This window comes from Salvelinus namaycush, chromosome 5 (assembly GCF_016432855.1).
Source record: "Salvelinus namaycush isolate Seneca chromosome 5, SaNama_1.0, whole genome shotgun sequence".
NCBI lineage: Eukaryota > Metazoa > Chordata > Actinopteri > Salmoniformes > Salmonidae > Salvelinus > Salvelinus namaycush.
This window is the reverse complement of record NC_052311.1, coordinates 15,251,495-15,395,673: the sequence shown is the minus strand read 5'-3', so window position 1 is coordinate 15,395,673 and position 144,179 is coordinate 15,251,495. Positions and strand designations below refer to the sequence as shown.

General features: G+C 43.1%; 1 protein-coding gene across 1 annotated transcript; it reads left to right on the top strand.

Moving 5' to 3' along the window:
* Positions 1–60,531: 60,531 nt before the first annotated feature.
* glra4a (glycine receptor, alpha 4a) lies at positions 60,532–143,524 on the top strand. Its single transcript, XM_038992499.1, has 9 exons — positions 60,532–60,599; positions 127,659–127,792; positions 129,679–129,746; positions 131,305–131,528; positions 132,441–132,523; positions 137,724–137,861; positions 138,163–138,377; positions 139,233–139,382; positions 143,228–143,524. Exons 1-9 carry the CDS (start codon positions 60,532–60,534, stop codon positions 143,522–143,524), a joined length of 1,377 nt encoding a protein of 458 aa, XP_038848427.1.
* The last annotated feature ends 655 nt before the right edge of the window (positions 143,525–144,179 follow it).

Below are 144,179 nucleotides of genomic sequence, written 5' to 3'. Positions count from 1 at the left end.
TTCATTTTTGGTTTTCTATTTGAAATGTTCAGATTTGATAGGAAGCGGAGAGGTCAAACATACTGTTTAGGTTTTCTAATGCCAAGTTTACACCTTCACTATTACAGTGGCACGTTTTGTCCGGGAAGTTGTCTAAAAGGGATTGAATTTGTTGTTACCCAATTGTTTATTGGTAGGTGTCCACACTACTTTTTTCCCATCTATAGCATTTCTTAATATTATTCAGTTCCGTTGGCTTTGATGCCTCATGATTGAGTATTAATCTGTTCAAGTAGACTGTGCTTTTGCTGTGATCTGATAAGGGTGTCAGTGGGCTGACTGTGAACGCTCTGAGAGACTCTGGGTTGAGGACAGTGATAAGTAGTCTACAGTACTACTGCCAAGAGATAAGCTATAAGTGTACCTACCATAGGAGTCCCCTTGAAGCCTACCATTGACATTGTACATACCCAGTATGCAACAGAGCTGCAGGAGTTGTGACCCGTTTTTGTTGGTTATGTTGTCGTAGTTGTGCCTAGGGGGGCATATGGGGGTGGTAATGCTGTCACCTCCTGGTAGGTGTTTGTCCTCCTGTGTGCTGAGGGTGTCAGGTTCTTGTCCAGTTCTGGCATTTAGGTTGCCACAGACCAGTACATTTCCCTGGGCCTGGAAATGATGGAGAAGGATGGAGAAGTTGTCTTCATTAAAGTATGGGGATTCTGGTGGGGCGATATAGGTAGCACACAGGAGGACATTTTTCTATGTTGGGATCATTTCCTTTTGAATTTCTAGCCAAATGTAAAATGTTCCTGTTTTGATTAATTTAATAGAGTGAGTTAGGTCTGCTCTACACCAAATTAGCATACCCCCTAAGTCTCTTCCCTGCTTCACACCTGGTAGTTTGGTGAATGGGACTACCAGCTCTCTGTAACCTAGAGGGCAACCAGTGGGTCCATCTACTCTATACCATGTTTCTTGTAGAACGACAATGTCTGTATTTCTGATTTCTTTGGTGAAGTCCAGGTTCCTGCTCTTTCGGCCAAAGGCCTTGGATATTCCAGAATGAGATTGTGAAGGCTTTGTGTTCCATAAAGTGTCCAATGTTGTTAGTCGTGTGGTTTGGCCTCAGACCAGTAAGTGTGAGCAGAGCCTGCTGAGCATCTGGTACATGCCATTGGCTTCGGCTAGTGTAAGAGCGGGGGTTGGGCCTGTTTGCCTGCTCACGGCCTGGGCGCCTCTCTCTCTCTCTCTCGTAAAACAGGGGGCAGGAACGGACTATTGGGATTCTGCTAATGGAGTCCTGCATGTTAAATGTTCTCCCAATGAGAGAGTGATAAAGGGATCTGAAGTACTGTAGACTGATGTTCAAAACTACTTGACATCACATTTCAGTGGGGAATAAAGACAGCATATATACCAACATGTTTACTCTGTCTGTATTAGGCCCAGACATAGGCTGTCCAGCATTTATTTGTTTTAATTTACCTTCATTTATTGGCCAAAACTGGGCCAATAGTGCACTGCCCTATGGAACTCACAATCACAGCCAGATGTGACACAGCCTGGATTTGAACCAGGTACTGTAGTGATGCCTCTTCCACTGAGATGCAGTGCCTTAGACCGCTGCACCACTCAGGAGCCCATTACATACTTTTGAATCCACCACTAACTGTTTCAATCTGTTTTCACTAGCATTGCTTGTGGAATATTGCTGAACTGAAAAACTATTTGGATGACAACAAGTTAATACAAAAATGTGAACTATTCCATTGGATGCGTCTCAATCCACCACATCAGCCGATGTCGCTCTTCCGCACAGAGCTAGAGTGGTGTTTGTCAGAGAGATTCCGAGAATTGGTCTTCTCACAAAATCGTCTGTAGCATCAGAACAGTTTCGACTACACACTAATATGACCCCTCTGTGGAAAGATGAGCCTGTCACGAACACATACATGTCGGTTTGCTCTAGGATGCCCACAGTCCTCACAAGACTCATCAGATGGTCCCCCGGTACTAGTTGAAAAAATGAATGGAAGTACTGTTCAGTGCAAAAAATAATGGGTTAAATAGATGTTTTAAAAAAGTATAAAATAAACATAAAATATTTCATGATCTTTCTTATATCTCTCAGATACAGAACAGACCCTTCAGAACAAACTTCCTTTAGATTTTTTTTGGGGGGGACTATCTGTTGTTCCATGTAGTGAATATGTTATTCATTGCGTTTGTATGGGCTAATAGCAGTAAGGCCAAAACATTGTTTTCATCATAGTTAGAACATAAAGCAGATTATAATTTCACTAATTCCATCTAGTTTTAAAATGTTACCACTCAGTGTGTCATTGAGTGCAGAAAATCACCCTTGGTATCTCGGTCATTGAGGAAGGACAGCCTAAAAGAGGAGCGTTCAATAAGAGAAAAGTTCTGTATCAGCTGAGATTGTGAGTAAAAAGGTACCGAACATTAATAAAAGATATCTGGGTAGCCTTAGACACATTCGTCATTGATCTCACACAAAGCCCTGAGCACAAAAAACCTTCAAATCAGACATTAACTTTTGAGCGTAGCAGTACACGCTGCTATGCAACCACAAGCCGTGATTCAAGCTCATTTAACTGCGGAAAAACATCCTATTTCAAATGGATGCAAAAAGACATGGGGGAAAAGCTTTTGATATTAAAAACCGGGAACCCTTCTAAGTTGTGGAAGAATGAGCAAAAATAAAGAAAGAACCGAATAATTAAAACATCCCGAAACATGTCTGACTTTAATGTATTCCCTCTGCTTTGCCGGGAGATTTCAGACCCAAAGTATACTAAAGTAAGATACTAAATAAATGATCAAATATTCAGACAACTGACGTTTGCTTTTCCCTTGTTGGTTAATTGATTCCAAGGAGGGAGAGAAAAGGGACAGTGGTCGAGGTTCTGAGAAAAGGGCATTCTAATGAATCGACTTCCAAGTATCTAATACCAAACCCTCCAAGAATTCAATACTTTTCCCCCAGTGTCTGACGCACTAGCCTCCTGAAGGCTCTTGCTTGACACACGTGTGGTTCTTGACTTGACAGACAGGTCCAAAAAGCTCCCGGAGACAATTATCCACAGCCTTTGTTTATGACTTTATCACAGGGAAACCAGAGGAGACAAGATCTGACAAGAGAGCAAGGCATTCTGGATGAAAATAGACCATCGGTGAAAAGGTGGACTACTTCCTGTACCTATCGAAAGTTGACGGCTAGGCTAGCCTTGACTCTGTCCAATAATACAGTACTAGGATCATCACAGGGTAATCCAACTGGGAAAATCCTTCCAATAACAATCCACTGTATGCATCACTCAGGGAATCGAAATCACAACCTTTGCATTGCTAGTGCAACACTCTTACCAACTGAGTCACACAGAATCACAATTAATGAGGAGCAGGCAACTGGTCTCTCCAAGCTGGGTTTCTAGAGAAACTATAGAGACATTAAAAAGACTGTAAAAACAGCACAATATCCAGATATACCCCAAACACAATCCTAAATGCTCCCCATTCCCCTTCCCATGGGCTGGCAGCCTCAAAAGGTGCCATGGTGCCTCTCTGTTGCTTGATCCAGAGGGCCACGGTCCAAGATCTCCATTGAGCAATGAGCCAAGACACTGGGGGACCGGATGACAGCTGCCCCCCTGGTCAATCCATCACACTGTACGACCTGCATTCCAATAGGGCTGGTCAATGAGCCTCATTCACCATCTGACATGGACATCTATATCTGTATACATGGCCTTCTATATCTGCATACATGGCCTTCTATATCTGTATACATGGCCTTCTATATCTGTATACATGGCCTTCTATATCGGTATACATGGACTTCTATATCTGTATACATGGCCTTCTATATCTGTATTCATAGCCTTCTATATCTGTATACATGGCCTTCTATATCTGCATACATGGCCTTCTATATCTGTATACATGGCCTTCTATATCTGTATACATGGCCTTCTATATCTGTATACATCAAATCAAATCAAATCAAATGTATTTATATAGCCTTTCGTACATCAGCTGATATCTCAATGTGCTGTACAGAAACCCAGCCTAAAACCCCAAACAGCAAGCAATGCAGGTGTAGAAGCACGGTGGCTAGGAAAAACTCCCTAGAAAGGCCAAAACCTAGGAAGAAACCTAGAAAGGAACCAGGCTATGAGGGGTGGCCAGTCCTCTTCTGGCTGTGCCGTGTGGAGATTATAACAGAACATGGCCAAGATGTTCAAATGTTCATAAATGACCAGCATGGTCAAATAATAATAATCATAGTCGTTGTCGAGGGTGCAGCACCTCAGGAGTAAATGTCAGTTGGCTTTTCATAGCCGATCATTAAGAGTATCTCTACCGCTCCTGCGGTCTCTAGAGAGTTGAAAACAGCAGGTTTGGGACAGGTAGCACGTCCGGTGAACAGGTCAGGGTTCCATACCCGCAGGCAGAACAGTGGAAACTGGAGCAGCAGCACGGCCAGGTGGACTGAGGACAGCAAGGAGTCATCATGTCAGGTCGTCCTGAGGCATGGTCCTAGGGCTCAGGTCCTCCGAGAGAGAGAAAGAAAGTGAGAAAGAGAGAATTAGAGAGAGCATAGCCTTCTATATCTGCATACATGGCCTTCTATATCTGTATACATGGCCTTCTATATCTGCATACATGGCCTTCTATATCTGTATACATGGCCTTCTATATCTGCATACATGGCCTTCTATATCTGCATACATGGCCTTCTATATCTATATATATGGCCTTCTATATCTGTATACATAGCCTTCTATATCTGTATACATGGCCTTCTATATCTGTATACATAGCCTTCTATATCTATATACATGGACTTCTATATCTGTTATATCTGTATACGTGGCCTTCTATATCTGCATACGTGGCCTTCTATATCTGTATACATAGCCTTCTATATCTGTATACATGGCCTTCTATATCTGTATACATGGCCTTCTATATCTGTTATATCTGTATACATGGCCTTCTATATCTGTATACATGGCCTTCTATATCTGTATACATGGCCATCTATATCTGTATAAATGGCCTTCTATATCTGTATACATGGCCTTCTATATCTGTATACATGGCCATCTATATCTGTATACATGGACTTCTATATCTGTTATATCTGTATACATAGCCTTCTATATCTGTATAAATGGCCTTCTATATCTGTATACATGGCCTTCTATATATGTATACATGGCCATCTATATCTGTATACATGGACTTCTATATCTGTTATATCTGTATACATAGCCTTCTATATCTGTATACATAGCCTTCTATATCTGTATACATGGACTTCTATATCTGCTATATCTGTATACATAGCCTGCTATATCTGTATACATAGCCTTCTATATCTGTATACATAGCCTTCTATATCTGTATACATGGCCTTCTATATCTGTATACATGGACTTCTATATCTGTATACATGGCCTTCTATATCTGTATACATGGACTTCTATATCTGTATACATGGCCTTCTCTGCACTAAGATAACATATCACAGTGTGGTGCAACATGCTCCCGAATGATGAAAGATGATACATTATGGAGCTGGAGAGAAGTAGATGATGGAGCTGGAGAGAAGTAGATGATGGAGTTGGAGAGAATTAGATGTTGGAGTTGGTGAGAAGTAGATGATGGAGCTGGAGAGAAGTAGATGTTGGAGTTGGAGAGAAGTAGATGATGGAGTTGGAGAGAAGTAGATGACGGAGCTGGAGAGAAGTAGATGATGGAGCTGGAGATAAGTAGATGACGGAGTTGGAGAGAAGTCGATGATGGAGCTGGAGAGAAGTAGATGATGGAGCTGGAGAAAGTAGATGATGGAGCTGGAGAGAAGTAGATGATGGAGCTGGAGAGAAGTAGATGATGGAGCTGGAGATAAGTAGATGATGGAGTTGGAGAGAAGTCGATGATGGAGCTGGAGAGAAGTAGATGATGGAGTTGGAAAGAAGTAGATGATGGAGTTGGAGAGAAGTAGATGATGGAGTTGGAGAGAAGTAGATGATGGAGCTGGAGAGAAGTAGATGATGGAGCTGGAGAGAAGTAGATGATGGAGTTGGAGAGAAGTAGATGATGGAGCTGGAGAGAAGTAGATGATGGAGCTGGAGAGAAGTAGATGATGGAGTTGGAGAGAAGTAGATGATGGAGCTGGAGAGAAGTAGATGATGGAGCTGGAGAGAAGACCATTAAGAATGAAAAGTCTAAAAAGTGAGAGAGAAAGAAAAAAAGAGAGCGAGAGATAGGGAAGGTTTGCTTGAGATGACTGATACGGCAGACATTGACTTTCAGCAGTTTCAAAGGTTGTGTCCATCACTGATTTTGAATAGCAGCTGCTTTATAAATGCCTGCTATTATGTGCTTTAAAGAGGAAGCCTCATAACCCAAAAGAATAGGGCACCCTAACCAGAGTGTCAATCAATTCACTCTGAAGGGAACTAGCTGGCAGACATAAACAGGGCTAATTAAAGTAATGCTGAATTCCAAATAAACCCTATACTAAATGGCCTCTATACACTAGATACACCTGTATATCTGAGAGGATTGGATTGTTATATAAACATTATGTTAATAGGTTCATTCTTGTCTTCTGATTAGCTGGCTGGAGATATCACAATTTTGCTTTCACCTAGGTGTCCATTTGAAGTTTAGCACCAAGTGTACTCGAAACACTGAATTGACTGGAATTTTTATGGAATTGACCCCAACCCTGTCAACTATTTAATCTAATGCGACATAACATCTTGTTCAACTATTTAATTTAACGGGACCCTTTCATAAAGTAACAATTCCACAATGAAGGAGAAATTTGAAATTTTTCTCACAGTTTGATAGCGTGTACTGAACACGAATGTACTGAACACGAATGTACTGAACACGAATGTACTGAACACGAATGTACTGAACACGAATGTACTGAACACGAATGTACTGAACACGAATGCGTTATGAAGATAATCATGGGGTGGACACAAAAACTCATGTACTGGACACAAATGTGTTATGAAGAAAATCGTGTGGTGGACATGCCTGTCACACATTTCAAATAAGTAATTATTTTCTATTTCACAACTTTCTGTGTTAGTGTGTTGGAAAATGATGGAAGAAGTGCATTCTATTCTCAGCCCGATTGAAAGTCTAGAAGAATAGCTACGAACTTCACCCTTCATGAGCCATTGCTAGCTAAACAATGCTTATGTAACGTACCTCAGACTTCGTCTATAAAATGCACTGTAATATGACATAGGAATAACATGAAAGTGACATGTCATTTTAGTATTTTGGCGAAAAAGGAACACAGGGAACACATCTTGTAAAGTAAATAGTCATCGTTCTATGCCAGTGTACCAAATCAATGTGTCCCTTATGGAACATGATTCAATCTTGACAGCACATAGATCTCCTTGACGCCTCCAGGTTTCTGCAGATGTGACCAAAATGGCCAGTCATCTATTTATTTTCTGAACACGTTAAGGACTTTAAATGTTGGCAACAAGAAGGTATTGAACACCAGTTATTGTCAGGTTCCATGGTCACTATCATGCCAATCTCTTAGAATGTCAGTCCTTGCAGCCATAGCAGTCTATGAATTTTAGTTGTTTCTTTCCCCAGCCCATCGCTCATCTACCCAAACAACGTGGCAGAGTGAGGCTGTTGAAATGGCAGGTTGTGGCTTTAAGTCATTGCATGACTGCCAAGGGTGAGAAAACAACAACATGCTAATTGGCTTAATGATCTGGAGAGCCTCCATGTCATCATCACTCATTCTGATTGGACCATTGGCTAAATCTATAAAATGTGTCAAATATATTGATCAAACCACAAATGGCTAAATGCCATGCTGTACAAGCATAGTAACGTGACGTTGTATGGCTACAAGCCTATGACAAACTGAAGCTGCATTTTCACTGCAAAAAAGGTTAGTTGGTCATTATCATGCCACATGTGGCTATACACCACAAACAGATCTGGACCTGGGGTCAAATACATGTGTATTTGATGATGTTTTATTTAAATGTCTTTGAAAGTAATTGAAATATCCTGAACAGTATTTTAAACCCAGGTCTGAACCAGACCATGATAAAACAATTTCTCCCAGAACAGCAAACATTCCCCATTATACAGTAGGAGCTTCATTCAATCTGTATCGCAGAAGCGTTATAGAAATGTAAAGGTGTTTACAGTGAATGCAGTCTTCGCTATCGCGGGAACATTGCCTTTTAATTTCAATCATGCTGTAACGCTGAAGTTCTGCGATACAGATTGAATAGAGCCCTAACTCAAGTCCCAATAAAGATAACAAGGGGTTACGACTTTACATTTTGTTAAATCAAATACACATCACCGATAAAGCATTTGGTGGCATAATTTCCTCTGGTCTCAAGAAGTTATATCATTTGGAAAGTTATGTTTTAAGGAGGGAGTCCAAGACTTTTGTAAATAACACTAGTTTGCCAATATTGTTAGACGAAGAGACGAAGAGAATCCTTAGAAAAATACATAATATTCTTCAGGTTGTTACACGTCTATGGACATAATTCCACAAGAGCATGAAGAGGTTTCTCCGACTACATCCCAAATGGTACCCGATTCCCTTTATAGTGCACTACCTTTGACAACAAAAAAATGCTGCACTAAATAGGAAGCAGGGTGCCATTTGAGCCGCATCCTCTGTTGACTGCAGGCGTGTGAGAGTGAATACAAGAGCCATTAAATGTCTCTACACTGACAGCTGGTCTGGGTCATTCATCAAGTGATGGAGGAAAAGAGAGATGGAAAAATGTGGAGACCAGGGGGAAAATGCAAATGTGTTGAGGAAGTGAAGTAGTGCACAAGTTGATGAAAAAATTATTGGACAATTACCCACAGGTATACAGGCTGTTGTCAACAACCATCTGATGTTTTCTCAACTATTTTCAAACAATTGTTATTATTTTCTGTTTTTTTCCTAGCAGTAAATGAATGATGTGCAAAAAGGGGTGCAAAAATGGGATAGTACGGTATTGATCATTTGAATAGAATAGAAAGCCATGTCTCAGCTTGTCAGGTTTGGTACAGCCATTCTTTATCAGCTTTCAAGAGAAGATATGGTTGATATGAATTGGTCACACTTTGGAATCACCCCTCTCAGAGAAACATAGTAATCCCCTACCCACCTCTCATGGGAGACCTCCATATACTCTACATACACACACATGCAGAGACACACATGCACACGCACACACAAACACACACTAGTGGCAGCCTGTCCATTAGTGGCGGCCCGCCTCTTGTGATAGGTAAAAATATCAAATAAAATACTACTTTTTAGTAATAAAAAAAATATATATATACAGTTGAAGTCGGAAGTTTACATACACCTTAGCCAAATACATTTAAACTCAGTTTTTCACAATTCCTGACATTTCATCCGAGTAATAATTCCCTGGCTTAGGTCAGTTAGGATCACCCCTTATTTTAAGAATGTGAAATGTCAGAATAATAGTAGAGAGAATGATTTATTTAAGATTTTATTTCTTTCATCACATTCCCAGTGGGTCAGAAGTTTACATACACTCAATGAGTATTTGGTAGCATTGCCTTTAAATTGTTTCACTTGGGTCAAACGTTTTGGGTAGCCTTCCACAAGCTTCCCACAATAAGTTGGGTAAATTTTGGCCCAGTCCTCCTGACAGAGCTGGTGTAACTGAGTCAGGCTTGTAAGCCTCCTTGCTCGCACACACTTTTTCAGTTCTTCCCACAAATTTTCTATAGGATTGAGGTCAGGGCTTTGTGATGGCCACTCCAATACCTTGACTTTGTTGTCCTTAAGCCATTTTGCCACAACTTTGTAAGTATGCTTGGGGTCATTGTCCATTTGGAAGACCCATTTGCGACCAAGCTTTAACTTCCTGACTGATGTCTTGAGATGTTGCTTCAATATATCCACATAATATTCCTTCCTCCTGATGCCATCTATTTTATGAAGTGCACCAGTCCCTCCTGCAGAAAAGCACCCCCACAACATGATGCTGCCACCCCTGTGCTTCACGGTTGGGATGGTGTTCTTCGGCTTGCAAGCCTCCCCTTTTTCCCTCCAAACGTAACGATGGTAATTATGGCCAAACAGTTCTATTTTTGTTTCATCAGACCAGAGGACATTTCTCCAAAAAGTATTATCTTTGTCCCCACGTGCAGTTGCAAACCGTAGTCTGGCTTTTTTATGGCTGTTTTGGAGCAGTGGCTTCTTCCTTGCCGAGCGGCCTTTTAGGTTATGTCGATATAGGACTCGTTTTACTGTGGATATAGATACTTTTGTACCTGTTTCCTCCAGCATCTTCACAAGGTCCTTTGTGGTTGTTTTGGGATTTATTTGCACTTTTCGCACCAAAGTACGTTCATCTCTTGGAGACAGAACGTGTCTCCTTCCTGAGTGTTATGACGGCTGCATGGTCCCATGGTGTTTATACTTGCATACTATAGTTTGTACAGATTATTGTGGTACCTTCAGGCATTTGGAAATTGCTCCCAAGGATAAACCAGACTTGTGGAGGTCTACAATTTTTTTCTGAGGTCTTGGCTGATTTCTTTTGATTTTCCCATGATGTCAAGCAAAGAGGCACTGAGATTGAAGGTAGGCCTTGAAATACATCCACAGGTACACCTCCAATTGACTCAAATGATGTCAATTACCCCATCAGAAGCTTCTAAAGCCATGACATAGTTTTCTGGAATTTTCCAAGCTGTTTAAAGACATAGTCAACTTAGTGTATGTAAACTTCTGACCCACTGGAATTATGATACAGTGAATTATAAGTGAAATGTCTGTAAAAAAATTGTTGGAAAAAGGACTTGTGTCATGCACAAAGTAGATGTCCTAACTGACTTGCCAAAACTATAGTTTGTTAACAAGAAATTTGTGGAGTGGTTGAAAAACGAGTTTTAATGACTCCAACCTAAGTGTATGTAAACTTCCAACTTCAACTGTACACTACCGTTCAAAAGTTTGAGGTCACTTAGAAATGTCCTTGTTTTTGAAAGCAAAGCACATTTTTGTCCATTAAAATAACATACAAATTATCAGAAATACAGTGTAGACATTGTTAATATTGTAAATGACTATTACAGCTCGAAATGGCAGATTTGTAATGGAATTTCTACATAGGCGTACAGAGGCCCATTATCAGCAACCATTACTCTTGTGCTCCAATGGCACATTGTGTTAGCTAATCCAAGTTTATCATTTTAAAAGGCTAATTGATCATTAGAAAACCCTTTTGCAATTATGTTAGCACATCTGAAAACACCAGTCTCAACGTCAACAGTGAAGAGGCGACTCTGGAATGCTGTTCTTCAAGGCAGAGTTCCTCTGTCCAGTGTTTGTGTTCTTTTGCCCATCTTAATCTTTTCTTTTTATTGGCCAGTCTGACATATGGCTTTTTCTTTGCAACTCTAGAAGGGATGCATCCCGGAGTCGCCTCTTCACTGTTGACGTTGAGACTGGTGTTTTGCGGGTAATATTTAATGAAGCTGCCAGTTGAGGACTTGTGAGGCGTCTGTTTCTTAAACTAGACACTCTAATGTACTTGTCCTCTTGCTCAGTTGTGCACCAGGGCCTCCCACTCCTCATTTTATTCTGGTTAGAGACAGTTTGCTCTTGTCTGTGAAGGGAGTAGTACACAGTGTTGTACGAGATCTTCAGTTTCTTGGCAATTTCTTGCATGGAATAGCCTTCATCTCTCAGAACAAGAATAGACTGACAAGTTTCAGAAGAAAGTTCTTTGTTTCTGGCCATTTTGAGCCTGTAATCAAACCCACAAATGCTGATGGTCCAAATACTCAACTAGTCTAAAGAAGGCCAGTTTTATTGCTTCTTTAATGAGAACAACAGTTTTCAGCTGTGCTAACATAATGGCAATAGGGTTTTCTAATGATCAGTTAGCCTTTTAAAATGATAAACTTGGATTAGCTAATACAACGTGCCATTGGAGCACAGGAGTTGCCACTCCCTGATCTGTTTCACCTGTCCTTGTGCTTGTCTCCACCCCTTCCAGGTGTCGCCCATCTTCCCCACTTATCCTCTGGTTATTTATACCTGTGTTTTCTGTCTGTCTGTGCCAGTTGGTCTTGTTGGTTCAAGTCTACCAGTGGGTTGTGTCTCAGCGCCTGCCTTTTCCAGTTTCTCTTTTCGCACCCTCCTGGTTATGACCCTTGACTGTCCTGACTCCGAGCCCACCTGCCTGATCTCTCTGCCTGTCCCTGAGCCTGCCTGACCACTCTGCCTGTCCCTGAGCCTGCCTGACCACTCTGCCTGTCCCTGAGCCTGCCTGATCTCTCTGCCTGTCCCTGAGCCTGCCTGCCGTGCTGTAACTTTTCTCCTACTCTGGATTATTGACCCCTGCCTGCCTTGACTTGTTGTTTGACAGCCCCTGTTACAATGAACATTGTTACTTCACACAGTCTGCACTTGGGTCTTACCTTGATCCAGGATAGGAGTGATGGTTGCTGATAATGGGCCCCTGTACCCCAATGTAGATATTCAATTTTTTTTAAATTATTTTAATGGACCAAAAATGTGCTTTTCTTTCCAAACAAGGACATTTCTAAGTGACCCCAAACTTTTGAACGGTAGTGTACAAACATACACACACACACATATATTATATAATGGCAGTGATGGAAAAAGTAACCAATTGCCATACTTGACTAAAAGTAACTATACTTTAATAGAAAATGACTTAAGTGAAAGTCACCCAGTAAAATACTACTTGAGTAAAAGTCTAAAAGTATTTGGTTTTAAATATACGTATGTCTCAAAAGTAAATGTAATTGCTTAGATATAATTAAGTATCAAAAGTGAAAGTATAAATCCTTTCAAATGACATTTTAAGCAAACCAGACTTATTAAGAAAAAAAAAATTGTCAGGTGGCCAGGGGCACAAACAAACAAAGCACTTGTGTATATTGAGTCCGCCAGATCAGAGGCAGTAGGGATGACCAGGGATGTTCTCTTGATAAGTGTGTGAATTGGACACTTATCCTTCCTGCAAAGCATTAAATATGTAATGAGTACTTTTGGGTGTCAGGGAAAATGTATGGAGTAAAAAGTACATTATTTTCTTTAGGAATGTAGTGAAGTAAAATAAAAAGTTGTCAAAAACATAAATAGTAAAGCAAAGTACAGATAACCCAAAAAACTACTTAGGAGTAAAAATATATAATTATTTTTATTTAGGTAATGTTAAAAATGCTCATAAAAGTGTGGAAATGTGAACATTTTTCTGTTAAAAAATATATTGTTGAGTACAAGCTGTTACAAGCAGTTACTTACTACTTTGCCAGCAGCATCTCCGGGTGCCCGGACCATGGGCCCAGTGCTTGGATTGTTTTGTCAGCTATTTGCTATGAGGGGGGACACCACCAATTCATTTTTCAAATTTTAACAGCACAAAGTAAAATGGACCGTCCTGGGGCTCTGAAATGAGTGCTCAGACCTTCTGGATCTACTCTAACAGGTAGTCAACAGCCAAAGAGAAAATTGTACCTGACTTGTATTAAACTAATCATAACAGTGTCACCATGGCGGCCGCGACAGCATGACTGTCATTGGGAGCCTGGGACCTGAACAGGACATCCATCAACAGTTGAAGGACAGCGGGTATATTAGCTAGAACATTTTCGCGAATCTGGTAGCACAAAAAAAACATGGCTCTGTGCCCAATTCGTAACACTGCCATTAGATGCTAGCTAGTAGACACCAGCTACAGGCAAGCTAGCGTACCGGTAGCTACAGTCTTTTTAAAAAGTAGTATTCCACATTTTGTTTTGTTACAGCCTTAATTCAAATGTTTTTAGAAATGTTGGCAAATGAAATACAGAAATATATCCTTTACATACAGTACCAGTCAAAAGTTTGGACACACCTACTCATTCCAGGGTTTTTCTTTATTTTTACTATTTTCTACATTGTAGAATAATAGTGAAGACATCAAAACTATTAAATAACACATATGGAATCATGTAGTAACCAATAAAGTGTTAAACAAATCACTTTGAAGAGATTCTTCAAAGTAGCCACCCTTTGCCTTGATGACAGCTTTTAGGTTATTGTCCAGCTGAAAGGTGAAAGCAGACTCAATCAGGATTTCCTTTAGGATTTTACCTGTGCTTAGCGCCATTCCGTTTCTTTTTTATGCTGAAAAACTCCTCAGTCCTTAAAGATAACAAGCATCCCCATAACATGATGCAGCCGCCACTATGCTTTAAAATATGGAGAGTGGTACTCAAGGATGTGTTAGATTGTCACGACTTCCGCCGAAGTCGGTCCCTCTCCTTGTTCGGGCGGCGTTCGGCGATCGACGTCACCGGCTTTCTAGCTGCCGCCGATCCACTTTTCATTTTCCATTTGTTCTGTCTTTGTCTTATCACACCTGGCTTCACTTATTCAATTACTTGTTTATTATTTAACCCCCTGTTCTACATGTTGTATTTGTGAGTGATTGTTTGTTGTATTGTGGTCCGTATTGTGTGGCCGTGTATATTACGTGTTATGTTTGACATTTTGAGTAAAGTATTTTATTACTCATATCTGCTGTTCTGCGCCTGACTCATCTCACCAGCTACACACAGACACCTTTACATAGATTTGCCCCAAACATAACACTTTGTATTCAGGACAAAAAGTGTATTGCAAACCAGATGCATGCTTTGGAATATTTTTATTCTGTACAGGCTTTCTTCTTTTCACTCTGTCAATTAGGTTGGTATTGTGGAGTAACTACAATGTTGTGGGGTATTGTGTGTACAGTAGGCCAGTGACAAAACATTTCCATTGAATCCATTTTAAATTCAGGCAATAGCACAACAAAATGTGTGAATACTTTCTGAAGGCACTGTAGCTTGCTAGCTCACATGCCAATCAAGTCCAACTAAAGTTACTGGTGAGCTCATCGTGCTTGTGGCATGATGCTAGCTAGCTACTTCCAGGTAGATAATTTGCTTTCACATGTCGCATCTGTGCTTGTTGCGTTTTCCTTGTGTTACCAATGCTCTCGTGAGCTGGCTGAGTGCTGCTCATTCTAAAAATATAACTTTTGGTAATCAAAAAAGTGGCAGCATGTGCAGCAGTGGTGATTCTGTTATTACATGCAAAATAAAAAGTTAGTTATGCTGTTGTTCAAATGCACAGATCACATGATATATTCCCAAACGTTATATATCTTCCCAAACTGGGGTTAATAATTCTGTAATGCTGCTTTGTTGACAAAGTGACAACTCCACCGTCCCACTGTCACGGACACACAGACCCCACCACACACACACACACTTCCACACAGTGCCCCCTCTCAGTGCCCTCTAAGGTAAGATCACCTCCAGTTGTTTATCCTCCCTGCTCTCCTTCTCTCCTCTCCTCTCAAGGACACCCCCAGCCTTTATCAGCGGTGACCAGCCCCTCCGCTCTATCTGCTTGCGTCTCCAATATGCCATTGAGTTAAAGGAGCGGTCGCTCGTTCTGCTCGTCTGCCCGCCTCTTTGTCAGACGCTCCACAAAGAGCGGTGGGACGTCGAGAATGGGGGCTGCGAGACGCCTCGGACTCTTGCCATCAGCCCCGATAGCTCCAGACACGCCCCATTTATCACTGTCTAGCCCCGGCTACAACCTTTCCCAGACCGCCTTTCGCTCGGTGCTGCACCACAGGCCACTTTTACATGTAGCCTATTTATATACACCCCTCCTAGAAAGCATCTGGTGAAAGGGCCAGTTAGACTTCAGTGTGAGGTTTGCAGTTAAGGGTGTGTTTTTTTAAATTGTGAGATAATATCATTAGAATACAATTATCAGATCCCCTCATAATCCTAACAAGACTATGGATTCCACCAGTCAGGGAATAAGCATGTGCCAACAGGGTGTAATGAAAACCAGAACATTGTTAGTGTATGAATTACAGATCTTGGAAATGTGGTGTATTTCCATTATTTCCATTATGGAAGGTAAATGACTCCACCGCCCCATCAAGGTTACAGGCTATTAGATTGGTGGATTTATGGTGAATTATAAATATATGGAATATTATTCAATATGGGGGCATTCCAATCTCTATACTGTATGGGCGTAATAGAACGAGCTTTGGAGATGATTATCCTTTTTAATTGGTAGCCCCACATCTTGTGATTATACAGCGGGTTTTACTCTCCCGGTTCAATCTAATTCTCTCATCAACGAGTGGGAGTCAGCGGGAGTCAGTTAGGACTGATGAGATTCCAAATGAAACAGAATTAAGCAAAATAACTCAATTAGCGGATATTTATTCACAGCTGCATACTGCTCGGAGCTGATTAAGGAAAATATAAGCTTTCTAGCTCAATGCAGGAAAATTATGACGAGGCTGAAGTATTATACAACACAAAGGAAAGTGCCAAACCCTGGTCAAAAGTAGTGCACTAATGGGGAATAGGGTGCCATTTGGGAGGCACATTTAGCCTTTAATTAATTAAAGAGAACCATGAAATAAACCATGAAATGAACTGAATAGCTAGCTCATTGTTGTGGTCATCTTTGCGTGTTTCTGTAATTTTTCCTTTTTTGAAAGGCTCAGATCTTTGGTAGCGCCAACATAGCTGAATACACAATGACAATGCATCTTTAGTACTTTGCTAAGAGTGAAGACCAAGTGAGAAAAAATTGCCACAGCCAGATACTGTTTCATTGTGTTGTTTAACAGGTTCCATCCATATTTGATGTTCTATAGTGTGAATATTTTAAGAGGACAGCCTCTGCAAGGTGAACGATCCTCTGCCAACAATAGGATCATATTGGCTCCAGATATGTGAAAGACTAGCCTGTCATGCAATGTTGTACAGCTCAACTAGAACGAGCTGTTCTAAGCCTCAAACCTGGCCTGCCCATCAGGGATTCTACTTTGTTGTTCCCAGCCTCAGTCTCTGAAGAAGAAAAGACAGCAAAAACAATTGTACAGCAGCACCATATTTTTAAATCTGTTGCAATGCTGTTGCAGTATGACGGTGTTCGCTGTGCCAATGTACTATATGGAGCATAGTTATACAAGACCATTGGATTCTCAAATGGTGTTGTTTCACTCAACCTTAACATTAAACAATGTTTTAACTCCAACTTCGACCAGTTCCTTGCTGCCAGTCTAATTTAACTTCCTCCTGCCAGACTAGTTTAACTTCCTCCTGCCAGACTAGCTTAAATTCATCCTGCCATTCTAATTTAACTTCCTCCTGCCAGACCAGTTTAACTTCCTGCTGCCAGACCAGTTTAAATTCCTGCTGCCAGACCAGTTTAAATTCCTGCTGCCAGACCAGTTTAACTTCCTGCTTCCAGACCAGTTTAACTTCCTGCTTCCAGACCAGTTTAACTTCCTGCTTCCAGACCAATTTAACTTCCTGCTGCCAGACTAGTTGAACTTCCTGCTGCCAGACTCGTTCCTAACGTCCTAGACTCTCAGCATAGTGTGTCTCGTGTATGTATGTGTGTGTGTGTGTGTGTGTATGTGTGTGTGTGTGTGTGTGTGTGTGTGTGTGTGTGTGTGTGTGTGTGTGTGTGTGTGTGTGTGTGTGTGTGTGTGTGTGTGTGTGTGTGTGTGTGTGTGTGTGTGTGTGTGTGTGTGTGTGTGTGTTGGGGAGTCACTCGGAGGTTACTTAACCAGGGGGTGGGAGAGGTGGGGGGGTGGGTTCCTTGCTGACCAGCTGATTCAGAATGAATTAGAAGCAGATAAAGTGAGCGTGTCAGGGAGAAAGAACAGTAATTGTGGAGGCCACACAGGGGAGAAAGTCTACTCTGCAGCACCGCAATGGAAATGGAATAGCATCTCTATCACTAGGGCAGCAAAAATCCATCCCGCCCACTCACTCACTCACTCACCCACCAACAAACACATAGATACAGTGTTCCATTGTGTTGTTTAACAGTTTCCATCCATATTTAATGTTCTACAGTGTGAATATTTTAAGAGGGCAGTCGCTGTAAGGTGAAAGATGTGGACGTCGCACCCCCCGCACCTCTCTGATTCAGAGGTGTTGGGTTAAATGCGGAAGACACATTTCGGTTGCATGCATTCAGTTGTGCAACTGACTAGGTACCCCCCCCCCCAGAAACAATCACACACACACACACACCCACCCAACTCCAGACACAAACACACTGATATACACACACACAAACCCCCCCACACACACAACCTCAAACTCTAAGGGCCTCTTCTCGTCCAATCTCCTTTACAAGGGCTCATAAGCCTATTTTTTGCCACCTTCAAACAGATATAGATGTTTTATAAAAAGCTGTCGGTGACTTATGTGTGGTGCTACTGTATATGGACTAGTGTACATAACCTTATGTGTGGTGATATATGGACTAGTGTACAAAACTATCAGGAACCAAGGTACAGACACACCAAATTGACAATGGTTTAATATTCCAACAGGGGCAAGCAATAGACAGATCAAGGCAGGCAGGGGTCAGTAAACCAGAGGTGGGGCAACGGTACCAGACGGCAGGCAGGCTCAGGGTCAGGGTAGGCAGAGGTCAACTCTCCTGAGGTGGGGCAAAGGTACAGGTCAGCAGGCAGGCTCAGGGGCAGGCAGAGCAGTCAGACAGGCGAGCTCAGAGTTACGACAGGCAAGGGTCAAAACCAGGAGGGCAAGAAAAAGGAGAGACTGGAAAAGCAGGAACTGAGAACAAAAACAATAGTTGACTTGACAAACAAGACGAACTGGCAACGGACAAACAGAGAACACAGGTATAAATACACAGGAGATAAAGGGGAAGATGGGCGACACCTGGAGCGGGGTGGAGACAATCACAAGGATAGGTGAAACAGATCAGGGTGCGACAATAACCTTATGTGTGGTGATATATGGACTAGTGTACATAACCTCTCATCCAGTCTAACAACAAGCAGTCGGGCGACCTCACTTCAATGTAAAGCACCACTCAACTCCTGACAGCTGAATCCTTGTAGTGGCTTTACGGTGCATTGAAGGGATAGTAGCGGCTATCAAATCACTTTAAGGTTGTGTTTATCATTAATGATTCATTAGGGATTCATTAGGGATAGGGTACGAGACAGAGAGGTAATGAGGATAAACACTGCTGCGAATCCATCCAAAATAAACGGGCCCAACCTGAGTGCTGAACTTTTGAAGCTCGTCTTTTACATATTCAGTCAATTGCTCCCTCATTTCTGACATGGAAAATTCTTAAAATGCAGCCTTTCCCCTTGGCAGTTGAGAGAAATGTATTTATAATGGAGCAGATCAAACTAGAATTAGATACCATAAAGCTGTCATTGTGATGACTATTTCATTAGCTACCTGAACATGCATCTCAGAGGGAGCATAACAATCTAGGAGAAAAGCTAATTATTTAGCTAATATCCTCAGTTCTCTTGTTTTCTTCTTTCCGTTTTTCACATTGTATGGAAGTTAATTTGAACAATGTGAAATAATTGTACAATCCATTCCTATTATCGTATTATCTTATAAGATCAGTATATACAATGAGCAATGCTAACTCGATAATGTGAAATAATTTTACACTCCATGCCTTTTCGTCTTATCAATGCTATCTATACAGAACAAAAATATAAAACGCAACATGGAAAGTGTTGATCCCATGTTTCATGAGCGGAAAGAAAAGATCCCAGGTATTTTCCATACACCCAAAAAGCTTATTTCTCTAAAATGTTGTAAACAAATTTGTTTACATCCCTGTTAGTGTGGCATTTCTCTTTTGCCAAGATAATCCATCAACCTGACAGGTGTGGCATATCAAGAAGCTGATTAAATTGTATGATCATTACACAGGTGCACCTTGTGCTGGGGATAATAAAAGGCCACTCTAAAATGTGCAGTTTTGTCACACAACACAATCCACAGATGTCTCGAGTTTTGAGGGAGCGTACAATTGTCATGATGACTGCAGGAATGTCCACCAGAGCTGTTACCAAATAATTGTCTATGTCTTTTTAGATTATTTGGCAGTACATCCAACCGGCCTCACAACCGCAAACTGTACCGGGCAGATGGCAGACAGCGTGTATGGCGTTGTGTTGGCAAGCGGTTTGCTGATGTCAATGCTGTGAACAGAGTGCCCCATGGTGGCGGTGGGGTTATGGTATGGGCAGCCATAAGCTACAGACAACGAACCCGATGGCAATTTGAATGCACAGAGATACCGTGACGAGATCCTGAGTTCCATTGTTGTGCCATTCATCCGTCTCCAGCACCTCATGTTTCCAAATTCAAGCGGCAACGCACCCCGAACCTGAATTAACATCTCTTTGCACTTTTCTAGTGAGAACATAAGGCTGGAACAACACCCAGATTATAATCTAATCAATTTAATTTGAATGTGGAATGTGCCTGATAACCAGTCAACCCAGCATACAATTTCAATCCATTCACTTTAATAATACATCAACCAGAAAACATACAATGCTATAAGATATACAGTTTACAAATGTGCAGCTCTTTATAAGCTCTTGAAACAAACCTAACATGATTTAATTGAATTCACACAGTAACATTAATTTAGTCAATTGAAGTTTTCATTAGTTGTCACACCTCTCCTGGCGTCAGTGACCCCAGGACTTCTGTGGGAACGTATCATCCTGGAGAATGCCACGGCGAAGGTATGACTCTCACCTGTGAGATCCAGACAATGCCAAATTGAATCAACACACATGTACAGCTGCACATAGATCAACCTCAGCCAAATCATTGAGACAAAGCTATAACAGTTCAGTGTATGTTGTCAAATTGATCTTATTTATTACATCTTGGCTCTCGCCGGGTCTCATTTGTTGAGCCTGTCGGGGGGGGGGCTTTATTCCACATCCATCTCAGGATGGCTCCATCATGGCTGCCAGAGTGGAAGCAGAACGAGCGGGGCAGAATTACACAATCTCTTCTTCAACAGCTGGCTCCTACAGAGAGCAAGAGAAACTTCAAAAACACAGATTCCAAACTGCTGCTCGATAAGGCCCAACATTCCCCTTTATATCGATCCTGAGAAGAGAAGCTTGTATGGGGATACATGTTATACACCCCACCACTCCACCACTCAACTAGAGCTTGTAAGAGATACAGCAATAACTGGCAATTGATCATTTGACTGCAATAGATTCTATTGAAAACGCATTGGGGTTAGGCAAATCCAGTCAACCACAGTCACCATCCTATGTAGATCTGCTTCCAAACACGGGGTGCAGAAAAGTAATAGGGTGTATCCCAAATGGGCCTATGGGCCCTGGTCAAAAGTACTACACTACATCGGGAATAAGGGTCTATTTGGGATGCATAGGTTTAAATCTCCTCCGTGTTGGTGATTCAACGTGAGGGCAACCTTGTATTACTCAGAGGTTAACATGAATAATTGATGCAGGCTGGTTCAGTGCGTCAGATGATGATCATTACTACAGAAGACGAGATAAAAAAAAATGTTTTTGAAGAAGAAGAATTGGTCCAACTTTACAAATGTTGCTGCTACTTCTTCACAGACCAAAGCATCGAAAGACCCATTTACTCGGTTACACACAGTTGGACCGGCAGCCATGTAACTGCCAGATACAAATTAAATCCAGGGTTTGGGAGCCTTTAAAAGACGATGGTTGCCATAGAGACGAGAGGGTAGAGAATGGTTGGGTGGTTGGAACGGGCGCCAGGGGAGACATCACCAGTGTTTGCCTGGTTATTGTTCCAATACGTTCCTTTCCTCCCTCCTAACTCCCTGCTGCAAAATAACCAGGCCCCGTACAAACTCAGGTTGTACAACTGATGTACAACACATTTGACACAACAGTTGGGATACAACAGATATTTGGTGATACAACAGAGAGTTTGTCTGCACAAAAGTTATTACACAACTATTGTGCGGTCTGTGTCTCGACAATCATTGTGTAAACATTTTTGTGCAGACAAACTCTGTTGTATCAAAACAGTTGTGTCAAATGTGTTGTACATCAGTTGTGCAAACTGTGTGTGTACGGAGCCAGCTAGCAAGCAACACGGTAACAGACGACCCTCATGAATCTGCTGAATTATTTTAAACTTGTAGTGTTTTTACGTCTTGAACACCACCTTCGTCATACATTCTTTGGTTATCGAGGTCCTGTGCCTCCTTTTCCTACTAACCATATTTAATTATGCTATTTCTGACTCACGAGACAAGAGACCCAATACTATGGCTCCTGGTGGGCTTTGCAGTCATGTCGTCAATCTAAATTTGTTTAGAAGTAATGGGAACAGCCAACACACAAAAATGGTATCTTCTATAATTCACATTTCTAAATTGTGTGTTCCTGAGGTGGGTAGGCACAGCTGTTCCAGAGTTAGATTTAGTTCGATTGTCATCACTGTCCTACAAATTCATTTCTTTCCCGCAAAAATACAGAAATAGAAAAAGTACTAGATGCTCATTGTGGCGGTGATAGAGCAATCAACATATCTCAACCACATCAAGTTAGTTATCATTTCCTTAAAGGGCAATCTGGGATTGGAATTTTTTAAACTTTTAAATAAGTTATAAAGAGGTGATCCCAGATTGCCCGTTTAAGTAGCTCAATTCGCCAAAAAGAGAGCCAAATAAATGAATACTATTTTGTTCAAGACAGAATTAGACAGACGCTAATATCTGCAGGCGATCCTTTTATTTCCTATGTAATTCCAAATGTCGTGCATTTAACAAGAGATTCAGTAATTAAAGCCCCTGACTGTGTCCCAAATGGCACCCTATTCCCTACATAGTACACTACTTTTGACCAGAGCCCTATGGTATTCATAAGGAATAGGGTGCCATTTGGGAAACATTCTCTGAAAACCTGTATCATCCTGCCCCCAGTCCCCACACACAAAGCAGCTTTAAACAACAGACAGACATTCATAAACATTTTGTTAATTTGATCTGATTAGGACACAGAGACATTTGGGTGGCCTACATTTCTCCAGCCAGTTTGCAGAAAAGAAAAGTATGTGGATGTTAAGGGGATTAGATACACTCACCTGGCCTCGTACAAAAGCTCCATTTATTCCCGCTTATTGGATTGGAGTCTACGTTGCTACTGTTTTATTCAATTGTGCGCCGCAGTTTGTATTCATTATGGAGACTATAGGCAAGTCAATGTGCACCAGAAACAATGCCATGCAGAGTAGCAAGTATCCTGGACAAGGCATAGATCTGCTAAAAAAATATCCTAGCATTACCATTTCAATGTGTGACACTCTGTCTCTCAAAGAATGGAGAGAAACAAGGATGAAATACCAAGCGGTAGATTTGTTTGGGATCCACCTGTTCAGGTGGATCGCGTTGGACTAGTTCGAAGGTGAAAAATCGCTGTTCTGATGTCCAGAAGTTATTTCGGTCATACGAGACGGTAGAAGCAACATTAGGTACAAAATAAGTTAAAAAAAGAAGTTACAATCAATGCGGAAAAAAATAATAATAATAGCATAGCTGGTTTGGAGCCCGTAAAATGGCAGCCATCCCATATTGTGCTCTTCTATCTCACGTGCAATGACGTCAGAGGGGAAAAAAACAGTGTTCGTTGTTCGCTGTAACTTCGTGGTCGTAATATTGCAAAGAGACATGACTGCTTGCAAAAAAGAGAAAAAGAGGAGAAATGCACTACAGGGTCTCGGCAGCAGTATGAAGTAGAGCTCAAAGGCTGCCTCAAGCAGAGAGCCCTGCAAGTACCTCTACACACAGACTTCGCTCCAAGGCCTATTGAAGTTCTAGGAGTGGGGAGAAGGGAGGGAGGAGGGGGAAAGAGAGGAAGGTGTAACTATCTCTGAGTCACCCATCTTAAAGCGAGCTAAGATGAAAACTTAAAGTAAAAAAAAAAAATACGGCAAAGAAAGGGATTCACCAACGTATTTTTCAAACGCAAATCTTCCAAGCCTCGGCAACCACATCATTAAATACAAATATAGACACAGGGACGGAAGATGGCTGGTTGTTTTGGGTATTTGGTATTTGAAGGTGTCTGCCTTAAGACAGCAGCACCAGGTGGTGGGTACCACTGATGTAATCAAAACACGGTGGGTCGTTTGAGGTATGAGATCCAGAGATTTGAGAAGAAAAAGAAGGATGGCGGTGGAGATGGTGATGGTGGTGATGAAAATCATCAATAGATCATTGTTCATTACAGAAGATGTGGCTGTGTCAAGGCAAATGTGTTACTATAAGCTGTTTGCATCTGTTTATGTTATGAAAATGTGTGTGTTCGTGTGTCGCACAACAAGGAATCTCCACATTTTGCAGTCCCCTCAGAGTGGGTGTTGTATCCCACAATAGAATAGAGACACTTGTGGCTGCAGGCGACCAAATCTGATTTAACCAAAGACGCGTCTGTGACCTAAATGCTCATGCACCAACTTGAGATGTGTATGATTCATACAGTTCATTTCTATGGGACAAAAAATATGTTTCCCCAATGACTACATGCTGTCTCACATTGCATGGAGGGACACGGGATGTATGCATTGAAAATAGAGGAAAATTAAGTGAGTATTCATAATGTGTAGACTGCATCATTTGTGCTCCCGATGACTAGAAATGCGACATCTCATTTGCAAAATATGCTGTCGGCTAGCTGCACAATTATTACCAGTGCTGCTGTATGACTTGATCATCAGTCAAGAGGGAAACAAACACATTGTATGTTTGTATAGTGCATTCGGAAAGTATTCAAACCCCTTGACTTTTTCCACATTTTGTTTTGTTACAATCTTATTCTAAAATAGATTTATTTATTTTTTATCCTCAATCTACACACAATTCCCCATAATGACAAAGCAAAAACAGTTTTTTAGATTTTTTTGCAAATGTATTAAAAACAAAAAACAGAAATAGCTTATTTACATAACTATTCAGACCCTTTGCTATAAGACTCGAAATTGAGCTCAGGTGCATCCTGTTTCCACTCTACAACTTAGAGTCCACCGATGGTAAATTCAATTCATTGGACATGATTTGGAAAGACACACACCTGTCTATATAAGGTGTGCATTTCAGAGCAAAAACCAAGCCATGAGGTCAAAGTAATTTTCCGTGATTGTGTCGAAGCACAGATCTGGGAAAGGGTACCAACAAATTTCTGCAGCATTGAATGTCCACAATAATACAGTGGCCTCCATCATTCTTAATTGGAAGACTTTTGGAACCACCAAGACTCTTCCTAGAACTGGCTTCCCAGCTAAAACTGACAATCGGGGTAGAAGGACCTTGGTCCGGGAGGTGACCAAGAACCCAATGGTCCTCCAGAGTTCCTCTGTGGAGATGGGAAAAACTTCCAGATGGACAACCATCTCTGCAGCACTCCACCAATCAGGCATTTATGGTAGAGTGGCCAGACGGAAGCCGCTCCTCAGTAAAAGGCACATGACAGCTCGCTTGCAGTTTGCTGAAAACACGTAAAGGACTCAGACCATGAGAAACAAGATTCTCTGGTCTGATGAAACCAAGATTGAACACTTTGGCCTGAATGTCAAGCGTCACATCTGGAGGAAACCTGGCACCATCCCTACAGTGAAGCATGGTGGTGGCAGCATCATGCTGTTGGTATGTTTTCCAGCGTCAGGAACTGGAGGACTAGTCAGGCTTGAGGGAAACACGAATGGAGCAAAGTACAGAGAGATCCTTGATGAAAACCTGCTCCAGAGTGGTCAGGACCTCAGACTGGGGCGAAGGTTCACCTTCCAACAAGACAATGACCGTAAGCACACAGCCAAGACAACCAGGAGTGGCTTCGGGACAAGTCTCTGAATGTCCTTGAGTGGCCCAGCCAGATCCCGGACTTGAACCTGATCGAACATCTCTGGAGAGACGTGAAAATATCTGTGCAGCGATGCTCTCCAATAACCTGACAGAGCTTGAGAGTATCTGCAGAGAAGAATGGGAGAAACTCCCCAAATACTAGTGTGCCAAGCTTGTAGCGTCATACCCAAGATTCAAGACTGTAATCGCTGCCAAAGGTGCTTCAACAAAGTACTGAGTAAAGGGTCTGAATACTTATGTAAATGCAATATATAATTTTTTTTTTAAATCAATTTTCAAAAATGTCTAAAAACCTGTTTTTGCTTTTTCATTATGCGGTATTGTGTGTAAATTGATGAGGGGGAAAACAACAATTTAATATATTTTAGAATAAGGCTGTAACGTAACAAAATGTGGAAAAAGTCAAGGGGTCTGAATACTTTCCGAATGCACTGTATATCCAAAGTACGTCCCAAATGACACCCTATTCCCTATATAGTGCACTATTTTTGACCAGGGCCCATAGGGAATATCGTGTCATCTGGGACACATCTCAAGTCTCCATCTGTAGTGTATGTAATTACTGGACTGGTTCAGTCAATGAGAATCCTCTGCTCATTCCTCGTACCCCCTCTCCTCTCATTCCATCCACCCCCTCCTGTTCTCCATCACATCTAGGGAACCTTTAACCAAACAAATCATCAACTTACAGTACTTGAATGATTTAAATTTGACTCAGATAGCGTTGCAGATAGCGTTGCAATTAGCAGTTTGCTGTTCGACTCCCCGCTCTCGATTCAGCCAGTATACAAACAAATGACCATCCTTGCCCCTTCACCAGCCAAGCTGGCCCAGGTAGAGAGTGTCAGAAGGGGCGGCTTCCTCTTTAGCTAGAGCAGCTCTGACAAAAACACTGGGGGCAAAATGTAGGTGCTCTGGGAAGCAAGGGGAGTTTTGTCTGTTCGGAGCCACAGCAAAGCGTTTAATTAATTTCCCAGCCAGAGCGTGAAGTAATTAACCTACATCAAACTAGAGAGTGTGGGAGCTGCTGTCAAAGGCTGCATCCCAATTCTTCACCCTTCTCCTCAAGTGCGTACCTACTTGAATGGATTTAGTAATTGTGGAAAGTTACTCCTGCCAATGCTTACACCAATCCTACGCTTTCAAATCCATGATGGGGAATGTGCAAGTGCATACTTCTGGAGAAGGGTGGAGAATGGGGACGTAGCCCCACTAGGGTGGAGAATTGGGAGGTAGCCCCTGTAGGGTGGAGAATGGGGAGGTAGCCCTTGTAGGGTGGAGAATGGGGACGTAGTCCCTGTAGGGTGGAGAATGGGGACGTAGTCCCTGTAGGGTGGAGAATGGGGACGTAGTCCCTCTAGGGTGGAGAATGGGGAGGTAGCCCCTGTAGGGTGGAGAATGGGGACGTAGTCCCTGTAGGGTGGAGAATGGGCACGTAGCCCCTCTAGGGTGGAGAATGGGGTGGTAGCCCCTGTAGGGTGGAGAATGGGGACGTAGTCCCTGTACTGTGGAGAATTGGGAGGTAGCCTCTGTAGGGTGGAGAATGGGGAGGTAGTCCCTGTAGGGTGGAGAATGGGGACGTAGCCTCTGTAGGGTGGAGAATGGGGACGTAGTCCCTGTAGGGTGGAGAATGGGGACGTAGTCCCTGTAGGGTGGAGAATGGGGACGTAGTCCCTGTAGGGTGGAGAATGGGGACGTAGTCCCTGTAGGGTGGAGAATGGGGACGTAGCCCATGTAGGGTGGAGAATGGGGACGTAGTCCCTGTAGGGTGGAGAATGGGGACATAGTCCCTGTAGGGTGGAGAATGTGGAGGTAGCCTCTGTAGGGTGGAGAATGGGGACGTAGCCTCTGTGTACTCTACGAAGAGAGCTATAACGGGTGCTCTAATACTGAGTTAGTGCTGTTGCCAGCTTGGACAGAGCATTGAGTGCAACGTTGGTCTCCTTGGGCAGCTTTGTTGTGTGGACAGTAGAAGTGTAGCTGTAAAGAAAATTACAGTGTTCATCAAGAAGTGAACACTGTAACAAGCATGTTACATGTAACAGGAGTATAATATATATTATTTTTTACCCCTATTTCTCCACAATTTCGTGATATCTAAATTGGTAGTTACAGTCTTGTCCCGTCGCTGCTACTCCCGTACAGACTTGGGAGAATCGAAGGTCGAGAGCCATGCGTCCCCCGAAACATGACCCTGCCAAGCGGCACTGCTTCTTGACACACTGCTTGCTTCACCATCTCTGCTTCACCAGCCGCACCAATGTGTTAGAGGAAACACTGTACAACCAGCGACCGTGTCAGCATGCATGCACCCGGCCCGCCACAGGAGTCGCTAGAGCGCGATGGGACAAGAACATCCTGGCCGGCCAAACCTCCCCCTAACCCATACGACACTGGGCCAATTATGTGCCACCTCTTGGGTCTTAGACCGCTGTGCCACTCGGAAGGCCCCAATAGGAGTATAATCTAAAACAGTGTGATCGTGCAACCATATGTTTTATGGGTCACTGACAGGGGGGGGGCATTGAATTCAATATATTTGCTTTTATTCTTTGTATACCTTGTCAATATTTATCTTCAAAATTGATCAAATTGAGGGTGCACGTTGGACATGATGACACCTCAGAAAGTCGTTCATGTTTTTAGATATCCGCTCAGGAATCTCTGCTCCTTCTCTGATTTGACCAGAATGTGATTTTCTAGTCCAAAGTGAGAGGCGAGGCATCAAATGCATTTATAATAGATCCGAGACAGTCCTGCTGAGCCCTGTATGGTGGAGTAGTTTCAGCGCATCAAGCTGTCTCCCACTGGGCAAAACTGTTTGAATCAACGCTGTTCCATGGCATTTCAACTAAATAAAATCTAAGTGATAATGTTCAATCAATGTGGGAAATTGATTGGATTTGCAAAAAGTAATCCGTGTAAGGAAATTTAGTCTTTTTGTCACCCAACTTTTAACATAATCCAATTACAGAGTACCATTTTTTGTTGATTTCACATTGAATTCAGGTTAGTTGACAGCTCAACCAAATGTAAATCAAAAATAGACGCTGAAATGACATCTGTGCCCAGTTGGCTAAAATTTAACCGAGACCGAGTTTGAGAAATCTCTCAGAGGAGCTTAAGCCAAAACCCAAAGTAGTTAAAGAGGACGTTTATCAACGGAATGCTGGGATGTTCATTTAGTATTCTAACCTTCTGCACCAGAGCTCTGAATTCTGAAACTTTTCTACATTTTTCTGTTAGCTGGTGCCGTCAGGGATTGAATAGGGCATGAGACGTCTGGCCTTTAGAGCAGGTGCGTTAAGCGATAATACCCTGCTCATGACCGGAAGAAGCATCTCACAGCTCTTTCTCACAGGCACTTTGGGCTGCTTAATCTGGTTCTGCTACCCAGAATAAAATATGAATGAGCAGGGAGACCAGGGAAAGCCTATGAGGAAGCAGCATTCTCAAAACAAACTTGGCACCTGGCCGAAGTTTGAGAAGAGTGTGTTCCTCCTGCTGCAACGTCTTCCTTCTTGTTTGTTCTGATGGCAAAGGTCAAGCAAGAAGGAAGACCCCATGCTTGGATTGTTTGCCATTTTGTTGCATCTCTGGTGGTTTTTCTAGCTAGGGGCTTATTTTGAAGCCATACTGATGGTTTGAGGTTATTATACAAAATGGTCCATTAGACTGCAAAAGGTACAGAAAGAATACAATGTTTTTATTTCAAACACAAGTACACATTTCTTTCATAATGATTTATATAAGGCTACTTAAGATTATAAAAAGGTTGTTTTGTCACTAGTTCTGGTCTCCAGCCATTCAACAAACTTAATTCCCCAACATCACTTTGTTTTCAGTGTTATATTTTATGTGTGTACATTACACAACCCTTTAAAAAGTGATAATAACCTGGATTAAAATAAAGAAATTACTCATCATTTCTTTATTTGAATCCAGGTAAATATCACTTATTAAAAGGGTTGTGTACCATTGACACATTGACGGAATAACCAGTCGAGACAGCAAACTGAAGCTCAAGCAAACGTGGCTCTGGGTGGTGTTCAGACTTCAGAAAATTGACTTTCTCTCCTCTTTTCTAACATTCCCTCCCTTCCTCCTTTCCTCTCCGACTCTCATTAAATAGTCATTACTGGGACTCCTGGAAGTTTCATTCTGTACTCATCTGAGAAAACCGACCCCAGACCCTCATACATCTGGCCCCCAGACCCTCCTGCATCTAGCCCCCAGACCCTCCTGCATCTAGCCCCCAGGCCCTCCTGCATCTAGAACTCAGACCCTCCTGCATCTAGAACTCAGACCCTCCTGCGCCTAGCTCCCATACCCTCCTGCGTCTAGCTCCCAGACCCTCCTGCATCTAGCTTGACGTTCGCACCATTTAAAAAAAATTACAGTAGCCCCCATAATTTGTTCTCACGACGTGCTGAGGCAGACTACCGCTCAACTAGGACATTGATGGTGTGGTGGGTGGCCTCCTGAGAATAAAAGTGTACAGAGGAGGCTAAAGAGTAAAAAGTGGGCCAACAGTACACAGCTAAACACAAACCTCTCTATGACCTTTATCACAGGACTATATACTTTCATCTAAATGTTCAACATCTTGAATGTTTTTGCATGTCAGGCCCCACAAATTCAGGAAAAACTTGTCTATAATCACTGCAATGTCAACACAGCCTTTGTGGGCAGGCTTTGTGTAGCCTAAAGTAAATCCCTCAAAACACCCTCAAACTTTAGCAAAGGCCTAGCTCACCCTGTGCCAACACCAGCATGCTACCAGAGCACAACAATCAATCATCTAGGAAATGCTGCTTTATCCTCCCACAATGTGCTGTCATGCAGCAAGTACTAATGTTATAAGGATAGTTATGGTCCTTCCTCTTGCCACAGACTCATCTAAAGTTGACTACATCAATTAGCAAGCTGTGCTTTGAAGTGCTTAAACGTCTGTTTCACATGAAAAGTGCTGGTGCGCTTGTCATACAGCAGGGGAAGGATAATTGTAGTTATCATTTTATATTAGTTGACATTAACTGTTTTTGCTATATTTGGAGGACTACAGTTTCTACCTTTTGCAATCAAAAAAATAGAAACTGAGCTTACTTCAGATTTCATCATGGGTCAAAAACAAAAAGCCCTTTCATGTTGGACTCAGTAACCACCTCTCTTCTTCCTGACAAACAGTTTTAACGGTCGAGGAAAGCTTTCTGTCTGGTCAGTGTTGTGTAGAGAAACTCAATTCCCACTTCGACCATTAACTCTGGCTCTGAGAAACATTTCCATTCCACAGCAGCTCTGGACATCAATAACAATCAGAGAAAAACAAATCAACTCATGCCAGCGAATAGGATTCAGACCAACCAGGGGTGTCAATAGACACAATGGTAATTGGAGCCAATTTCTCAACCACTAAGTTCAAACTTGATTCATGCTGTGGCTTAGGGACGCCATTTTGTTTTCTTTTCTTTTTTTATCATTTCATTTTGAACTATGTGTAATCTGAAAATCAAACAATTCCATTATGAATATATATACATTTCTAATAACCTCACAGACGCATGTATTTCAAATGCCCTGTTGATCTGCGGTAATCGTCTCATACCAGTTAATAAGATGGTTCAGTAGGAGCACTCACATCATTGCGCTTCATTTTAAGGTGCTTCCCCCAGAGTAGACAAGGCTAAACTAATTGTAGGTGCATTTTCTCAGTCAGACATCTGATGCTAGCCTTGCACAGGGCTTATCAGAGAGAGGTTTACATGGTGAAGAGGGAGCATCACTCATGTAACATGACGGTTCCTAGTCCCTGGTCAAGACAGCTCTTCCATCAGTCCAGGTCCCAGATTACACAATTGATATATGACAACATAAAGGTGAACACTAAAGGAAATTCAAACAGTAACATGACTTGATGTGGAGATGCTTTTCTTAGACTTTGGAAACTGTGCGCTTTGATACTTAATAACCTTTTAAGGATCGCACCCTTTTTTTCCAATTTTAGCCTAAAATGACATACCCAAATCTAACTGCCTGTAGCTCAAGACCTGGCGGAAGGATATGCATATTCTTGATACCGTTTGAAAGGAAACCCTTTGAAGTTTGTGGAAATGTGAAATTAATGTAGGAGAACATAACACATTAGATCTGGTAAAGATAATACAAAGAAAAAGCATGTGGTATTTTGTATTCATCTTTGAAATGCAAGAGAAAGGCCATAATGTATTATTCCAGGCAAGGCGCAATTTAGATTTTGGCAGCAGTGTATGTGCAAAGTTGTAGACAGATCCAGTGAACCATTGCAATTCTGTTCAAAATGTTGTGACAAGACTGCCCAAATGTGCCTAATTGGTTTATTAATAACTTTTTAAGTTCTTAACTGTGCACTCTCCTCAAACAATAGCATAGCATTCTTTCACTGTAATAGCTACAGTACATTTGACAGTGCAGTTAAATTAACAAGAATGTAAGCTTCCTGCCAATATCAGATATATCTATGTCCTGGGAAATGTTCTTGTTACTTACAACCTCATGCTAATCGCATTAGCCTACGTTAGCTCAACCGTCCCGTAGGGGACCTACCAATCCTGTAGAGGTACCAATCCTGTAGACATATTGAGGGCATAACATGCATGTGCCTTTTCCTTCTATTGAGGTTAAAGTTGAAAACATTTTCAAGTAATGTATCTCTGCTTTCCACAGGGGAATGTATCATATTCTGGATTCCAATAAAAAATAAATCACAAATTCCAGGTGTGCTAAGCAAGACACATGCAAACGTAAAAACAGCAGTGGATTGGAGTTCATACAATTCTCCAATGACCAAGTGATTCAGCAGCCACACTGCTGTTTGCTAATTTAACTTTAATGCCTGTGTTGCATTCATTTTTCTCCATTATGTATTCAGCACTGCAGCTACATAGGAGCCACAGGGCACTGTATTGTTGCATTTTCCACATCGTCCCATCTCCATCCCCATGAGCGCTCCAGGCATAGCTGAAGAAAATGGGGCAGCCCACGTTAAACACTCCTTCACATCCCATTGTTACGAATCTGACTCATATTGATGCTGCTCAAAAGGGCCACCTCTACAATTTATGGCGAGATAGTTCTTTCCCTGGCGAAAAAAGATTGCAGTCAGAGTGCAGTTTAACTGCAGTACAATGCAGTATAACCGCAGTATGCTGCAAATACTGTGTCCAAAATAACACAGTTTTTTTACTTCTGTAATTTTGCAGGGTAACTGCCGTTACAGTGCATTATAACTGCAGTTCAACTGCAGTATACTGCAGTTATTCTGCAAGTGCTGCGTCCAAAATACCACAGTCAACAACAGTTACTGCAATTCTACTTGTAAGGGTTGGTTTGTGAGCTATTTTAAGGGGCAACAAAAACTGTTTAACCCCCTAGAGTCAATTGACACACCGGTGCGTCAATCTAAGTTACATAATACAAAAATCCACATCAAAATCCGTCAATTTAAGGTAAAGATATCAACAACTACAAAAATCATTGAATGTGTCTCAATCCACCACATCAGCCTGTGTCGCACTTCCGCATCTACGGTGAAAGGTGGCAGAGCTAGAGCGGTGTTTGTCAGATCATTGTGGTGTTATTTGCATATTGCATCCTGATTAGCCATATGCTAATGAGGGCCTGTGGGAATGTAGGGGTTCATGAGGAAAAAATCTTTCATGTGGCTTCTAATGTGAAGCAACGTTAAGTTGGAAATAAATGTCCATTCATAAAGATACACCGTTAGTAGTTATTTTACTCAAGTATTGACAAGTTTGATTACACGACAACCATGAGACATCCCGAAAATCGCTCTTCTCACATTAACGTCTGTAGCATCCAAACGGTTTGACCACTCTACAATGACCACTCTATGGAAAGGGGAGACTCTCACAAACACAATGGTGTTCTCAGTTTTGCTCTACCCCCACATGTGTCAGGAGACTCGTCTGAAGTCGGTACTGTCCGTGTGCCAACTTCTATTCGGTAGCGTCCGAACAGTTTGGGCTACAAGCTAATGAGACCCCATTGTGAAAAGGGGAGATTCTCACAGACACGATGGTGTTCTCCGTGTTGCTCTATGACCGCCACGCCCAAGTGTCACGGGACTCGTCTGGAAGTAACCAGTACCGGTTTAAAAAGCAAATGGAAGTATTAAGGTAATTTTGTGCATACCCAAAAAACTGAATAACACATTCATAAATAGCAAAAAGGACAGTCAAAAAATAAATCATAATAAAAATGGTTTTGAAGTGTGTCCTAGATCTAAGAAATATGTGTAAAGACTAAAATTATAAATATATTTTTTTTTGTTTGTTGAGTTTTTATATATTTCTTAGATTTAGGACACACTTCAAAACCTTGTTAAATATGAGTTATTTTTTGACTGTCCTTTTTGCCATTTATGAATGTGTTATTCAATGTGTTTCTCTGGGCATTAGTAGTATTGGCCAAAATCAATATTTTACCAAAAGATATATATACAGTACCTACTCATTCAAGGGTGAAAGTTAATTTGTGGAATTTCTTTCCTTCTTAATGCGTTTGAGCCAATCAGTTGTGTTGTGACAAGGTAGGGGTGGTATACAAAAGATAGCCCAATTTGATAAAAGACCAAGTCCAAGAACTTTGAACGTTTCTTCAAGTGCAGTCACAAAAACCATCAAGCGCTATGATGAAACTGGCTCTCATGAGGACCGCCACAGGAAAGGAAGATCCAGAGTTACCTCTGCTGCAGAGGATAAGATAATTAGAGTCACCAGCCTCAGAAATTGCAGCCCAAATAAATGCTTCGCGGATTTCAAGTAACAGACAGATCTCGACATCAACTGTTCAACGGAGACTGCATGAATCAGGCCTTGAATTGCTGCAAAGAAACCACTACTAAAGAACATCAATAAGAAGAAGAGACCTGTTTGTGTCAGTGATTTATTTAGAATTCAAGGCACACTTAACCAGCATGGCTACCACAGCATTCTGCAGCGATACTCCATCTCATCTGGGAATATCATTTGTTTTTCAAAAGGACATGGACACAACAGACCTCCAGGCTGTGTAAGGGCTATTTGACCAAGAAGGAGAGTGATGGAATGCTGCATCAGATGACCCGGCTTCCACAATCACCCGACCTCAACCCAATTGAGATGGTTTGGGATGATTTGGACTGCAGAGTGAAGGAAAAGCAGCCAACAAGTGCTCAGCGTATGTGGGAACTCCTTCAAGACTTTTGGAAAAGCATTCCAGGTGAAGCTGCTTGAGAGAATGCCAAGAGTGTGCAAAGCTGTCATCAAGGCAAAGGGTGGCTACTTTGAAGAATCTAAAATATAGAAAAGAAACGTCCTCTCACTGTCAACTGCATTTATTTTCAGCAAACTTAACATGTAAATATTTGTATGAATATAACAAGATTCAACAACTGAGACATAAACTGAACAAGTTCCACAGACATGTGACTAACAGAAATGGAATAATGTGTCCCTGAACAAAGTTGGGTTCAAAATCAAAAGTAACAGTCAGTATCTGGTGTGGCCACCAGCTGAATTAAGTACTGCAGTGCATCTCCTCCTCATGGACTGCACCAGATTTGCCAGTTCTTGCTGTGAGGTGTTACCCCACTCGTCCACCAAGGCACCTGCAAGTTCCCGGACATTTCTGGGGGGGAATGGCCCTAGCCCTCACCCTCGGTCATGTCAGGAGGAGCCTGCAAGAAGGGTACCACAAGAGGGAGGAGGATGTCTTCCTCACAGCGTTGAGATTGCCTGCAATGACAACAAGCTCAGTCCGATGATGCTGTGACACAGCGTCCCAGACCATGACGGACCATCCACCTCCAATACAGGCTTCGGTGTAACGCTCATTCCTTCGACGATAAACGCAAATCCGACCATCATCCCTGCTGAGACAAAACCGCGACTCGTCAGTGAAGAGCACTTTTTGCAGGAACTGTCTGGTCCAGCGACGGTGGGTTTGTGCCCATAGGTGATGTTGGTGCCGGTGATGTCTGGTGAGGACCTGCCTTACAACAGGCCTACAAGCCCTCAGTCCAGCCTCTCTCAGCCTATTGTGGTCCCGTGTGGCTCAGTTGGTAGAGCATGGCGCTTGCAACGCCAGGGTTGTGGGTTCATTCCCCACGGGGGGACCAAGATGAATATGTATGAACTTTCCAATTTGTAAGTCGCTCTGGATAAGAGCGTCTGCTAAATGACTTAAATGTAATGTAAATGTATTGCGGACAGTCTGAGCACTGATGGAGGGATTTTGGTAACTCGGGCAGTTGTTGTTGCCATCCTGTACCTGTCCCGCAGTTGTGATTTTCGGATGTACCGATCCTGTGCAGGTGTTGTTACACGTGGTCTGCCACTGCAAGGACGATCAGCTGTCTCCCTGTAGCGCTGTCTTAGTCGTCTCACAGTAAGGACATTGCAATGTATTGCCCTGGCCACATCTGCAGTCCTCATGCCTCCTTGCAGCATGCCTAAGGCACCATCATGCAGATGAGCCGGGACCCTGTGCATCTTTCTTTTGGTGTTTTTCAGAGTCAGTAGAAAGGCCTCTTTAGTATCCGGTGCTTTCATAACTGTGACCTTAATTGCCTACCGTCTGTAAGCTGTTCGTGTCGTAACGACCGTTCCACAGGTGCATGTTCATTAATTGTTTATGGTTCATTGAACAAGCATGGGAAACAGTGTTAAACCCTTTACAATGAAGATCTGTGCAGATATTTGGATTTTTACAAAATATCTTTGAAAGACAGGGTCCTGAAAAAGGGACGTTTCTTTTTTTGCTGAGTTTATTTTGATTTGTTTAACACTTTTTTGCTTACTACATGATTCATATGTGTTATTTTATAGTTGATGTCTTCACTACTTTTCTACAATGTAGAAAATAGTACAAATAAATAAAAACCCTTGAATGAGTAGGTGTGTCCAAACTTTTGACTGGTACTGTATATATTTTTATACCTAAAGGGGTCCTACAATTCAAAATCAAATAGCTAAATGAGCCATAGTATAACCATGTTAAAACAATTCCATATGTCAGCTTAGCACCCCTCTCTCCTCCAACGTCTTAGACTGTAAAGAATTAATAGGAAGTGCTTTGAGGTCTGAAATGAGGACGAGGAGCAGAGCAGAATGTTCAGTAGCAACAAGCAAGTGTTAGTCAGCACTTCAGATGATTTACGTCCACAATATGTTTCAGTCTCATACAATTGTACACACTCAAGCCAACACAATTAGATCTGTATTTCATTGTTACAATTGCTCTGTACAACCACTTGCCATGTCATAAAAAGGCTTCACAATTAAAATCCACTGTAACATATCTAACATACCCAACATGTCTTGTTAATGGACCAATGTGCTCGACGCACAAATCATGGCATTTGATATATGGAGAATGGAAGGTGTGTGTGTGTGTGAGAGAGAGAGAGAGAGAGAGAGAGAGAGAGAGAGAGAGAGAGAGAGAGAGAGAGAGAGAGAGAGATGCATACACTCTCGTGTGTGCTTGTGCATGTACTGTTTTGCATATGTGTCTATAATTGAAAACACAGCATAAGGCAGCTGGACCAGGTTGAACAGTGGCTTCTCTGAAGTCAGCCACTGGACTGAGGCGTTGAGAGGCACAAACCCTGAACCACTGAAGGCGTGACACAAGGACACCTGTAGAAGAGTCCCAGGTTATCTCTCCGCACCACACAATCCTTCCTCTACTTCTTTAACTTCCAAATGAATGACATGGCCGAGACGGTAGGAATGCAAATGAAGTAGGAAGGGGCAGACAAGGTCTAGAATCGTCATTTGGGCCTTCCCCACATGGTTGAAAAGGAGCTTTATCGGAGAGTCGGAGACAGAGACACTCTAGCTAAGCAGCAGGACATAAGCCGGAGAGAGAGTGTGAAAAGGTGGTGAATGGACGTTACCGATTGAAAGACCAGCAACGGTTCCACTTTGGGTTTCTGGTGCTTATCTGGAAGTAGGGAGAGTAGTTGGTCTATCTGTCAAGGTCTCTGTGAGGGGGGTAAAGTGTCTGGCAGTCAAGGTCTCTGTGAGGGGGAAAAGTGTCTGGCTGTCAAGGTCTCTGTGAGTGGTTAAAGTGTCTGGCTGTCATGGTCTCTGTGAGGGGGAAAAGTGTCTCGCTGTCATGGACTTTGTGAGGGGGGAAAGTGTCTGGCTGTCATGGTCTCTGTGAGGGGATACAAGTGTCTGGCTGTCATGGACTCTGTGAGGGGGTAAAAGTGTCTGGCTGTCGTGGTCTCTGTGAGGGGGGAAAGTGTCTGGCTGTCAAGGTCTCTGTGAGGGGGAAAGTATCTGGCTGTCATGGTGTCTGTGAGGGGGTAAAGTGTCTGGCTGTCAAGGTCTCTGTGAGGGGGGTAAAGTGTCTGGCTGTCAAGGTCTCTGTGAGGGGGGAAAGTATCTGGCTGTCATGGTCTCTGTGAGGGGGGAAAGTGTCTGGCTGTCAAGGTCTCTGTGAGGGGGTAAAGTGTCTGGCTGTCAAGGTCTCTGTGAAGGGGCAAAGTTTCTGGCTGTCAAGGTCTCTGTAAGGGGGAAAGTGTCTGGCTGTCAAGGTCTCTGTGAAGGGGGAAAATGTCTGGCTGTCAAGGTCTCTGTGAGGGGGGAAAGTGTCTGGCTGTCAAGGTCTCTGTGAGGGGGGAAAGTGTCTGGCTGTCAAGGTCTCTGTGAGGGGGTAAAGTGTCTGGCTGTCATGGTCTCTGTGAGGGGGTAAAGTGTCTGGCTGTCATGGTCTCTGTGAGAGGGGAAGTGTCTGGCTGTCAAGGTCTCTGTGAGGGGGGAAAGTGTTGCTGTGGGCCCACTGAGTAAAGTATAGCAAAAGGACCTTTAATATAGATGAAATAAAAAAATATTCATCACATGAAGCTCCAAATTTTCTCCTCTTCAGATCAATCAATTTGCCTGCTTTACTGTTATTAGTCAAAGCCGGCTTTAGCTAGCTAGTAGGATTAGTCTCAGGAGTACTATGCCAGCACGGCAGAGTCGTGTGAGAAAATCGTCATTCCAGTCAAGGAGGAAGTAGCGTAGTTCCACAATCATGCCACACATAGTGTCATACAGATAGCATTGCTGAATTAAAGCTCTAAAATGGCACGCTTCTTCCATACACAGTTTGTCTGCCAGCGGTTTTTCTGTTTTGGAGATTGGTACAGCGTACATTGCTCACTGCCTGTAATTATAATTATTATCTTAACATTATGCACGCTCTGGCTGTGAGTTACCCCGAAGGAGCAGAGCCTAACGCCAAGACAATGTATCCAGTACGGTAATCTTTTTAATAAATGGTTAAACGAATACGTGGCATTTTCTGTCTGAAATGTATTTTTAGATGTAAGGGGACCACTTTGAATGAGATCTCAGGAGATCCTCCCCCAACAAAACTATACAGTCAAACTGTCCATGTAAGGCCATAAATAATAGGAAACCATACCATACGTAAGTTAAATAAAAGGAAACCATACCATTCGTAAGTAAAATAAAAGGAAACCATACGGATGCCCTATGAGCAGGCAGGAAGGCATCCCAATAATCCAACAGAGGTGACCTTACTAACCTGCATAGCCATGGTCTGTCATTAAAGCATTTTCCTTTCATTAAACCTTTTCCTCTCATTTAATCACACTGGCTATTTATGCTCACGCTCACTGCTCTCGATACAAGACTCTGCTCTCTCCTTGAGTCTCACCACAGCTGTTTGTTGACATCCAGCCCTATCCAGAGGAGACATCCTAGCCGGCCCTATCCAGGGGAGACATCCTAGCCTGCCCTATCCAGGGGAGACATCCTAGCCGGCCCTATCCAAGGGAGACATCCTAGCCGGCCCTATCCAGGGGAGACATCCTAGCCTGCCCTATCCAGGGGAGACATCCTAGCCTGCCCTATCCAAGGGAGACATCTTAGCCTGCCCTATCCATGGGAGACATCCTAGCCGGCCCTATCCAGAGGAGACATCCTAGCCGGCCCTATCCAGGCGAGACATCCTAGCCGGCCCTATCCAGGGGAGACATCATTGCCGGCCCTATCCAGGGGAGACATCTTAGCCAGCCCTATCCAGGGGAGACATCCTAGCCTGCCCTATCCAAGGGAGACATCTTAGCCTGCCCTATCCAGGGGAGACATCCTAGCCGGCCCTATCCAGGGGAGACATCCTAGCCGGCCCTATCCAGAGGAGACATCCTAGCCGGCCCTATCCAGGGGAGACATCCTAGCCGGCCCTATCCAGGGGAGACATCCTAGCCGGCCCTATCCAGGGGAGACATCCTAGCCGGCCCTATCCAGGGGAGACATCCTAGCCGGCCCTATCCAGGGGAGACATCCTAGCCGGCCCTATCCAGGGGAGACATCCTAGCCGGCCCTATCCAGGGGAGACATCCTAGCCTGCCCTATCCAGGGGAGACATCCTAGCCGGCCCTATCCAGGGGAGACATCCTAGCCTGCCCTATCCAGGGGAGACATCCTAGCTTGCCCTATCCAAGGGAGACATCTTAGCCTGCCCTATCCAGGGGAGACATCCTAGCCTGCCCTATCCAAGGGAGACATCTTAGCCTGCCCTATCCAAGGGAGACATCCTAGCCTGCCCTATCCAAGGGAGACATCCTAGCCTGCCCTATCCAGGGGAGACATCCTAGCCGGCCCTATCCAGGGGAGACATCTTAGCCTGCCCTATCCAGGGGAGACATCCTAGCCTGCCCTATCCAAGGGAGACATCTTAGCCTGCCCTATCCAAGGGAGACATCCTAGCCTGCCCTATCCAGGGGAGACATCCTAGCTTGCCCTATCCAGGGGAGACATCTTAGCCTGCCCTATCCAGGGGAGACATCCTAGCCTGCCCTATCCAAGGGAGACATCCTAGCCTGCCCTATCCAAGAGAGGACAGAGAAAGAAAATGAGGCCAGCAAATCCACAGGGGTATGACATCCATATAATTCCCCATTACCTTTTCCACTTCTTCCTCCTGGCATTGTTCATGTCTAATCTAAGAGGGGTTGATGTTGTTGTTGTGGAGATCTCCGTCTCCCGCTGAGTTCACAGAGATTCCTTTGTAATTATGTGTCAATCATGCACCTTTCACTGCATTAATGGCCCAAGCGATCCGGGAGCTCGACTTGAACCTGGCCAGGTGAATTCGATGGCAGATGTCTGCTTTTTTTCTGTAATCTTCTCGAAGCAGGTTTATTTATGTTCTGTCATATCATTACTTCTGAGTTCCGACCACTTTCACATATATCAGAAGCTATAGCAATGTTGGTGTTAAGGATATAATGGATAGGCTGGAGGACCTTGAGTAGTAGTGTATGGAAAATAACTCACAGTACATTCTGGCCCACTTCTGATACCGAAGTCATACATCCTTTAAATACTTCTGACAAACTCTCAGAGGGTGTCTCGGGGAGAGTTGGGATATGTGAAAAAAACACATTTCCAATTCACACATGCCCATAATACACACTTGTGTATGAAATAGGATAAATATAAGCACCCACCAAATTATCATTGTTATTATTACTATTATTAATATTACATCCTTTAAATTGGTGCTGCATGTCTGGAGGACAACTCATGACCTGGGTCATCATTTAGATCCCTTTTTCTCAAAACTGGACCTTGAGGCCGGGGACTGATTCAGACTTGGAACACTACCCTGCAGGCAAAACTGGTTAGGTTATAAACATCATGTTCAGATTGTAAAACAACATTTTCTTAACGTCTTTTAGCAAACAGATGTTTTTATCCGGTTGTAATCTGGTTATCTGAACAGATATTAAGCTAAATAGGACGTCTTTCTCATGATGTCTTAAGTCATCATGAAAACGACGTCTTTACTAAAATGCAACAAACAGGTTATATTTTGATTCCTCAATTTAAAAAAAAAACTGCTTGCAACCAGAAAATGACCATTTGGACTCTGACTTTTCACAAAGCACAACGCTGTCAAACATATATAAAAACTTATTTGAAAGTCGTGGGAGAAATTCTCAGAAAACCTTATGAAGATTCTTTATTGAGTCTGTGTTAAACATTGGAATTTAGTTTAGACGACTCTCGTCTTAGCACCAGGGCAAGTTTTCAAATCACAAAAACACCCTATTTTTGCCCCGAGAGACATCTTACCCAAATGTTGCATTGTTAATGAAAATCTTTTTTGGCATCTTTGTTACCCACATACTTTGAGACAGAATACTTCTGACTGCTTAGAAAACACCTTGGGAAGTAAGAGAATTGTTTGTCTTCCCTTGTTTGGAGAACAGGGCTCATCTGTTAAAGAGAACTTGGTCTCAGCATGACTCGCTGTTAAATTAAAGGTTAAATAAATAGAAAATTGGCACTCACCACAGCACCGACAGCTGATGTCAGGGTTGAATTTCCTAGCACCCTGGCACATGGTAGACATATCAGATAAACATTCAAGAAAGGTCAAGAACAAAATGTCAAATTTCAACTTCTGGGTGGAATTCCCCATTTAACTCTCCTTATATCACCACTATGATCTTACATCATATCTGGATATGGGTAGTCATCTGCTCGATGTCAGCCCTTTCATTCTGTCAGTGCCTGTTGCCATTCATGTGGATGGGCTGTCTACTTTGGCTGCCTTGGATATTGTACGAACGCTTTAGGCCTGCTAACTCATGCTAGAGTCTGTCCCATTGAATAAAGCCTTGCTGTCAACAGGGAGAAAGAGCAAGCGAATGCTATCCCTCTGGATTTACATCTGCTTTGGGGAACGTTCCTTTCTGGCGCGCCACACACATGTAATCAAATTATATAAATATTATATTTAGAAAGCATTTTTGTGCTTTCGAAAGTTGCCTCAAACCAGGTTTTTTTGGAGATAAAAAAAAATAATGTGAACCGGCAAATTGAGAAAGGCCATGAGGATTAGATTTAAAGGGAGGAATGACATCTTTATGTATGAGGCACTTTAAAATGAACAGGCATATTCTTTGTTGCATATGGGTCCTCTCTCTTTGAATAAGCTTATCTGCATACCTTTTAAATCACTTTCTCATAGAATTGGTTTTGTTGTCTTTGCACCATGTGTATATTCTAAGTAGATGTTCTGTATTTCTAAAAGCCTACCATTGGAAATGCTAAACAGATCCTTTAAATTTGTGAATGGGATTGTACTTATCTTACTCTATTGTTCACCTTAGAATAAAGTGATTTGTGAATCTAACTCCACACCCCCATCTCCATTATCTTAAACCTTCCATTTATTTTATGTCTCACTGTCCACCAGCTTGATTTGAAACGACCTGGTTGTCTAACATCTCTTTTTGACTAATTGATGTTCTCTAACCATAAAAGATGCTTCTCCTGATCTAAGAGGAGGGGCCAAAGATTTAGCTTGACTCATTTCTATGTCCAAGACAAGCCCTGTAGTATTCCACTGAACCAGGGTCTTTGGTGTTTAGTCTGCTGCTGTGCTATGGAGGATCAGTGGAAGGAGAGGTTAGCTACAAACAGAGCTTTACAGCCACAGGTCAATCCCTCCTTGGGGACTTCAGACTGGGGGGGATTGTGCGCCTCAGGGATGTGTTTGTGCACGTGCTTACCAATTTCACAGGGAAGTGTAGGGTCAACACCCCTTGGAAGGTAACCCCTAAGCCTGCTTTATGGCCACTTTCTGTTGGATTGCAACTCACATCAACAACATAATAGAGAGCTAAAGACCGGATCGTGATGTTATATGCTTTGGGGCTTTGCTCAATTTCGTTTTCGATTTCAAGGTTGGTTCTGTTTGGGTGTGACTTGCCCTGATTGGAATCATCCTAGTTGGTCAGGATGGGTTGCACCTGTCGCCTCGTTAATCAGTCATTAGTTTCACCTGTGCTGGCACAGGTGATACGTAAGAGCGGCTGGCCCAGTGGGCATAAGAGATGTTGGAAGACCTTGACTCTTCCTCATTGAGTTTGGAAAAAACAAAGCCTTTTATCTTGTGTTATCTTTAGTTAGCGCTACTTACTATTTACTCCATATAACAAGTTGGTGTGGGTTTTTATTTTCATTTGCCTTTTCTTGGGCAAATTTAGTTGGACTCATAGTTGGTGTCTTTTAGGACCCAGTTTCTTGTTGCTAGTCAACTTTCAGTGGACACCCCCATGTGTGTCTGAGAACCTCTCCTAAAACCCCACCTGTTTCATTTGGTTGTTGTTGTCACGCCCTGACCTTAGAGATCCTTTTAATTCTCTATTTGGTTAGGTCAGGGTGTGACTAGGGTGGGCAATCTATGTTTTCTATTTCTTTGTTGGCCTGGTATGGTTCCCAATCAGAGGCAGCTGTCTATCGTTGTCTCTGATTGGGGATCATATTTAGGCAGCCTTTTCCGACCTATTGTTTGTGGGATCTTGTTTTTGTGTAGCTGCCTGTGAGCAGCACAGCACGTCACGTTATGTTTTTCTTCTGTATTGTTTTTTGGTGAGTTTCATATTTATTAAACATGTGGAACTCTAAGTACGCTGCGCCTTGGTCCATTCATTCAGACGATCGCAACAGTTGTTAGTGACTCTTTGTTAGTTCCCCCTTCTTTTTGGTTTCTTGTTGGGGAACGTATTAGTGATCATCAGGCACCTAGCAGAAGAAAACTGACTGAAACAGGGAGGTACTACCTAGCCTTATAATAATAATAAATGCTTTGTTTTTTTCTGTTACATGCACTTATGAACACTACCTTGACAACCTTTGCTGTAAATACATTCTGTTGTTGTTGAAAAGTGAGCATGTCTGGTGTTTTAAATTCTCTGTGATTTAGACGGTGATACAGGTATGTGACAGGGATGAAAGCAGCAAAGTACAGGACCTAAGAAGCCCTACCTGCGTGTTTGGTTATCTTAAGGTTGTATAGGTAAAAGGGACACGTTTAAATTAAGGTTGCCGGGAAGTTAGAAGTAAAACTAAATTTGTGTACTGTATGTGACAGGGATGAAAGCAGCTGCATTAAGATCAAGACCTTGGCTAAGTACATGCATGTTTGGCTGTATTAGGGTTTCTGAGAGGTATGTGTTTGGTTATATTAAGGTTGCTGGGAGAGGATGTTCTATTGGGGTTGCATAAGTGAAAGGAACATGAAAGAGACATGATGTGACTGACTGCCACAGCTGGAGTCATACCTTTCGTGGCTAGCTCCCAGAAGTAGAAGGCAGGGAATAGAATGATGTTAGAGGTTGCGCAGCATGAGATGGATTGGAATAACTGGGCGGGTATTATTTTACAGCAGCATCCATCGTGTGGGGTTTGTCTGTTGTAGCTGTCTGTTTTCGCCCGTGTAAGGTGTTCTTAAGTATACTGTACATACTTTAATCTGTAGTGTCTATGTTAGCATTGAATTGTAGGACAGACCTTTTTTCCTATATTCAGAAGAGTACACTATATCAAAACGTTTCAGTACTTTTTCTTCCGTTTACTGCCTAATCAATAAGACTGTGTTTTTAATGGGTATTGACTGTTGGGGACTTCTCATGTAAAATGTTGTCTCTGTTATGACGATGAATAACGCTCCCCATTGCTCACTTGTAGACCCACCAGAGTACATACACACAAACACACTAAGGCAAACAGCAGAAGTGACAGTGACAGCTCCTGTGCTCCAAATCTTCCAAAATAGGGGAGAATTCACAACTTGATTTGTGGCCGAGCAAGCTGTCCCCAAGCCAATGGGGCAGGGATGTCACACACCATTAATATTCGCCTATATTTGGTCAGAGCTGCGCTCTCCCTGTCACGTTGTCTCTAGGTGGGTGACAGATGTACCCCCGGCCCCAGATGTCAGCACTCCCGTTAGGGGGGCCATGGCAGCCAACCAAGCCTAGGTGTGTAGCTCCATGCTCAGGGAAAATGATGCTGTCAGAACAGTGTTCGATAAGTGCTGCTGCCAACAAACACCATTCTTCTTCCCCCTATCTTCTTCCATTCTCCCTCCACCATCACTTCTTCTCCCTCCACCATCACTTCTCACCCCATTCCACAACTTTCGTCTCAACACTGCTCCACTTCCCTCATTATCACTCGCTTCCATTCCTCCTCCATTGCAGGTTGTTACCATGGAGTGGTTGGCTACAAGGCATGATGGGAGGGAGGAGAGAGAGAAAGCAAAAAAATAAAGAGAAATATACAATTGTGTCAAAACACACAAAGCCACTACACCAGCTACCAGGGAACCCAACAGTGGCAGGTGTAGCAAGCCATTTTTCCAGTCAATTTTCCAAATCTTTTCTGGCTTCTACTCTGTCTGCTGAATCATGGCACCCCAGGGAGAAGCGCTTTAGCAGCCAGAAAAACTCCCAGTAATAGCAACGATAAAATAAGAGCTTTTTATTTCAAAGTGAAGAGAGAGGAAGAGAGAGAAAGAACAAAAGAGTGCAAAATCTTGTGATTGGGAAAATGTGAAGCTGGCAATCATAGCATCAGAATCAAATACATTTTTAATAAGCTGGCTTCAGTGCAGAAGGAACAGGCAGATAATTGTCCTACTGATGAGTTTAATCGGGCGTGTTTTCTCCCCACGAATAGATAAAAAAAATACAAGACCTTTATCTCTTTAGGAAGCGTCAGGGGCATATGACAAAATCCGCAAGGAAGATGAATGACTTAAACAGAATGGAGGAAATTTGATGGTTAGGACCCGTGAGTGATTTCTCATGTTGTGCTCCCACCCTTTGATCTCCCAGTTTACAAACCCGTTAAATGAATTCCGTTATCACTCCTTACTTTGTGTTGTTCTTCAGAAAAGTGCCTCGCGAGACATTCCTATTCAGATTGGTGATTGAGGGCTCAGCGTGGTGGCATCAAAAGAAACTAGTGGATAGATGAGAATGTAGAGAAAATTACTTGCCTTACAAAAAGTGCATTTACACAGTCAACCAAATTGTTTTTTTCACTAATTGGTCCTTTGATGTGAATAGATCGAATAGGTCAAAAGACCAATTAGTGGAAAAAAGATCAGAATTGGGCTGCTTGTGTAAACGCAGCCAAAGTGCTTTGGTGTTCTTTAAAAGACTATATCCCCAGTTGGGTGTCTTGCGCATTAAATAGATTTAACCCCCCAGGACACACTACTTTGTGTGTCGCGTTTTATGCACCCTTTACCTCCCCTATGCTTTACAACTCGATAACATGTGGCAGAGCAGATTCAGAGCAGAGCCACACCTGTTTTGAGCCCCATCTGTTAAGCGAGAAACTAAAAATGCGTTGGCATTAATGTGTCACATATCAGTTTGTAAACAATGTTAAATAAATTAGTTAATTGAGTAAATAAAGCCGCATACAAACATGGTCTCTTTTTTGCTTTCTTGAGTAAGGAAGTTCCAAAATGCAGGTGTTAAAGCCTTTATAACTTTCAGTGGTGATGGGGCAGCCAGCGGAAAATACAGAGCGTAGGGGTTGGTAATGTTATCTAGTTGGCCGTGATTGGCTCAGTATTCTGTCAATCATGGGGACACTACATCTCGAAATCTCGAGCTCGAAATTCAATCCCCTTGGGTGCTGCCATAGATTTACATTATAAGTTCCCATCCAAGAAGGCTTAAGGTCATTGGCCACAGAGAAAATGACGTCAAATCACGTTATATCTACCATAGCTTTGATTGGACTGATCATGTCAACATCATACTTTCAAAATCGTAGCTAGCAAGCTAGACAAGCAGTCATCATTATGAATCAAGTCGACAATCTACTGGCAAATCCTTTTCAAGGATTTTCATATGAAGAGAAATGATAGATAAAACATATTGGTGTTCATCGGACATTGGACATAAACATTACAAAACAAATTGGTAATCACAAATTCAACAATGAGTGGTTTGGAAGGAATCAAAGTCTAACTGCAAGCGTTGCAAAGCAATCATTAGCTTGCTATTCAGTTGAGAGGGTGTGTGGTCCATGTCTGGGTTTAAGGGTCTCTTTTCCTAGCTTAAAAGGATAAACATTCACATGCAATATCATGGGGCATAAAAGGTTGAATACATTGGCCATGCTGTCAATCCAGCATGACTTCTGCCGCATTCAAAACAGCTGGAAACTCAGAACTGGAAAATCTCAGACTTCAGTGAGTTCAAAACAAGTAGGAATTCTGAAGAAAAAAAAACGAGCTCCGATTGGGAAAATACGTTTTGAACAGTCAACTAACTCGGAATTCCAAGTCGTGAACTCAGGCCTCTTTCTAGAGCTCGACTCGAAGTTCACTGACGTCATGAATCAACCTTGTTTTTTGTCCCAGAGTTTCCAGTTGTCTTGAAAGCACCATAAATCCAGAGAATGCCAACTGTTGATGACAACATTTTCCCACAAGGACCATCGCAGCAACTCCTGTTCAAGTTAGCACAGCACAACAAGGGGAGTCCAAAAAGTGCAAGTTGTGTTAGTAGACCATGTGCCTCGCCCTAATAATTTGGTCCCTTTCCCACTCATAACTTAGCCTACTGTTCTGACTTGGTGGTGCACATGTAGCCTATAGCCTGTTTTAGAGAAATGTCACCATTGAATATTGTAAGAGCTTTCATTGTCTGCTTATATGCTCCCTTTATTTATCCTACGGTTCTGACTTGGTGTACAGGGAGAACACTAAGAATGGCCCATATTCTGTTGCTGTAAATTTCAAAAGTGCTGAACAAAAAGTTCACTATATCTGTCTTAGATCTCTCATTAATGTCTTAATTGAAATTACAGATAGCCTCTTATCTGCCCATCATTCCCTTATGCCATAGTTTGTACATCTCAATTGTCAGTAGAAACCATATTTGTTTAAGCAAGTCAGCCATATCAGCCATGTTAAAAAAAATGAGGCTGAAAGCACTGTTTCACTTTCAGACAAGGCTCTGCTGATAGCCAGGTGTAGCAGTGTTAAGGATTCACTCCATTGTGCTAAAAAGAAAGCTCTGCTGTTGGGACAGCTTTATGTCGGCCCTAACAGTTTGTGTGCACCGTTTGTCACAGTTATAGTGCATTTCATGTATTGTATAGTGGCTTTGCTGGCATGTATCTAAAAAAAAAATGGGGGGGTTTGCAAAAATCACCACTGACGGGTATATGCTTGTCGGTTGATAATGTAAATCAAGGGTTATGGTTACAACAGTCTTTTCACTTTTTCACAGACAGTTCACAAGTTGAGGACCAGACATTAAATGGGTTTAGAATATTTGAGGAGATGAATCGGAGAATAAGTTTCATAAGGGGAATGAGAACGGACTGGATGAAGCCAAGATCTGCAGATGAAGGATCTGGGGGGGGGGGGGGGGGACTCTGTAGGGTTTGGCTTGGAGTCTCCCGTAGGCATTACTGTCAGGCCGGGATAGTTAGATGGCTGTGGTGAAGGCAATCCACAAAAAGAGAACTCCAAGTTAGTCAGACCCTGGAGAGGAAGTTAGAGGTTCTGGACTGTAACTGCTGATTGGGTGGCAATATAGTTGAGGTAGTACAGGCATACGGACGAGATGTCCACAGTGAACCAACCGTAGATCCCAGGAGAGCTAGCAGAAGCGACGGTGGCAAGGAAAACAAATACTTCCTTAAAGGAAGAAAACCTGGAACCAGGCTCAGCATGTGGTGGGCTGTCCTGATGATGTCGGAGCAGATGTAGGAATGATAGGCTTGCGTGGACAAGTGGCTGAGAAGTTGTACGGTGTAGTCTGGGATGCCGCGTCGGGATGTCAGGGAGACAGCTCCGATGCGGATGGACCACTGGTGTGGTTCCGCCAAACTGATCGGTTTTGGTGTGTTTGATGGTGAAATCTTTGTCGAGGATGGGGACATTTGACTCGCTAGGATGACAGGAAGGGTTGTAGATAGCAGATGAGGATATAAACTTAGAACATTTCAGGAATATATTTTTTCCTCCAAAATAAAAACTTTGACTCTACTGTGGAAGAGACTGCAAAGGAGATAATCGGACCGCAGCGTCTGGATGCAGGCAGACAAGATGTCGATTGTGATGGGCTGGCAGCAAGGGGGGGGGGGGGGGGGGCTTAGGTGCATTGGAGGACCTTGAGGAGAAGGGAGACATTCGGGTGAGAGGATGAACATGGAGACCCATTAAGCAAATTGAGAAAGTTCGGATGGAGGATGTCCGCATGGAGAGGGATGAGCTGGCATGTGTAATGAAGGCAGACATAATGACCAAGTCATTGGAGAAAAAGGCACGTGATAGATGTATAAGGAGGGATTGGGGTTGGTAGGGGTTCTGTATACGGGGCCAAGCACCTGAATCGCGATTGAGTTATATTAGCCGGGTAAATGTGCAGCTCTAAGAACGAAGCGATTGATTAACAGATTGCCAGGCTAGACGTCTATGGAAACTCATGATACGGAGGGAGTCAGAATGGCCATTCTTAAGGTGTACCACAGAAAGTTGGTCAGAATGAATAAGTATGGCCCTTCTGGCCATTCGTGCCTGCAGAGAGGTGTCTACGACAATTGGGTACAACTCAAATAGGGCGTGGGGGTGGACGCAGGAGAGGAGGCAAATTCATGCAGCAGCAAGACAACCACTGTAGAAACCCCTGTACCTGATGGAAGGGGCTGCATCAGTGAACAGCTGTAAGTCTTCAGGAGAAGAGTAATCGGTGATACCATTCAATTGACTCTGGAGGTGGCAAAGCCTGAGCTCCGAGGGATCAAAACACCACAGTGTGAAGCAGGGAAGGCACGGAGGAAGCCAAGAGAGATGATGGGAAGGAGCTGCCTTGAGGGATGATCCTGATTAGCATAACTCAGGTGACCCAGCAGTGAAAGCAGCTGACATTTAGTGCAGGGGGGAGATGCCAAGTAATTGGAGAGGGAAATGTGCTAAAGTTTATTGAAACGCAGGGAGGCCTGAAAGGAGACTGGGTCCAGCATGATGCGGTGGAATTTGAGTCGAGTGGAGGGACCATTGACTTCTAAGAGAGAAATACGCCAGAATATAAGGAAGCCTATTGACATTCAGCTAGAGCCAACAGAGGGCCTCGGCTAAGGTGTTGAATGTTCGAGGGCTGCTATTGCATCCAAATGTCAGGCGGACAGAGAAGTAGTACTGCCCCTCCCAGCAGACTCCAAAAAGAAACTAGGTGTCGGGAAGGAGGGGCAGCACCTTGAAGGCGGAGAGGCCAGAGCAGGCATACAATTTGGAGAGGGCACTGCTGGCAGAGGAGGCAAGGGCAGGGAGTGAGGGATGGAGGGTGGGAAAAGCTGACGATAAGATAGACAAAGGGGCAGGGGAGGACACAGAGAGAGCTGGAAGGCCATTGGCAGGGGGTGGAGCCATGGCGTCCGGGATGTTTGCGGGCTGCGTCTGGGCAGAAGCAGTGTGCTTACCCCCCAGAGAGCCCACGTACAGGTAGAACAGCTCTGCCTTATCATTACAATGGAACGCGATCCCTCATTCCCAGAGCTTCTTCTGTAGACTAAAAACAGTCCAGGCTGACAGCACTGGAGGCTCTGATTTGGATGACTCAGAAGTGGATGCGGGAGAAGAGGGGAGGGGTTCTGTAGAAGGGCGGGATGGTGGGGGTCGAGCCTTCCCCGCATGTGGAGAAGGGAGGATGGTGAGCTTCGGCGGGCAGGGCGGTGGGGAGATTATTTGTGAGGCTTGGAACGATGTTGGGGTACTGAGACAACGGACACAGCTGTCTAGTTAGAGGTGGTGCGTACCCGATAATGGAGAGTCTGGAACTTAGTCTGAAAACATCTCGGAATACAAGGCAGTGAGATCAATCTCCATTGTAATCTAAGTAAGTTATCTAACTTGAGTAGACCTTACGATAAAGGTTTTTCACACACAGTGTCTTGCATGAGAAGCAAAAAAAGAATGACTGTTTGGTGAGGTTTTAGTAGGATGGTAGTGGTGATTAAGGAGAGTGAGAACAGGTGTTGAGGCTGATTAGCACTTAGTACTTCCGGCGCCGACAGAGATGGCCGCCTCGCTTCGCGTTCTTAGGAAACTATGCAGTATTTAGTATTTTTTATGTATTATTTCTTACACTGTTACCCCAGGAAATCTTAAGTCTTATTACAAACAGCCGGGAGGAACTATTGGATATAAGAGCAATGTCAACTTACCAATATTATGACCAGGAATACGACTTTCCCGAAGCGGATCCTCTGTTTGGTCCACCACCCAGGACAATGGATCGGATCCCAGCAGGCGACCCAAAACAACGGCGCCTCAGAAGGGACAAATAGAGCGGTCTTCTGGTCACGCTCTGTAGAGGGGCACATCGCCCACCGCTCCCGAGTATACTACTCGCCAATGTCCACTCTCTTGACAACAAGGTAGACGAAATCCGAGCAAGGGTTGCCTTCCAGAGAGACATCAGAGATTGTAACATTCTCTGTTTCACGGAAACATGGCTCACTCGGGATACGTTATCAGAGTCGGTACAGCCACCTGGTTTTGTCACGGATCACGCCGACAGAAACAAACATCTCTCTGGTAAGAAGAAGGGCGGGGTGTATGCCTTATGATTAACGAGTCGTGGTGTGATCATAACAACATACAGGCACTCAAGTCCTTTTGTTCACCTGACCTAGAATACATTACAATCAAATGCCGACCGCATTATCTACCAAGAGAATTCTCTTCGATTAGAATCACAGTCATGTATATCCCCCCCAAGCAGACACCTCGACGGCCCAGAAAGAACTTCATTGGACTCTATGTAAACTGGAAACCACATATCCTGAGGCTGCATTAATTGTAGCTGGGGATTTTTACAAGGCTAATCTGAAAAGAAGGCTCCCTAAATTTTATCAGCATATCGAATGTGCGACCCGGGCTGGCAAAATTCTGGATCATTGTTACTCTAACTTCCGCGACGCATACAAAGCCCTCCCTCGCCCTCCTTTTGTCAAATCTGACCACGACTCCATTTTGTTGCTCCCAGCCTATAGACAGAAACTTAAACAAGAAATGCCCGTGCTCAAGTCTGTTCAACGCTGGTCCAAACAATCTTTCCACGCTTCAAGATTGCTTCGATCACGTGGACTGGGATATGTTCCGGATAGCGTCGAACAACAACATTGACGCTGATTCGGTGAGCGAGTTTATTAGCAAGTGCATCGATGATGTTGTACCCACGTCGACTATTAAAACTTTCCCGAACCAGAAACAGTGGATTGATGGCAGCATTTGCGCAAAACTGAAAGCGCGAACCACTGCTTTTAATCAGGGCAAGGCGACCGGAAACATGACCGAATACAAACAGTGTAGCTATTCTCTCCGCAAGGCAATCAGACAAGCTAAGCGTCAGTATAGAGACAAAGTAGAGTTGCAATTCAACGGCTCAGACACGAGAGGTATGTGACAGGGTCTACAGGCAATCACAGACTATGAAAAGAAAACCAGCCCAGTCGCGGACCCTGATTTCTTGCTCCCAGACAAACTAAACAACTTATTTGCTCGCTTTGAGGACAATACAGTGCCACCGACACGGCCCGCTACCAAAACCTCCTTCACCGCAGCCAACTTGAGTAAAACATTTAAACATGTTAACCCTCGCAAGGCTGCTGGCCCAGACGGCATCCCTAGCCGCGTCCTCAGAGCATGCGCAGACCAGCTGGCTGGTGTGTTTACGGACATATTCAATCAATCCTTATCCCAGTCTGCTGTTCCCACATGATTCAAGAGGGCCACCATTGTTCATGTTCCCAAGAAAGCTAAGGTAACTGAGCTAAATGACTATCGCCCCGTAGCACTCACTTCCGTCATCATGAAGTGCTTTGTGAGACTAGTCAAGGATCATATCACCTCCACCCTACCTGACACCCTAGACCCACTCCAATTTGCTTACCGCCCCAATAGGTCCACAGACGACGCAATCGCAATCACACTGCACACTGCCCTAACCCATCTGGACAAGAGGAATACCTATGAAAGAATGCTGTTCATCGACTACAGCTCAGCATTTAACACCATAGTACCCTCCTAACTCATCATTAAGCTCGAGACCCTGGGTCTCGACCCCGCCCTGTGCAACTGGGTCCTGGACTTTCTGACGGGACGCCCCAGGTGGTGAGGATAGGAAACAACATCTCCACCCCGCTGATCCTCAATACTGGGGCCCCACAAGGGTGCGTTCTCAGCCCTCTCCTGTACTCCCTGTTCACCCATGACTGCGTGGCCATGCACGCCTCCAATCATCAAGTTTGCAGACAACACTGCAGTGGCTTGATTACCAACAACGACGAGACGGCCTACAGGGAGGGGGTGAGGGCCCTCGGAGAGTGGTGTCAGGAAAATAACCTCACACTCAACGTCAACAAAACAAAGGAGATGATCGTGGAAACAGCAGAGGGAGCACCCCCCTATCCACATCGACAGGACAGTAGTGGAGAAGGTGGAAAGTTTTAAGTTCCTCTGCGGACACATCACAGACAAATTGAAATGGTCCACACACACAGACAGCGTTGTGAAGAAGGCGCAACAGTGACTCTTCAACCTCAGGAGGCTGAAGAAATTTGGCTTGTCACCAAAAACACTCACAAACTTTTACAGATCGAGAGCATCCTGTCGGGCTGTATCACCGCCTGGTACGGCAACTGCTCCGCCCACAACCGTAAGGCTCTCCAGAGGCTAGTGAGGTCTGCACAACCCGTCACCGGGGGCAAACTAGAGATCATCAAGGACAACAACCACCCGAGCCACTGCCTGTTCACCCCGCTATCATCCAGAAGGCGAGGTCAGTACAGGTGCATCAAAGCAGGGACCGAGACACTGAAAAACAGCTTCTATCTCAAGGCCATCAGACTGTTAAGTAGCCATCACTAACATTGAGTGGCTGCTGCCAACATACTGACTCAAATCTCTAGCCACTTTAATAATGGAAAAATTGGATGTAATAAATGTATCACTAGTCACTTTAAACAATGCCACTTTATATAATATTTACATACCCTACATTACTCATCTCATATGTATATACTGTACTCTATACCATCTACTGCATCTTGCCTATGCTGTTCGGCCATCGCTCATCCATATATTTATATGTACATATTCTTATTCATTCCTTTACACTTGTGTGTAAAAGTAGTTGTTGTGAAATTCTTAGATTACATCTTAGATATTACTTCATGGTCGGAACTAGAAGCACAAGCATTTTGCTACACTCGCATTAACATCTGCTAACCATGTGTATGTGACAAATAAAATTTGATTTGATTTGATTTAGTAGCAGCTGGAGCTTGTTTGAGGAGCTACGTTCAAGGCAACTAGTTAAGTGTTGCAAATGGCAGTGGAGGCTGATTGGCAATTGTTAGCAGCTGGTGCTTGTTGAGTTGCTAGGGAGCTGAGTTCAAGGCAACTAGTTAAGTGTTATACTACATGACCAAAAGTATGTGGACAGCTACTCAGCTACTCAAACATCTCATTCCAAAATCCTGGACATTAATATGAAGTTGGTCTCCCCTTTTCTGCAATAATAGCCTCCACTCTTCTGGGAAGGCTTCCACTAGATGTTGGAACATTGCTGCGGGGTCTTGCTTCCATTCAGCCACAAGAGCGTTAGTGAGGTAGGGCACTGATATTGGCAAATTAGGCATGGCTCGCAGTCGGCGTTCCAATTCATCCCAAAGGCGTTCGATGAGGTTGAGGTAAGGGCTCTGTGCAGGCCAGTCAATTTCTTCCACACTGATCTTGACAAACCATTTCTGTATGGACCTCGCTTTGTGCACAGGACATTGCCATGCTGAAACCAGAAAGGGCCTTCCCCAAACTGTTGCCACAAAGTTGGAAGCACAGAATCGTCTAGAATGTCAATAATGTTAAATATTTAATATTTAATATTTCCCTTCACTGGAACTAAGGCGCCTAGCCCGAACAATGAACAACAATCCCAGACCATTATTCCCCCTCCACCAAACTTTACAGTTGGCACTATGCATTCAGGCAGGTAGCATTCTCCTGTCATCCGCCTAACCCAGATTCATCCGTCGGACTGCCAGATGGTGAAGTGTGAATCATCACTCTAGAGAACGCATTTCTACTGAACCAGAGTCCAATGGCGGCGAAATTTACATCACTCCAACCAACGCTTGTCCACCTTTACATTTACCACTAGCCCAGTAATCACTTCTTTCAATGGTACCCTGTTACTAAGAGCAAAGCAAGAAACCGATCTTACCCCGAGTTGTGCGACACGGAGCGCCCACTCCTTTTTGGACGGAAGAAATACGCAAATATCGCAAGCCCACTACAGGTTTCCTTCACTGACTCAACTGCACCCAACTCCTTTCCCACCCACCCTGAAATCACAAATGGATCTACTAAATGGCAAGGATTCACTTTCTCCCAAAATGTCACTCCTACTGGACCAGATTCTTCTTTATGTCAATCGATGAAAGGCTTAGGCTCCAAGCTCTTCACCACACGTTCCACTTTGCATAACTCGCCCTCACTCAATTCCATTTCACCTCCATTACTCAACCTGGTGCACTGCTCACTCTTCTTCGCCCCCCGCCCCTCTTTCTATCACCATCTTCATCAAATTCAACCTCAACCTCTGCATTCCTCCTTCTCTTCAACGCCTTCTTCCTCTTTTTCCTCTTCCCTTCCTCACAGCTGAAACAGAAGACTGTCTCCTGCAGCTTAGGTAGAGCCAGTAGGTCCCCACACTCATAACAGAAGACTGTCTCCTGCAGCTTAGGTATAGCCAGTAGGTCCCCACACTCATAACAGAAGACTGTCTCCTGCAGCTTAGGTAGAGGCAGTAGGTCCCCACACTCATAACAGAAGACTGTCTCCTGCAGTTCAGGTAGAGGCAGTAGGTCCCCGCACTCATAACAGAAGTTCCTGTGGTTCCCGCTTGTCTCTGTAGCCTTTTTCCACACGACCGTCCCCACAAAATCTTCTCCCCGTATTGAAACGAAGAGGAAAACCCATCGTTTTTACCACCCCTGCACATCCACTCTGTACTAGTACCCTGTGTACAGTGGGGCAAAAAAGTATTTAGTCAGCCACCAATTGTGCAAGTTCTCCCACTTAAAAAGATGAGAGAGGCCTGTAATTTTCATCATAGGTACACTTCAACTATGACAGACAAAATGAGAGAAAAAAATCCAGAAAATCACATTGTAGGATTTTTAATGAATTTATTTGCAAATGATGGTGGAAAATAAGTATTTGGTCACCTACAAACAAGCAAGATTTCTGGCTCTCACAGACCTGTAACTTCTTCTTTAAGAGGCTCCTCTGTCCTCCACTCGTTACCTGTATTAATGGCACCTGTTTGAACTTGTTATCAGTATAAAAGACACCTGTCCACAACCTCAAACAGTCACACTCCAAACTCCACTATGGCCAAGACCAAAGAGCTGTCAAAGGACACCAGAAACAAAATTGTAGACCTGCACCAGGCTGGGAAGACTGAATCTGCAATAGGTAAGCAGCTTGGTTTGAAGAAATCAACTGTGGGAGCAATTATTAGGAAATGGAAGACATACAAGACCACTGATAATCTCCCTCGATCTGGGGCTCCACGCAAGATCTCACCCCGTGGGTTCAAAATGATCACAAGAACGGTGAGCAAAAATCCCAGAACCACACGGGGGGACCTAGTGAATGACCTGCAGAGAGCTGGGACCAAAGTAACAAAGCCTACCATCAGTAACACACTACGCCGCCAGGGACTCAAATCCTGCAGTGCCAGACGTGTCCCCCTGCTTAAGCCAGTACATGTCCAGGCCCGTCTGAAGTTTGCTAGAGAGCATTTGGATGATCCAGAAGAAGAGTGGGAGAATGTCATATGGTCAGATGAAACCAAAATATAACTTTTTGGTAAAAACTCAACTCGTCGTGTTTGGAGGACAAAGAATGCTGAGTTGCATCCAAAGAACACCATACCTACTGTGAAGCATGGGGGTGGAAACATCATGCTTTGGGGCTGTTTTTCTGCAAAGGGACCAGGACGACTTATCCGTGTAAAGGAAAGAATGAATGGGGCCATGTATCGTGAGATTTTGAGTGAAAACCTCCTTCCATCAGCAAGGGCATTGAAGATGAAACGTGGCTGGGTCTTTCAGCATGACAATGCTCCCAAACACACCGCCCGGGCAACGAAGGAGTGGCTTCGTAAGAAGCATTTCAAGGTCCTGGAGTGGCCTAGCCAGTCTCCAGATCTCAACCCCATAGAAAATCTTTGGAGGGAGTTGAATGTCCGTGTTGCCCAGCAACAGCCCCAAAACATCACTGCTCTAGAGGAGATCTGCATGGAGGAATGGGCCAAAATACCAGCAACAGTGTGTGAAAACCTTGTGAAGACTTACAGAAAACGTTTGACCTCTGTCATTGCCAACAAAGGGTATATAACAAAGTATTGAGATAAACTTTTGTTATTGACCAAATACTTATTTTCCACCATAATTTGCAAATAAATTCATTAAAAATCCTACAATGTGATTTTCTGGATTTTATTTTTCTCATTTTGTCTGTCATAGTTGAAGTGTACCTATGATGAAAATTACAGGCCTCTCTCATCTTTTTAAGTGGGAGAACTTGCACAATTGGTGGCTGACTAAATACTTTTTTGCCCCACTGTATATAGCCAAGTTATCATTACTCATTTTGTATTTATTCCTCGTGTTATTATATTTCTATTATTTTTCTCTCTGCATTGTTGGGAAGGACCAGTAAGTAAGTCTACACCTTTTGTTTACGGAGCATGTGACAAATAAAATGTGATTTGATCTCCCACACATAGAGCTAATTGCAAAAGAGAGAAATAGTAATGGCGTATTTTTGTAGGCACTAACTCCGCCATGGTTTGTTGGACAAAGCCTATGAGAAAAATGAAAAAGTTTTTTGGGGTTTTGGGATGAACGCCCAAAATAAGGTCTGTGGGAAACACAGTGGTGGGCCGTCAGGGCCAGCAAGGCCTTCTCTGCTGGCCTAAACATCATCAGAATATATATATTTTTTAAATATATTTTCCCACAAATATGTATTAAATTATTCCCCAGAGTAAGAGTTATACTCTTCATTTCATAGCTTTCCTCTTGGTTGCACTGCTTCCAGCCCCAGGTTGAGATTTGGAGGGCTGGTCTTTATGTTAGATCTTTTATCCAATCATATTCAGCCATCATGTGTTGCCAGGGGTCTAAAATCTGCCCTCAGGCCTTCAGAATCAACAGTGCGGGCGCTTGTAGCTTATAGTGAATGGAAATGAAAATTTAGTGTCAACCAATCAGCTTTAGAGTTGGCTATTGTACGCCTGCTGGCTGGCTCCAGTGTTACACAGGAGCCAGCTAGCAGGCGTAGTGCGTGCACGTCTTTTGATTGGATTACCAATATTGAGAGGCAGGTCCTATGGGCAGGTCTATGCAGATCTAGGAAACTGAATTTGATAAACGAATTAATTTGCGTACTACTAAGCTGTTTTTTCAACCCACAATGGCGGAAGGAGGAGAAGATATCGACTTGGTCGAGGATATAATTATAACGCCATTCTCAAGACGAACTTTTCAAGAAAAGTTAGACATTGTAAGGAGAGGTCGCCCGCCACTTTCAAAGTTTCAACTACGAGCGCTATCAATGGCTCACAGGCTCCGAGAAGCACTGCAAACTGTACTGCTGGGAATGCCTATTATTTGCAAGTGATCGATTTGGTGTTTGGAGCCACACTGGCTTTGCAAACTTGAGTTGTCTAACCAAGGCAGCAACGAGACACCAAAGCACGGCTGGGCACTTACAAGCAATGGTGCTTTTGAAAACTTTTGGGGACACCGGAGTGGATCTACAGCTCAACGAACAAGCGCGCAGGGCAACGGAGCTGCACAATGAAAAGGTGAAGGGAAATATTGAAAAGACTCATTGATTGTGTCATGTTTTTGGGTAAACACTGTTTACCCAAAAATGTCAATTTGTCAATTTCAAGGTGACGCAACGCCTGGTTATACTGCGTTTCTGTCTAAATGTATAGTGTCTAGAGCCATGGCATCATAATGATGGTAATAAGAGGTGGATTAATTCGGGTGGGACTGTGTAGTACCTCACTGAAGGCCCAGGCCCCAGGCCCACGGCACGCCACTGGGTAAACACAGGTTTAGGAGATCGTATACGTTTTGTCCTATGACATAATCTTCATCAGCTAACGTCACTTTTTGTGAATTTTGAAGAATGTATGTAATAATAAAAATACATCAATCATAAAGGCTTCATCATTCATAAAGTTCATGTTAACCAACTGCTATTATCTCGTAACACAAAATATAAGAGCCTGTGCTAACCTCAGAATTTATTTGAGGGGTTTATTCCTAAACTCTATTCTTTCCCATTCTTTTTATCCATAGGGATGGCTGAACTAACCAGATGTTATTTTTTGAGGGGTTGTAGGACTGCAAAAAGCTCTATAGCCATCTATCTATCTGACCAATATCAAAAAAGAGGCTACTGTCCCTTTAAATCCTCCCCCGTATTATTCCTGGAGTAAGCGGTTTGCCATTAAAAAAAAGAGCGAGAAAGAAGGAGAAAAGCACACTCCCGCTAAAACACATACTGACAAACACAAACACAAGTGTAAAAGAAGAGACCGAGTGGATTCGTACTGTTCTCTGGATTTAGTGGTTGGGGGGAAGAAGTTTCTTTCCCCAAAACCAAACTGTTGTATTAGATTTGCAGACTCACAGAGACGATGCCTTTCTTTTGCCTAGTCTCAAAAACCGCTCAGTGGATTTGATTGCCGCTCAGATTATTTTCTGCAAATTATTCCAACGGGAGGGATTGAGAGACTGAGCCAGAGGATGCTCCCACAGGTCATAAGGATTCTATATGTCTTGTCTTTTTGCTTTTTTCAAGGAGGCTTTATCAGGTAAGAAAGACAGAATTGCATTGCTTGTGGGTTATCTTTCACTGGGCAACAGTTTTTTTTTTTTACATTTCATATAATCCTTTACCGAGATTATATCACTATCTATCTGATTATTGTGGTTAAGTTTTGCTTTGAGTATGCAGAGGAATAAAAGGTGAAGTTAAGATCAATTGATCTTGAGACTAACCGGACATTGATTGCTACCAGATTTGTGTATATTTGGACATTGGCAAACACATTCTAATATAGAATATTTGAGCCCTAGATCCTTTGTTTAAAAATGCATTAAAAGTTATCTTGACAGCTCAGTCAAAAATAGAGGCAAGATGTTGACCAGTAACAATCGATTTATAACGGAGGGTAAATAACTAGCAACAAAAGAGACATGCAAACAATGGATTATTCACAGCACTGTCTCCTTATGTGCAAGTAACAGGTTTGTATGATTCTACCTGGCATGTTACCCTTGTATTAACACAATATGATGCAAAATACCTCTATCTCACCCACACCTAAACAGAAGAGAGAGAGAAGATAAGATAACCTGTATTGACTTAAACTACCTGTAGAGCATCCAGCTGAACTTGTATTATACGTAGTGGATACATGTATATTGTAACCATTATATAACAGTCACCATAACCTGGTAACCTCACCATAAACTGTACCTACTAAACATTTTTTTTTTTATAGCAAATGCCTTCTTTTGAAAAATCTGTCCTGATGAGATTTCAGAAATGGAGTGATGAAATGAGTGTGCCTGGCACGTGTACAATGCTTGATTTAATTATCATAGGAAAACAGTGGAATGCTGCTGTCTCATTTCTGTTTACCGGTAGACAAGGTGTCTGGGTTGACAGACACGAGAGAGACGCTCACTCTATTTCTCTCTCGGTCGCACTCTCTCTCCCTCTTCCCTGCTTTCTGTATATACATTTTTTGCTTCCTATCTTCCTTTCTCACTCTCTCTCTTGGTCAGTCTTTCTCTCTATCTCTCCTCTCCCCTCTCCCTATATATATATATGTGTGTATATATATATATATATATATATATATAGCTGAAGTCGGAAGTTTACATACACTTAGGTTGGAGTCATTAACTTGTTTTTCAACCACACCACAAATTTCTTGTTAACAAACTATAGTTTTGGCAAGTCGGTTACGACATGTACTTTGTGCATGACACAAGTACATTTTCCAACAATTGTTTATAGACAGATTATTTTACTTATAATTCACTGTATCACAATTCCAGTGGGTCAGAAGTTTACATACACTAAGTTGACTGTGCCTTTAAACAGCTTGGAAAATTCCAGAAAATGATGTCATGGCTTTAGAAGCTTCTGATAGGCTAATTGACATCATTTCAGTCAATTGGAGGTGTACCTGTGGATGTATTTCAAGGCCTACCTTCAAACTAAGTGCCTCTTTGCTTGACATCATGGGAAAATCAAAAGAAATCAGCCAAGACCTCAGAAAAAAATTGTAGACCTCCACAAGTCTGGTTCATCCTTGGGAGCAATTTACAAATGCCTGAAGGTACCACAATAATCTGTACAAACAATAGTACGTACGCAAGTATAAACACCATGGGACCATGCAGCAGTCATACCACTCAGGAAGGAGACGTGTTCTGTCTCCTAGAGATTAACGTACTTTGGTGCGAAATGTGCAAATCAATCCCAGAACAATAGCAAAGGACCTTGTGAAGATGCTGGAGGAAACAGATACAAAAGTATCTCTATCCACAGTAAAACAAGTCCTATATCGACATAACCTGAAAGGCCGCTCAGCAAGGAAGAAGCCACTGCTCCAGAACCGCAATAAAAAAGCCCAACTACGGTTTGCAACTGCACATGGGGACAAAGATCATACTTTTTGGAGAAATGTCCTCTGGTCTGATGAAACAAAAATATAACTTTTGCCATAATGACCATCGTTATGTTTGGATGAAAAAAGGGGGAGGCTTGCAAGCCGAAGAACACCGTCCCAACCATGAAGCACGGGGGTGGCAGCCTCATGTTGTGGGTGTGCTTTGCTGCAGGAGGGACTGGTGCACTTCACAAAATAGATGGCATATTGAGGTAGGAAAATGTATGTGGATATATTGAAGCAACATCTCAAGACATCAGTCAGGAAGTTAAAGCAAATGGGTCTTCCAAATGGACAATGACCCCAAGCATACTTCCAAAGTTGTGGCAAAATGGCTTAAGGACAACAAAGTCAAGATATTGGAGTGGCCATCACAAAGCCCTGACCTCAATCCTATAGAAAATGTGTGGGCAGAACTGAAAAAGTGTGTGCGAGCAAGGAGGCCTACAAACCTGACTCAGTTATACCAGCTCTGTCAGGAGGAATGGTCCAAAATTCACCCAACTTATTGTGGGAAGCTTGTGGAAGGCTACCCAAAACGTTTGACCCAAGTTAAACAATTTAAAGGCAGTGCTACCAAATACTCATTGAGTGTATGTAAACTTCTGACTCACTGGGAATGTGATGAAAGAAATAAAAGCTGAAATAAATAATTCTCTCTACTATTATTCTGACTTGTCACATTCTTAAAATACAGTGGTGATCCTAACTGACCTAAAACAGGGTATTTTTACAAGGATTAAATGTCAGGAATTGTGAAAAACTTTAAATGTATGAGTAATAAATTACTTTAAATGTATTTGGCTAAGGTGTATGTAAACTTCTGACTTCAACTGTGTGTGTGTGTGTGTGTGTGTGTGTGTGTGTGTGTGTGTGTGTGTGTGTGTGTGTGTGTGTGTGTGTGTGTGTGTGTATATATATATCTCACTCACTACCAGTCAAATGTTTTAGAACACCTACTCATTCAAGAGTTTCTCTTTATTTTTACTATTTTCTACATTGTACAATGATAATGAAGACATCAAAATGATGAAATAACACATATGGAATCATGTAGTAACCAAAAAAGTATTAAACAAATCAAAATATATTTTAGATTTGAGTTTCTTCAAATAGCCACCCTTTGCCTTGATGACAGCTTTGCATACTCTTGGCATTCTCTCAACCAGCTTCATGAGGTAGTCACCTGGAATGCATTTCAATTTTACAGGTGTGCCTTGTTAAAGGTTAATTTGTGGAATTTCTTTCTAAATGCGTTTGAGCCAATCAGTTTTGTTGTGATAAGGTGGGGGGGTATACAGAAGATTGCCCTATTTGGTAAAATACCAAGTCCATACTATGGCAAGAACAGCTCAAAAAAGCAAAGAGAAATGACAGTTCATCATTACTTTAAGACATGAAGGTCAGTCAATTGAAGAAACGTTGAACGTTTCTTCAATTGTAGTCACAAAAATCATCAAGCGCTATGGTGAAACTGGATCCCACAGGAATGGAAGACCCAGAGTTACCTCTGATGCAGAGGATAAGTTCATTAGAGTTACCAGCCTCAGAAATAGCAAATAAATGCTTCACAAAGTTCAAGTAACAGACACACTTCAACATCAACTGTTCAGAGGAGACTGTGTGAATCAGGCCTTTATGGTCGAATTGCTGCAAAGAAACCACTACTAAAGGACCCCAATAAGAAGAAGACTTGCTTGAGCCAAGAACCACGAGCAATGGACATTAGACAGGTGGAAATGTGTCCTTTGGTCTGGAGTCCAAATCTGCAGTCCAAATGTGAGACGCAGTGTGGGTGAACGGATCTCCACATGTGTAATTCCCACCGTAAAGCATGGAGGAGGAGGTGTTATGGTGCTTTTCTGGTGACACTGTCTATGATTTATTTAAGGCATGCTTAACCAGCATGGCTACCACAGTATTCTGCTCCCCTGTCGTGTGTGTGTGTACACACTCTACCGGTCCAAAGTGTTTCTACCGAGAGTTTTCTTCTATATTCTTTGTAGCTGTTTACAGACCACCACAGACTGGGGCTGGCACTAAGCTAGCATTGAATGAGCTGTATTCCGCCATAAACAAACAAGTAAACGCTCACCCAGAGGTGGCGCTCTTAGTAGCCTGGGACTTGAATGCAGCGAAACTTAAATCAGTTTTACCAAATTTCTATCAGCATGTTAAATGTGCAACCAGACGGAAAAGAACTCTGGATCACATATACTCCACACACAGAGATGCATAAAGAGCTCTCCCTCGCCCTCCCATTTGGCAAATCTGACCACAATTCCATCCTCCTGATTCCTGCTTACAGGCAAACAAAGTGACTAGATCAATAAAAAGTGGTCAGATGAAGCAGATGCTAAGCTACAGGACTGTTTTGCTAGCACAGAGTGGAATATGTTCCTGGATTCCTCCAATGACATTGAGGAGTACACCACATCTGTCATTGGCTTCATCAATAAGTGCATCGACGACGTCGTCCCCACAGTGACCATACCAGAAGCCATGGATTACAGGCAGCATCCGCACTGAGCTAAAGGCTAGAGCTGCCGCTTTCAAGGAGCGGGACTCTAACCCAGAAGCTTATAAGAAATCCCGCTATGCCCTCCGACGAACCGTCAAGCAGGCAAAGCATCAATACAGGACTAAGATCAAATCGTACTACATCTGTCTGACACTCGTCGGATGTGGCAGGGCCTGCAAACCATTACAGACTACAAAGGGAAGCACAGCCGAGAGCTGCCCAGTGACACGAGCCTACCGGACTAGCTAAACTACGTCAATGCTTGCTTCGAGGCAAGCAACACTGAAACATGCATGAGAGCACCAGCTGTACCGGACGACTGTGTGATCACTCTCTCCGCAGTCGATGTAAGACCTTTTAGACAGGTCAACATTCACAAGGCCGCAGAGCCAGACGGATTACCAGGACGTGGTCAGCGCATGCTCGGAGTACAACTAGCAAATGTCTTCACTGACATTTTTAACCTCTCCCTGTCCGAGTCTGTAATACCAACATGTTTTAAGCAGACCACTGTAGTCCTTGTGCCCAAGAACACTAAGGTAACCTGCCTAAATGACTACCGACCCGTAGGACTCACGTCTGTAACCATGAAGTGCTTTGAAATGCTGGTCATGGCTTACATCAACACCATCATCCCAGAAACCCTAGAACCACTCCAATTTGCTTACCGCCCCAACAGATCCACAGATGATGCAGTCTCTATTGCACTCCACACTGCCCTTTCCCACCTGGACAAAAGGAACACCTATGTGAGAATGCTTTTCATTAACTACAGCGCAGCGTTCAACACCATATTGCCCTCAAAGCTCATCAATAAGCTAAGGACCCTGGACTTAACACCTCCCTCTGCAACTGGATCCTGGACTTCCTGATGTGCTGCTCCCCAGGTGGTAAGTGTAGGTAACAACACATCCGCCACACTGATCCTCAACACAGGGGCCCCTCAGGGGTGCGTGCTCAGCCCCCTCCTGTACTCCCTCATGACTGCACTGCCAGGCACGACTCCAACACCATCAAATTTGCAGATGACATAACAGTGGTAGCCCTGATCACCGACAACGACAAGACGGCCTATAGGGAGGAGGTCAGAGACCTGGCCGTGTGGTGCCAGGACACCAACCTCTCCCTCAACGTGGTCAAGACAACGGAGATGATTGTGGACTACAGGGAAAAAAAGGACCGAGCACGCCCCCATTCTCATCGACGGGGCTGCAGTGAAGCAGGTTGAGAGCTTCAAGTTCCTTGGTGTCCACATCACCAACAAACTAACATGGTCCAAGCACACCATGACAGTCGTGAAGCGGGCACGACAAAACCTATTCCCCCTCATGAGACTGAAAAGATTTGGCATGGGTCCTCAGATCCTCAAAAGGTTCTACAGCTGCACCATCGAGAGCATCCTGACTGGTTGCATCACTGTCTGATATGGCAACTGCTCGGCCTCCGACCACAATGCACTACAGAGGGTAGTGTGAACGGCCCAGTACATCACTGGGGCCAAGCTTCCTGCCATCCAGGACCTCTATACCAGGCGGAAGGCCCTAAAAAAAGACTCCAGCCACCCTAGTCATAGCCTGTTCTCTCTGCTACTGCACGGCAAGCGGTACCGGAGCCAAGGTCCAAGTCTAGGTCCAAGAGGCTTCTAAACCGCTTCTACCCCCAAGCCATAAGACTCCTGAACATCAAGTCAAATGGCTACCCAGACTATTCACATTGCCCCCCCCCCCCCCTCTCCACACCACTGCCGTCCTCTCACTGTCAACAGCGTTTATTTTCAGCAAAATTAATGTGTAAATATTTGTATGAACATAAGATTCAACAACAGACAACCTGAACAGGTTCCACAGCCGTGACTAACAGAAATGGAATAATGTGTCCCTGAACAAAGGGGGGGTCAAAATCAAAAGTAACAGTCAGTATCTGGTGTGGCCACCAGCTGCATTAAGTACTGCAGTGCATCTCCTCCTCATGGACTGCACCAGATTTGCCAGTTCTTGCTGTGAGGTGTTACCCCACTCTTCCACCAAGGCATCTGCAATTTCCCGGACATTTCTGGGGGGAATGGCCCTAGCCCTCACCCTCCGATCCAGCAGGTCCCAGACGTGCTCAATGGGATTGAGATCCGGGCTCTTCGCTGGCCATGGCAGAACACTGACATTCCTGTCTTGCTGGTGGCATTGTCATGCTGGAGAGTCATGTCCGGATAAGCCCTCAGGAAGGGTACCACACGAGGGAGGATGATGTCTTCCCTGGAAGGCACAGCGTTGAGATTGCCTGTAATGACAACAAGCTCAGTCCGATGATGCTATGACACACCGCCCCAAACCATGACGGACCCTCCACATCCAAATCGATCCCGCTCCAGAGGACAAGCCTCGGTGTAACACTCATTCCTTCGACGATAAACTCTTGTCCATCCTTCACCCCTGGTGAGACAAAACCGCAACTTTTCAGTGAAGAGCACTTTTTGCCAGTCCTGTTTGGTCCGGCGACGGTGGGTTTGCGCACATAGGCGACATTGTTGCCGGTGATGTCTGGTGAGGACCTGCCTTACAACAGTCCTTCATGCCCTCAGTCCAGCCTCTCTCAGCCTATTGTGGACAGTCTAAACACTGATGGAGGGATTGTGCGTTCCTGGTGTAACTCGGCCAGTTGTTGTTGCCATCCTGTACCTGTCCCACAGGTGTGATGTCCGGATGTACCGATCCTGTGCAGGTGTTGTTACACGTGGTCTGCCACTGCGAGGACGATCAGCTGTCCGTCCTGTCTCCCTGTAGCTCTGTCTTAGGCGTCTCACAGTACGGACATTGCAATTTATTGCGTTGGCCACATCTGCAGTCCTCATGCCTCCTTGCAGCATGCCTAAGGCACCTTCACGCAGATGAGCAGGGACCCTGGGCATCTTTCTTTTGGTGTTTTTCAGAGTCAGTAGAAAGGCCTCTTTAGTGTCCTAAGTTTTCATAACTGTGACCTTAATTGCCCACCGTCTGTAAGTTGTTAGTGTCTTAACGACCGTTCCACAGGTGTATGTTCATTTATTGTTTATGGTTCATTGAACAAGCATGGGGAACAGTGTTTAAACCCTTTACAATGAAGATCTGTGAAGTTATTTGGATTTTTACGAATTATCTTTGAAAGACAAGGTCCTGAAAAAGGGATGTTTCTTTTTTTGCTGAGTTTACATGAGTCCATATGTTATTTATTAGTTTTGATGTCTTCACTATTATTCTACAATGTAGAAAATAGTTTTAAAAAATAAAGAAAAACCTTTTTGAATGAGTGGAGTGTGTGTGTGCGCCTCTCGCGCTCTTTCGCGCTCTTTTTATATATATATATATCATCATACACACCTCTCCTCTCCCTCTTATCTTTTTGCTGTATCTCTCGGAAACTTTTGCAGTGAACGCTTTCCCTATTTCATGCCCTGTCAAACCCAGGTGTGAGCAGGAGAGGGAATTAAGATCTGCATAATCCCATCGCCAGGTTCCACACTTGGTGAACCTTGGGGCTGGAGAGAGCAGCCCTTTAGCCTTGGGGAGCAGGGGAACTGACAGCACCACCTCAGAGAAATCAGCCCTCCAACCAGGCAGGGAGAGAGTGAAGAGGAGAGCGCAGGGCCCAGAAGTGGTTAGACAGAGGACAGAGGGTGTGGAGGAGATTGGGGTGTAGAGTAGGATAGAGGTGGACTAGGAATAGGGAACATCTGGTTTGGTGGACGGGAGGGGGCAAAATATAGCAAGAAATAAGAGGGAGGGAGAGGGAATGACACAGTCCCCTGTGGGGATGGGGAAGGAGTGACCTGTGGCTGGGTAACATGGTTGGTTTCTTAGGGACTAACAAGCCAGGACATCGAGCAGGGCTCAGTAAATTACACGCTTTGTAATCAGTCATTGTAGTGGAGACTCCGTGTGTGTAATTTAGGTCTGTGTGTGTTCACTACACTGCTAACCCAACGTGTGGATAAAGACAGACACCGGCATCTACAGCCGTAAAATGGCATAGACCCTGCTCCCAGTGCTATTTGGTTAGTGAAGGGACCCAGACTGAGTCAGAGCTGAGCTGGTTGGTGTTCATTATGCATCATAAAACATGCGTGAACATGACCCTGATCTCAGAGCACCTCCCGATCAGTAACTGCTGTGTAGCCGGGCCTGCAGGGTTGTGATTAGCAGGCACGCTAAACGTGAGTCTGCTCTGGCCTACTCAGACACTACAATATCGCAGTGTCTGTCTTCCGTGCTGAACTGACCCATCTCATCAAATGCCCCAGGGAGGGACGACAGGGAACACGAACGAGGACTTTAATTTATTAAATATGTACTCAACACTGGATAGTCAACTTCGAGATTGTTTCTGAAAATGGGTTAGTGGTCATAATTATGTAAATAAGCAAGGGATTGGGTTGAACGTGGTCGAGTGGGTGGAACTAGGGCTGTGGCGGTCATGAAATTTTGTCAGTCGGTGATTGTCATGCAAATAACTTCCGGCCTCACTGTAATTGACCGCTAATTAACATAAGCACGTTTAGCATCTCCGGTTTCCACGCATAGTCTACAAGCCAATGATTCAGGCCTTTGGAACATCTACATTTTAAAAAGTCTAATAAATCCATTTAATATAGCCTACTAGGCTTCAGTGGGATCCAGATTGTCATCCTGAGATATTCAGTTATACCGGCACTGAACACAAGGGTACTATTTTTGAAACCCCCCTAAGCCTTTAATCTGAATGTTAGCAATGCCAACAAGTACATATAAAATGCTATAGAGAATGCTAACGAGCACGAGCAAACATTTTTATACAGTCTCTGACTTAAACTGTTTTCAGGACAGACATGCCAGCTCATAAAGTTATACAAGTCAATAAAAAATGCTACTCACAGTTTGTTGCAAAACAAATATTAGACAGCAAGGCTCTTGATCCAGGAGGGAGTTCTCTGTTACCGGCAAGTGAAGCTTGATATTGAAGAAGCTAAACACTTAGCTAATTAGCAAACCAAATTCACAACTGCATAGCATTTTCAGCACCTTTTTAGACAGTTAACTTAATAGTTATAAGATATCTAGCTGGCAAACATTTAGTTGTGAATTCCATACTGTAACTAGATCACCTGGTGCGTGCTGTACAACAGTGAGTGACTCCCAAGACTCCGGTCTTTCGTTAGCCTCGTACGAACCATCCTGATCTGGCGAGCTCACATTCTGTTTCACTATACGGATACACAATGTGAGCTCACGAGATCAGAATGGTTCATACGAGGCTAGTCTCTCGTCATTATGTGCTTTTAAACATAAACCACGTCACTGAGTACTACCGGTAAGCTTCATAATGGAAAAATTATGCGATGGGTGAAATGAAGAACACTATCTTACATATCTCCTAACATGTTGCACAAGTTGACTGCAGGTATTTACTTAAGTACCAACAAATATTCAAAGTATTAAAAAAATATCAAAGAAATTGTTTCTATTGACGGTATTGTAATACCATCCTGTGGCTATTTCCAAATACGGTGTACCACCCAAGCCTAGCTTGTATGACATCAATGGGGTATTTTATTATAATCCCCAACGTCTCATCTTTCAGAACAGATCGACTCCTCTCGATTTACAGCATTTCCCTCACTCAGACAAGCGCCAAATCCTATAGCATACACCATCAAAATAAATCCATTGTTTATTTTAGGCAGGTGTAAAGAAACATTATCACGAGGAGAAATTGTAGCCTATTTCAGAGGAACAGAAGAGCATATTTTGAGTCATCCTGATCTGGCTATGCCATATGTCTGTGGGCTGCATTAGTTCATTTAGCAGGCAAGATTTACTTATAATTCCTGTGGCATTATTTTATAGTAGGAACAATAGAATTGAACCGAATAAAATAGAAAGGATATTTTCCACAAACCATTTCCAAGGGAGTGCGCACATGTGGCTATTGTGTTGAGCGGTTAGCAAAGAAACGGGTTCTCTGAGTTATTTATGCAACTTTAGTTGTGATACAAATGTTAGGCTATATGTTTTAATTCTAATACATTTTAAGGCTGCATGATAGAACTCAAAGTATTATTTGAAAAAAGTTGCATGAAAGGTAAGAGCTCTACTGTTTCTTGCTCATGCGGAACACACTTCATCAATCTCTTATTCACCATTTGACAAGCACTTGATAATATTCTTACCCATCAGACTATTCTCAATTTAATCTGGTGTTTTATATATGGCCTAATAATATATGTGTGGAATGGTTATTTTTATTAAGAATGGCCCATAAAATAGCCTGCACTTGAATAGCAAATGGAGATTATGTGCGGTAGGCTACACCATTTGTAAAGCAAGTGAATGTGCTTAATTTAAAGATTTGAGCAATAAATATAGCAGCACGAGAGAACTGGGATCATCTTTTTAAAGTGGCCAGTCAAAACTGTTTTCAAACGTGATTGCGTTATGACTGGGCTTATAAGAACACGTTTCACTAAGCTCTGTAGACTATGGGCTCTCCACCCATGTTCCAGGAGTCCTAGGCCTATAGGGTACTGTACTTTGAGTTATTTGGCCACTTAAGTTGTGATACAAACTTTATCAAAACATATAGGCCTATGGGCTAGAATGCATGATGCATGCGACTGATTTGAAAAAGTAGGCAAAACATTTCTTTAGTAGACTGCACACCCTGGGCATCATTCACAAGTGATACTATTCTCACCCATCAGACTATTGTCAATTTAATTTAGCCTTTACATATACTAAACAATAGATGTGTGAATTTAGTATTGACTTAGAACGGATCAGTGTCATGTAATTAATCGCTTGAATAGCTAATGAAGGACACTTTCCCGCAGTTCATTTTCATGACAGCCAGGTAGGCTGCTACTGTTGTAAAGCGAAGCGATGTGCTTAATATTAGGAAAGTTGCGAAATAAATATAGTAGGCCTAAGCTATAGAAAGCTAATGGGATCCTCTTTTTAATAGTCATCAAAACTCTGTTTTCTCACACGATAGCATAGCCTATAGAATTGTTGCGCAACATTGGCTTATAGGAACTCTTATTTCATTCTATGCATCAACCAGCTATGAGGAGCTGGATCTCGCTGTGCAATATTCTGCTCTCATGAAGTGTTTGATTTGATTTTTGATTTCCTTTCCATTGATGTCAGAGTGATTAGAGGGACAATAGAGCGCTAAGTACCGGCCATTAGCGACTGGTTGTTAGCAAGTTTGGTAGGCTACGAATGATAAAATCAAATTCTATTTGTCACATGCGCCTAATACAACAGGACCTTATAGTGAAAGGCCATAACCAACAATGCAGTTTTAAGAAAAATACAAAAAAATGAAGTAAGTAACAAATTAATTAAAGAGCAGCAGTAAAATAACAAAAGCGAGGCTATATACAGGGGGTACCGTTTAGAGTCAATGTGGGGGGGCACCGGTTAGTCAAGGTAATATGTACATGTAGGTAGAGTTATTAAAGTGACTATGCATAGATATTAAACAGAGTAGCAGCAGCGTAAAAGAGGGGGGATGCAAATAGTCTGGGTAGCCATTTGATTAAATGTTCAGAAGTCTTATTGCTTGGGGGTAGAAGCTGTTTAGAAGCCTCTTGGACCTAGACTTGGCGCTCTGGTACCACTTGCCGTGCGGTAGCAGAGAGAACAGTCTTTGACTAGGGTGGCTTCCTCTGACACCGACTGGTATAGAGGTCCTGGATGGCAAGAAGCTTGGCCCCATTGATGTACTGGGCCGTACGCACTACCCTTTGTAGTACCTTGCGGTCGGAGGCCGAGCAGTTGCCATACCAGGCAGTGATGCAACCAGTCAGGATGCTCTCGATGGTGTAGCTGTAGAACCTTTTGAGGATCTGAGGACCCATGCCAAATCTTTTCCGTCTCCCGAGGGGGAATAGGCGTTGTCATGCCCTCTTCACGACTATCTTGGTGTGCTTGGACCATGCTAGTTTGTTGGTGATGTGGACACCAAGGAACTTGAAGCTCTCAACCTGCTCCACTACAGCCCCGTCGATGAGAATGGGGGCGTGCTCGGTCCTCCTTTTCCTGTAGTCCACAATCATCTCCTTTGTCTTGATCACTTTGAGGGAGAGGTTGTTGTCCTGGCCCTCCCTATAGGCCGTCTTGTCGGTGATCAGGCCTACCACTGTTGTCATCAGTCAAACTTGATGATGGTGTTGGAGTCGTACCTGGCCGTGCAATCATGAGTGAACAGGAAGTACAGGAGGGGACTGAGCACGCACCCCGTGTTGAGGATCAGAGTGGCAGATGTGTTGTTACCTACCCTTACCACCTGGGGGCGGCCCGTCAGCAAGTCTAGGATCCAGTTGCAGAGGGAGGTGTTTAGTCCCAGTGTCCTTTGCTTATTGATGAGCTTTGAGGGCACTATGGTGTTGAACACTGAGCTGTAGTCAATGAATAGCATTCTCACATAGGTGTTCCTTTCCTTTTGTCCAGGTGTGAAAGGGCAGTGTAGAGTGCAATAGAGATTGCATCATCTGTTGGGGTGGTATGCAAATTGGAGTGGGTCTAGGGTTTCTGGGATGATGGTGTTGATATGAGCCATGACCAGCCTTTCAAAGCACTTCATAGCTACAGACGTGAGTGCTACGGGTCGATAGTCATCAGAGCGCAGTTTTGGAGAAGCCTAGTTACATGGAATTTGACTGTGGTCATGGCTCTTGACTGGCGGTAATACGGTCACTGTAAGAGCCCTAGGTGGAATGCATAAAACAACACACAAGGGATATCTGAGAGAGCCCAGCGATCTTGTTTATGAGGGGAGTCCTGGTTCCAGTTCAGATAATTTGCTCCTATTCTAGGCCCTTTCTGTCTTCCCTTAATGGGCCTAGGAGGACTGGGTAGGTTTTAAGATGGAAGATAGCTTGATCATATTGGAATCGGACCAATAGGGAAGTAATAACCCTCATGGGACAGAGATGATTGGTTAGGATTTGGACCAACCATGTAAAATAGTCTGGACATGTTGTCAGGACCGCCCAAATGTAAAATGCATGCACACATGACTGTTGGTAGGTTTGGATAAAAGCATCTGCTAAATAGCATCTATTATTCTACGTATCAGTGACATCCACAATGATAGTAGGGAACATGACAACTTGTATCAAGGAACTGTCGTCTGAAGGAACTGTTCCTTTTCAAATTCACACAACACGCATCAAAACAAACTTGCCTTTGGGGAAGCTTTGGATTCGGGGCATGCTTTTAACTACTAATTGATACAACAGACTTTGAAAGAAAGTTTTTAAAAAAGTCCTCCAGAAATGACATGAACTTGCTATTACTGCTTTAATAAATTTCTGACTGCTGTTTTCTCTGGTATGAAAGCATCAACGGAGCAAGACTCGGGGCTAGTCAACAAAGGAGAGAGCCTTGATTATGAATGAATCACAGTCCTGTTGCTCAAAGAATGTTGGGGTACAGTGGTTCATACAAATGAAGAGAAATATGTCTTAATAATAAAGTGTACGTGGGGACACATCTTTCTTACATTTGTCTAATGTTTTTTTGAGACTGAGACGTTGGTATTAGATTCATTGAATCTGAGGAGCATTAAGATCTCCAATGTGTATCTTTTCATTATATTCCATTTCTCTGTCTCAGCCGATTATGGTCGTTTTTCACAGTCAGAGTAGACTAATGAGATGTTTTGGGGGGAGAGAGAGGAAGGGCAGATGGGATGCACACGTGGGTTAATGGTAGAAAATGAGGGCCAAGTTAGATGGTGGGTGGCGAAAAGGGACTGTTCTCCTCTGCCCGTCATCTCTGCCTTGAAGGAATGTGCTGTGAGGATCCAGTCAAACAAGACAAGTAATACTCAAAGAGAATGGATACAAATGAGTGACTGAAAAAGGAGCCAAATCATTTCATATCATTCTTGTTAGAGGACCACCAAAAGCTTTGAATATGCACCCAGCCACATAGAAATGTCACCTCTGTCAACCGTATTGAGACCATGTTTGTCTACGGGGCTCATCATGCGTGACGGACAATAGGGGCGTTGAACAGCATCCGTTCTGTCTTTTTTGAATCAAAATAGGCATTGAGTTAAACCAATGCATAACGCATTCTAAATGTATTTCATCCATGGCAAGGCAGCCGGGCAGCCGGGCACTACCTGACAGCTTTGGAATAGCAACACCATCAGAATACACTTCTGATTTCAGTCAGACAAAAATGCTAATTTTCCTTTGGATAGACGTACCGTTTTACCATTCATCCCCTGTGCACATAGTTGTCTGAGGCTGTTTACCAGCAGCTTATATGAGCTCAATAGCCCTCCGTCCAGCCACACTCATTTTGTACAGAGCAAACCAAATTTTCCCCTACTATCAATATTTGTCTCGTCGCCTGGCGGGCTTTCGGCAAACAGGAAATGAGCACACAAACCCAAGGCATACATTCAAGCATGCATTGCAGCTTCCTCTTTGCCAGATTCCTATCTCAATGGGACTTACCTGATTTTAAAAATGTGGGGGTTACAATTTACTGATGGTCTCTCCAGTGTATTGGTGACAGAGGCTGACACCTTGGGCTGGGAGAGAAGAAACAGATGGTTCTCAGCCCATTTCACCCGGCACCTCGCTTGACCTGAAACATGTCTCTACCATGAGATGGGATGTGCAGAACAACCACTTTTTGTACACAACTGAATGATAAGGGATTGGCGAAAACCGAGTATGTAGGGCTGAGAGGTTACAGTAGCCTGGGATCCACACTGAATATCACTCTGGCCGTGTCCAAATACCCTTACGTCCTAAATAGTAGGCAGTTTTTAAGTATGTGAGGGAAAAAAAGAGTTATGTTTTAATAGTATGCAACATTTCGAAAATCGAGGACACTTTAAATACCCGGATGTCATACTCGTTTTGGCTTTGACAACAGCTGATTAATTCGATATGGGAATGCGCTACCGCAATCAACAATTAGCGGGAAACTACGTAATGACGCATTCTCAGCAAGCAAAAATAGAATGTTTAATACTATGTGACATTTCGAGGATGTTATACTCATTTCAACTCTTCATCTAATAGAATTTGATGCACACTTTTCCACAGTGCATTGGAAGAGGTGGACTGTGAGTGATAGGCCCTAGTTCTCTTCAAGTAACCAACCACAAAACTAGGCTATTTAATTGGGAAAATGGCTAAGTATGTATGTATGCTAAGTATGTATGTATGCTAAGTAGTTTTTGTCATCCATAAAATCACGAGTATTGTATCGTAGACTACATCTTTTGAGAAGTTGTTTTTTCCATTTTATTTTTACACAAAGTGGGTTTCTATTTTCTCGCTGAAAAGTGTTTATTGTTCTCTTGTCCTTCGTCAGAGCTTTTAAACAAAATACTAAACCTCTTTAGATTTCTGAATGTGTCTGCACCGGAAACATTAATGATGTCATGTTAATCAGGCCTTTTGATCTGATTTTGTTTTAGTTTTGTAGGCTAGGCTACCTATTGAATTATTGAATATATGTTTCAAGCCTTAGCAGTCATTCTGATCTTGTTCCCAATGATCAGTGCTTTAGTTTATTATGTTGCTACCGTACACATGTTTAGCAGATGTTATTGCGGGTGTAGCGAAATGCTTGTGTTTCTAGTTCCAACAGTGCAGTAATATCTAACTACACACAATCTAAAGTAAAGGAATGGAATTAAGAATATATAAATATTTGGATGAGCAATGTCAGAGCGGCATAGACTAAGATACAGTAGGATAGAATACAGTATATACATATGAGATGAGTAATGCAAAATATATAAACATTAAAGTGACTAGTGTTCCAATTATTTAAGTGGCCAGGGATTTCAAATCTATGTATATAGGGCAGCAGCCTCCTCTAATGTGCAAGTGATGGCTATTTAACAGTCTGATGGCCTTGAGATGGAAGCTGTTTTTCAGTCTCTCGGTCTCAGCTTTGATGCACCTGTACTGACCTTGCCTTCTGGATGGTTGCAGGGTGAACAGGCAGTTGCTCAGGTGGTTATTGTCCTTGATGATCTTTTTGGCTTTCCTGTGACATCGGGTGCTGTAGGTGTCCTGGAAGGCAGGTAGTTTGCCCCCTGTGACGCATTGGGCAGACTGCACCACCCTCTAAGGAGCCTTGCGGTTGCGGGCGGTGCAGTTGCCATACCAGGCGGTGATGCAGCCTGACAGGATGCTCTCAATTGTGCATCTGTAAAAAATGTAGGTGCCAAACCAAATTTTTTCAGCCTCCTGAGGTTGAGGAGGCGCTGTTGCGCCCTCTTTACCACACTGTGTGGTGGACCATTTACTTTGTAAGTGATGTGTACGATGAGGAACTTGAAGGTTTCCACCTTCTCCACTGCGGTCCCGTCGATGTGGATAGGGGGGGTGCTCCCTCTGCTGTTTCCTGAAGTCCAGATCAGCTCCTTTGTTGTTAACGTTGGGTGAGAGGTTGTTTTCCTGGCACCACACTCCCTCACCCCCTCCCTGTAGGCTGCCTTGTCATTGTTGCTAATCAGGCCTACTACTGTTGTGTTGTCTGCAAAATTGATGATTTGACGTTTTGTCTTTGTCTGTTGGTGTTTTGTCTTTTAGAGGTTTGTCTCTGGCATGCCATAGAACAACACATGCAAAAGGAATGACAATCTGATTGGGAAAGCACTGTTCAACACACCGCATCATTTTGATCTGTTTTGGAAAGAAACCCTGCTCTGAGCATCGGTTTTAGATGGATAACATACAAAAATGCGTCCCAAATGGCACCCTATTTCCGACATAGTGCACTACTTTTGAGAGAATACGGTGCCATTTGGGGTCACCTTCAGTCTGATACAGTACTGGTCTTAAGTGCCCCCAAAGGATCTGAAGTACAGTGTCCTAGCCTAAATGAACTTTCACCATGTAGTTGTGTGGAGAATCTTTATTTTTGTTGTTCATGTTAGGAATACAAATAATTAATAATAAAAATGATAATAGATAAGTAATATATTATTCAGTCCATTTGGTTTGCTGGTCAATGTTTTAGGCATTTATGAGCTGGCCTGCCAGCAGTCTTATACTGTGTGGACCATTTCATGGGTGAAGACAACATGAAACCTACCTGGACAACGTCTTCCGATACACTGGTCTCAACAGAGGACCTTCCTACCAGCTGTCATAAACAACAGTGCTATGGCATGCCATCCTCTGGAGCAAGTAAGCTATAGAGTACCCAAAAAACAGCACACGAATGGTGTATAGTGTGGGGCGTGACTTTGGGCAATGAATAAGGTTTGCACGTTTTTTTATGTCTTATTTTGTTTCTGTTTTTTCTTTGTGACTTTGTATTCGAGCAAGGTGTCAATTTGATGTGGTTATTAGGCGGGGTTTCTGTACAGCACTATGTGACATCTGCGGATGTAAAAAGGGCTTTATAAATAAATATGATTGTATATGATTGATTTGAGGCGTGCATAGCCACGCAGTCATGGGTGAACAGGGAGTACAGGAGGGAGCTGAGCACTCATCCTTGTGGGGCCCCTGTGTTGAGGATCAGTGAAGTAGAGGTGGTGTTTCCCAGCTTCACCACCTGGGGGCGGCCCGTCAGGAAGTACAGGACCCAGTTGTACAGGGCGGGGTTCAAACCCAGGGCCTCGAGCTTAATGATGAACTTGGAGGGTATTATGGTGTTGACTATAGCTCAGCATTCAATGTACAGCATTCTTATATAAGTATTCCTCATGTCCAGATGGGATAGGGCAGTGTGCAGTGCAATGGCGATTGCATTGTCTGTGGCTCTATTGGGGCGGTAAGCAAATTGAAGTGGGTCTAGGGTGTCAGGTAAGGTATAGGTGAAATGATCCTTAACTAGCCTCTCAAAGCACTTCATGATGACAGAGGTGAGCTCTATGGGGCAGTAGGGATTTAGTTCAGTTACTTTTGCGTTCTTGGGTACAGGAACAATGGTGGACATCTTGAAGCATGTGGGCACAACAGACTGGGATAGGGAGAGATTGAATATGTCCGTAAACATTCCAGCCAGCTGGTCTGCGCATGCTCTGAGGAGTGGCTAGGGATGGATGCCGTCTTGGCCGGCAGCCTTGCGAGTGTTAACACGCTTTAATGTCTTACTCACGTCGGCCATGGAGAAGGAGAGCCCACAGTCCTTGGTAGCGGGCCGCGTTGGTGGCACTGTGTTATCCTCAAAGCGGGCGAATAAGGTGTTTAGCTTGTCCGGAAGCAACATGTCGCTGTCCGCGACGTGGCTGGTTTTCCTTTTGTAGTCCGTAGTTGTCTCGTGTCTGATCCGTTGAATTGCGACTCCACTTTGTCTCTATACTGACGTTTTGCCTGTTTGATTACCTTATGGAGGGTATAACTACACTTTGTATTCATCCATATTCCCAGTCACCTTGCCATGGTTAAATGCGATGGTTTGCGCTTTCAGTTTTGCGCAAATGCTGCCATCTATCCACGGTTTCTGGTTAGGGTAGGTTTTAATAGTCAGTGGGTACAATATCTCCTATACACTTCCTGATAAAACTCAGTCACCGTATCAGTGTATTTGTATATGTTGTTCTCGGAGGCTACCCAGAACATATCCCAGTCCGCATGATCAAAACAATCCTGACCCGTGGATTCCGATTGGTTAGACCATCATTGAATAGTCCTTAGCATGAGTAATTCCTGTTTGAGTTTCTGCCTATAGGAAGGGAGGAACAAAATGGAGTTGTGATCAGATTTGCCGAAGGGGGGGCGGGGGAGGGCCTTTAAAGCATCCCAGGAGTTGGAGTAGCAGTGGTCATTTGTTTTAGCAGTGCGAGTACTATAGAACACCTTTTCAAATTTGCTTTGTTAAAATCCCCAGCTACAATAAATGCTGCCTCTGTAAATATGGTTTCCAGTTTGCATAAAGTCCAGTTTAGTTCTTTGAGGGCCGTTGTGGTATTGGCTTGAGGGGGAATATACACGGCTGTGACTATAACCGAAGAGAATTCTCTTGGGAGGTAATACGGTAATACGGTAATACGGGCATTTGATTGAGGTATTCTAGGTTTGGTGAACAAAAGGACTTGAGTCTCTGAATGTTATCACAATCACACCATGAGTAGTTAATCATGAAACATACACCCCCGTCCTTCTTCTTCCCGGAGAGATATTTATTCCTGCGATGAACTGAGAACCCAACTGGCTGAACGGACTCTGACAGTATATCACGAGAGAGCAATGTTTCCATGAAACGGAGTATGTTACAATCCCTGATGTCTCTCTGTAAGAGAATCATCGTCAACTTTATTATCCAGACTGAACATTAGCGAGTAATATACTCGGAAGCGGCGGGTGGTGTGCTCGCCTCCTGAGTTGGACTAAAAGTCCTCTCCGACTACCTCTTTTCCGCTGGCGGAGTTTTGGAACAGCCTCTGGTATCAGTTCAATAGCCCTGGGGGGTACGAACAAAGGATCCGGTTCTGGAAAGTCGTATTCCTGGTCGTAATGCTGGTGAGTTACCGCCGCGCTGATATCCATAAGTTATTCCGGCTATATGTAATAACACCAACAATTTCCTGGGCTAATAATGAAAGAATAACACATAAAAAAATGAAATATTGCGAAGTTTCTTATGAGCTTGAAGCACGGCAGCCCTATCCATCGTCCTACCAGCAGTTCTGAATTCGTGATGCACCCGACTGTCCACCTTTTTCTGTGCAATAGCCTTTTGATTTGAACATTTAAAACGTTTTGGTGTATGTACTAGGCTATTTGATTTAATTTATATATGTTACAGCACTTTGGTTTCACTAGTAAACATATTGAAATTCAACCAAATTCTCTGTTTCTGTCTTAAGTCTTTTTGAAAAAGGATAGATGGGCTACTATGGTAAAGGTTGAATGTGATAGTACGTCTATAACTCCACTCCTATTCTATTCAGAGAAATTAATCACATTTGTAAATGAGCTATTATCAGGCTGGTTAAAGCGATGCATGTCTGTTGAATTTGGAAAAATCCATCTGCACTCGGACCTACCCCACCTACTCAGCCAGTCAAGAGCCGCTACTGCATTGCAACCATGGCATACTGCATACTTTTTATTAAATGGTACGTGTTAAATAGTATGCGACAATGAGTAAATAGTATGCAGTACACTAGTATGGGTATTCAGACAAGGCCACAGTCTGTGTCTGGAATGAGTTGTGTTTTGCAGTCACTCTGAAGACTGATCTGACCTGCTATAATTTAGCCAATTCTTCAACTCTGTTGAAGCAGGCCCAGACTGACTCAGTGAAGTGAAAATGAGTATTCCGTTTTCAATTTGCAACACAGGGAAAGGGGCCAATTCTGTCATATCTCCTTGTCAAGCATATCACCTCACATGCACAGTAACCTAAATTAGTATTTTTTTCACCCAACTTTTTCCTGGAGAGAGGAAGGACACTGAATTTTTACCCTGTAGTAACCCTTACCCGCTATGTCCCCAGGCGTGTGTGGCAAAGTTGACAAAGTGAAATTTCTCCACTGCCAGCCACCAAACCCAGAGCCACTAAATAAAGCGCCCATCATGGAATGTAACTGATGCGGATGATGGGAGCCCCATGTTTACTTTTAATCTCTCCCTCCTGACAAGTCCCCCTAATGATTAAGTCTGCATCCCAAATGGCATCTATTCCCTATAGCGCACTACTATAGGTTCTAGTCCAAAGTAGTGCACAGTAAAGGGAATAGGGTGCCATTTCAGACGCAGACTTAGACAGCAGTCGGCTAGAAGTCATCAGTATGCAAAGTCGTCCGCTGGTCTGGGTCGGAGAGAGACGCAGACTTTAAAGTGCATATGTAAGATGACTGGTGTTCCGCTCGCAGTGTTTCCTAAACCCTGCCATATGACACAAACTTCTATCAGTACAACCCAATATCAACAGACAGTCACAGCCTCTCCTTGTACTAACATAGGAGTCATTACAACCGTCTCGTTTAACCACATACCATTCCATACTGTCCGTGTCCGAATACCAATACTAGCGTACTGCATACTATGTACTCATTGTTGCATACTTAGTAAAAGGTATACAGTATGCTACGTCTGCAACACAGTAGCGGCTCCTGATTGGCTGAGTAGGTGGGGCGGGGCCGAGTGCAGTTGGACGCTTCACATTAACCAGCCTTATAGTAGCTAATTTACAATTTAAATGAATTACTCTGAACAGGAATGGAGTTATAGGCCTACTCAGGCTGGTTATAGGCAGACTATCACATTTTACCTATATCATAGCCCATCTATCCTATTTAAAATGGACTTAAGACTGAAACAGATAATTTAGTTCTATTTCAACATATTTATTGATGGAACCAAATACTGCAACATACACTGAGTGTACAAAACATTAGGAACACCTGCTCTTTCCATGACAGCTTTCACCTGGATTCACCTGGTCAGTCTATCATCCTTTATTGATGTCAGTTGTTCAGTCCACTTCAATCAGTGTGGGGAGGAGACAGGTTAAAAACATATTTTTTAAGTCTTGAGACAGTTGAGACATGGATTGTGTACACTACCGTTCAAAAGTTTGGGGTCACTTAGAAATGTCCTTGTTTTTGAAAGAAAAGCAATTTTTTGTCTATTTAAAATAACATCAAATGGATCAGAAATACAGTGTAGACATTGTTAATGTTGTAAATGACTTGTAGCTGGAAACGGCAGATTTGTATTTTTATGGAATATCTACATATGCGTACAGAGGCCCATTATCAGCAATCATCACTCCTGTGTTCAAATGGCACGTTGTGTTAGCTAATCCAACTTTATCATTTTAAAAGGCTAATTGATCATTAGAAAACCCTTTTGTAATTATGTTAGCACAGCTGAAAACTGTTGTCCTCCTTAAAGAAGGAATAAAACTGGCCGCCTTTAGACTTGTTGAGTATCTGGAGCATCAGCATTTGTGGGTTCGATTACAGACTCAAAATGGCCAGAAACAAAGAACTTTCTTCTGAAACTCGTCAGTCTATTCTTGTTCTGAGAAATGAAGGCTATTCCATGCAAGAAATTGCCAAGAAACTGAAGATCTCGTACAACGCTGTGTACTACTCCCTTCACAGAACAGCGCAAACTAGAAGGCAGTTTTTAAGTATGTGAGGGAAAAAAAGAGTTATGTTTTAATAGTATGCAACATTTCGAAAATCGAGGACACTTTAAATACCCGGATGTCATACTTGTTTTGGCTTTGACAACAGCTGATTAATTCGATATGGGAATGCGCTACCGCAATCAACAATTAGCGGGAAACTACGTAATGACGCATTCTCAGCAAGCAAAAATAGAATGTTTAATACTATGTGACATTTCGAGGATGTTATACTCATTTCAACTCTTCATCTAATAGAATTTGATGCACACTTTTCCACAGTGCATTGGAAGAGGTGGACTGTGAGTGATAGGCCCTAGTTCTCTTCAAGTAACCAACCACAAAACTAGGCTATTTAATTGGGAAAATGGCTAAGTATGTATGTATGCTAAGTATGTATGTATGCTAAGTAGTTTTTGTCATCCATAAAATCACGAGTATTGTATCGTAGACTACATCTTTTGAGAAGTTGTTTTTTCCATTTTATTTTTACACAAAGTGGGTTTCTATTTTCTCGCTGAAAAGTGTTTATTGTTCTCTTGTCCTTCGTCAGAGCTTTTAAACAAAATACTAAACCTCTTTAGATTTCTGAATGTGTCTGCACCGGAAACATTAATGATGTCATGTTAATCAGGCCTTTTGATCTGATTTTGTTTTAGTTTTGTAGGCTAGGCTACCTATTGAATTATTGAATATATGTTTCAAGCCTTAGCAGTCATTCTGATCTTGTTCCCAATGATCAGTGCTTTAGTTTATTATGTTGCTACCGTACACATGTTTAGCAGATGTTATTGCGGGTGTAGCGAAATGCTTGTGTTTCTAGTTCCAACAGTGCAGTAATATCTAACTACACACAATCTAAAGTAAAGGAATGGAATTAAGAATATATAAATATTTGGATGAGCAATGTCAGAGCGGCATAGACTAAGATACAGTAGGATAGAATACAGTATATACATATGAGATGAGTAATGCAAAATATATAAACATTAAAGTGACTAGTGTTCCAATTATTTAAGTGGCCAGGGATTTCAAATCTATGTATATAGGGCAGCAGCCTCCTCTAATGTGCAAGTGATGGCTATTTAACAGTCTGATGGCCTTGAGATGGAAGCTGTTTTTCAGTCTCTCGGTCTCAGCTTTGATGCACCTGTACTGACCTTGCCTTCTGGATGGTTGCAGGGTGAACAGGCAGTTGCTCAGGTGGTTATTGTCCTTGATGATCTTTTTGGCTTTCCTGTGACATCGGGTGCTGTAGGTGTCCTGGAAGGCAGGTAGTTTGCCCCCTGTGACGCATTGGGCAGACTGCACCACCCTCTAAGGAGCCTTGCGGTTGCGGGCGGTGCAGTTGCCATACCAGGCGGTGATGCAGCCTGACAGGATGCTCTCAATTGTGCATCTGTAAAAAATGTAGGTGCCAAACCAAATTTTTTCAGCCTCCTGAGGTTGAGGAGGCGCTGTTGCGCCCTCTTTACCACACTGTGTGGTGGACCATTTACTTTGTAAGTGATGTGTACGATGAGGAACTTGAAGGTTTCCACCTTCTCCACTGCGGTCCCGTCGATGTGGATAGGGGGGGTGCTCCCTCTGCTGTTTCCTGAAGTCCAGATCAGCTCCTTTGTTGTTAACGTTGGGTGAGAGGTTGTTTTCCTGGCACCACACTCCCTCACCCCCTCCCTGTAGGCTGCCTTGTCATTGTTGCTAATCAGGCCTACTACTGTTGTGTTGTCTGCAAAATTGATGATTTGACGTTTTGTCTTTGTCTGTTGGTGTTTTGTCTTTTAGAGGTTTGTCTCTGGCATGCCATAGAACAACACATGCAAAAGGAATGACAATCTGATTGGGAAAGCACTGTTCAACACACCGCATCATTTTGATCTGTTTTGGAAAGAAACCCTGCTCTGAGCATCGGTTTTAGATGGATAACATACAAAAATGCGTCCCAAATGGCACCCTATTTCCGACATAGTGCACTACTTTTGAGAGAATACGGTGCCATTTGGGGTCACCTTCAGTCTGATACAGTACTGGTCTTAAGTGCCCCCAAAGGATCTGAAGTACAGTGTCCTAGCCTAAATGAACTTTCACCATGTAGTTGTGTGGAGAATCTTTATTTTTGTTGTTCATGTTAGGAATACAAATAATTAATAATAAAAATGATAATAGATAAGTAATATATTATTCAGTCCATTTGGTTTGCTGGTCAATGTTTTAGGCATTTATGAGCTGGCCTGCCAGCAGTCTTATACTGTGTGGACCATTTCATGGGTGAAGACAACATGAAACCTACCTGGACAACGTCTTCCGATACACTGGTCTCAACAGAGGACCTTCCTACCAGCTGTCATAAACAACAGTGCTATGGCATGCCATCCTCTGGAGCAAGTAAGCTATAGAGTACCCAAAAAACAGCACACGAATGGTGTATAGTGTGGGGCGTGACTTTGGGCAATGAATAAGGTTTGCACGTTTTTTTATGTCTTATTTTGTTTCTGTTTTTTCTTTGTGACTTTGTATTCGAGCAAGGTGTCAATTTGATGTGGTTATTAGGCGGGGTTTCTGTACAGCACTATGTGACATCTGCGGATGTAAAAAGGGCTTTATAAATAAATATGATTGTATATGATTGATTTGAGGCGTGCATAGCCACGCAGTCATGGGTGAACAGGGAGTACAGGAGGGAGCTGAGCACTCATCCTTGTGGGGCCCCTGTGTTGAGGATCAGTGAAGTAGAGGTGGTGTTTCCCAGCTTCACCACCTGGGGGCGGCCCGTCAGGAAGTACAGGACCCAGTTGTACAGGGCGGGGTTCAAACCCAGGGCCTCGAGCTTAATGATGAACTTGGAGGGTATTATGGTGTTGACTATAGCTCAGCATTCAATGTACAGCATTCTTATATAAGTATTCCTCATGTCCAGATGGGATAGGGCAGTGTGCAGTGCAATGGCGATTGCATTGTCTGTGGCTCTATTGGGGCGGTAAGCAAATTGAAGTGGGTCTAGGGTGTCAGGTAAGGTATAGGTGAAATGATCCTTAACTAGCCTCTCAAAGCACTTCATGATGACAGAGGTGAGCTCTATGGGGCAGTAGGGATTTAGTTCAGTTACTTTTGCGTTCTTGGGTACAGGAACAATGGTGGACATCTTGAAGCATGTGGGCACAACAGACTGGGATAGGGAGAGATTGAATATGTCCGTAAACATTCCAGCCAGCTGGTCTGCGCATGCTCTGAGGAGTGGCTAGGGATGGATGCCGTCTTGGCCGGCAGCCTTGCGAGTGTTAACACGCTTTAATGTCTTACTCACGTCGGCCATGGAGAAGGAGAGCCCACAGTCCTTGGTAGCGGGCCGCGTTGGTGGCACTGTGTTATCCTCAAAGCGGGCGAATAAGGTGTTTAGCTTGTCCGGAAGCAACATGTCGCTGTCCGCGACGTGGCTGGTTTTCCTTTTGTAGTCCGTAGTTGTCTCGTGTCTGATCCGTTGAATTGCGACTCCACTTTGTCTCTATACTGACGTTTTGCCTGTTTGATTACCTTATGGAGGGTATAACTACACTTTGTATTCATCCATATTCCCAGTCACCTTGCCATGGTTAAATGCGATGGTTTGCGCTTTCAGTTTTGCGCAAATGCTGCCATCTATCCACGGTTTCTGGTTAGGGTAGGTTTTAATAGTCAGTGGGTACAATATCTCCTATACACTTCCTGATAAAACTCAGTCACCGTATCAGTGTATTTGTATATGTTGTTCTCGGAGGCTACCCAGAACATATCCCAGTCCGCATGATCAAAACAATCCTGACCCGTGGATTCCGATTGGTTAGACCATCATTGAATAGTCCTTAGCATGAGTAATTCCTGTTTGAGTTTCTGCCTATAGGAAGGGAGGAACAAAATGGAGTCGTGATCAGATTTGCCAAAGGGGGGGCGGGGGAGGGCCTTTAAAGCATCCCAGGAGTTGGAGTAGCAGTGGTCATTTGTTTTAGCAGTGCGAGTACTATAGAACACCTTTTCAAATTTGCTTTGTTAAAATCCCCAGCTACAATAAATGCTGCCTCTGTAAATATGGTTTCCAGTTTGCATAAAGTCCAGTTTAGTTCTTTGAGGGCTGTTGTGGTATTGGCTTGAGGGGGAATATACACGGCTGTGACTATAACCGAAGAGAATTCTCTTGGGAGGTAATACGGTAATACGGTAATACGGGCATTTGATTGAGGTATTCTAGGTTTGGTGAACAAAAGGACTTGAGTCTCTGAATGTTATCACAATCACACCATGAGTAGTTAATCATGAAACATACACCCCCGTCCTTCTTCTTCCCGGAGAGATATTTATTCCTGCGATGAACTGAGAACCCAACTGGCTGAACGGACTCTGACAGTATATCACGAGAGAGCAATGTTTCCATGAAACGGAGTATGTTACAATCCCTGATGTCTCTCTGTAAGAGAATCATCGTCAACTTTATTATCCAGACTGAACATTAGCGAGTAATATACTCGGAAGCGGCGGGTGGTGTGCTCGCCTCCTGAGTTGGACTAAAAGTCCTCTCCGACTACCTCTTTTCCGCTGGCGGAGTTTTGGAACAGCCTCTGGTATCAGTTCAATAGCCCTGGGGGGTACGAACAAAGGATCCGGTTCTGGAAAGTCGTATTCCTGGTCGTAATGCTGGTGAGTTACCGCCGCGCTGATATCCATAAGTTATTCCGGCTATATGTAATAACACCAACAATTTCCTGGGCTAATAATGAAAGAATAACACATAAAAAAATGAAATATTGCGAAGTTTCTTATGAGCTTGAAGCACGGCAGCCCTATCCATCGTCCTACCAGCAGTTCTGAATTCGTGATGCACCCGACTGTCCACCTTTTTCTGTGCAATAGCCTTTTGATTTGAACATTTAAAACGTTTTGGTGTATGTACTAGGCTATTTGATTTAATTTATATATGTTACAGCACTTTGGTTTCACTAGTAAACATATTGAAATTCAACCAAATTCTCTGTTTCTGTCTTAAGTCTTTTTGAAAAAGGATAGATGGGCTACTATGGTAAAGGTTGAATGTGATAGTACGTCTATAACTCCACTCCTATTCTATTCAGAGAAATTAATCACATTTGTAAATGAGCTATTATCAGGCTGGTTAAAGCGATGCATGTCTGTTGAATTTGGAAAAATCCATCTGCACTCGGACCTACCCCACCTACTCAGCCAGTCAAGAGCCGCTACTGCATTGCAACCATGGCATACTGCATACTTTTTATTAAATGGTACGTGTTAAATAGTATGCGACAATGAGTAAATAGTATGCAGTACACTAGTATGGGTATTCAGACAAGGCCACAGTCTGTGTCTGGAATGAGTTGTGTTTTGCAGTCACTCTGAAGACTGATCTGACCTGCTATAATTTAGCCAATTCTTCAACTCTGTTGAAGCAGGCCCAGACTGACTCAGTGAAGTGAAAATGAGTATTCCGTTTTCAATTTGCAACACAGGGAAAGGGGCCAATTCTGTCATATCTCCTTGTCAAGCATATCACCTCACATGCACAGTAACCTAAATTAGTATTTTTTTCACCCAACTTTTTCCTGGAGAGAGGAAGGACACTGAATTTTTACCCTGTAGTAACCCTTACCCGCTATGTCCCCAGGCGTGTGTGGCAAAGTTGACAAAGTGAAATTTCTCCACTGCCAGCCACCAAACCCAGAGCCACTAAATAAAGCGCCCATCATGGAATGTAACTGATGCGGATGATGGGAGCCCCATGTTTACTTTTAATCTCTCCCTCCTGACAAGTCCCCCTAATGATTAAGTCTGCATCCCAAATGGCATCTATTCCCTATAGCGCACTACTATAGGTTCTAGTCCAAAGTAGTGCACAGTAAAGGGAATAGGGTGCCATTTCAGACGCAGACTTAGACAGCAGTCGGCTAGAAGTCATCAGTATGCAAAGTCGTCCGCTGGTCTGGGTCGGAGAGAGACGCAGACTTTAAAGTGCATATGTAAGATGACTGGTGTTCCGCTCGCAGTGTTTCCTAAACCCTGCCATATGACACAAACTTCTATCAGTACAACCCAATATCAACAGACAGTCACAGCCTCTCCTTGTACTAACATAGGAGTCATTACAACCGTCTCGTTTAACCACATACCATTCCATACTGTCCGTGTCCGAATACCAATACTAGCGTACTGCATACTATGTACTCATTGTTGCATACTTAGTAAAAGGTATACAGTATGCTACGTCTGCAACACAGTAGCGGCTCCTGATTGGCTGAGTAGGTGGGGCGGGGCCGAGTGCAGTTGGACGCTTCACATTAACCAGCCTTATAGTAGCTAATTTACAATTTAAATGAATTACTCTGAACAGGAATGGAGTTATAGGCCTACTCAGGCTGGTTATAGGCAGACTATCACATTTTACCTATATCATAGCCCATCTATCCTATTTAAAATGGACTTAAGACTGAAACAGATAATTTAGTTCTATTTCAACATATTTATTGATGGAACCAAATACTGCAACATACACTGAGTGTACAAAACATTAGGAACACCTGCTCTTTCCATGACAGCTTTCACCTGGATTCACCTGGTCAGTCTATCATCCTTTATTGATGTCAGTTGTTCAGTCCACTTCAATCAGTGTGGGGAGGAGACAGGTTAAAAACATATTTTTTAAGTCTTGAGACAGTTGAGACATGGATTGTGTACACTACCGTTCAAAAGTTTGGGGTCACTTAGAAATGTCCTTGTTTTTGAAAGAAAAGCAATTTTTTGTCTATTTAAAATAACATCAAATGGATCAGAAATACAGTGTAGACATTGTTAATGTTGTAAATGACTTGTAGCTGGAAACGGCAGATTTGTATTTTTATGGAATATCTACATATGCGTACAGAGGCCCATTATCAGCAATCATCACTCCTGTGTTCAAATGGCACGTTGTGTTAGCTAATCCAACTTTATCATTTTAAAAGGCTAATTGATCATTAGAAAACCCTTTTGTAATTATGTTAGCACAGCTGAAAACTGTTGTCCTCCTTAAAGAAGGAATAAAACTGGCCGCCTTTAGACTTGTTGAGTATCTGGAGCATCAGCATTTGTGGGTTCGATTACAGACTCAAAATGGCCAGAAACAAAGAACTTTCTTCTGAAACTCGTCAGTCTATTCTTGTTCTGAGAAATGAAGGCTATTCCATGCAAGAAATTGCCAAGAAACTGAAGATCTCGTACAACGCTGTGTACTACTCCCTTCACAGAACAGCGCAAACTGGCTCTAACCAGAGAAGAAAGAGGAGTGGGAGGCCCCGGTGCACAACTGAGCAAGAGGACAAGTACATTAGTGTCTAGTTTGAGAAACAGACGCCTCACAAGTCCTCAACTGGCAGCTTCATTAAATAGTACCCGCAAAACACCAGTCTCAACGTCAACAGTGAAGAGGCAACTCCAGGATGCTGGCCTTCTAGTCAGTTGCAAAGAAAAAGACATATCTCAGACTGGCCAATAAGAAGAAAAGATTAAGATGGGCAAAATGTGTTATGGACAGATGAATTTAAGTTGGAGGTGTTCGGATCACAAAGAAGAACATTAGTGAGACGCAGAAAAAATGAAAAGATGCAGGAGGGGTGCTTGACGCCTTCTGTCAAGCATGGTGGATGCAATGTGATGGTCTGGGGGTGCTTTGGTTTGTACAGGGTAAAAGGGACTGGTATTCTGACTATAATGGAGTGGTCAGCACAGTCACTGGATCTCAGCCCTATTGAGCTGTTGTGGGAGAGGCCTGACCATATGGTATGTAAGTGCCAATCCAACTTGTGGGAGGTGCTTCAGGAAGCATGGGGTGAAATCTCTTCAGATTACCTCAACAAATTGACAACTAGAATGCCAAAGGTCTGCAAGGCTGTAATTGCTGCAAATGGAGGATCCTTTGACGAAAGCAAAGTTTGAAGTACACAATTATTATTTCAATAAAAAATCAGTATATATAACCTTGTCAACTTCTTGACAATATTTCCTATTCATTTAGAAACTAATTTAATATATGTTTTCATGGAAAACAAGGACATTTCTAAGTGACCCCAAACTTTTGAACGGGAGTGTGTGTGCGCCATTGAGGGTATATCGGCATGACAAAGGATTTGAGTGGGGTATGGTAGTAGGTGCCAGGCGCATCGGTTTGTGTCAAGAACTGCAACACTGCTGTGTTTTTCATGCTCAAAAGTTTCCCGTGTGTATGAAGAATGGTCCACCACCCAATGGACCTCCAACCAACTTGACACAACTGTGGTCAACATGGGCCAGCATCCCTGTGGAATGCTTTCAACACCTTGTACAGTCCATTCCCCAAAGAATTGAGGCTGTTGTGAGGGTGAAAGTAAAGGGTGCAACTCAATATTAGGAAGGTGTTCTTAATGTTTTGTGCACAGTGTATATCAATTAAATCAAATAGCCTAGTACACACACCAAAACTTTTCAAATGTTCAAATCAAAAGGCTTTTGCACAGGCTTTATCCATAAATTGTATAATTTAAATAGGTAGCCGAGCCTACAAAACTAAAACAATCCATATGTTAAAATCAAAAGTCCTGATTAACATGACATCAATAACAGCGCCACTTCCTGAGTCCCTGGTGCTGACACATTCAGAAATGAGCTCTGACGAAGGCCAAGCGGAAAAACAAGAAACACTTCAATGAGGAAACAGAAATCCACTTCATCTAATAAATCCAATAAATAACAAAATACTTCTGTTTTTCAAAGATAACCTGCAATGCAATACTCGTGATCATAATAAGGACAACAAACTACTTAGCATACATTTGAACACCACCGCAGAAGCTTCGGCATCTTCCCAATTAAGCAGCCTAGTTTTGTTGGCTACTTGACGAGAGCTACGGCCTATCACTCGCAGCTTACCTCTTCCAATGCACTGTAAAAGTGTGCATCAAATTCAATTAAATGAAGAGATGAAAATTTGTGTATCCTGGCATTTAAACTATCCTCGATTTTCGAAGTGTCGCACACAATTAAACATTCTTTTTTGGCATACTGAGAATGCGTCGTGCGTGATTGCGTCGCTTCCCGCTTTACGTTGATTTCGGTAGCGCATCCCCATGTCTAATTGATAAGCTGTTGTCAAAGCGGAAATTACTGACATCCGGGCATTTAAAATATACTTGATTTTTGAAATGTCGCATACTATTAAACTTAATTTCTACGCACACTCAAATGGCCTACTGTTTTGGACGCAAATATGGGTATTCGGACACGGCCACCATGTCATATTGAACACAATGGCCAGTCTATAGGCCATACCAGGGGTACTCAAGTACTATTTGAGAAGGTCAAGTCACACAAGTGTCCTAGGTGGCAAAGGTCTGGATGGATTTTTGTAATTTATCAGTGTAGTAACACCCCCCACACACCTCGTAACACATGCATCCCCAGACTGTTCACACCCCTCTTGTTGGCAGAGAGAAATGTTCAGTTTAAAGCTAATTTCCTGCATTCTACACATTATGCCATGGAGCTAAGGGAAAATGTAGCGGTTTTAAGGCTAATTTCCTGCAATTCGATACATTTTCCATGTCTTATGTGTGTTCATATGACACCAGGAGGCAAATCCCAACTGAATTCCCCCCAAAATATTTAGTGCCTTCAGGAAGTATTCACTCCACTTGACTTTTTACACAATTTGTGTTACAAAGTGAGATTACAATTTATTTAATAGTACTTTTTTTTGTTAACGATCCACACACAATACTCGACTATCAGTGGAAGAAAAAGTATAGTTTTTCAAGAATTAAACATTAAAAGTGCATTGATTGGTAGATCGGTAACGATATCAAATCAGACTTTGAAAATATCTATAAGCATGGTCAAATTAATAAATATGCTGTGGTTATGTATTAAACCACCCAAGATATCGAAGATACAGTCGTCCTTCTAAACTGAGCTGCATGACAGAAATGAAACTGCTCAGGGATGTTACCATGAGGCCATTGGTGATTTTTAAAACCGCTTGTGGCTGTGAAGGGAGAACTGAGGATGAATCAACAACATTTTAGTGACTCCACAATAATGATTTATATGACAGAGTAAAAATAATAATACAAATACACAGAATAAAAATATTTGAAAACATGCACTAAAGTAATACTGCAAAAAAACGTTTTGACCTAAATGCAAAGCCTTATGTTTGGGGAAAATCCAACACAATACATCACTCAGTAACTGTCGGCTTGTTTTCAAGCATGGTGGTGGCTGCATCATGGTATGGGTATGCTTGACATTGGCAAATACTGTGGAGTTTTTCCAGATGAAAAGAAACAGGATAGAGCTAAGCACAGGCAAAATCCTAGAGCAAAACCTGCTTTCCAACAGACACTGGGAGAGGAATTCACCTTTCAGCAGGACAATAACCTACAACACAAAGCCAAATCTACACTGTTGCTTACCAAGAAGCAAGTACATTTTCCTGAGTGGCCAAGTTACAGTTTTGACTTAAATATTCTTGAAAATCTATGGCAAGATTTTGAAAATTGCTGTGTAGCCATGATCCCCAACATCTTGACAGAGCTTGAAGAGTTATGAAAATAATAAAGGGCTAATATTGTACAATCCAGGTGTGTAAAGCTGTTAATCCCACTTTGTAACTTGTCATGGAAATTCTAACCAAAAGGAAGATGGACTGTAGCTTATTCAAACAACTTTATTATAAGATTTGCAAAAATGGAGAAGTTAACAATCATTTCATATCTCAAGAAAATATACTTTTTTTAAAAGTATACTTAAATGTGTACAAAATATATTTTAAGTCTCCTTTAAAAAATGCATGTGCACAAAAATGTGCATATATTACCAGCATCCTCTTCTGCAGTTGAAGTTTTGATTTATAATATGATATTGTTCCTCATATTTAGCTTATTCAGATGTTTTGATGTTCATTTTCAAACGGAATAATGTTGTACTTTTAATTACACAACATATTACGCATTTTATTGAAATGTAAATGTAATACAGTAATGTGAACAACTAAAGGGAGAAATGCCAATGGTGCACAGTTCTCAAGTCTTACTTGTAAATTGTAAACTGCTTTGTAAATAGCATGTTAACACTGGCTGAGAAGATGCCTTGGTCAATCAAGGTAACCTTTACTTAGCTTTAAATGTAGATTTTTGGAAAGCAGACTGAACCAGTCTCAGCATTAACAGTGAAGAGGCGACTCCGGAATGCTGGCCTTCTAGGCAGAGTTGCAAAGATAAAGCCATATCTCAGCCATATCTCAGATTGGCCAAAAAAATTAAAGATTAAGATGAGCAAAATAACACAGACACTGGACAGAGGAACTCTGCCTAGAAGGACAGCATCCCGGAGTCGCTTCTTCACTGTTGATGTTGAGACTGGTGTTTTGCAGGTACTATTTAATGAAGCTGCCAGTTAAGGACTTGTGAGATGTCTGTTTCTCAAACTAAACACTCTAATGTCCTCTTGCTCAGTTGTGCACCGGGGCCTCCCACTCCTCTCTATTCTGGTTAGAGCCAGTTTGCACTGTTCTGTGAAGGAAGTAGTACACAGCGTTGTACGAGATCTTCAGTTTCTTGGCAATTTCTTGCATGGAATAGCCTTCATTTCTCAGAACAGGAATAGACTGTCGAGTTTTAGAATACATTTCTTTGTTTCTGGCCATTTTGAGTCTGTAATCGAACCCACAAATGCTGATGCTCCAGATACTCAACAAGTCTAAAGGCGGCCAGTTTTATTCCTTCTTTAATGAGGACAACAGTTTTCAGCTGTGCTAACATAATGGCAAAAGGGTTTTCTAATGATCAATTAGCCTTTTAAAACGATAAAGTTGGATTAGCTAACACAACGTGCCATTGGAACACAGGAGTGATGGTTGCTGATAATGGGCCTCTGTAAGCCTACGTAGATATTCCATTAAAAAAACAGCTGTTTCCAGCTACAATAGTAATTTACCACATGAACTATGTCTACACTGTATTTCTGATCAAGTTGATGTTATTTTAAATAGACAAAAAATGTGCTTTTCTTTCAAAAACAAGGACATTTCTAAGTGACCCCAACTTTTGACCGGGTGTGGGTTTTTTTTTTGGTCGGGACCCGCAGACCGTAATGACCCCATTCTGGATCTGGTCAGCCTTTTGAGTATGGCTGCCCTGCTCTATACCAAACCCTATACTGGTATATTGTCTATGGCTACCTGAGGGAATCCATGGAATCTGTTCTCTCTTGCTCCCAATAATGAAAATAGCCTTTAATTGGCTGAGTAGCACTCCAGCCAATGGCTCCTGAGACCATTGCTGCAAGTCATTATGTTCACAGCAATTAGGGACATGTAGTGGGCCCATTACAAAGTCCTTCATCATATCATTAAGCCCACACCATATAGCTTGAGTGACCATCATCACCATAACTGACCAAACTCTTACAAATTAGTGCAATTAAGTGAAGTGCCATAACATTGTAGTAATTTATTAAGCAACGGTGTAATGAGTTCTAGCAACAACCAAAATCAAATTCCATATGCTAAGTGTGAGCCTGGTTTGTAATGGTGTGGTTACAGAATTTGATTTTGAAAGATGGATACTGTAAGTTAGCCGAGGTCTGATAGCATGGAATTGTGTCAGTGCAGGTAGAATCCTTCCGAGGAGATATCCTCAGCTCAGATGAAACTGCGTGGGAGCGAATAGGTGGAACGGAGTTGACAGCTAAAGGAATTTGGACCAAATGAGAAGTCATGAGGTCAACATTTCAGTTTAACCTGGCATTGGTCTGTCAAAATAGACGAGAGTATTCTGAATTCAGAAGAACTGTTAAAGGTTGGTCAGGAAATGATTGATGAGACTGCCCTTCTTGCACTGCCTAAATGAACACCTGTCTTGACTAGATGAGCATATTATGCACTTCAGACTTCTACCCGGTACAGCCAGAGGAGGAAAAGAAGGTCTGGTTCCTATCAAGATCTCTTCCTTCTAGGGAGTTTTTCCTTGGCACTGTGCTGCTGCATCCTCTTAGGTGGTCCAAGCCAGGTTACTGTAAAGCACTTTGTGACAAGTGGTTTTAAACGAGGCTCTATGAATAAAGTTTGATCGCACATAGCTACACTTAAATCTAGGTTATTGGCACTGCTTAGTACTGTCTGCTTTTATGTAGGTCTATGACAATGCCTGCCTAAGATCCTTAAGACCATATAATGCAAGTGATATGCATTATAAAATGCAGTTTAGAGAAAGTGGCAGCAAAGGCAAAGCGGTGTCCATACGGGATTCACTGTGTAGCTCGTCTATATAGGTGATGCTATCAGAGGTAGCATATAGGGTGGTGTTGAGGTCACTCTTATAAAGGACAGACTTTAAACAAGCATCTCGATAAGAACCCAAATAACAAAACACATCTTTCTCTGTCCTTCTCTCACTTACCCCCTCTACCCCACTCACCCCATCTCTCTCTTATTATTTTTTTGAAGCCCATGTCACACATGGCTGGCGAAGCAGTCTTGAGAAGGGGGGGGATTACAACTGTGCTCGTCAGATAACAACACAATGGTAGCGCGTGGCGGACTCCGCTCCTCTCTAAGAGCATGAAATGAGAGCAAGCTGTTGCCGGTGCACACGTGAGACATTTAATTCCTCGCAGCGCCGCATAAATTAGCAGGGCTTGTGTCAGAGCAGATCTCCGTAACCCTTTGACTCCATCCAGCCTGCTACTGCAAGAGCACATTAAATCCAACAACACTAATCACAACCGTGCCACCGCCGAGTAGCAAAGGCTGACTTGTGCACTGACCTCGCTACTTAAGCTAGCTACTACACAAGAAGTGTGTACTAACTTTATCGACGTTCTGCATCCTCCACTGTACTGGCCGAGACCCTTGGAAGCCTCCTCCAATAATCTGTTGCCATAACAATTGTAATTTATTGATTAGTTCAGTGTCGTTCTCCATTACGCTTTGATACTTGTCCTGTGTTCTGCATTAGTACAGGTTTTAGTAGATATTTTACAGAGAAACTGATCAAGGTGCTTTCTCAAGCGTAAAACAACAGCTGAGGCTATCCGTGGTCATAAGCCCCCTATACTGTGGCCTCTGGTCCAGTCCCAGACACCCGACTACACACCATTAATGAGATTGACTAGCTGTCCTTAAGTGAGGCGCGGTCGGGATTTGTAGTCCAAGTTGTTACAGTATTGGGGTTTCAGGCCTGGGGTGGTCTGCCTCTGGGTCACGTGTAATATCTTTGTTCCACTGCATGGGTTTGAATCCAACCTACTTCTCTCTCTGTTCTTCTTTGTTTTTCTCTATCGCACAACCTTGTCCAATAAATGTAAAAAATACAAAAAGAGTGGGAGTTCACTCCTTTTAAAAGAAGTGATTAGTACATGTGTAGCAATATATTCAGTAGACTAACTAACCCAGTGCTGACACACAGGACACAATCTATCATAATGAAATCGTAATGGGAACACAGTATTTATGGGTTTGAACATTGAGCATGTGTCCATACTGTATGTGCACAGAGCAGGGTTGCGTTCATTAGGCCACGCAACAGAAAATGTTGTTAACTGAGCGTTTTATTATTGGACAAGTCCTGGTGGACCCTCCCTGTTTCAGTCCGTTTTCTTCTGTTTTTGTGCATAATGAACGCAACCCTGCCCAACCTCCCCAGTCTCCTCTCCTGCTAGGTGCTTTGGTACCGGTATACCTGACTGTATTAGGCATGGCCAGGCCCACAGCCTCCTCCACATCATTACATGACTGGCGTGGATCTCGTTTATCGGGCAAACATACACCGATTAAGCTCCTGACGTTCATCCTTGGTTGCGTCCCAACTGGCATCCTATTCCCTATATAGTGCACTACTTTTGACAAGAGCCCTATAGGTTGTCCCAAAGGGCTCTGGTCAAAAGTAGTGCACTATATAGGGTGCCCTTTCGGACATAACTCTTGTTTTTGCTCTCACCTTGATGCTTGACCACTGGCTCTTCCCATTAATCTGTCTGGCCCCTGTAAAACACCCAGTCACCCACGTCATTATGCTGTGGGGACAAGGCCAAATTGCTGACTGCCTATTGGCTGGAGGGTCGTTTGCCTTTCAATAAGGGGGCATATCATTGGATCGCTGAATAAACATGTCGTAGACGTTAACTGATGGCACTATGTGGTGAGTACTTTTTTTACTGCAACTATCTCTGGAGATGTCTGTCTACACATAGTGAATTTGTCTTAAAGATGGAGTTTATCTTCACATTTTCTTCCGGCAGTGTCAGGCACATAACTATTGGTGGCGAAATCTGGAAGAGAGCTGTCTTGGTCATACTCAACACACAGACTTCTAAAAGTATCCTGGCCAAACACAAGTTGTTATAGGTCATGAGGAAAACTTACCTGGTGAGAGGTCATGAGGAAAACCCACGCACGTACGTACTTCCAATGGGATTAGCTATATGTCACTGTTCTGTACTTTACTGCACTTTTCTGTCCTTAAATGGCTAAAAGGGAAATGCGTGTCCACATATCTTTCAGCATGCATCATGCCCAGAGCAACAGAGGAATCAAGTGGACTGTGGCATGGCAATGCTGCACTGTTTGTGTGTGTCCAACACACTGTGGAGTTGGTGCCAGTTTGCAAACAGAAGGCACTCCACACAAAAGAGGACTCGTCCTCTGGACTAACATACGAGTGGGCAAGAGCTCTGCTGGAGTTAGACCAGCTAGTCAGTGAGGATTATACTGTTCAGGAGTGAAGCCAAAGTCTATCCACTCAGTTGGCCGATTCACACTATAGTGCCAACTCGTACCGTACTGGCTCGGATATATAACTTTAATGTAGTCCTTTCCTGCAGTATCTATGGTGTATGTGTAACCAGGACAGCCCAGTAGAGCTCAATTTGGCCCTTTTGTGTGAATCAGACACACACTGAGTGTACGAAAACTAAGAACACCTTCCTAATATTAAGTTGGCCCATGTTGACTTCAATGCTTCCCACAGTTGTGTCAAGTTGGCTGGATGTTCATTAAGGAATTTTTATTTATTAGGCAAGTCAGGTGAAAACAAATTCTTATTTACAATGACGGCCCTAACCCTAACCCGGACGACGCTGGGACAATTGTGCGACGCCCTATGGGACTCCCAATCACAGCCGGTTGTGATACAGCCTGGAATCAAACCATGGTCTGTAGTGACGCCTCTAACACTGAGATGCTGTTTCTCATTTAGAACTGACTTTTGAATAATGAATAGCTGTTGTTGGTAAAGAATTTTCCTGAAAAAGCAGCTCAATATTTTTTGTGTGAACATGTATTTCTGATAGCCTCAGAGAGTAAAACATGACTTTTGTTCGTACTTACAGTGGAGAGTGTTCACATGCCGTCTTATCTGGTGCTGTGCATCTGTCAGGTTTCAGAAGAGGAACCTTCTCCCAGGGTTTGTACACAGTCAAATGCATCATTAAATGCATGGCTGATATGGAAAACAACCAGTTTGACGAGCCTTACTTTCTCTTGCGTCTTTCACGAGCGTGATTGAAAACCCCAGCCGACATACACAAACAAACATGGATGCATGCAGGCATGCACGCACGCGCACACACACAATCTCTGACAGGCTCAGGTTATTAATTTATTGCCACCGGGGCCCACTGGTGTAACCTCTAAACTGCTTGCTAACTGTACACTGTATTGCATGATTGTAGCGGGTTTACTAACGCATTCGTTCTACCGTAGTAGCTATGTTGACTTGACATTAGCTAATATGGTGACAACGACGTAGGCTGTGTGTAGCAGTTAGCGGTTATGATATGGGTTGGCTTTGAAAGTTTTTTTTGCCTGGTCACAGGCAGCTGATTTGTTGTTCACTGAAGTCCACAAGTGAAGAGGAAAGGTGAGAGGAGGAGAGCGCATAGATGCGAGAAGGTATTCTTCAATGATCTGGCTGCTATAGAAGTGAACCGTGTTTGCGTGTGATCAGGGGTGTATTAATTAATTCCGCCGATTCTGAAAAAACTTTTCTTAAACTGAAGAAAACGGAACAAAACGGGGATAAACATACCTGGATTTGTCCAATAGAAACTTGTTTGCAACTGTTGGACTAATGAGTACAACATAGATCAGCTAGATGCAGGTAAGTTTGTGGAAGGCGGTATTGAATGTGTCACTGTCTACCACCTTAATTACTCAAATTTCTCTCTACCTGTAAACTTTCATTCATAGGCTAGGTTGTAGTAACCTCATGATGGGTATAGGAAAAATGTGAGTATCATGTAGTAAGTAGCCTAAACATATCGATGTTACATGGAGCTGGGTGAATATAATATGAATGACAGTAATCAAATATGCTGTAACAGAAATGAGGCCATGCTCATGAAAACATTTACCCTCCCTCATCTTAGTGGCGGTCGATGCCATTTGAGTGAGATTAATGAGCTGACACATCCATCCATATTCAAGTGATTACCATTTCGACTGATGAGCTGACACCTCCATCCATATTCAAGTGATTACCATTTCAACTGCTGAGCTGACACCTCCATCCATATTCAAGTGATTACCATTTCAACTGCTGAGCTGACACCTCCATCCATATTCAAGTGATTACCATTTCAACTGCTGAGCTGACACCTCCATTCATATTCAAGTGATTACCATTTCGACTGATGAGCTGACACCTCCATCCATATTCAAGTGATTACCATTTCGACTGCTGAGCTGACACCTCCAACCATATTCAAGTGATTACCATTTCAACTGCTGAGCTGACACCTCCATTCATATTCAAGTGATTAACATTTCGACTGAAGAGCTGATACCTCCATCCATATTCAAGTGATTACCATTTCGACTGCTGAGCTGACACCTCCAACCATATTCAAGTGATTACCATTTCAACTGCTGAGCTGACACCTCCATTCATATTCAAGTGATTACCATTTCGACTGAAGAGCTGATACCTCCAACCATATTCAAGTGATTACCATTTTGACTGCTGAGCTGACACCTCCAACCATATTCAAGTGATTACCATTTTGACTGCTGAGCTGACACCTCCATTCATATTCAAGTGATTACCATTTCAACTGCTGAGCTGACACCTCCATCCATATTCAAGTGATTACCATTTCGACTGCTGAGCTGACACCTCCAACCATATTCAAGTGATTACCATTTCAACTGCTGAGCTGACACCTCCATCCATATTCAAGTGATTACCATTTCGACTGCTGAGCTGACACCTCCATCCATATTCAAGTGATTACCATTTCGACTGCTGAGCTGACACCTCCATCCATATTCAAGTGATTACCATTTCGACTGCTGAGCTGACACCTCCATCCATATTCAAGTGATTACCATTTCAACTGATGAGCTGACACCTCCATCCATATTCATGCTGGCTCAGTGGTAAGTGGAAGACATTTTATCATCTCACTCAAGCAGACTGATTTGCGTCCCAAAGGGCATCCTATTCCCTATACAATGGAATACTTTTACAAAAGTGTTGCACTAGGGTGCCATTTAAGAAGCACACTGCAGGTTCTGAATATACAGTAAGATACTGTATGTAGACTCCTCCCATGGGATTGTGTGTGATTCCGTCTGGTGAGAAATCCCAAAGGGATTTGAAACAGAGGTGGTGTCTTGTCAGTGGTGGGAAGGGGGAAAGGGACACACACACACACACACACACACACACACACACCAGCGATTGCGCACACACAACCACTGAGTAACACACACACACTCACTTCATTATCTAACCCAATTACCAATCCAGTTAGCTCGCATCTAAAATCCAATCGTACTCCTCTCAAATCACTGCATTTCATGGCCTTGACTAGATCAAGAACATGAAGCCCCCTGGTTCTCTGATCAGGGAGATTATACTGACTACATTTGAACACACCCGCTTTGCACAAGGCAAGGTTAGTTAAAAGGTTATTGACAGGTGTAAATTGCGTCAACCCACGGTCAGCAAACATCTGCTGTAAATGTTGTGTGTAAAGAGCAACACACACACAGTGAGCAACCGTAAGCATGTTACCCTAACGAACCAAGATGCGTACATCTCGCCTACATGCTTAATCAATTATTAAATGATCAGGTCCAATCCAATGCATTGTGGATGAGAAAACAGAATAGTACAGGAGATGATCTAGTAGTATTTAAATCAAATGGTATTAGTCACATGCGCCGAATACAACAGGTGTAGACCCTTACAGTGGAATGCTCACTTACGAGCCCCTAACCGACAGTGCAGTTTCAAAAAATACGGATAAGAATAAGAGAAAAGTAACAAGTAATTAAAGAGGAGCAGTAAAAAATAACAATATACAGTGGGGCAAAAAAGTATTTAGTCAGCCACCAATTGTGCAAGTTCTCCCACTTAAAAAGATGAGGCCTGTAATTTTCATCATAGGTACACTTCAACTATGACAGACAAAATGAGAAAAAAAATCCAGAAAATCACATTGTAGGATTTTTAATGAATTTATTTGCAAATTATGGTGGAAAATAAGTATTTGGTCACCTACAAACAAGCAAGATTTCTGGCTCTCACACACCTGTAACTTCTTCTTTAAGAGGCTCCTCTGTCCTCCACTCGTTACCTGTATTAATGGCACCTGTTTGAACTTGTTATCAGTATAAAAGACACCTGTCCACAACCTCAAACAGTCACACTCCAAACTCCACTATGGCCAAGACCAAAGAGCTGTCAAAGGACACCAGAAACAAAATTGTAGACCTGCACCAGGCTGGGAAGACTGAATCTGCAATAGGTAAGCAGCTTGGTTTGAAGAAATCAACTGTGGGAGCAATTATTAGGAAATGGAAGACATATAAGACCACTGATAATCTCCCTCGATCTGGGGCTCCACGCAAGATCTCACCCCGTGGGGTCAAAATGATCACAAGAATGGTGAGCAAAAATCCCAGAACCACACGGGGGGACCTAGTGAATGACCTGCAGAGAGCTGGGACCAAAGTAACAAAGCCTACCATCAGTAACACACTACGCCGCCAGGGACTCAAATCCTGCAGTGCCAGACGTGTCCCCCTGCTTAAGCCAGTACATGTCCAGGCCCGTCTGAAGTTTGCTAGAGAGCATTTGGATGATCCAGAAGAAGATTGGGAGAATGTCATATGGTCAGATGAAACCAAAATATAACTTTTTGGTAAAAACTCAACTCGTCGTGTTTGGAGGACAAAGAATGCTGAGTTGCATCCAAAGAACACCATACCTACTGTGAAGCATGGGGTGGAAACATCATGCTTTGGGGCTGTTTTTCTGCAAAGGGAACAGGACGACTGATCCGTGTAAAGGAAAGAATGAATGGGGCCATGTATCGTGAGATTTTGAGTGAAAACCTCCTTCCATCAGCAAGGGCATTGAAGATTAAACGTGGCTGGGTCTTTCAGCATGACAATGATCCCAAACACACCGCCCGGGCAACAAAGGAGTGGCTTCGTAAGAAGCATTTCAAGGTCCTGGATTGGCCTAGCCAGTCTCCAGATCTCAACCCCATAGAAAATCTTTGGAGGGAGTTGAAAGTCCGTGTTGCCCAGCAACAGCCCCAAAACATCACTGCTCTAGAGGAGATCTGCATGGAGGAATGGGCCAAAATACCAGCAACAGTGTGTGAAAACCTTGTGAAGACTTACAGAAAACGTTTGACCTCTGTCATTGCCAACAAAGGGTATATAACAAAGTATTGAGATAAACTTTTGTTATTGACCAAATACTTATTTTCCACCATAATTTGCAAATAAATTCATAAAAAATCCTACAATGTGATTTTCTGGATTTTTTTTCTCATTTTGTCTGTCATAGTTGAAGTGTACCTATGATGAAAATTACAGGCCTCTCATCTTTTTAAGTGGGAGAACTTGCACAATTGGTGGCTGACTAAATACTTTTTTGCCCCACTGTATACAGGGGGGTGCCGGTACAGAGTCTGTGTGGGGGCACCGGTTAGTTGAGGTAGTATGTACATGTAGGTAGAGTTAATTAAAGTAACTATGCATAGATGACAACAGAGTGGCAGTGGTGTGGAGAGTGGGGGAATGCAAATAGTCTGGGTAGCCATTTGACTAGATGTTCAGGAGTCTAATGACTTGGAGGTAGAAGCTGTTTAGAAGCCTCTTGGACCTAGACTTGGCGCTCCGGTACCGCTTGCTGTGCGGTAGCAGAGAAAACAGTCTATGACTAGCGTGGCTGGAGTCTTTGACAATTTTTAGGGCCTTCCGCCTGGTGTAGAGGTCCTGGATGGCAGGAAGCTTGGCTCCAGTGATGTACTGGGCTGTTCGTACTACCCTCTGTAGTGCCTTGCAGTCGGAGGCCGAGCAATTGCCATGCCAGGCAGTAATGCAACCAGTCAGGATGCTCTCGATGGTGCAGATGTAGAACCTTTTGAGGATCTGAGGACCCATGCCAAATCTTTTCAGTCTCCTGAGGGGAAATAGGTTTTGTCGTGCCCGCTTCACGACTGTCATGGTGTGCTTGGACCATGTTAGTTTGTTGGTGATGTGGACACCAAGGAACTTGAAGCTCTCAACCTGCTCCGCTACAGCCCCGTCGATGAGAATGGGGGCGTGCCCGCCCCTCCTTTTCCTGTAGTCCACAATCATCTCCGTTGTCTTGATCACGTTGAGGGAGAGGTTGTTGTCCTGGCACCACACGGCCAGGTCTCGGACCTCCTCCCTAGAGGCTGTCTCGTTGTTGTCGGTGATCAGGCCTACCACTGTTGTCATTGGCAAATTTAATGATGATGTTGAAGTCGTGCCTGGCCGTGCAGTCATGAGTGAACAGGGAGTACAGGAGGGGGCTGAGCACTCACCCCTGAGGAGCCCCTGTGTTGAGGATCAGCGTGGCGGATGTGTTGTTACCTACCCTTACCACCTGGGGGCGGCCCGTTAGGAAGTCCAGGATCCAGTTGCAGAGGGAGGTGTTTAGTCCCAGGGTCCTTAGCTTATTTATGAGCTTTGAGTGCACTATGGTGTTGAACGCTGATGGTAACCCTAAGCTTTGTTCCAGCCAGAACTGGCTATAGGGCAGGAGCCTATCTCCCATTTCTGTAGTGTGAGGCAGCTTGATGAACAAGTACAGTGCCTTTGGAAAGTATTCAGACCCATTGACTTTTTCCATGTTATAGGTTACAGCCTTATTCTAAAATGTTTTTTTTTTATCTCATCAATCTACATACAATACCCCATAATGACAAAGCAAAAACAGATTTTTGGAAATGTTTGCTAATTTTATAAAAAATACAAAACTGAAATATCACATTTACATAAGTATTCAGACCCTTTACTCAGTACTTTGTTGAAGCACCTTTGGCAGCGATTTACAGCCTCGAGTCTTCTTGGGTATGACGCTACAAGCTTGGCACACCTGTATTTGGGGAGTTTCGCCCATTCTTCTCTGCAGATCCTCTCAAGCTCTGTCAGGTTGGATGGAGACCGTCGCTGCACAGCTATTTTCACGTCTCAACAGATGTTCGATCGGGTTCAAGTCCGGGCTCTGGCTGGGCCCTTGAAGGACATTGAGACTTGTCCTGAAGCCACTTGCTGTGTGCTTCGGGTTGTCCTGTTGGAAGGTGAACCTTCGCCCCAGTCTGTGGTCCTGAGCGCTCTGGAGCAGGTTTTCATCAAGGATCTCTCTGTAAATTGCTCCATTCATCTTTGTCTTGATCCTGACTAGTCTCCCAGTTCCTGCCACTGAAAAACATCCCCACAGCATGATGCTGCAACCATGTTTCAAAGTAGGGATGATGCCAGGTTTCCTCCGGGCGTGGCACTTGGCATTCAGGCCAAAAAGTTCAATCTTGGTTTCATCAGCCCAGAGAATCTTGTTTCTCATGGTCTGAGTGTCTTTAGGTGCCCTTTGGCAAACTCCAAGCGGGCTGTCATGTGCCTTTTTTACGATGAATGGTTTCCATCTGGCTACTACCATAAACCCTGATTGGTGGAGTGCTGCAGATATGGTCATCCTTCTGGAAGGTTCTCCCATCTCCACAGAGGAGCTCTGTCAGAGTGACCATCAGGTTCTTGGTCACCTCCCTGACCAAGGCCCTTCTCCCCCGATTGCTCAGTTTGGCCGGGCGGTCAGCTTTTGGTGGTTCCAAACTTCTTCCATTTAAGAATGATGGAAGCCACTGTGTTCTTGGGGACTTTCAATGCTGCAGACATTTTTTGGTACCCTTCCCCAGATCTGTACCTCGACACAATCCTGTCTCTGAGCTCTATGGACAATTCCTTCGACCTCATGGCTTGGTTTTTGCTCTGATACGCACTGTCAACTGTGGGACCTTATATAGACAGGCGTGTGCCTTTCCAAATCATGTCCAATCAATTTAGTTTACCACATGTGGACTCTAATCAAGTTGAAGAAACATCTCAAGGATGATCAATGGAAACAGGATGCACCTGAGCTCAATTTCGAGTCATAGCAAAGGGTTTGATTACTTATGTAAATATGGTATTTCTGATTTTAATGCTTAGAATTTTTCTTTTTTGCTTTGTAATTATGGGGTATTTTGTGTAGATTACTGTTTATTTATATATATATATATATATATATATATATATATATATATATATATATATATATTAATTTAATCCATTTTAGAATAAGTCTGTAACGTAACAAAATGTGTAAAAAGTCAAGGCACTGTACATCCTCTGGACAGGCCGCATGTCTATCGAAGGGCATTACCCCCAATTAATTTCCTTAATGCTGAGTGCCAATTTTTACAGTCTTTGGTATGACTGGACTGTGAATCAAAACCCCAACCGTACAATCTCAGGGCGGACACTAAGCACAAGATCACTAAGTTAGTATGGAGTATACAGCAGCACCATAAATATACTGTGTGTGTGTGTGTGTGTGTGTGTGTGTGTGTGTGTGTGTGTGTGTGTGTGTGTGTGTGTGTGTGTGTGTGTGTGTGTGTGTGTGTGTGTGTGTGTGTGTGTGTGTGTGTGTGTGTGTGTGTGTGTGTGATGTCTAGGCTTTGTATTTGACTACTAGTTGACTATAGTGTGTGTCTATTAGGGCTGACCACATTTAGTCGATTGTTTGGTCGATAGGCTGTTGGTCGACCGAGATGTCTTAGTCGAGCAGTAGCAAAAGAAAATACAGTATATCATGGTGTACAAGACACCTGTCTGAGTGGCCTGATCCATTTTGGAGGCCGTGGGGATGGCACAGTGTAAGACGTGCTACTGAAATTGTATATGGTTATATTACATAAGAACAATACTAATACAATGATATGATTTTAAAACATGCGCTTTGTCCCTCTTTGGATTGTGGTTTCTGTCCACGGTTCTGAAACACATCAGTGCACTGTTGAATTGCACCTTTTTCCTAGACCATGTTATGTGCTTAATAGCAAAGTTAACCAGCATACTGGTGGTAAGAACAATGCCTCAGAGGCAGCAGCAGAATGAGGAGATGAGAAAACAGCCCTTGCCGTATTGTCTAAGAAAAGTGAGAGGGGAAACCCAAACTTTATTAGCTCTATAATCAATAGCCTAACTGTTAAATGTACCTGGCTTTTTAAATCATCAATATAGTTGAAGTCGGAAGTTTACATACACTTAGCTTGGAGTCATTAAAACTCGTTTTTCAACCACTCCACACATTTCTTGTTAACAAACTATAGTTTTGGCAAGTCAGTTAGGACATCTACTTTGTGCATGACACAAGTCATTTTTCTAACAATTGTTTACTGACAGTGAATTAAGTGAAACAATCTGTATCACAATTCCAGTGGGTCAGAAGTTTACATACACTAAGTTGACTGTGCCTTTAAACAGCTTGGAAAATTCCAGAAAATGATGTCATGGCTTTAGAAGCTTCTGATAGGCTAATTGACATCATTTGAGTCAATTGGAGGTGTACCTGTGGATGTATTTCAAGGCCTACCTTCAAACTCAGTGCCTCTTTGCTTGACATCATGGGAAAATCAAAAGAAATCAGCCAAGGCCTCAGAAAAACAATTGTAGACCTCCACAAGTCTGGTTCATCCTTGGGAGATATTTCCAAACGCCTGAAGGTACCACGTTCATCTGTACAAACCATAGTATGCAAGTATAAACACCATGGGACCACTCAACTGTCATACCACTCAGGAAGGAGACGCGTTCTGTCTCCTAGAGATGAATATACTTTGGTACAAAAAGTGCAAATCAATCCCAGAACAACAACAAAGGACCTTGTGAAGTTGCTGGAGGAAACGGGTACAAAAGTATCTATATTCACAGTAAAACAAGTCCTATATCAACATAACCTGAAAGGCCGCTCAGCAAGGAAGAAGCCCCTGCTCCAAAACCACCATAAAAAAGCCAGACTACGGTTTGCAACTGCACATGGGGACAAATATCATACTTTTTGGAGAAATGTCCTCGGGTTTGATGAAACAAAAATAGAACTGTTTGGTCATAATGACCATCGTTATGTTTGGATGAAAAGGGGGGAGGCTTGCAAGCCGAAGAACACCATCCCAACTGTGAAGCACAAGGGTGGCAGCCTCATGTTGTGGGGGTGCTTTGCTGCAGAAGGGACTGGTGCACTTCACAAAATAGATGGCATCATGAGGTAGGAAAAGTATGTGAATATATTGAAGCAACATCTCAAGACATCTGTCACGCCCTGGCCTTAGTATTCTTTGTTTTCTTTATGTTTTTAGTTAGGTCAGGGTGTGACATGGGGAAGGTATGTGTTTTGTAATGTCTAGGGGTGTTGTATGTGTATGGGGCAGAGTAGAGTAGTGTTGTCTAGTTATGTCTATGGCTGCCTAGATTGGTTCTCAATCAGAGACAGCTGTCATTCATTGTCTCTGATTGGGAGCCATATTTAAGGCAGCCATAGGCAGTAGGCTTTTGTGGGGTGTTGTCTATGTTCTATGTTGCAGTTGTGCACTTAGTTCTGTTTAGCTTCACGATCGTTTGTTTTGTTCATTTTGTAAGTGGTTGTTTTTCCCTTCATTAAAGAAGATTTATTTTTCACACGCTGCGCCTTGGTCCTCTCTCTCTCACGAAGACGATCATGACAACATCAGTCAGGAAGCTAAAGCTTGGTCGCAAATGGGTCTTCCAAATGGACAATGACCCCAAGCATACTTCTAAAGTTGTGGCTAAATGGCTTAAGGACAACAAAGTCAAGGTATTGGAGTGGCCATCACAAAGCCCTGACCTCAATCCCATAGAAAATGTGTGAGCAGAACTGAAAAAGTGTGTGCGAGCAAGGAGGCCTACAAACCTGACTCAGTTACACCAGCTCTGTCAAGAGGAATGGGCCAAATTCACCCACTTATTGTGGGAAGCTTGTGGAAGGCTACCCAAAACGTTTGACCCAAGTGAAACAATTTAAAGGCAATGCTACCAAATAACAATTGAGTGTATGTAAACTTCTGACCCACTGGGAATGTGATGAAAGAAATAAAGTCTGAAATAAATAATTCTCTACTATTATTCTGACATTTCACATTCGTAAAATAAAGTGGTGATCCTAACTGACCTAAGACAGGGAATTTTTGCTAGGATTAAATGTCAGGAATTGTGAAAAATTGAGTTTAAATGTATTTGGCTAAGGTGTATGTAAACTTCTGACTTCAACTGTATATCTACAGAAATAAGACAGATCCTGCTTCTGTTGCCTGTTTGAGTGTTTGTATAATAGCCTACTGATTCCGTGAGCTCCAAGCCTCATGCAACAGCATGTCAAGTAAACAATTTCACAAATTCAGCCGTTTTGATATTTGCTTTGCTGCAATAAAAGCTTCACACTTTTTTTTTCGTTAGAAATGCCTCTCGTATTATTTATAATTAGTGTTTACACTATATAATATTTATAATAATAGCGCTCCTTTTTCTTGATCTCCTTATTGTTATTAATAAGTAGTGTCATTAGCAGGCTTAGTATAGCAGCCTTGTTTAACCACCATCGAGCTGTAGGTCTAAGAGCACATCCTGTTTAGTCGTAACTTACTTAGGCCTATATTTCAATACTTCTATAGGCTACTGTATCAATCAATCATTGATTTGTTCATGTCATCACACAGCATACAAGTCATTCATGATTTGAAATTCAATTTTGAATTTTATTTTTAAAATAAAATAAAGCAAGCCTTGAATAATTAGCTTAAACAATAAATAAACTGCTCCATCTCGGAAACAGTTTTTAGTGTTTGCTGTAATAAAGGCTTAGCAAAAAAACTTTACCACAGACTCTAATATTCTTAAACTTTATTTAGTTCCAAATGGTCATAATAATTATATTGTAATCTATATAGCACCTGTTTGGCACACACAATATGCTTGCTCCTTACCTTATTTTGCTTGATCTCCAATATTTTCCACAACTAGTCACATTTATTCCACACATCTGACTTTCTCTTTAACTCCTGCGCAACCTGTAAATGTTCCCCAATTTCGAGTTTGTCATGACCTCTGCATCCATTTTGCTGTTACGTGTTCAGAGTTTGTTATAACCAATTTATTGATGTGATTATGATATGCTATAGGCACTGTCTGCCCGGTCATTAGGCAGGATTAGGCGGCCGCTAGTGGCGGCAGATTGACGAGGGTAACATTTTCTAAACAGACCAAGACGCACCTCCAACAACAACACATAAAACCTCATAATTCTGCCCAAAAACAATTACAATTTCTCTCAACCAATGGCATATGGGCTTTTTGGGTGAGCGCTGATGCCGCCCTGTGATAAGCAGTGCCCACTTTGTCAAAGGCGGGGGGGGCAAAATATGTTGCTTGTCCATTCCCAGCGCAGCTCTCCAGGGTGCTGTTGAAGAGACGCATCTCTGCAGCACTCCAACATTCAGTCCCAAAAAATGATCTAACATATATGGTAGAAAGAGTATGTGGCCTTTTTATGTAGCCTACAGGCTGGAGATAAAATGTATGATAATGTAACGAGACGGACACCTCAGTAAGCATGGACTGACACCCTTTCGATGTCTTTTTCTGGTGCGTCCCAGACCGCCCTTGACTTTGTCCAAACATAGGTGTCTAATAAAAAATTTAAATATTTTCAACGGCTGTAAAATACAATGGTTGCACCACTAAAAGTTTTGCGATTATGCTGCAGGACTAAGATGTATTTTGTGGTTTAGTACGGTACCCTGCGTCACCACTTCATTGCTCCAGACCAGTGCAAGGGGGAGTTAGAGCACTGATTATGCTTTTGGGTCCTACTGTGTCTCTGAATAGGCGACATAAAGCTAAATAGAAACTGATAATTGTACACGACTTCAGTATTACTTACTAAAACTGTTGTTACACTAAGGTTTTTATTTTGTTAGGATTATTTTTCTCTTACTGTAGTACTGTAGGCCACTCCCGACCGGTCACGTTGTACAGCGCCTGAGTGACGCAACGGTCTAAGACACTGCATAGCAGTGCAAGCTGTGTTACAGATGCTGGTTCAATACCCGTGCTGGCCTCAACTGGTAGACCCATGAGATGACTGTAGGTTTTTGGTTTCTCTCCCTCTAAATACAGAAATAAATCATTCTAAATAACAAACTGGCTTCATTTACAAATTAGTAACTGTCTCACCCCATGTTCAAGAATGGCATTTTTCTCACTCATTTTATGTTATTTGAAAACTCAATCTCCAAAATATTGTTATTTTTTAAACAAAGCGATTTATTATTAATTTAGAATTATATAAAAGCCCGTTGGATATTCTCACAGATATATTATTAACCCTGTTATTAGCAGGACAATGTATATATTGTACATGGCTCCCGAGTGGCGCACAATGGGATTGCCTTGCAGTGCTCAGCTGTATCCACTGAAAGCGCGCGGGGTTCAAGGCACAAGGGCAGGGGGCACGGCATGGGCCACAGAGCCATGCACAGAAGACCAACCTAGCCCATGGGGAAGGAAGGGGGGGTGGACCCCCCCCCCCCGCCACACTGCCGACACTTTAAGGGGCATTGCACTAATAATTGCGCTGACTAGGGAAACATTCCCGCTGTTCTGTTCTTAGTGCCAGTCTGCACGTTCAAACTAAAACAATGTAACTAATAATGGCATCTTTAAGCTTTCGTTAATAAAATAATGATACAAATACTCTTTCAAAAGCCATGTTTATTTAGTTATGGATCCATAACGAATTACTATAGGAATAAATGTCACTGAATTACAGAAATATCCTCCATATGTAATTATTGGCGGAGAGTCATGTCATATTTTTCGATATACTGTAGGCCTACCGTAGGCGACATGAGTCTCACTAGTGTTGAGTAATGTGATGTTAAAAGTGGTGTAGGTCATTTATTTAAAGAGCATATAGAAGTTAGAAGCAATAGGATTTGAAGCAATAGCCTACAACTGTTTTATCACTGTTTCCCACTGCTCTGAGACAAGCATGGGGACTGGTCTTGATAAATCAATGAGATTTTTATTTTGACAATCTCGGTTTGGGTGTTGGTTAGACTACAATTATGGTTTAGAAATGTTATGCTCTTAGTTTAACCTTTTTATTTAACTAGGCAAGTCAGTTAAGAACAAATTCTTATTTACAAGGACAGCCTACTCCTTCCTGCCCATCGGGGATTTGAACCCTAGTCCCGACCGTCACGTTGAACAGCGCCATTTGTTTCCGTTCCATCCTCCATCGTTTTTCTTGGAATAAAAACATAATATTTATCAAATTAATCCCAAACTCTAGAAGTAATTGGAAAGGTAGATGCAAATTATTTGTGACATTGTGGTTACAATAAAGAATGTAAACAAGATGCTGTGTTTTTATTTACAGTAGTGATGGACAGCTGGTGGCATTTTTAAAATAGGTTTTCAAACACTTGTAGCACGATTTTCGCTGGACAATACTCTTTATAGCCTGGCTACTGTAGGTGTGAACATCCCCCTACCTGCAATGTTTTCGATGCTTAAGTACTCTGAAGTATTACATTTCTAACTCAAAACAGCAGTACAGTATTTCTTCATCAACATCTTTATGCTTTCGTTAAAATAACTAGAAAAAATACATAAATGCAGATGGTTATTTAAACTACATTTTAGTTGCACAGCCACCTAATTCCATGACCACAGGTAAACCTTGCTGAGATGATCAATGTATTTGTTGCATTGTTGTATCGTCAATTTCTCTAGCCAAAACGTCTTAATGGCCTTGACCAGTTCACCTTTGCTTGTAGGTTTGACAGAGTTACGGATTAATGTTTTCAGTTGATGCATGTAGAGATTAAAAAAACATTTTTAGATATACTGTAGGCCTACCGTAGGTGTTGTAAGTCTTTTTATTTATTTTTATTTAACCTTTTATTTTACTACATGAAGGTCTACTTAATCATAGGGTCTAGCATAACTCTTTATGATTTCTTCCTCAAAGAAATATTGTGCCATGATACCTGAAAAAGGAGGCAACAGTGAATTATTGTGGAACACATAGCAGTCCTTGCGGTGTAGGCTACCATATTTGATGTACCTTTTTGATTTGTAAATAGCCGAACTTACCAACAAAAATCAAATATGGGCCTGGTCTCTGGTGAGAAATCGCCCCCCACACATGGAGTTTGAGGGGATGCTTGGGACTGCTTGCTTGACCTTCTTCCTTTTTTTGTAGAAATTTTGAGCAAATTGCTCAAGGGACACAGTTGATTTGTCTGTGAAAATGACATCATTGAATGACTCGCCAGCTTGGATCCATGCCTGGGCCTGCAAGACGCGAAGTTCTTTGTTTGTCAGACGAATCATCGGGTTGAAACTACAGAACAGTACAAAACGAGAGCACACATGGTTAATGTTCTGAAAATTTTTCTCAGTTGTTTTGAATGTGGCAGAAGTCATGCTGGATTGACAGCATGGCCAATGTATTCAACCTTTTCTGGCCCATGATATTGCATGTGAATGTTTATCTTTTTAAACTTGTTAAAGAGACCTTTAAACCCAGACTTGGACCACATATCCTCTCAACTGGATAGCAAGCTAATGATTGCTTTGCAATGCTTGCAGTTAGCCACTGATTCCTTCCAAACCACTCATTGTTGATTTTGTGATTTCCAACTTGTTGTGTAATGTTGATGTCAAATGTCCGATCAACACCAATATGTTTTATCTATTATTTCTCTTCATATGAAAATCCTTGAAAAGGATTTGCCAGTAGATTGTCGACTTGATTCATAATGATGACTGCTTGTCTAGCTTGCTAGCTACGATTTTGAAAGTATGATGTTGACATGCTCAGTCCAATCAAAGCTACGGTAGATATAATGTGATTTGACTTGATTTTATCTGTGGCCAATGACCTTGAGCCTTGGATGGGAACTTCTAATGTAACTCTATGGCAGCACCGAAGGGACTTGATTTTCGAGCTCTCCCTGTAGATTTTACGTAACGGGTCACCACTGATTATGATCACACTTCAATTCAAATATTATGGTGACACTATATGGTTTGGTATGGTTTAGAAACTTGGGAACCAAGCTTGAGTTATCAGTGTGGCCCTATCACCTGGTTAGGGCCACATGTTGAAATACTGTATCTTCACTCCTAGAATAAAAACCTCCAGGTTTCCGTCATAACTGTCAATTTATTGGAAGAAAATAAAGAATTACAGTGTGGCAGTTTGGAAAAAAACTTATCCTGTCCTAATCGTCCTCTGGAATAACGGACATTCTGGAGTAATAATTACATAAACAACATTCTCCAGTAATACTAGTCCCATGCGAATAGGTATTTGGTCACGTGCATGCGATGGATACATGTGCAACGTAAAGAGAGCAAGGGTCGAGGGAATAGGGAATGTTTTTCCTAAACAAATGAGGGATTTCGGTAACAGAACTTTTCATTCAGAAATGGCTGTAATTATGTTGCAACATGGACAGGGCGATAAATACTTATGTTCTGTGGTGGTTGCTGCAGCAGGGAGGAGAGAGAGAAAACAGGTGCTAGTAACAGTCACTCAGTATTTTTCTGTATTTATTTTATTTTTACACACTGCAGCAAGTCTGGGCCCGGCACAATCAAATCAATTGCTGGTCGGACTCCCTCTAGTAATTTGTGTGTCTTAATTATTTAATCAAACCGTGTGCTTAAAGCATCAGACAAGCTCAGTGAATATAGTGGATTTGATTAAAACACCATGGAGTGTCAATATATGGAAAAATACACGTTTAAACAATTTTGACCAATCGATTGGTGCAACAACAGACGGCTCTTGGTCGACCAAGATTTATTTAGTCGGGGACAGGCCTAGTGTCTATAGAGCTGCTCCTGCCATATCTCCAGCCCTAAACAGACACATCAACCATTGTACTCCTGCCATATCTCCAGCCCTAAACAGACCCAAAGACCTCTTTCACAGCCTGCACAGTCACTGTCTCTATCAGAGATCCATGCTAGCAGTGTTGCAGTGAGACTGACAGGAGGCAATCCGTGCTGATATCAGATCTTGGACGTGTGGGAAGGTGTTGAATACAGGGAGGATGGGAGAGACAGGAGATATCTGGAGACTGAGGGCTCAGCAGAGCTGACTGTATACCAGGTGTGTGTCCCAAATGGAAGCCTAATCCCATAGGGCTCTGGTCAAAAGTAGTGCACTGTATAGGGAATAGTATGGTTCCATTTGGGAAGCACACCTGCTAAAAGCCCTTAAACCCTGCTGTAGTGTAGCAGTGGGATCAACAGGGTAGAGTTCAATCCGCTTGTCAACATTTTTATGAGTAATTGCTGTTTTTAAGACAACAAGGAGGATGTTGAAGTATTGCAGGTGTTAACAGGATTCATCAAGTCCTTCAGGTACTGAGCAGAACAATGCAATCAGTGCCATTCACTGTACAGTAGGCCTTCAGTAGCATTAAGTCTAGCAATTTGAAAATAGCTGTTACTAGACTGAAATACTTAAAGGCAGTTCTAAAGACCTTATACCAAAGCTTTGACAACATACCTGAGAAAAACAAATATATTGGGCTCATTAATGTGTGGATTTCTCCATATGTAAATCCTTACATTGGGCACAATTAGTGGGTGACCTTTTGAGTATGTATGCGCATATTAAACTGGATTCTACCGAATCAGTTCGTTACTTAGACGGATGTTGAAAAGAGACAAAAACAGCTGCCATGATAATTAATAATAGAATAATCAACTGCTGGGTTTTTGCGAGTCGGCACTCAGTGAGACGGTTGAAAGTGACAGCAGATGTAGCAATTAAGAGTTGAAGAAACCCACCGTGATGGAAAGAAAGCTTCTCTCACTTCTAATCGTGTAACATCCGGACACCTAGCTGATAGCAGCTTCACATTAGAGGGAACAGTCAATATGAATAGTTTGAAGGTTTCAGTGTGAAGAAATATGGAAGTTGCAAGACTGAAACTAGAGGAGTAGATCAGCTAAAACTGGAATGGAGTTATCTGGGTCAACAGACCAGATGTAGCTGTACCCTCAGACCAGATGTAGCTGTACCCTCAGACCAGATGTAGCTGTACCCTCAGACCAGATGTAGCTCTACCCTCAGACCAGATGTAGCTCTACCCTCAGACCAGATGTAGCTCTACCCTCAGACCAGATGTAGCTCTACCCTCAGACCAGATGTAGCTGTACCCTCAGACCAGATGTAGCTGTACCCTCAGACCAGATGTAGCTGTACCCTCAGACCAGATGTAGCTCTACCCTCAGACCAGATGTAGCTCTACCCTCAGACCAGATGTAGCTCTACCCTCAGACCAGATGTAGCTCTACCCTCAGACCAGATGTAGCTGTACCCTCAGACCAGATGTAGCTCTACCCTCAGACCAGATGTAGCTGTACCCTCAGACCAGATGTAGCTCTACCCTCAGACCAGATGTAGCTCTACCCTCAGACCAGATGTAGCTCTACCCTCAGACCAGATGTAGCTCTACCCTCAGACCAGATGTAGCTGTACCCTCAGACCAGATGTAGCTCTACCCTCAGACCAGATGTAGCTCTACCCTCAGACCAGATGTAGCTCTACCCTCAGACCAGATGTAGCTCTACCCTCAGACCAGATGTAGCTGTACCCTCAGACCAGATGTAGCTCTACCCTCAGACCAGATGTAGCTGTACCCTCAGACCAGATGTAGCTGTACCCTCAGACCAGATGTAGCTCTACCCTCAGACCAGATGTAGCTCTACCCTCAGACCAGATGTAGCTCTACCCTCAGACCAGATGTAGCTCTACCCTCAGACCAGATGTAGCTCTACCCTCAGACCAGATGTAGCTCTACCCTCAAGAGTGGAGGCCTATTGTATCCCGGTCAGTCTGGAGACGAGGCTAAGCTTGGAGACATCATTTTGGTTGGGCCCCTAGAGATGTCAAGACTCACTCCCGCAAGATTGAAGATTGCATTACAAATTAGAGTGCATGAGCGTCGGAAGCGGCGATTGATTTCTTAGTGGGTTAGCAGCATGGATTAGTTTAACTCATTATACCCCAGGGCTTGCAATCAGACGGCTAAATGTACAATGTTTCCATAAAGCTAATTTAGCAATTTGTTGCGTTGCGCACTAAACAAATTATATTTAGTAATTAAAAAAATACTTAGCATAAACACAGTAGTGAATATTAATAGTTCAGTGATGAGGTGGAGATGGAAGAGAGATCAATAAGAATGGAAAAAAATGATATGCTATGTTTGTAGAAATGAGACTGTGTCGATTCCAACCCAGCCACACAACTCGCAAGGTCAATTTATGTCCCGGGACTATTTTTACTCTACTGCCTGCTCCTGTGTCTCTTGTAGCCCTGTACAGCATTTTCCCACCCACTCTATACCGCCAATTCTCAACTGTACTCTGAAAAACAATTGTTGAAGGATGATAATGAATTCTCGACGCTCCATAGACAAATGATGAGGCAGCGAAGTGGAGTCAAATGTGATCCTGTGTCCTATGATCTCTTCCTTCAGACTTCAATGGTAAACAGGAAATACAATTCCTCATTCTTAAGATAGGTGTCTTGAATAAAAAATAATATAGTAGGCCTATTAGAATATTTTGGGATGTTCAACACTTCCTGCAATGTTGATTTACATAACGGGTAGAGCTGAAATTTGTGTAAAATTGAGGAAATGTAAATGCTCTAAAGTTATACATTTAACTTTCTCACCATGACAGTAACAGCCCAGCAGTGAAACATATTGGAGTCATGTGTCTTACAAAGAGCCTCTACTGTAAATTGAACCAGGAACTCCCCTATCACCATTTATGACTCAACTTCTCTTTCACAACCCAGTCACGACTCAACAAAAACATGTTTCTCCTCCCAGGTATATTTCTGTATTTCTGACCTCTTCTTTGCTCCATAATTCAGGCACCTTGGTTGGAAAGCGAGGTAGCGGCAATGATCCCTTCCCTTTGCACTGTATTCCAGTTTGCTGTCTTGTGGGGTTTCGCCCCCTGCTCACAAAGGATAGATATGGCCTTTACATCTGACACATGCCAGTTTCTCACAATTTCTCGGGCAGAGCATTTTCAGATTCAGAAAACATTTTGCAGCAGTCAAAGTACATACAGACACGATACATATTTATATGTAAAACACAACAGAGAAAAGCTACAGATATTTACCGAATATTTACAAAAAGGTCGGCAGGATAGTGCAAAGGTCTTAAAATGTCTGAGTAATGCTGGGCCTGTATTTGCATGTCAAAGTACTTAGTGCTTCAAGTGCATATTAGTCCGTCTTGTTCATTTGAAGTATTTTGTCCAGCTGTTGATGCGATCCCTTTTGTTGTGTTCGACTGGGAGTTGCTGAAGCCTGCTACTGTATAGAGCAGCATCGCTGTTCGCCATAGTGCAGTGGCAGTGAAGACAAATGTGCAGGGGTAAATTGCAATGTTCTCCAAATCCCATTCCCCAATGAGGCTATTGATCAATAGCGAAGGGCTTCTGTTACAGGCCATAGAGCGAGAAGGTCCACATGGGTCATTCAGGACAAAAAATGACATGTTGATATATTACCATATAAAGGTCAGTGGATATGATATGTAACATGAAATAGGGCTTGTCAACGCTCTGTGTACGAGGTTCCATTCATTTGGTTTTATTGTATATAAACATATATATATATTCACATACTTTAAATATTTTAGCGTGTGATTCGTGTCAGATGAGCAGTCAGTTGTGCACCGCATCGTTGTACTTTGCAATGTAACCCAGTTGTAACAAAGGGTGTCTTTTTTGCTGATCAAACACGCTAGTGCAAAGACAGATGAATCAGGGTTCTACACTAACTTTTTCCCCAAGGAGTACATGTGCTCCTAAATGAAAAAATATAGGAGCACACAAAGAAATTCAGGAGCACAGTATAAAATGTTCAAGTAACAGAGTTTATTAACAAACTATTTATTCCATACATATTTACACTGTGTGTGTGTGTGTGTTTGTGTGTGTGTGCGCATGTACTAAGGGACACACATCTGTGCAACAGCACATACCACCAATCACACATTGACCCATGCCTACTAGACGCAAAGGAGATCAGTTGTCCAGATGCTTTTGTATGTTGGCCGTCTGGCACGCTTAGAGGTCAGCGAGCGGTCCCCGGCAGGAGTAGGATCCAACTCCTCGACAGAAGGCCCCTCCAGTCCAGGCTGATCCTCATCAGGTCTTCGGTGGTAGAGACCCCAAGGCAGCTTCTTGTCGAATTCTTAATCCGGTGCTGCGCAGAGAAGCCTCGCTCACACTGGGCGGCTGAAATGGGCAGCGCCACCATAAGCTACACCAACTCCAGTATGTTCTAGGGAAAATATGATATCTTTCAATTTCATTTAAACTCTTAACATTAACTTATCAAAACCAACCATAGAAGGATGCCATACATAACCACTCAGGACTGTTAGTCTACCTTGTAATCTTGCCTGTAGGGGTCCCACAGGTCATGGTCTTCCACAGGCCACTGTAGGACTTGTCGTTGAAATTGTGGCTAACCAGGATTTTCAGCCCCTGACACTCATAGTGGATTGCAGCAATGTTGCACCCCAATCTGCAGGATTGAACAGAGCAAGTGAGTTTGCAAATATGCAAACATAACATTGTCTCATATGGCAATGCAGTGTCAAATCAATTCTTACCTCTCTAGAGGCTCCTTGAAAAGCCTTGTTAGGTCTGCCACACCATCATCGCCAAAGGGGAGAAGGCTGGCCTGGTCTTCTGGCCATGTGTCAGGGTTTAGCACTCTGAAAGACTCCACTGGGTTCTGGACACCCTCATCCTTCAGCAAACCACCAAACCTGGCTTTGAGATCATCCACCACGCCGATGTTGATGGACGCCTCCATCTGCTACTTCAGCTGGGGATTGGTGAGATCTGTGAAGCCTTTCAGATTCCCTTCAGTTTAATTCCATTTAGCATAAATAACACGCGCACACACAGACACACAATGAAATGTCTGGCCATTTGTCTGTCTCCCATAAAAAAATTTTTTAAAGACTTCTCCACTGCATTTCCCTCCTTATCCTCAAATTGTTGTATTGAGCAACGAATACATTGATTTTCACACTGAGAATCTGTCTTAATCATCGATTTATCTTACATCCTAATAAGCTCTCATCCTAACACACCTGGAATCTCCTCTCATCACCCTGCTGCTGAGCAAGCATGGTCTGGATCTTCTCCAGCATGCCTCCTGCCTTTGCCCTAAGCTTTAGTGCTTCCAGTCTGGTCACTGTATTCCTCAACTCTGACATGGCTTGGGGGAGGATCAGGTCATTCCTTTGCAGGGGGAGGCTAAGTGAGGATAGCTCCTCAAACATGTCTGAGAGAAAATGGCAAAAGAGTGCATTCTTTATTTCCCGCTTTATCTGTTAAGTAGTAAGTAAATAAACTGTCACCTGTCAATTACTTGCACACTGTGCTCTTAAATAATTTTTCCCGTTCGCACATATCTATTTTTAGGGGCAAATGCGAGTGAAATACTCGAACTGTAGAGCCCTGTGATGATGATGATGATAGTATATATGCCATTCAGCAGACGCTTTTATCCAAAGTGACTAAGTCATGCACGCAAAATTGTCATAAATTGGTGGCCTTTGTCTGAGAGCAAAATTGAAAGCTTGAGTAGATTTAAAGGACAATTTCCCAGCTAGGGGAAATGAAAAATGCCTATTCCAACAGGTGGAAGGGCCTGTTAAGTTCCATCTCCCATTATGCTAATAACACAAAGCGCATGGCTGTCTAAATGACTCTGATTTCCCGTGATGCGTGCTAAATCCAAGGAGCGGCGGGGTCACTATCCTGAATGGATATGCTTTCTGATCACTGGGCTCACTAATAAAAAGCAATTGGCAGCATATGTTTGCAATTCATGCGCTGAATATGGGCTCGGTCTAATTAAAATGAATCTAATTCGGTGAATTCTACACAGAGGCGCTGCCAATTTGCTTCTTGTTGTCAGGCAAAGTTATTTCAACAGTGCTTGAGTAACATGAGAGAAGAGAAGCCCGTACTCTGCTCTTGCTAGTATCACTGTTCTTTATTAAGCTTTACGAATAAGGCCTTCGTCAGAGCTTTTGAGAGTTTTTTTTAAATTTGCACCCTTGCTCCATTCAATGCATCGAATGGGGTTGGAGTCAAGGAAAAATGTACGTGTTACCAAATATAACAATATGTATTTCGTAAATATTCGAATAAAGTGTTTTTAGATGTGTTTAATACACTTAGTACACACTTTATTCTAACATTTATGAAATTCAGAATGTTATATTTTGTATAATTTTTCCTCGACTCCAAGAAGAAGAGCAGAGTGCGGGTTTCTTCTTTTTCTCATGTTATTCAATTGTTACCATGCACCTGCAACAGAGGTCAAATGTGCCAGTTCCTTTTTTGAATAACAGAGTAAAAGTAACATTGAGTAAAATAGTTTGAGACTTGCATTAAGGTAGGTCAAGAGGCGAGGATGTATTATTTAAGACAGTCCACGCTAACAGTGTCGGCTATAGCTTTAATGTGGTGAAAGAGGAAGTAAAGAAGTGTGCTTAATAGACTCCTAGGGGTCCAATGATGCCTGTGGAGAGAAGAGTCGGTGCCCTAAACACTGACCCGGACACCCTTCCCCCTTCCTCCAGTTGAAATATATTTAATACAATGCAGTTCAATGCAGTCAGACAGTTGTAGTTCTACAACTCCTGACTTGTCTCAGTTCTGTTTTCTTTCACTTTCAGTTGCATCTTCTCATTGTCCCTGCATTGTAGTGAATGTTCACATTATATATTATATAGCGTTGTTAGCTGTCTCTCTTGCTTTACCTCAGCCTTACTGGTTGCCTCACAACTCCTCATGAAGATTATAGCCTCAGAAATCCAAGCTTGGAGTTGATGGGAGAAAGAGAAAACAGTGCATTATGTATGGGGGTAGAAGACATGCTACTGTATAACGCTGTTCAATGGTGCTCCAAATGTCAGAAAACCTTTAGCTATGTGAGGCTCAGGCAGAAGGCTGGACTGTCTTGAAAGCATTGTAAGATATTTGGCTGCAAAAGCTCACTGGAGATAAACTCCCCGAATTAGCAGAAAGCTCCAGCCCCATATGACTTGCATAGTCAACAGAAGAACAAAGACGGTGAACATGGTCACTTCAAACTCAGAACAAGCTGTGGTACCTAAAATAATCTGAGCCAAATCCTTTATTGTAAGCCTTTAATGACTGACATAAGTAGTGTATTAATATTGTATCATCTGTCAAATCAAGAAGTGATGAAAGCTTGAAAAGCAACAAAGGGAGGCCTCCAAACATGTTTCCAATAGTTACAGGACTGTCAAATGCTGTTGCTGTGCTGACCGTACACTCAGTGCTCCTGACAGCGCTGACGGAAGTCGACAGAGTACTTCCTTCTCGAACAAGACTGTCAGCATATTACACTGGGTCGACACAATCAACACAAGATGAAGATATACACACTCACCTCCCTTAATGAAATGGGAAATATTGGTCCTGTGGTTTTCTGACAAAGTTAAATATCACATTCATTCTGAGTTAGTACTATGCAGTTGCATCTTTGATGCTAAACAAAAACTGACATACAAGACAGGGAGTTGAATACACTTTGCACATGGCATGAATACACTAGTCACATGGCATGCAGCCATCTTGACGAAATGACAAATTCTCGCTATGCGTTCATCTGTCTCGGTTGTTGCTCAAAGAGAGATGTAAAAATTAGAAACTAACGATTCATGCTAGATTTCTGCATGTAAAATTCAGTGACAAGGATGTTGTACAGGAATTTGTAGTACAGGAATTTCTTTTTCTCACCAAAATTCATTCTGAACAGCTGTTGAGTTATTATGCAATTCTCCTGTTGTATTTGGTAACAGCACTGTTCAAGGTTTGCCCAATCCCACAGCTTTGAGGTTTCCAATTGCATTTGATCTATGGCAGAAATATAGATTTTTTTTTTCTTCTCCTCTCCAACAGCGGAGCAGTTACAAGTCCCTATGTCTCTCTTTGTTTATAATTTCAAGAAATATGGCAACAATTTAACCTCCGTTTCAAAACACATTGTTGACCAAATGTTGTTACTTGTCTGGAAGTCAATAATAAACTAACCACATTACAGGAATCTGATACACAGAAAATACAAGCCTTCTGTGAGGAGGGAGGGAGAGCGATAAGGAAAACAGAGTTGTTAGATATTCTTGGACACGCTCCGATGTGGATGCAGAGATCAGACAAGATGTAGAGAAGGCCTGAAAAGGTCATTCAATGTCCCCAACTTGCATCTCAGTGATTTAGGAAGAGGCCCTCGGTTTTACTTAACAGGCTCCTGCTGCTCTGTCGAGCCATCACCACTGACCTAAAGATGCAAGCAATACAGACGTGATGGAGGCCACAACCTCTGTCAGAAAGTTGCACAATTTACATTCAACGTCAGGTCATTTTTTACCCTTGACGACGCAGGACAGTGTATACTCAGATTAGAAATGCGTTAGGGTTGATGGAGAGTTGATGTACTGTAAAGCCTAAGGGGATGCATAGGAATCTCACAGCTTTCAAGGCCACCTGGGTAAAGATTCAAGATTCACATGAGAGAGGGCTGCAGACCATTACAAACAGGACCTAAGAACTGCTCAACTGTTGTGAACTGAAGGAAGCCTATATAATGTTGGGAAGGATCCAAACTCGAGGACCACTCTCTTTTTTTATGTCTTTGAAAGTTAGCTTATTATAGTAGCAGTCAGTATGTAATGGGTGGGTTGGACGGTCCAAATAAATATATTCTCAGTCCCGAAGTCAAAATTCGAACTGCTTATTAAAGTAACAGCTTTAAAAACAATAACATTTCAATTGTATTTGTCACATGCTTTGTAAACAACAGGTGTAGACGAACAGTGAAATGCTTACTTATGGGAGCTTCCCAAGAATGCAGAGAGAAAATAGAGAAATAATAGAAAAGTAAATCACGTAATAATAGATTCACAATGAGTACCGATAACTTTGCTTTATGCACGGGGTGCCAGCACCGAGGAGACATCTCAAACTGAACTGTCCTCAGTGCTTATTAGTATTACCAGGCACATAATGAGTCACCTAAGACAGCTCCACGATTCTAGGCTGAAATTCACTCATTCTCTCAAAAGTATGTCTTGCCTAATAGCTTTGTTTCCAGAGCATTGCCTCGCTGATACAGTATATAGGAGGAAGTAGGTTGGCTTATGCTCTCGGCTCACTCCGTCTTGAGCGAAAATGTGATTAAAAAAGTTTCCCCAACTCCACTGAACCCTTTTGCGGCTCAACTGACATGGGCATCATAAAATGGACACCCTATGGAGATTTGTTCGATTTTCGCGTAATTGTCCTCAGTCACCTTCCCGCCGGCCTGTCACAATCACCCAGAAATCCATGCCAACACCTTCGCAATTGTATTTAAGGAGACCAGTTTCTCATGTGTCAATATTTCTTGAAGACTGAAGAGAACTGTCACAGCTATTTAGTTTTTTAACGCTTGAGGCGAGATCGACTCACAAATTTGCAGCTCAGAGGAAATCGCTATTTCAAACTTGTCAAGAAAATCGGATTGCTTTTGTCTTTGGAAATTTAATTTGGAGCTTGGTCTCACAGCAGATAGGAATTAAACATATATTTACTGGATAGAATTCTATTCAGGTTACCCATACAACATGGTGTGTGTGTGTGTGCCTCTGTGGCCATAAGCGAGAGTAAAAGAGATGGAAGGTGCATCAATGCAGTAGCATCAACTGTAAACTTCATTCAACAGCAGATGAACCAAAGACTAGGGGGAATTCAGGAACTTTCCCGCAGTAAGAGAGACTGAGATGTAGCTCAGTAGAACCCTCAGGGGTATATAGTTGATGATTGATTTTTAATGGAGGGTGGAGAAAGTGAACGCTAGTCAGACATCCAAGGAGACCGCAAATCAAATCCTAAGGTTTTACTCTCACCTGTCATTAAAAATGCATGGTTTTTTTGTGCAGGCATCATCTTATTAAACACATCACAGCAAAGTTTGAGTGAGTGATATGTCATACTATTCAAGGCTTTTAAACCATTTTATTTCCTGTTTAAATGTAGTCATCAGAAACACCAGAGCATCCCAATCATGTAAAAAAATTACAATCATATCTATGTAGCTAAGTTTGCTACCCGGTTTCATCAGATTTGGGGGCTCTTTCCAGGTTACACTGGGCACCAGGTCACACAGGGACCCTCTTCACAACCCAGGTTACACTGGGCACCAGGTTACACAGGGACCCTCTTCACAGCCCAGGTTACACTGGGCACCAGGTCACACAGGGACCCTCTTCACAGCCCAGGTTACACTGGGCACCAGGTCACACAGGGACCCTCTTCACAACCCAGGTTACACTGGGCACCAGGTTACACAGGGACCCTCTTCACAACCCAGGTTACACTGGGCACCAGGTTACACTGGGCACCAGGTTACACAGGGACCCTCTTCACAGCCCAGGTTACACTGGGCACCAGGTTACACTGGGCACCAGGTTACACTGGGCACCAGGTCACACAGGGCAGACGACACACAGGGAGCCTCTTCACAGCCCAGGTTACACTGGGCATCAGGTTACACTGGGCACCAGGTTACACAGGGACCCTCTTCACAACCCAGGTTACACTGGGCACCAGGTTACACAGGGACCCTCTTCACAGCCCAGGTTACACTGGGCACCAGGTTACACTGGGCACCAGGTTACACTGGGCACCAGGTCAGACAGGGACCCTCTTCACAACCCAGGTTACACTGGGCACCAGGTTACACTGGGCACCAGGTTACACAGGGACCCTCTTCACAGCCCAGGTTACACTGGGCACCAGGTTACACTGGGCACCAGGTTACACTGGGCACCAGGTCACACAGGGCAGACGACACACAGGGACCCTCTTCACAGCCCAGGTTACACTGGGCACCAGGTTACACTGGGCACCAGGTTACACTGGGCACCAGGTCAGAAAGGGACCCTCTTCACAACCCAGGTTACACTGGGCACCAGGTTACACAGGGACCCTCTTCACAGCCCAGGTTACACTGGGCACCAGGTTACACTGGGCACCGGGTTACACTGGGCACCGGGTCACATACGCCAGATGGCCCACAAGGAGTCTCTTCACAGCCCAGGTTACACAGGGCACCAGGTTAGGCAGGGCAGATGGCACAGGGAGCCTCTTCACAGCCCAGGTTACACTGGGCAGCAGGTTACACAGGGCAGACGGCACACAGGGAGCCTCTTCACAGCCCAGGTTACACTGGGCACCAGGTAACACAGCGCACCAGGTTACACTGGGCACCAGGTCACACAGGGCAGATGACACACAGGGAGCCTCTTCACAGCCCAGGTTACACTGGGCATCAGGTTACACTGGGCACCAGGTTACACAGGGACCCTCTTCACAACCCAGGTTACACTGGGCACCAGGTTACACAGGGACCCTCTTCACAGCCCAGGTTACACAGCGCACCAGGTTACAAAGGGCAGACAGCACACAGGGAGCCTGGGGGAGGGGCCTGGGGTGGGATAGCCGTCCATAGTTCACAGGAGGGAGCCAGGATCGTGACTGATCCGCTAACAATTGCATCAAAAGCATCGGGCAAAATCAGCGGCATGCCAGCCAGGAGAGATCCATCACACAAGCCAGGGCACGTGGGCTCCGGAACTGCTCTCTCCCCCTCTCTCTCAATCGCTCTCTTTCTCTCCTTGGCCTGTTGGGCTTGTCAGTGGCAGACTGAGCCATGCTGGAGCTGGAATCAAAGCCTTCCTTCCCTGGTGTGACATTCACAGCATTTCAATTGAGCCATCAATCTGTCAAGCCCCACTGCTGCTAAGCCAGGCTGGATTACACACTGAAAGAGGGAGTGCAGGGGTTGGATGTGGATGTACCTTTCCCCTTTCGCCACCTCACTGTAGTTAGGGTCTATTGAACACTATGTACTGAACATCATGTGACAAAAGATGGGTTTTCGGAGGCGGCCGTGTTAAAGTTGTTTTTCTCTCATTATGTATTCCACTGATGCCAATTTGAAGTTTCTCTAACTCTTGCTTCTCTCTCCCCCTCTTTATGTGTTTGTTTTTGTTCTTCAGACCGGGCTCCTGTAAGGAGGAGATAAAGTCCTCTAGTAGGACAGTCCCCTCCTCGCAGTCCCCGTCTGACTTCCTGGACAAGCTCATGGGGAAAAGGTCTGGCTATGACGCCCGCATCAGACCCAACTTCAAAGGTACCTTAAGTATGTTCAGAAGTGGGCCACAGCTCCCATAAAAAACACTGAAACTTCACGGAATGAATGCAAGCGGACAGCCACTGTTTTTAATAAAAAGCTAGATAGGACTTGCCTGTAGAAGTGTATAGGAAGCATAGAACTGCTTACTTAAAGTTTGAATGAGTTTGAATTTTATCCATAAATGTACCCAGATTTCTATTATATGAAAATATTTTGATTACTGAATGCCATAATGTAATTATTTTGTTAGATACTTCTCCCTAATAGCTGTAATCATATTTTTTCGAAGCCATTTTAGCTGTCACGCTAGCTGTTCAGTCTGAACATATTCACAAATCATGGGAATCCGTTGTGCTGTGCAGACACTGTCTCCCTCCGAGGCACGTGTTGCTAGGCAACCCCCTGCACGTGCCTGGGCAGGCCTGCTTCCTCCATGGCTAAAGCCAGTGTAAGAAACGTGCTAACAAACGTTTGTGCTATGAAACTAAATACAACTTGTTTGCTAGATTCATGATAGTGTTAGACAAAGCAAGGAAAGTGAACTCATTTGCCCATGCTAACGTTCAATCAAACCGTAACTCAATGCCGGTCTGCCTACTTTCTATAGCAAACCATTTCATGAATGGGGTGGTGTAAATCAAATCAAATTTTATTTGTCACATACACATGGTTAGCAGATGTTAATGCAAGTGTAGCGAAATGCTTGTGCTTCTAGTTCCGACAGTGCAGTAATATCTAACAATTCCCCAACAACTACCTAATACACACAAATCTAAAGGGGTGAATGAGAATATGTACATATCAATATATGGATGAGCGATGGCCGAGCGGCATAGGCAAGGTGCAATAGATGGTAGAATATACAGTAAATACATGTGACATGAGTAATGTAAGATATGTAAACATTATTCAAGTGGAATTATTTAAAGTAGCATTGTATAAAGTGACTAGTGATCCATTTATTAAAGTGGCCATTGATTGGGTCTCAATGTAGGCAGCAGCCTCTCTGAGTTTGTGATTGCTGTTAGGCAGTCTGATGGCGTTGAGATAGAAGCTGTTTTTCAGTCTCTTGGTTCCAGCTTTGATGCACCTGTACTGACCTTGTCTTCTGGACAGAAGCAGGGTGAACAGGCCGTGGCTCGGGTGGTTATTGTCCTTGATGATCTTTTTGGCCTTCCTGTGACATCGGGTGCTGTAGGTGTCCTGGAGGGCAGGTAGTTTGCCCCCGGTGATGCGTTGTGCAGACCGCACCAAGGCTTTTGAGAGCCTTGCGGTTCAGGGCAGTGCAGTTGCCGTACCAGGCTGTGATACAGCCCGACAGGATGCTCTCGATTGTGCATCTGTAAAAGTTTGTCAGGGTTTTGGGTGACAAGCCAAATTTCTTCAGCCTCCTGATGTTGAAGAGGTGCTGTTGCGCCTTCTTCACCACACTGTCTGTGTGGGTGGACCATTTCAGTTTGTCTGTGACGTGTACGCCTAGGAACTTAAAACTTTCCACCTTCTCCACTGCTGTCCCTTCGATGTGGATAGAGGGGTGCTTCCTCTGCTGTTTCCTGAAGTCCCGAGGATGTGGGGACAACAGACTGGGATAGGGAGCGATTGAATTGTCCGTAAACACACCAGCCAGCTGGTCTGCGCATGCTCAGAGGATGCGGCTAGGGATAGTGTACATAATAAACTGGCCACTGAGTGGCTATTTCATACTTGCGCCACATCAGAGAGTTGACAGCAAGACACTCACCACTTCCTGTACATACAATAACCCTCAGTGTCATTCAAAGATTTCAAAATGATCTCTAACTAACTTTTACACAGCAGGTCAAACAGTTGAAAAGATTCTTCCATATAAGGAGTGATGGATTGTCTTTTTATAATTTCTTCAGGTCCGCCTGTGAATGTCACCTGCAATATTTTCATCAACAGCTTTGGGTCCATCACGGAAACTACTATGGTGAGTCTGACCAACTTGAATTTCCACAGTGAATTAACATCCTGGAATTAGAAACTGTTTTAAGCTAATAATTGAATGTGTTGCTGACTGCTGCCATCTTGAAAGGGTCTCAGAGAGACAAACCTGTATAAAGAAAGGTGAAATAAAAAATGTAAATGAATATGCGCTTTATACAAAATACCATAATTGTCCAGGTAGCATGATAACCCTGAGGCAGTCTCATTGCTTTGTAATCATGAATGACTGTGAAAAGGAGCATATTTGAGCAGGTATACACGAGCAAAATCCCTGAATTGAAGAGAAATCTAAATGATCTCCTCCAGCTAATACTGTTAATTCCATCCCTTTGGCCTGCTCAGTATTGGATCAATTCCCTCACCGCTCTCCCTTTATTTCCTGGAGTCTATCAGAGCAACCTTCAGAGACCAGTGGGTCAGTGATGTTCTGATAATGAACTGTCCGCTCTGCAATTAAAATGAAAAATTGGAGGAAAAAAAGAGTGAAATGGGGAGAAGTGCGAAAGAATCTCTCCCTGTAAGCCTGTCCAATACAAGAGGGAAAGTGCTTGGTCAGTAGATTGTAGTTGTTAAAGGCTCTTTTGGCACAGAGGGCTGGACCCCAGGTTAGGTCAGTGTGGACAGAGGACACTAGTGATGTCACTGGACAATGTGGTAAAGGCCTAGTGTTTATTGTGATAAATGTGTTGTGCTGCCCTTAGTTTATTTGTGGTACCTCATAGGAACAGAGACAGACCGTTATGAACTGCCGGAGAAGACAGACACAGCTGAGTCTTTCAATACCATGAGCATTTACTTAAATGATTCACTTGAATAACTCCTGTGACTAAATGAGGACGTGAACTTTTTGTGGAATTAACCAAATTTCAAAGTAGTCATTCATTGATTTTGCTTCCCACAAAGCATATTTTTGTCATTTCAACAGGCACTGAACAGAACTTAGATTAACCCAGAATCTGGTACTTCTTTCTGCACTAAGTATTCTAGGTTATTGTCTGTGATTTCCCCCTTTACAAATGGACAAAATGTAAATTACTCCTGCATGACTCCTAATTCCTTTAGCGTAACCCTAAACTACATAGATTCACACTACTTTCCAAAGTATAAATACACCCTACTTTTCAAAGAACTAATTAAAATGTCGCATTGTCTTGGCTATAATTAACAACAGTAAAGGTTATTAATTTAATCAGACTTCCTACTTTACATCAGAGACAGACGATCATGAACCGAACAAGCTAATTGAAGAATTGAAACCTGGCAACGGTATCACTTCATTAATTGCCTCCTATAGTGTGTGACAAGGTATGACACACTGTCTCGAACTACTATGTCTCAATCTCGATTCATCTTCCACAATTCCTGACTTCCTACCTCCTCACCTCCTTCTCAACCGCACTCCAGGAGAAGTTCCAAATCCATCCCCTCTGACCTTTTTCCCAGTGTGTTTTTGAGGAGGCAGCGAAGAAAGAGAATGCGAGGAATCGAGGAAAGATTCATTGAGAAAGAGACGATTACTAAATTTATTGGTCAATCCACAGGACTACAGGCTCAATGTGTTCCTACGGCAAAAGTGGAACGATCCCCGTTTGGCTTACCAGGAGTACCCAGACGACTCCTTGGACCTGGATCCTTCCATGTTGGACTCCATCTGGAAGCCTGACCTTTTCTTCGCTAACGAGAAGGGGGCTAACTTTCACGAGGTCACCACCGACAACAAACTGCTGCGGATCTTCCAAGATGGGAGTGTACTGTATAGCATCAGGTGAGCAGAAACAATTCAGTCTGTGGCCACAAGGGGAGCAAGTGAGTTATTCAAGATGCTTCTGTCTGTGGCCACAGGGGGACCTAGTGAGTTATTCATCACATTAACTTTGATACCAATATATTAGCCCCACAATCAAAACCAAACACTGCTGTGAGTTGATCTATCTCTCCTTCATCAACATTCATGACCCCATGAAAGGAATTGAAAAACATTCAGTTAGGCATACCATATTGGTTACAACGGCAGATTTATTCGCTAACAATCACACAGTAGTCCAAAAGGCATTTTAGGAGCTACCTCTCTGAAACCGAGGACACAAAGAAACTTCGAAGGCTCATTCGTCAGTGTATTTGTGGGGGATATTTTTGAGCCTGGAATTTCACGTCATCGCAGCACAATAGCGATGGGGCTCCTGCTGCGAGCAGTGTAGCGCTGGTGCCTCTCGTCTGTCCTCTGGGCAATGCATTACAGCAGGTAATTACACGGCTTCTCTTAACTCAAACTCCTTAATAGTTACTTCTCTTCCCCGCGGCTCCTTGAAGGCTCAATGCATCAGCGCCTCAATAAATAAAGGGAAGGATGTGTCTACCAATTAGTTTGCTATTGTAACCAAATGGCATTGTAACTCACGGCATCCTTTGCAATTTGCCTTTTTTGATAACGCTTACAATTCATGCCCTAATGTATAGTACAGAGTTAATCTTGGGATAGGTCGTAAAACTGTCCACCGTCAAAGCATTAGGTGAGTTTTAATCAAATGTCTGCCCTGTGAAGCACCTTTAGTGACCTTTGCAGCTGTCCACCTTGCCTCTGTCTTCATTTCTCTCTGTATGTTATAATTCTCTTCTTTCACGCTCTCCTTTGCCCTTTACCTTAACCTAAAGCTGCCCTTCTCTCCTTCTATCTCAGGCTGACTCTCATCCTGTCCTGCCCTATGGACTTGAAGAATTTCCCCATGGATATTCAGACCTGTACCATGCAGCTTGAAAGCTGTGAGTCTCCCTCTATCTCCTTCCTCTTCCTCGTTTTCCTTTTCAACTCCTCCTTCTCCCCTTTTCACACTGGCTATTAGCTTATAGATGGAGCAATTTAAGTTGTGAAAATCTTGAGATATTATCATCACAAAGGGGTGACATTGATTGAGGTTATATTCAATACCTGAATGTGACCGGCTAGGTTTTGAGTTGCTGCTTTTATCAAACATCCTCTGATGACGGTTACGCGTGCATAAAATTACACCGACACTGAAATAACAAATTACACGCTTTTTATTTTACCTTTATTTAACTAGGCAAGTCAGTTAAGAACAAATTGTTATTTACAATGATGGCCTAGGAACAGTAGGTTAACTGCCTTGTTCAGGGGCAGAACAACAGATGTTTACCTTGTCGGCTCGAGGATTTGATCTTGCAACCTTTCGGTTACAAGTCCAACGCTCTAACCACTAGGCTACCTGCCACCCCTTTGACAGTGATATCCCTTAAGGGTAATGAAATTAATGTGCGGTGTATCAAACATGTAGGAATCTCTTCATAAAAAATATAAATAGAACAAAGTCAGTGGATAAATCCTGGATAGAGCATGTCCTTCCTTATTACCTAGATAAAAGGTCAAGAAAAAAAGAAGTCAATTCGCTACCCCCTTGCCCCCAGCACTGATGGCATCTGCCCCCCCACAAATCCAATTTCCAGGATATCAATAATGAAACCTTCATTTTATGTTCCCTTTTATTATATGACCCACCCCTGGCGCCCTCCACAAGGCCAGACAAAATAACTTAAGTCTAGTTAATATTCCTATTGCTTTGCCCCTCTGTTTCAATTGGAAGAGTTTTACTAGTGTAGGAACTTGCTTGGAGCATATACATAGACTATACCAAACATTAGGAACACCTTCCTAATATTGAGTTGCACCTCCCCCCTTTTGCCCTCAGAACAGCCTCTAGAGTGTACCACAGTATGAGTCATAATACCCATAAAACCTAGTGGTCAAACAGGGAAATGGATCCAATCGTTTTTCCATTGGAACCATTTCCCTGTTTGACCACTAGGTTTTATGGCTATTATGAAACCTCCACTGTTGGGTTCTATATGTCGGGTAATGGACACTACTAGGTGTCCATGCCGGATGCTGGCCCGTGTTGACTCCAATGCTTCCCATGGTTGTATCAAGTTGGCTGGATGTCCTTTGGGTGGTGGACCATTCTTTATACACATGGGAAACCGTTGAGCGTGGAAAAACCCAGCAGCGTCGCAGTTCACGACACAAACCGGTGTGCCTGGCACCTACTACCGTACCCTGTTCAAAGCCACTTAAATCTTTTGTCTTGCCCTTTCACCTTCTGAATGGCACACATACACAGTCTGTGTCTCAATTGTCTCAAGGCTTAAAAATCCTTATTTAACCTGTCTCTTCCCCTTCATCTATACTGATTGAATTGGATTTAACAAGTGACAACAATAAGGGATCATAGCTTTCACCTGGATTCACTTGGCCAGTCTTTTGTATACTCAGTGTATTTCAATGCCAAATATGATAAAGATGAATAAATATATTTGTGGGAATCAATATGCAGATGCATGTACAGATGTAGGATCTTAATTTGACCTATATTGTCACAGCAAAATAATCCTGCAGCAATAGGATTTGAAAGGCTATTAGTTGGCCACAATTAGGCTACATGAAAAGTGCTAAACTGTTAATTTAACCATGTTGGTTTTCTGTGAATTTATGCAAATTATAAAGCTCATCTGCATTTCCTGTGTTGCAGGAAAATTCTCAGCAACAAAAGAATGATCAAATTAAAATCCTACATCTGTGAGGTTCACTATTCTCAGCATTGCCCTACAGAGTAACCCTATACCACTGTCGTCGGCGGCGGCGGCGGCCCCTCCGTTGTCTGCAGTTAAACCCTCCTAAAGTGTGGAGAGCAAGTGAGGAGAGATCTTGTCCAACAGCGGAGAACGTGCCAGCCAGCAGGTTTACTACCTGACAGGGCCATTACAGGAGTCCTAATCCTTTCTGATTAAAGGAAGCCCTCCTCTCCGTGGCTCTAAAGGGACCGGCCAGCTCTGTTTTGACAAGTGTTACTACACCGCCCAAGGGTGTGATCACCTTGTCTGCCCGGGAGGACAGTGCGAGGACACAGTTGCAGGTTTAACTGCCACGCGATGTGCCAACTGCCAACGCTGCCACATTGAGAGAGAGCGAGGAGGGAAAAGAGAGGGAGGGGGAAGGGAAAGAGGGAGTGGTCTGAGGATTCCAGTGTTGTTTGTTAGCTGTAATCTTGATGCCTTGAGTTCTAGTAAACATTTAAATTTTTAATGTTTGCCATATTCTGACAGATCATGTAGCTATTTCATATTTCAAACAATCTTTTAAACCATGATGTGTTCTTGTGACCCAATTTGGTATCATTAAGCTAGTAAGTAAATGGATAAAGTAGGTAACCTTGTCAAACACATCCAGACAGTCCAGAGAACATTTCATCACCATTATGAAAACCTTGATTGCTTGCTTGCTTGTTAATGAAGGTTGTGTGAATGACTCAGAAGTCAACAGGGGAGAAATACGTGTGTTTTAGTGTTGGCGTTGTTTTCAGTCTGCTGGTAAGGATCGGGGGATAATATCTTGAATAATTGATGTCTTTGTTACTCAGGCCCCAGGGGCCCCAGATGGACATCAGTAGTATTATTCAGATGTGTAAAGTATTCTATGGCAGGGGGTGCGCAAAGCAATTACAGTCTCGTCTTGAGTGGTTACGTACGGGTGCTTGGTCGAGTGTGATGTATGTTTGCTTACACTGTAACCTCGCCAAACTGACAGGCTTTGTGGGTCTTCAGCGGCACAAACACGTGTAAGCGAATGCAAGGGCAACCCTGCATCCATTAAGCCATTAGCTCCCGCTGTCGGGGAGGCATGCACCTCACGTTCACCCTTCGCATTCATCCTTCAAGCAACCGGTCTGCCACTTTGGAAGCTGTTGCGTATGACCTTTATCATGACAAACAGGCGGGGAGGGAGATGTGAACAGAATGGCAGCTGGACTGAGGGACATCACCCTGTGTACCCCACACCTCTCCCTCTCCCACCCTGTCTCTTTACACCCCGGTCTATCTCTGTCCAACCCTCCATCTCTCCCTTTCTCAACTCTATCCCTCTCTCCATATGTCTATCATTTAAGCTTGGGCGGTATACCGTATACCAGGTTATTTTGAAATGGCCACGGGATGGTTTTTCAATACCATCAATACCATTTGAAACTTTCTCTGAAGTTTTTCAATACATTGTAGCTACTTTTTAAGTAAATACCTGTAGTCAACTTGTGCAATGCGTTAGGAGATAAAGCAGGTTATTCCATATTATTTTACATTATGAAGCTTATAGTTCAAGAAAAACTGAGCCAGTCACGTGTAAATAGCACAAAGGGAGAAAGCCGGAGCAGGTGAGTCCAGCTGTGTATTGACGGGTCGCGTTTCATATTGAATGTTTTTGGTTTCAATCGAGTGATCAGGGACGTGCAACTATAGATTTCCGTCAGAAATACGTTCGGCATTCGGCAGAAAATTGGTTAATTTTCATGAACAGAAGTGGAACGCTATTCGGCTGGCAGCCACACAAGGTTTTTGCAAAAACGATGCATGGCCATCATATTTCTAATGTTTATCATGTTTTTCTTGAAGTTCATCTTGAATTTTACCAGAGGAAAGTAGGTTGGCTATACCAAGAAAAGTACCAGAGATAAGTAGCTACACATCAGTCAAAGCAATGTCTGCTGATAGAATTCCCGTTCTTGAATTCTCATGAGTGGAGAGGTGCAACTGAAGCACGAAATGTGTGTGATGCCCAGCAGAAATTACAAAAATAAGCATTTTAGATCTGCCTTCACAAAACGCAGACTAAGATTTCTTATGCATATTATATTTTTTCCCTGCGTGAAAAATTCAGTTTAACTTCCCTTACGAAAAAAGATTGCAGTCAGAGTGCAGTATAACCGAGCTACAATACAGTATAACTGCAGTTAAAGTGCACTATGCTGCAAATACTGCTTTTTTTTTAAAGTTTTTTTTTACTACAGTAATTTTGCAGTGTAACTGCAGTTACAGTGCAGTATAACTGCAGTTATAAACTAGGTGGTTCGAGCCCTGAATGCTGATTTGGCTGACAGCCATGGTATATCAGACCGTATACCACAGGTATGAGAGAACATTTATTTTTACTCCTCTAATTACATTAGTAACCAGTTTATAATAGCAATAAGGCACCTCGGAGTTTTGTGGTATATGGCCAATATATCACGGCTAAGGGCTGTATCCAGGCACTCTGCGTTGCGTTGTGCATAAGAACATCCCTTAGCCGTGGTATATTGGCCATATACCACATCCCGTCGTGCGTTATTGCTTAATTATATTGCAGTACACTGCAGTTATTCTGCAATTACTGTGTCCAAAATACCACAGTTGACTGCAGTTACTGCACTTTTTTTGTAACGGTTGCTAGTTATCTAAGTAAGATACTGAATTAATAAGGTGACGGGGCATCATAATGTCTTAGCTTTCTGCCGTGTCAAATAAGTCAAAGCCCTTTGGATGAGTTATCTTTACAGCTGCCAATGCTATCTTTTTGATTTCCTTGCATTTTTCTCCTCTGCCTGTCTGCTCCTCTCCGTCTGCTTTTTCCCCATCTTCTCAGAGCAGAGCAGAGCAGGCGGGCCTCTTGCCCTAGCGACTCCGGACAGATACAGTGTGTACACATGCTGCTTCAGAGCAGACAAGCATGGATCAAAACATTGTTCATTTGCGCAATGTCTCATTCACATTCACTTGTAAATGTCCAAACTCACCAAAAGTGACATTCGGTAGCTCCTACATATATTTATAACTTTATGAGCTGGATTGTCTGTCTTTGCAATTTGTTATTTTCGTGTGTGTTTGTTAGCATATTTAGCTAGCAGACTCCATGGAAATTCGCTATTACTTGTGCTACTTTTGTTAGCATTCTGGAAACAGATTCCCAATGGTCGTTTTTTTGCGTTTGTTTGGCGCCCCCTTGTGTATTAAGCATGTAATATTGTAAATCCCAGAATGACGATACAAAAATCTGGAAACCGCCCAACCCTTATATCTTTCCCTTTGCACCTCTGTTTCTCAATCTCTCCCACCCCTCCTCCCCCCACTGTCTCGTTCTCTGTAGTTGGGTATACCATGAATGATCTGATCTTCGAGTGGTTGGCCGAGAACCCGGTGCAGGTGGCTGATGATCTGACGCTCCCACAGTTTGTGCTGAAAGATGAGCAGGATCTAGGCTACTGCACCAAGCACTACAACACAGGTGGGACCTTGGTGGAACTTCACTTCCATTGTTCTTCTGGTAGAAACATAAATGACAGTATAGAGGTTTGGGGATTGAATCCAAGTTTAAGAAAAGTTCAGAGCATAAAGACGGTGCTTTCTACTCACTTAGTTTAACTGAGAAAAATAATATAATTAAGTGCTCAATGGAGTAGCAACAACTTCCTTATCAACATGGACCAGTGGCAACTTTTCCAACCTACACATTTAAACTACTTGCCAAAAAGACTGCCAAAAAGACTGACACACATACTTGCCATTTCTATTGTTTCCTGTGACAGGTAAATTCACCTGCATCGAGGTTAAGTTCCACCTGGAGAGACAGATGGGCTATTACCTGATCCAGATGTACATCCCCAGCCTGCTCATTGTCATCCTGTCCTGGGTCTCCTTCTGGATCAACATGGATGCTGCACCGGCTAGAGTGGGCCTAGGCATCACCACCGTGCTCACTATGACCACCCAGAGCTCCGGGTCCCGGGCCTCTCTACCCAAGGTCAGCAGAGATAATGGTCTACCAACCTCAGGGATGTAGTGTTAAAAAGTAAGACAAGTAAGCGGGATGATGGACGGCGAGTATAGTAAGTGCTAAGGCGCGTAAACACTATACACCAGATGCGTCGCTGTCAACGCAGAGCTTGTAGGAACCGCTAGATTTGGTGGGTATGTATCAGAATCTTTCAAATTGTTTCAGTCCAATCAAATGACTCCTCTCCCAATGCTGATTGGCTATTTCAGATGTCACTTTAGTAGGCCGGTTCAAAGTAGACCATGCCAATTTTCGAAGTATGAAGCTAAGATCAATCTGATGTTCCACCTGGTTATCGTCACCTGACAGATCAACAGAACGCAATGTAACGGTCCAGTTCATAACCAATACTTCCAGCATCTGCAATGCTTGCCATGACGCACATGTGGAAGTACCTGGATAAGTAACTGCTGCCTCACGCTAGGCCTCTAGGTTCGACGGGTTAAGAAAATATCACAATAACTAGGTTAGACTGGATAAGGAAATATCACAATAACTAGGCCATGTCTAGACAGGTAGCTGGCAGACTATTGAATTTCCAATTTGAGTTTGACCTGTTTTGACCTTGGCGTGTTCATGAATAGAGTGGAGTTGACTTTACCTGGGTCTTACTGTGACCTCTCAAGGATGATGTCTGCCTGTATCTTATTGACTCCCATTGGAATTCTGAGCCATTCTGAGGACATGGCTCCATAGTCTGCCTGGTTGAGGGATGGGTTGAAAGTCCTTGCGCCACACCTCCGTCATTATGCGCACCAACACCTCAATTGATTGGCTATTGATGACCTGGCGACCTTGTGTGCCCCTTCCCTGCGTCTCCAGGTGTCCTACGTGAAGGCCATTGACATCTGGATGGCCGTGTGCTTGCTGTTCGTGTTCGCCGCACTGCTCGAGTACGCAGCAGTCAACTTTGTCTCACGGCAACATAAGGAGTTCATCAGACTGAGGAAGAAGCAGCGGCGGCAGAGAATAGTGAGTGTAAACCACCACACACACCTACCTGTCATCTCCTATCACACTGACTTATGCCCCATGTTATGGTGCGCCTATGTTTATTCAGAGACTGACACCGGCAACACACTACAGCTGGCCGTCACATTACATGAGAAAGATCAGCTCGTTTCAGGCTCAGCTCATTTCCATGGTGAGCACTAACTTGCATAGAGATTTGTGTGCTCCCTGCTCCCCCCGGCACACCATTCCCCTGCTGAGTTAACAGGCTGTTTTCCAGCCTGGAACATCACTGGAACTCTGGGAAAGTAATACAGGGGTTTTTAAAGGATGAACGAGAGCTTACGACTTAAATTGCTGATCTGAAGTATTACTTTCCAGGCAAACAACCAATCCACCATGTACCCACTTGTAGAGCAGTAGTGCTACTGAGAGCATATGATCAAATGAAAGACCCTTTAGCGAAACAGAATTAAATCTCAAGAGCAGAGACAAGAGTCCGAAAGAATTACATTAAGCTGTGCTCCAAAATGGCTGGGCTGCTTTCCCAGACTTGTAGTAAAGCTTCCACTGTCCAGGGCAGACAAATCCCACAGATTTAATGGACCGTCTACTGGACCCAAATCAATAACAGGGGAGAAAATGATTGTCCATGAGAGCAAGAAGTAACTCCTCCCATAGCGGCTATATCGGTCCGCTAACACAGGACTAGTAAAGGGCCAGTACATTACTTTTGTGAGGAAATATGAATATTGTTTTTTAATTCCTATTTTTCAGGGGGTGCATTAGCACCCCTACTTCCCTATGACTCCTCCTCTCCACATCAGTTGGGCAATTACTCCCGTCGAGAAATTTGGCTTCTGAATTATCCATCTCGGGTGGTATTGAAGCAAAGCCTTGGTCTGATGGAGCACACCTATCTACTGCCACCGACTGACCAGGGTTCATCAATACCTATTGTACCTCCATGGTCTTCAGCTTTGAAAAACCAGAGAGAGCAGTTAGACCCTGAGTCCCAAGCACCCATGTACCTCTACTGTATACACTACAGCTTACATCATACAGGAATAAAATGTGTTATATTGTAGGGTGTTTCCTGAGCCAACAATTGTAGGGTGTTTGCCGAGCCAACAATTGTAGGGTGTTTGCCGAGCCAACAATTGTAGGGTGTTTGCCGAGCCAACAATTGTAGGGTGTTTGCCGAGCCAACAATTGTAGGGTGTTTGCCGAGCCAACAATTGTAGGGTGTTTGCCGAGCCAACAATTGTAGGGTGTTTGCCGAGCCAACAATTGTAGGGTGTTTGCCGAGCCAACAATTGTAGGGTGTTTGCCGAGCCTACTCTAGTTCCTTAAGGATATTTTCCTCAGCCTCCTGAGCCACAGTAATTCCTTTGGTAACAGCTATGGATGATGAATTGTACTTTCAACGTTTTCCTTGAGCACTTCTGACTTAAAGACTAAATAGCATAGCTTGTTTTCCGTTTAGTTCCACATCACCATGTTTGATACATTTTATGTCCACTTCATTTATCACACGTTTTGGCTCAAAGCTAGTGCTTTAGATGAATTTGGAATGAAGCAGAGAAGACTTCCTGCACTCAGCAAAAAGCAGATTAGCATTTCTGTGGAATTAAGTTTGAGGAACTTAGCGAATCTTTCTCTCGGGACCCTTGTAATATAATAAAAGCTGAGCAAATAAGTACACAGTTCAATGTGCAACTGGTTTCTGACTGGTATTGAGAGAATAGCATGGTTTCAAATGGCATTATTCCAATCTGTGTACTTGCTCCTTTCCCTACGGAGGCCATGGCCTTGGCCAATCAACCGGGGAGTGTAGAGTCACTGAGGAAAGTGAACGACCTGCCTAGCAACAGCACAACCAGCACCAGCTACCACGGGAACCTGAATCAGCACTGCAGCGCCTGTGCCAGGGTAAAACCAACCAGTGTCACCTCTGACCCCAAACCGAATGTCTTCCGCCACTTCTGATCCCCAAACTGAATGTGTTCTGCTCCACCATGTGTCGCCCTAAAACAAGCTCCTTCTCACTCTCCTTCCCCTGGTTTGGCTCCTGACCTTCACTCCGTCCTAATTATAAACATTGATTTGAAGTCCGATGTCTTTCTATGTCTGCGGCTCCAGGTGTGTTCTCTCCCTCGTCTGTCATCACTTTGTGGGGGTGGGGGGGGGGGTTTCACAGTGCCTTCAGAAAGTATACATACCCCTTGAAATATACTTACCTGTTTGATTTCAAAGTGGCGACAACTACTTGCTGCTCTGACCCCCAAGCCAAAGTCGATAATGTAAAACGTTGGTGTGAATTTCTAGCAGTCGGGTAAAAGGAAAGTCACCAGAAGTGCAACTCCATTTTTAACACAAACTTTTCCACATGCACTCAGTTTACACTCTGTAGCAGAAACAGACTGGCAATAGGGCAGTTCGTGCAAATGCCCGGTGGGCTGGTCCATCTTTAGGACGCAATGCGGGCGCAGCCCATGGGCATGCAAATGTTATGATTTTTGCTCAGAATGATCACCATTTGGCTAATTGACTGCTGTCCAATTAACCAGACGCTGGCCCAAAATGGACCAACCCAGGGCCGGTGTGTCAGAAATGCTCTGGCCAATTCCTGGTCCTTGTCCGCCCCTGCTCTGCAGAGTCAGGACACTGCATGCTGTTGATCCCAGTGGTGAGAACGGCACTCCTCTTCAACAAATCACAAAGTGTGTACCGAAGCTACCTGACTGGGGCCAAGAGCACGGGCCAACGACGATGAGTACCTATTATCTTTAGTGAAACGCATCATTAGACCTCAGCACATGATGTACTGTAGTTTAGGTGGAAGTAGAAGAGATAATTAAGTGCAAGAAGATCTCCTCATCCTTCTGTTGTAAGGTGTAATTTGTCATTGTGCAACAGATAAATGGTTAGTTTCTACCAAGTTCACTTACAGCCCAGGAACAAGGCAGGCAAGTCGGAGAGGGAAGCCAATGCTCATTATTGAAGAAAGGAACATGGCGGAGCTGAAGTTGGGCTATAAATGGGGACATATTGGTAACTGCCCTTCACTAAGGGCATCAAGGGTCAGGGAGAGAGACACTCGAGGGGGGGGGTCAATTGACTCACTGCCTTCACACTGACTATTAATCACCCAATTTAGATCCTACATCTCCACTTTCCCCCTGCCAAATGGCATCTCTCAAGGTGTCAAAGGACTGTCAGCGTTAAGCTACATGTCTATTAATATTCTCCACAAAGAAAGGGAACAGGGCGTCTCACTCTGCGTGGAAAGGGTGCCATCCATCACATGGTAATGCCCATTGTGAGTTTTTTGTCGGACCCTGACTTTTCACTCAGGCACCTTGAGAGATCATTATTTCAGAAATTTAGGGGAAAAGGTGTCCTTAGCCTACAAAGAGAAATGGAGGTAATTTTTGTTATACTGATAATTAAAATTTCCCCTTCGCTTTAATGATGATGTTCCTCTCCTTCTACCCTCCCTCTGTGTAGAGACACTCCGGAAAGGCAGATGATTGAACAAAAGTGATCTTAGGTCGCTGGCTTGATTAATTAATCAATCAATCAATCAAATGTATTTATAAAGCCCTTTTATAAACACCATCTCTCATAAAGAATCCATCACACGAGGCAAAAGTACAACACTTTAGACTGGAAATACATCTCCCTTTAAGTTATATTTTCAGGCATGCTTGATGTTTTTTTTTATGTCGTGCCCTCACCCTATAGCCCTTTTGCTACGATAAACCCCAAATGCCTGCATCTGAGAATTATCCACTGGGAAGAAATATGAGCTAATGCCAGTTGACAGTGTGAAGCCAATCTGTGTTTTCCTTTTGATTCCCCAGGAAGAAGAACTGGCGAGAGACAGCCGTGGGTTTTACTTCCGCGGCTACGGACTGGGTCACTGCCTACAGACCAAGGACGGAACAACTGTGGAGGGGGCAACGGTCTTCACCCCGCCACCCCCAGCGGTGTCCACTGTTTATGATGGCGAAGCGGTCCGCAAGCGCTTCGTGGACCGGGCCAAGCGCATCGACACGATATCCAGGGCCGTCTTCCCTCTGAGCTTCCTCTTCTTCAACATTTTCTACTGGATCACCTACAAAGTGCTGCGACACGAAGACATCCATGCAAACTTGTAATACGCTCTCTGCTCTAATCCCCACAACTTCCTCATTGTTTCATGCTACATTTCAGTTTTTCTTCTTTCAACCAAAACTGCCTGCAAGATATACATTAAAAAAGGAGGGTTAAGTGTTTCAGAGGCATATGCTTCATAACCATTGATCCTAAAAACTCTGCTCAGGTAGGTCTTCAGAATCTCAGAGCGAGACCATGTGAGCAGAGAACGAAGTGAAGATATGGATTCAAACTGGTGTTAGATTGCAGTTTGTTTTTTGCGTTCTCTTTTATCTTACTCCTCTTGTTTTGACTGGATTACAACAGATGCTACAGACGCTAGACTAGAGACATAACAATGCTAGTCTTTGAACTTCTGCCTGAACTCTGAAGTCGTGGTCTTTGCCTTTAGCCATATTCCAAAGTGAATATTGATTGTAGCTGGATGGATAATGCTGACTTGAATTTTAACACTCAATGCATCTTTGAATGAATGTTTTTAAAAAATAACAATAAAAAAAGGCTTTTTTACAACTTTAGATTGCCAAACAAATGAGGGAGGGATTGGGGTCTTTGATATTCTGGATATTTAATGGGGTGGGGATATGTTGTTTTAACTACATATGACGAGATTATATATGTATCACACACAAATGTATAAACTGTAGATAAACAGAG

Coding starts and splice junctions, on each gene's coding strand:
- glra4a (XM_038992499.1), top strand. CDS start 60,532: ATGCTCCCACAGGTCATAAGGATTCTATATGTCTTGTCTTTTTGCTTT. Junction 138,378..139,232: donor CCCGGGCCTCTCTACCCAAG/GTCAGCAGAGAT, acceptor CTGCGTCTCCAG/GTGTCCTACGTGAAGGCCAT. Junction 139,383..143,227: donor AGCAGCGGCGGCAGAGAATA/GTGAGTGTAAAC, acceptor TTGATTCCCCAG/GAAGAAGAACTGGCGAGAGA.